At 52.2% G+C, this 137,418-nt stretch overlaps 8 protein-coding genes and 1 non-coding gene across 20 annotated transcripts in view; 5 read left to right on the top strand and 4 right to left on the bottom strand.

Moving 5' to 3' along the window:
- Eppk1 (epiplakin 1) overlaps positions 1-6,136 on the top strand; it is a 10,374-nt gene extending 4,238 nt beyond the window's left edge. Inside the window, exon 1 of the mRNA XM_036207585.1 lies at positions 1-6,136. This exon is cut by the window's left edge and continues 4,238 nt beyond it. Coding sequence (XP_036063478.1) covers positions 1-6,136 — 6,136 coding nt within the window.
- Positions 6,137-22,395: 16,259 nt separating this feature from the next.
- Nrbp2 (nuclear receptor binding protein 2) lies at positions 22,396-28,566 on the top strand. 2 transcript variants are annotated; one of them, XM_036208645.1, is made up of 18 exons: positions 22,396-22,771; positions 23,186-23,308; positions 23,376-23,477; positions 23,573-23,662; positions 23,834-23,874; positions 23,974-24,068; positions 24,193-24,216; positions 24,286-24,369; positions 24,448-24,503; positions 24,585-24,680; positions 25,101-25,233; positions 25,345-25,447; positions 25,542-25,592; positions 25,668-25,803; positions 26,472-26,525; positions 26,614-26,677; positions 26,763-26,818; positions 26,906-28,566. In XM_036208645.1, the coding sequence occupies exons 1-18, from the start codon at positions 22,643-22,645 to the stop codon at positions 26,972-26,974; spliced, it is 1,506 nt and encodes a 501-aa protein (XP_036064538.1). In that variant the 5' UTR covers positions 22,396-22,642; the 3' UTR covers positions 26,975-28,566. The 2 variants fall into 2 exon arrangements, with proteins under 2 accessions (XP_036064538.1, XP_036064539.1); XM_036208646.1 differs by lacking the exon at positions 22,396-22,771 and having other exon boundaries at positions 23,243-23,308; positions 23,608-23,662.
- A 6,670-nt stretch (positions 28,567-35,236) lies between these two features.
- On the top strand, positions 35,237-46,380 carry Puf60 (poly(U) binding splicing factor 60). Of its 4 annotated transcripts, none has more exons than XM_036209091.1 (12): positions 35,237-35,325; positions 38,793-38,894; positions 40,960-41,055; positions 41,161-41,250; positions 42,119-42,169; positions 44,210-44,371; positions 44,447-44,539; positions 44,668-44,881; positions 44,965-45,155; positions 45,294-45,429; positions 45,613-45,848; positions 45,936-46,380. In XM_036209091.1, exons 1-12 carry the CDS (start codon positions 35,302-35,304, stop codon positions 46,233-46,235), a joined length of 1,695 nt encoding a protein of 564 aa, XP_036064984.1. In that variant the 5' UTR covers positions 35,237-35,301; the 3' UTR covers positions 46,236-46,380. The 4 variants fall into 4 exon arrangements, with proteins under 4 accessions (XP_036064984.1, XP_036064988.1, XP_036064985.1 ...); XM_036209092.1 differs by having other exon boundaries at positions 35,250-35,325; positions 38,796-38,894; XM_036209095.1 differs by lacking the exon at positions 42,119-42,169.
- Positions 46,381-46,756: 376 nt separating this feature from the next.
- On the top strand, positions 46,757-69,728 carry Scrib (scribble planar cell polarity protein). Of its 6 annotated transcripts, none has more exons than XM_036209086.1 (38): positions 46,773-47,311; positions 48,490-48,607; positions 48,725-48,803; positions 48,898-48,987; positions 49,077-49,133; positions 49,219-49,282; positions 49,370-49,444; positions 49,512-49,656; positions 50,044-50,162; positions 50,962-51,161; positions 51,236-51,402; positions 51,490-51,617; positions 51,712-51,837; positions 52,531-52,695; positions 53,244-53,633; positions 54,578-54,640; positions 55,182-55,271; positions 55,793-55,870; positions 56,878-57,201; positions 57,304-57,384; positions 57,465-57,722; positions 58,111-58,221; positions 58,320-58,613; positions 58,683-58,871; positions 65,008-65,118; positions 65,195-65,251; positions 65,388-65,462; positions 66,801-66,863; positions 67,340-67,423; positions 67,570-67,668; positions 67,782-67,941; positions 68,021-68,168; positions 68,254-68,439; positions 68,518-68,660; positions 68,736-68,773; positions 68,897-68,971; positions 69,210-69,261; positions 69,352-69,728. In XM_036209086.1, the coding sequence occupies exons 1-38, from the start codon at positions 47,153-47,155 to the stop codon at positions 69,495-69,497; spliced, it is 5,007 nt and encodes a 1,668-aa protein (XP_036064979.1). In that variant the 5' UTR covers positions 46,773-47,152; the 3' UTR covers positions 69,498-69,728. The 6 variants fall into 6 exon arrangements, with proteins under 6 accessions (XP_036064983.1, XP_036064979.1, XP_036064978.1 ...); XM_036209085.1 differs by having other exon boundaries at positions 51,487-51,617; XM_036209088.1 differs by lacking the exon at positions 67,340-67,423 and having other exon boundaries at positions 51,487-51,617.
- A 169-nt stretch (positions 69,729-69,897) lies between these two features.
- Positions 69,898-97,292, bottom strand: Iqank1 (IQ motif and ankyrin repeat containing 1). Its single transcript, XM_036207584.1, has 13 exons — positions 97,280-97,292; positions 96,027-96,113; positions 76,328-76,461; positions 75,944-76,108; positions 75,686-75,877; positions 75,492-75,617; positions 71,410-71,549; positions 71,259-71,313; positions 71,051-71,143; positions 70,702-70,810; positions 70,507-70,600; positions 70,298-70,432; positions 69,898-70,226 (listed from the first exon to the last, which is right to left on the bottom strand). The coding sequence occupies exons 1-13, from the start codon at positions 97,290-97,292 to the stop codon at positions 69,923-69,925; spliced, it is 1,647 nt and encodes a 548-aa protein (XP_036063477.1). The 3' UTR covers positions 69,898-69,922.
- Positions 74,104-74,265, bottom strand: LOC118597535. Its single transcript, XR_004946840.1, has one exon. It is a non-coding gene; the product is annotated as a U1 spliceosomal RNA (small nuclear RNA).
- A 3,803-nt stretch (positions 97,293-101,095) lies between the features above and the next one.
- On the bottom strand, positions 101,096-101,924 carry LOC118596704 (extensin-like). The gene is made up of 2 exons (XM_036207583.1): positions 101,613-101,924; positions 101,096-101,536 (listed from the first exon to the last, which is right to left on the bottom strand). Exons 1-2 carry the CDS (start codon positions 101,922-101,924, stop codon positions 101,096-101,098), a joined length of 753 nt encoding a protein of 250 aa, XP_036063476.1.
- Positions 101,525-109,645, top strand: Fam83h (family with sequence similarity 83 member H). Its single transcript, XM_036207513.1, is given in 6 exon segments — positions 101,525-101,620; positions 104,291-104,752; positions 105,515-105,679; positions 105,750-105,874; positions 106,070-106,511; positions 106,513-109,645. Coding segments are annotated over 5 exon segments (3,537 nt in total). The 5' UTR covers positions 101,525-101,620; positions 104,291-104,305; the 3' UTR covers positions 108,871-109,645.
- A 2,075-nt stretch (positions 109,646-111,720) lies between these two features.
- On the bottom strand, positions 111,721-117,098 carry Mapk15 (mitogen-activated protein kinase 15). 3 transcript variants are annotated; one of them, XM_036208425.1, is made up of 13 exons: positions 115,807-117,098; positions 115,663-115,692; positions 115,444-115,534; positions 114,840-114,970; positions 114,593-114,756; positions 114,288-114,427; positions 113,595-113,652; positions 113,129-113,266; positions 112,924-113,029; positions 112,608-112,812; positions 112,394-112,497; positions 112,188-112,316; positions 111,721-112,087 (listed from the first exon to the last, which is right to left on the bottom strand). In XM_036208425.1, exons 1-13 carry the CDS (start codon positions 115,966-115,968, stop codon positions 111,902-111,904), a joined length of 1,644 nt encoding a protein of 547 aa, XP_036064318.1. In that variant the 5' UTR covers positions 115,969-117,098; the 3' UTR covers positions 111,721-111,901. The 3 variants fall into 3 exon arrangements, with proteins under 3 accessions (XP_036064318.1, XP_036064315.1, XP_036064316.1); XM_036208422.1 differs by having other exon boundaries at positions 111,742-112,316; XM_036208423.1 differs by having other exon boundaries at positions 111,742-112,316; positions 114,647-114,756.
- Between the last annotated feature and the right edge of the window lie 20,320 nt (positions 117,099-137,418).

Here is a 137,418-nt window from a genome sequence, read left to right as displayed (position 1 = left end):
CCCCAACGCCCATGAAAAAGTGACATACCAGCAGCTCAAGGAACTCTGCGTGCTGGATGCTGACACTGGCCTGTGGCTGCTACCACTGCCCCAGGACACTGCACTTGAGGTGGATGACCACACCGCAGTGGCGCTGAGGGCTATGAAGGTGCACATCAGCATGGGGAGGTTCCAAGGACACAGCGTGTCACTCTGGGACCTGCTCCATTCTGAGTATGTTGGAGCTGAAAAGCGGCGGGAACTGGTGGCACTTTGTTGTTCTGGGCGGGCTGCGGCCCTGCGGCAGGTCATCAGTATGGTCACCACTCTGGTGGAGGCCGCAGAGAAGCAGCCCCCACAGGTCTCCTTCAAAGGGCTCCGGAAACAGGTTTCAGCTAGGGACTTGTTTAGGTCCCAGCTGATCAACAAGCAGACACTGGATGAGCTCAATCAGGGGAAGAGGACGGTCCAGGAAGTGACAGAGATGGACAGTGTGAGGAGGTCCCTGGAAGGTGGCAACTTCATCGCTGGGGTCCTTATTCGGGGTACAAAAGAGAAGATGAGCATCCCAGAGGCCTTGAGAAGGCACATTCTGAGGCCAGGCACAGCCTTGGTGCTGCTAGAAGCACAGGCGGCTACCGGTTTCATCATCGACCCTGTGGAGAACCGGAAGCTAACGGTAGAGCAGGCCTTCCAGGCAGGGATGTTTGGCAAGGAAACTTATATGAAGCTATTATCAGCTGAGCGTGCTGTCACCGGCTATACGGACCCTTACACTGGGGAGCAGATCTCCCTCTTTCAGGCCATGCAGAGGGACCTCATTGTCAGGGACCATGGCATCCGCCTGCTGGAGGCCCAGATTGCCACAGGAGGCATCATCGACCCTGTGCACAGCCATCGTGTGCCCGTGGACGTGGCCTACCAGCGTGGCTACTTCGACGAGGAGATGAACCGCATCTTGGCTGACCCGAGTGACGACACCAAGGGCTTCTTCGACCCCAACACGCATGAGAACCTCACCTACCTGCAGCTGCTGGAGCGCTGCGTGGAGGACCCCGAGACGGGTCTGTACATGTTGGAAATTGTAAAGAAAGGAGAAAACTACACATACGTTGATGAGGCCACAAGGCAAGGTCTGAGATCCAGAACTGTGAAAATGCACGTTGGGAAGTTTGCAGGCCAGACGGTGTCTGTGTGGGACCTGCTGTTGTCTCAGTACTTTACAGAAGTAAGAAAAAGAGAGCTTTTGCAGGAGTACAGAGCCCAGGACAAGAGCCTAGAGGAGCTGCTGGAGGTTATCACCACCACCGTGGAAGAAACAGAGAAGCAAAACCAAATAGTCAAGGTGGCAGGCATCCATGGTGACGTGACCGCTGCAGAACTGTTCGACTCTGGGATCCTTGATAAGAAGACCCTGGATGTGCTTCACAGTGGGGAGAGAGGGTGCCAGGATCTCCACCAGCTGGAGCATGTCAAAATCTACCTGGAAGGCAGCGGCTGCATTGCTGGGGTGACTGCACCCCTCACCCGGGAGGTAATGAGCTTCTATGAGGCCAGCAAGGAAGAACTCATCCCAGTGGGATTTGCAGCTCAGTTGCTGGAGGCACAGGCTGCTACTGGGTATCTAATGGACCCCCGTACCCACCAGAGGCTGTGTGTGGAGGAGGCCATAGCAGCTGGCCTGGTGGGTGAAGAACTGAGAGAAAGGCTTGTGAATGCAGAGAAGGCAGCGAAGGGTTACAAAGACCCAGCCACAGGGGAGACGATCCCACTCTTCCAGGCCATGGAGAAGAAGTTAGTTAGGAAGGAGGAGGCACTGAGGCTGCTGGAGGTCCAGGTGGCCACAGGTGGCGTCATTGACCCTGTGCACCACCACCGAGTCCCTCTGGAAACAGCCTGCAGGCGCGGCTGTCTGGGTGATGACACAGTTCTACTCATAGCTGATCAGAAGCTCATGAGGAAAAGGTTTGTGGATCCCAACACACAAGAGAAGGTCACGTACCAGGAGCTGCAGGACAGGTGTCAGAGGGAGAAGTCAGGCTGGGCTCTGTTCCCAGTGGTCAAGGACAAAAAGGACATGCAGTATGTGGATGAGGCCACAAAAAGGGCCCTGGAGGCAGAGCAGGTGGAAGTGACTGTGGGGAGGTACAGAGGCCAGAGGCGATCCGTGTGGGAGCTGCTGAACTCCGAGTATGTGTCACAGGAGAAAAAGATAGAATTGGTGAAGATATACAAAGGGGACACAGCCCGGGCACTGAAGAGGGTGGTGAAAATTATACTGCAAATGATTGCAGACAAGGAGGGAAAACGCAGACAGATCTGGTTCCGAGGATTAAGAACTCAGGTCACAGCGCAGGAATTGCTGAGCTCAGCTGTCATCACAACAGAGACTCTGAAGGACCTGGAGGAGGGAAGAACCACAATAGACCAGATTGAAAGAAACGAAGAAGTAAAAAAATATCTCAAGGGCACCAGCTGCATTGCCGGTGTCCTGGTGCCCATCCGGGGAAAGCCTGACCAAAAGCAGAAGATGAGCATCTATCAGGCCATGTGGAAAGGCATACTGAGACCTGGCACAGCCCTGGTACTGTTGGAGGCACAGGCAGCCACTGGATTTATTATCGAGCCAGTGCACAACCGTAGAATGACTGTGGAGGAGGCCGTGGCAGCAGGTGTGGTGGGTGGCGAGATCCAAGAGAAGCTGCTGTCAGCTGAGCGCGCTGTCACCGGCTACACGGACCCCTGCACTGGGAAGCAGATCTCCCTCTTCCAGGCCATGCAGAGGGACCTCATAGTCAAGGACCATGGCATTCGCCTGCTGGAGGCCCAGATTGCCACAGGTGGTGTCATCGACCCCGTGCACAGCCACCGTGTGCCCGTGCATGTGGCCTACCAGCGTGGCTACTTCGACCAGGAAATGAACAGCATTTTGGCAGACCCTGGTGATGATACCAAGGGCTTCTTTGACCCCAACACACACGAGAACCTCACTTACCTCCAGCTGCTTCGACGCTGTGTGCGGGATCCAGAGACCGGGTTATACATGCTGCAGCTGGCGGAAAAGGGATCTGCCGTGCACCACCTGAGTGAGGAACTGAGACGTGCCCTTCGGGAAGCCCGAGTGACCCCAGGCACAGGCGACTTCCAGGGCCAGAGCGTCTCTGTCTGGGAGCTTCTCTTCTACCGCGAGGTGCCCGAGAGCATGCGCCAGGACCTGCTGCGTCGGTACCAAGCTGGTGGGCTGACCGTGCAGGACCTGACCACCACGCTCATCTCACTGCTGGCCCGAACCAAGGATGGGAGCCCCCCTGTAGATCCCCAAGGAACCCTGGGTAAGGCCACCATGGAAGTCAAAGTGGGTCATCTCCGGGGCCAAGGGGTGCCAGTTTGGGACGTGCTGACATCTAGGTATGTGAGCAGTGAAACCCGCAAGGAGCTGCTGGCCCAGTTCGGCTCCGGGAAACTGACTCTGCCCATGCTGACCCGAAGACTGACCACCATCATCGAGGAAGCCGAGGAGACTCAGGAGTCCAATCGAGAGCTGACTGATGCCTCCGGTAACCAACAGCAGACTGGGACCAGAAGCTCAGGCACCTTCCCAGACAAGAACAAGGTGGAGGACATTGGCGAGACTGCCAGGCAGAATCAGGAGCAGGCTCTGCGTGCTGCCACCATGCAGGTGCGCCGTGGGCAGTTCCAGGGCCAGCCGGTTTCGGTGTGGCAAGTCCTCTTCTCCTCGTACCTGAGTGAGAGCCGCCGAGAGGAACTCCTTGCCCAGCACCTGGCCGGTACCCTGGCTCTGCCTGACCTCATCGCCCTTCTCACCCAGGTCATCGAGGGGACTGAAGAACGGCTCAGCAGGGTGTCTTTCCGGGGTCTGAGGCGCCAGGTATCTGCATCTCAGCTGCACACATCTGGGATCATAGACCCCAAGACCCTGCGGGAACTGGCACAGGGCACCAAGACCATAGAGGAGGTGACCAAGATGGATTCTGTCAAGCACTACCTGGAAGGAACTAGCTGTATTGCCGGTGTCCTGGTGCCCGTCCGGGGAGAGCCTGGCCGTCAGCAGAAGATGAGCATCTATCAGGCCATGAGGAAGGGCGTACTGAGGCCTGGTACATCCCTGGTACTGTTGGAGGCACAGGCGGCCACTGGATTCATCATCGACCCAGTGCACAACAGCAGACTGTCTGTGGAGGAGGCGGTGGCAGCAGGTGTGGTGGGTGGCGAGATCCAAGAGAAGCTGCTGTCAGCTGAGCGCGCTGTCACTGGCTACACGGACCCCTGCACTGGGAAGCAGATCTCCCTCTTCCAGGCCATGCAGAGGGACCTCATAGTCAAGGACCATGGCATTCGCCTGCTGGAGGCCCAGATTGCCACAGGAGGTGTCATCGACCCCGTGCACAGCCACCGTGTGCCCGTGCATGTGGCCTACCAGCGTGGCTACTTCGACCAGGAAATGAACAGCATTTTGGCAGACCCTGGTGATGATACCAAGGGCTTCTTTGACCCCAACACACACGAGAACCTCACTTACCTCCAGCTGCTTCGACGCTGTGTGCGGGATCCAGAGACCGGGTTATACATGCTGCAGCTGGCGGAAAAGGGATCTGCCGTGCACCACCTGAGTGAGGAACTGAGACGTGCCCTTCGGGAAGCCCGAGTGACCCCAGGCACAGGCGACTTCCAGGGCCAGAGCGTCTCTGTCTGGGAGCTTCTCTTCTACCGCGAGGTGCCCGAGAGCATGCGCCAGGACCTGCTGCGTCGGTACCAAGCTGGTGGGCTGACCGTGCAGGACCTGACCACCACGCTCATCTCACTGCTGGCCCGAACCAAGGATGGGAGCCCCCCTGTAGATCCCCAAGGAACCCTGGGTAAGGCCACCATGGAAGTCAAAGTGGGTCATCTCCGGGGCCAAGGGGTGCCAGTTTGGGACGTGCTGACATCTAGGTATGTGAGCAGTGAAACCCGCAAGGAGCTGCTGGCCCAGTTCGGCTCCGGGAAACTGACTCTGCCCATGCTGACCCGAAGACTGACCACCATCATCGAGGAAGCCGAGGAGACTCAGGAGTCCAATCGAGAGCTGACTGATGCCTCCGGTAACCAACAGCAGACTGGGACCAGGAGCTCAGGCACCTTCCCAGACAAGAACAAGGTGGAGGACATTGGCGAGACTGCCAGGCAGAATCAGGAGCAGGCTCTGCGTGCTGCCACCATGCAGGTGCGCCGTGGGCAGTTCCAGGGCCAGCCGGTTTCGGTGTGGCAAGTCCTCTTCTCCTCGTACCTGAGTGAGAGCCGCCGAGAGGAACTCCTTGCCCAGCACCTGGCCGGTACCCTGGCTCTGCCTGACCTCATCGCCCTTCTCACCCAGGTCATCGAGGGGACTGAAGAACGGCTCAGCAGGGTGTCTTTCCGGGGTCTGAGGTGCCAGGTATCTGCATCTCAGCTGCACACATCTGGGATCATAGACCCCAAGACCCTGCGGGAACTGGCACAGGGCACCAAGACCATAGAGGAGGTGACCAAGATGGATTCTGTCAAGCACTACCTGGAAGGAACTAGCTGTATTGCCGGTGTCCTGGTGCCCGTCCGGGGAGAGCCTGGCCGTCAGCAGAAGATGAGCATCTATCAGGCCATGTGGAAGGGCTTACTGAGGCCTGGCACAGCCCTGGTTCTGTTGGAGGCACAGGCGGCCACTGGGTTCATCATTGACCCAGTGATGAACCGCAGACTCTCTGTGGATGAGGCTGTAGCAGCAGGTGTGGTGGGTGGCGAGATCCAAGAGAAGCTGCTGTCAGCTGAGCGCGCTGTCACTGGCTACACGGACCCCTACACTGGGGAGCAGATCTCCCTCTTCCAGGCCATGCAGAGGGATCTTATAGTCAAGAATCATGGCATTCGCCTGCTGGAGGCCCAGATTGCCACAGGTGGTGTCATCGACCCTGTGCACAGCCACCGTGTACCCGTGCATGTAGCCTACCAACGTGGTTATTTTGACCAGGAAATGAACAGCATTTTGGCAGACCCTGGTGATGATACCAAGGGCTTCTTTGACCCCAACACACATGAGAACCTCACTTACCTACAGCTGTTGCAGAGAGCCACTCCTGACCCTGAGACTGGCTTATTGTTTCTCTCCATCTGTAAGCGCTGAATTTTTTATGTTAATTTTCAAATTTACTTCCACGCATGGGTAGTCCTTGAGTTGGATAATTATTTTCTCTGTATACTTCTGTCTCTTCTTTACTAGGATTTAATTTTATGTTACTCTCATTTCTTTCTATGGTTCTTGGTTTTATTTTCCCATGTATGGCTTCCCTGTGTTTGTTGTTTTTCCTCTACAGACTTCTGGTGATTCTTTTTTTTGTGTGTGTGTGCATTTGTTTGGTTTTTTACTATAATCTGTGTGTGTTTTTGTGTGTGTATGTGCGTGCGTGCGTGCGTGCGTGTGTGTGTGTGTGTGTGTGTGTGTGTGTTTGTGTGTTTGTGTGTGTGTGTGTGTGTTTTGGTGGTAGCATGGTTTGGAAGGAGTGGTTTTTAACATGCTCTCAATGTATTCTAGACAGTACCATGTGCTCTCTCCCTGTGTCTACACAGCTCTCAGACCCCCTGGTGATCCTCCTTTCTCGTAAGCACTGGGATTTTGGGTATAAGCCACCATACTTCACACAGATCTTCAACACTTTGAATATGGGCGCTCTGTATGTAATGGGTCTTGACTTGCCCTCTGTATTTAGTATGATGTTGCTTCTCCTTTCTCCCTATACTCCTGAGTCATCTCAGCAGTTTATTGTGTTATGGTTTTTAGTGCAATCATGTCTTTTGATAATAAATGATTTTCAGACAATAAAATGAATTTGGTCGGAACTCACTTCCCCTCAGCCTAAGTCTCTGTTTTAGTGGCCATGGCTGTCCCACTGTCACCTGTGTTCATCGACCCCTCATTGTGTGCTGAGCAGCAACCATCAGCTTCTTAGGATGTCTTGTGTGCTGCTCAGTCTTGTGGGTCGCCTCCCCCCACCCCAGATCATTTGCCTGGATATGTTTGTATGTGGCCTGAATTTCCATTATCTTGAATAATTTGAGGCTTTGCTTTTGTTTTAGAGAGGAAATGGTTTATTTTGACCTCAAGTTTAAAAGATTCAAGGGCAGGGGTTGGGGATTTAGCTCAGTGGTAGAGCACTTGCCTAGCAAGCACAAGGACCTGAGTTCGATCCTCTGCTCCAAAAAAAAAAAAGAGTCTGCCGTTTGCCGGGCGGTGGTGGCACACCTCTTTAATCCCAGCACTCAGGAGGCAGAGCAAGGCAGATCTCTATAAGTTGGAGGCCAGCCTGGGCTACCAAGTGAGTTCCAGGAAAGGCGCAAAACTACACAGAGAAACCCTGACTCGAAAACCCAAAACCAAAACCAAAAACCAAAAACCAAACCAAACCAAAACAAAACAAAGAAAAAGATTCAAGGGCAAAGTCTTCCTGTGGTCGTGCCTTTCCTGCTGGCCGAGTTCTAAAATGATGCAGGACAGGCATGAGGACAAAGCAACAGGGGCTGGAGAGATGCTGCCGAGGCTGAGAGCACTTGGCTGTTCTTTCAGAGGGCCTGGGTCTGATCACCACATTGTGACTCATAACCACCCATAGGTCCAGTTCTAATAGGTTCAAAACCCTCTTCTAATTTGCAAGGGTGCCAGGTCACAGCTAGCACACACATATGCATGTAGGCAAAACACTCATAGACATAAAGTGAAATAAATCCTGGGGGGGGGAAATCTCATTTTTATTTCTATTTATTATCATTTTTATCTTTATTTGCTTTTATTTTTTTAAAGATTTATTTATTTATTATATATACAGAAGAGGGCGCCAGATCTCATTACAGTTGGTTGTGAGCCACCATGTGGTGGCTGGGAATTGAACTCAGGACCTCTGGAAGAGCAGTCAGTGCTCTTAACCTCTGAGCCATCTCTCCAGCCCTTATTTGCTTTTATTATATGAATGTTTTGCCTTGCATATATGTTTATTTCCTACATGTGTGCTTGGTTCCCATGGAGATCAGAAGAGGATATCAGATCACCTGGATCAGGAGTTACAGATGGCTGTGAGCCATTGTGTGGGTGCTGGGAATAGAACCTGGGTCCACCAGTTATGTTTCTTTTCTTTCTCTCTTTCCTTCCTTCCTTCCTTCCTTCCTTCCTTCCTTCCTTCCTTCCTTCCTTCCTTCCTTCCTTCCTTCCTTCTTTCTTTCTTTCTTTCTTTCTTTCTTTCTTTCTTTCTTTCTTTCTTTCGTTTTCCAGACAGGGTTTCTCTGTGTAGCTTTGGAGCCTGTCCTGGATCTCGCTCTGTAGCCCAGGCTGGCCTTGATCTCACAGAGATTCCCCTGGCCTTGCCTCCTGAGTGCTGGGACTAAAGGCGTGCGCCACCACCGCCACATGGCTCCAGTACTCTTAACTGTAAAGCCATCTTTCCATGGCCTGACCTCCACCCTCCTGCACAAGCTCTTATTTTTTATCTCAGGTGTTTGAAGCTGTATTCACAACACTTTAATCTTTTTTTTTTTTTTTGAGACAGAATTTCTCTGTGTAACAACCCTGTATATCCTAGAACTGGCTCTGTAGACCAGGCTGGCCTCAAACTCAGAGATCCACCTGCCTCTGCCTCCCCAGTGCTGGGATTAAAGTTGTGCACCACCATGTCCTGCCAAAACTTTAATCCTTAGTGCAGAGACTAATCAAGGGAACTAAATAACTTGACATTTGAGCTATATAGAGAGATGCTGGAAGTACCTCAGAACGTGAGTGACCACTGATACGTGCCAGCTGGGTCAGGTGGTAAGGGCAGGGGCTGTACTCTGGTCCCTCCACTCATCCAGTAGTGTGGGTGCCCGAAGTGACCTTGGCTGCCTCCTGGTCTGCAGAACCTCCACAGGCTACCTGCAATAGTGTCCTTGGAGCTGATCCTATTGGGAGTGTGCTGAACTCCTTTGTACCAGGAATTTATCTCTCTCATCAAATCTGGGACATTTTCCACATTTTCGTTTCAGACTGCTTTTCTGTAGGCTTTCAGACCTTCCAACGCAGGCCGTGATCTTAGCTCTCTTGATGTTGTTCCCCCAGGCTTTGAAGCTTTGTTTGTCTCTCTGAAGTGTGTGTGTGTGTGTGTGTGTGTGTGTGTGTGTGTGTGTGTGTCACTGAGCCGTAACGCTAACCCGCTATGTTGGACATTCTCCCAATCGTTCTAATGCCTGGACTATCATCAATGCCATTTGTCAACAGTCTTCTCTCTCCAGACCCTTCCACTCATTCCAGCACTTAGAATGTAGAGCCATTTTTGTTGTTTATCTTGTCTATTTTCATGACCTGCTAAGGACTCCAGAGGATGTTGACTTTTTGTGCAGCTGGCCCTCATTCTGGATAGGTTTGGTCCATGGGTGATGCCACCTCCTGAGCTGCTGCTGCTGTCAGTACCCACTCTCTTTTGACGCTTTTGCTGTACTGTGGGGACACTTTCTCCACGGGTGTCCCTCAGTCTGGAAGTGATTCTGAGCCTTGGGTGAGCTGTGTGAAGAGCAGAGGGTCTCTCCTCTAGCCCTAGATAGGCTGCCTGGATTTTCTACCCCCCACAAACTCTGGTCCCCAGAGGTTCTCTTTTGATTGCCCATTTAGATGCCAGGACCTTTCCCCACCTTTTAATCCCAGTGCATGCCAGGCAATTCCATATAACATGCTCAGAGCAAAGCAGCTGGAGAAAAGAGGAGCCCTGCTATACTACTATGACCTTCCAGGACTCGGTGCCTGAATGCCCTGTCCACAAAGGTAAAAGATTCTGAGGCTCTTCGATCCTTATAATGACACCCGTGCTGACACCACAAGGTTGGGAAAAACGGAGGAAATGGGGATTCCTGTTATACTCTAGATACGGTAGTTGTCAGCCTTCCTAATGCTCTGACCTTTCAATACAGTACTTCATCTTGCGGTGACCCCCTGCCATGAAATTATTTCTTTGCTACTTCATAACTATAACTCTGGTACTGTTATGAATCATAATGTAAATATCTGATATGTGGCCCCAAAGCAGTTGAGACCCACAGGTTGAGAACCACTGGGTTGGAGCTTGTAGAAGAATGAGTTAAGTTTTTCTCAGGCCTTTTAACTTGCCATACCCACTGCAGTGCTCGGACTCCGATAGCCTCTGGTCAAGGCCTTAGGTACAACAGAAGAGGCTCCCCACCGTACCAGTTATTCTGTGATCTGGTGTTCCCATCCAGCCACCACTGTGAGCATTCCAGTCCCCCCAGAGAAGTAGCTGTTCTATCCAGAGAGATGAGCTGTGGGAGATCTGGACTGAGGCGCATTCCTCTCTCTTGACCAGGCATGTGGAGGGCGGGGCGGGGTGGTGGTGGTGGTGGTGGAGGCTCAGTGATTGCTATTCTGACTTGAGAAGCAATGACTTGCCAAGTTCTAGTGACTGGCTGGAAACTTGCAAGCACCAACTACAAGCTGCAGCCTCACCCAGCAAGGTCTTGTCAGCCACTGAAAGGATGGCACCGGCTGTATCCTGTTCCAGGAAATTCAGGATCCTAAGAGACGGTCAGGGTTTGGACAATGCATGCGGGTAGGTCCACCTCTGCTGTCTGTGCCCAATAGCTTCTGAATGTGCTGACAAGTAGGCACAAGGTGTTCTGGGATAGTCGGTGGGCGGCGTGCTGTGTGTCTGAAAAGGGGGAGGGTGAGTGGGGTCAGAATTGGAGAGGCGCAGCAGCCCACCTGTGCGTTTGTTAGTCCCTGTGTTCACCGCTCATCAAAGCCAGTCCTGTAATCCTGAGATCCCTTAACAAAATGTCTCCTGCCGTAGACACCTGTACTCACAAAGTGAGCATGGCTTCGGAAAAGAGTGAATCCGGGCACAGGCTCCAGCTGCTGCTCAGCTCCCAGTACTGCCTTCGACCACCAGCCACCTCCTCTTTGGCCAGTTGCTGGTTTCTCGACATTCCAGTTTCCTTTCTTTTATATTCTTTTTTGTCAAAGGGGCATAACAGACTCAGAGGAGATTGTGTATACAATGTATCCTGGAGTGATAGCAAAACGTCTGCAGCAGTGGTTCCATGGAACAGCTTTCTAACCTGCTTATAGTTTTCCTCTTTTTATTTTAATAGAAGACCCCCCCCCCAAAAAAAAATCAGACCAAGGCATCCTTCTAGCTAAAAGGAAATTAGAGTTGCTATAGAAACTATCCAAAGTCACACATTAGTTAATAGCTTGTGCTCAAAACTGACTTTATACTGGGCATAGAGGCCTGTACCTGTAATCTCCCCCATTCAGAGGTTGAGGCAGGGAAATCATGAGTTTGAGTGCAAAACACCACACATGCGTGTGTATGCACATGCACGTGCGTGCGCGCGCACACACATACACACACACACACACACACACACACACACACACACACACACAGAGAGAGAGAGAGAGAGAGAGAGAGAGAGAGAGAGAGAGAGAGAGATATTTCGCTGAAGGCTGAATGCCGGTATTAAGTGGGTTCTGGCTGCTTCATTCCCTACAGGTCAGACACAACATTTTGTCCAGCTGCCAACATACCAGCATACTGTTTATTCCTTTTTTCCTGGTGACATGAAGGACAGATTGGGGCCGTCCAATGCCTGACCTCTTTCCCTCACTCAATTTGACCAGGCCCAGGAGGAGTTGTTCCACAAACCCAGCAGGGAGAGGATTACCCAGATCCGAGCATACCTGTGGCGATCCGGGTGAGAGAGAGGAGTATGCTATCTAGCTGGGTAAACCCCTCCAGGTTCCCTTGTGTGCTGGAGGCTGGGGTAGAAACTGACTCATCTGATGCAGGGCCCAGATGGGGACAGATGGCTTCACAGCAAAACACATGGATGTCCTCCATCCCACACCAGGACTGAGACACTGGGGGTCAGGAGACACCTAATTCCTATGTGTCCTGAGGACCTGCCACCAGTCACATCTGCAGAAATTTGAACTGTAATGGACACAGAAGGAGCTGGACTTCTTAGGTATCCAATTACTTTGGGATCAGCAGAGGTTCCGGGAAACTGAGGAGACCCCCAAACATCTTTTAAAAAGATCCCAAGGGCTGTATGTGGCAGCTCACATAATAATCTCAGGCCCCAGGCTGGAGAGATGGCTCAGCAGTTAAGAGCACTGGCTGTTCTTCCAAAGGTCCTGAGTTCAATTCCCAGCAACCACATGGTAATGAGATCTGGTGCCCTCTTCTGACCTGCAGGCATACATACAGGCAAATACTGTATACTAAATAAATAAATCTTTTTTTTAAAAAAATCTCAGGACCCAGGAAGCAGAAATTGGTATACCAACTCCCCACCTAGACAAACACCCAATGGTGGTCTTCAGAAAATGAGATTTTGAGTTCAGCTGACAAATGGCATTCACAAACAAATTTCCCTGGAAGAAGGTGTGCCATGTGGCACCTTCACTTTACTCCTGGAAGCAATTTTCAAAGCAGTGGGAAACAGTGGTACAGTTTTGTTTCTTGTTTTCCCTAGTCTCAGCATTTGAAAGTCTAAACTAAAAGGGTCATTTTTGAGCCATTCACAAGCAACCTGGACAATATATTGAGATTCTCATCCCAAAACAAATAAAATTAAGTAGTGCCCACCACATAATCTGAGGACATACCAAGAGTTATGGCTGCAGGGCTGAGAGCTCCTAGAAACAATGGAGCAGGGGACAGGCATGAGCCATGGTCACCACGCTCGTGAGGCCAACCTGAAAACGTCACCAGGAAACTGGGCATTTTGCAAAGAGAAACCCTCACCCTGAAAACTACTGTAAGGAGCCAGGCGGTGCTTGTGCACACCTTTAATCCCAGCACTCGGGAGGCAGAGGCAGGCAGATCTCTGTGAGTTCGAGGCCAGCCTGGTCTACACAGAGAGTTCCAGGGCTTCTGGAGTTTTACACAGTGAAACCCTGTCTTGCAAAACAAAACAAAACAAACAAACAAACAAACCACAATAAATAGAGTTAAACAGATTTAACAACAGGCAGGTTTAAGCCAGCATGTCACAAAACTTGCCAGCAGATGTGGGTGAACTTCAAGACAGTGCAGTATGCCTTGTAGAAAGAAAGCATAGCACTCGGTGAGGGAGTCATGGGACAGACATGCACAGAGAGGAGATGAGAAGCAAGGCACACAGTAGGATCTCCCAGTGTTCACGAAGCCATTCCTAAAGGGAAGGGGCTGGGAAATGGGCAGAGGAAGTGTTGGAAGGAGTGATGAACTGGAATTTGCCAGATGTGAACAGACATTAATATCTACTTTTAAGAAGTTTCTGGCCGGGCAGTGGTGGCACACACCTTTAATCCCAGCACTTGGGGGTTAGGTGGGGCAGAGCCAGGTAGATCTCTGTGAGTTCGAGGCTAGCCTGGTCTACAGGGTGAGATCCAGGACAGGCACCAAAACTACAAGAAGAAACTCTGTCTCAAAAAACTAAAAAAAGAAAAGAAAAGAAAAAAAAGAAGAAGAAGACATTTCCAAGAAGCTGGGTGTGATATAGCACATACCTTTAAGTGTCTCCAGCACTTGAGAGGCAAAGACAGGCAGATCTCTGTGAATTAATTGAAGACCAACCTGGTCTACATAGTGAGTTCCAGGACAGTCAGAGCCACAGAAAAAGAAGTTTTCAGGGCTGGGAATGTAGCTGACTGGCAGAGCACCTGCTTAGTATATACAAGATGCTGGGCTTTATCTCAAAAGCCCCAGCCAAGACACAATGACCCTATAGACATCCAAGAGCCTCGGAGAAGCAAAAAGTGGTTGGGCAGAGAGTTGAGCTCTGCAAGGCAGCAAGAATAAGTCAGGTAGAGTAGGTCCCGGAGAGAGCCAAGGACACAAACATAGGTATAGACCTAAAGTATTGTCAATAAGGTATACAATGCCACCTTCAGTCTAGTGACTCTGAAGATGACCAACCAGAGTCTGTTTGAATTGTTTTGAGGATTATTACCAGATATGGCCTCTGCCTTGTTGATCTACAGCAAGGCTTGTAAGTCAAGCCAAGTTTATTACCAAAGTCTATTTTACTGTGGGGGTGGGGGGCGAGAGAAGGAAGCCCTACATAGAGTGGATCCAGAACAAACCCCTCTCTCCAGCTCACGTGCTGCCCTTGCATAGGACCTTGCTTTTTGATTCTTTGGGGTTTGTTCCTGTTCTGTGCACAGTTTCAAAATATTCCATATGTTCTTCTGGGCCTTCAGGGATATTTGCATGCTGTGTGTCAGTCTTTCATTTATAAACAATGAGGCCTTTGCTGCTAAAACTCTGGCTGGACTGATATCCATAGCTACACTGTAATCCCTGACATAGGCAAGGTACTCTTTATATCCAACCCAAACCTGGCCAAGGGTTCTTAGCACATTCCCAGGAGCATTTTCCTTTTATTTCTTTAAAGAACTTAAGAATTGCAGGGCAGTGGTGGTGCATGCCTTTAATCCCAGCACTTGGGAGGCAGAGGCAGGCAGATCTCTGTGAGTTTGAGGCCAACCTAGTCTACAGAGCGAGATCCAGGAAAGGTGCAAAGCTACACAGAGAAATCTTGTCTTGAAAAACAAAACAAAACAAAACAAAACAAACAAAAAAGAACCTAAGAATTTAGTGCTGTTCTTATTTCTTGTTATAATGAAAAGAAACGACTTCTATGTTCAATTTTAAATTATTTTAATTGTATTTAATACATATTAGTATCCTGCCTGCATGTATGCCTGTGTACCACATGCATGCCTGGTAGTCACAGAGGTCAAAGAGGGCAACGGATGCCCCTGGGTGGGACTGTCCCCATGTGGCGCTGTCCCCATGTGGCACTGTCCCCATGTGGCTCTGGGGATCAAAACCCGTTCCTCTGGAAGAACAGTCAGGGCTCTTGATTTCTGAGCCAACTCCCCAGACCTCTATGATTAATTCTTTTGTTTGTCTTTAGAGACCCAGCCTCATGTAGTCCAGGCTAGCCTGGAACTCCTTATGTAATTATGTATGATCTTGAACTTCTGGTTCTCCTGCCTCCCCCTTCCAAGTGTTGAGATTGCAGGCAGATGCCAACATGTCATCCTTCTATGTTCAAACTTTAAAGATCCTTCTAAGTTAAGAGTGCTTACCATTGTTCCAGAGGATCCAAGTTTATTTCTAAGGCACAGATCAGGCAGCCCACAGCCACTTGTAACTCTAGCGTCAGCAAATCTGGCTCTCCTGGTTTCTTCAGGCACCTGACACACAGATGACATTCATTCACATTCATACACACACACACACACACACACACACACACACACACACACAAATAAAAACAATAAAAATAAGTCTTTAAAAATATCTTTCTAGGGCTGGAGAGATCACTTAGCAGTTAAAGGATAGGCTTGAAACAACAACAAAAAAATTATAATAACCCACTAACAAACCATACTGATTTAAAAGTAACTAGTTATAAAAATTACTCTGAGCCAAACAGATCTCTATGATCCCTGTCTCGAAAAATTTAAGAAAAAATGTTTATTAGGGGCTGGAGAGATGGCTCAGAGGTTAAGAGCACCGACTGCTCTTCCAGAGGTCCTGAGTTCAATTCCCAGAAACCACATGGTGGCTCACAATTGTCTGTAATGAGATCTGGTGCCCTCTTCTGTATACATAATAAATAAATAAATCTTAAAAAAAAATGCGTGTGCCACCACTGCCCAGCTCTTTGGCCACGTGGCAATGGTGGCATTGGTGGCGGCGGTGGCGCACACTTTTAATCTCAGCACTCAGGAGGTAGAAGCAGGTGGATCTCTGAGTTTAAGGCCTGACTGGTCTACAGAGCAAGTTCCAGAACAGCCTGAGCCACACAGAGAAACCATGTCTTTAAAAAGGGGGTGTGTGTGACTATTTGGAGACAGGATCATTAAATGGAAATTAAGGTATACTGAGGTCACTAAGGTAGTCTAGAACTTTCTATATGGCTCAGGATAGCCTCAAGTTCCCAATCTTCCTACTTCAGCTTTCTCAGTGTGAGGTCACATGTATGCACCCTCATACCCGGTGTGACTGATTGAAGGAAGAGGAGGTCAGGGCCTGGAGAGATGGCTTAACAGCTAAAAGCACTTTCTGCTCTTCCAGGGGACCCCTTCCACTCCTAGCACACATGTAGAGGCAACTCTGTAACTCCTGACCCTCTGCTGGCCTCCTTGAGCACATGTAAATCCATGCAGTCAAAGCACTCTTGTTGCGAGATCCCAATCAGTATTATCAAAAAACTTGGAGTCAGATATTGAGGGTGAAAGCTGAAAGATCAGAGAAGCAGAGCGGCCAGTCACCAGAGACTTCTTACCTCTATGAAATCTCAGACCTAATGCAGGATCCTGTCTCTACGAATCAGACTGAATCGGGACACCCACCTTATATTCCTGTCTCCACCTCACGATTATGCTGGGATTAAAGGCATGAGCCTCCTAAGAGCTGTGAACAAAGTCATGAGATCCCAAGTGCTGGGATCAAAGGCATGAGATCCCAAGTGCTGGGATCAAAGGTGTAAGCCACTGCCTCCGGCTCTGATTTTCTTTTAGACTGGTTCAATCTTGTGTAGCTCAGGGTGGACTTGAACTCCTGATCTTCCTGCTTCCTCTTCCCAAATGCTGGGATTAAAGGTGTGTGCCATTACTGCCTGGCCTCTATGGTTAACTAGTGGCTAGCTCTGCCCTCTGATCTCCAGGCAAGCTTTGTAAGAACACAAACAAAATATCATATAACACACTTTTATACATACAATAAAATCAATCTTTTTTAAAAAGGAAAAAAAGTTAAGACAGTCACATACAGACAGATAATTAACTGTTCAAGGACATGGGGAGGAGATTTGATCTACATATCAAGGGAAGAGCTTCAGGAGGAACCAGCCCTGCCCCACTGTGATCTTAGATTTCTAGCCTTGGGCTTTGAGAAAATTAATTTCTGCTGTTCAAGTCACCAGGTCTGTGGTATCTGTTATGACAGTTCAAGTAAACGATATAATAACTGCTCTCTCTAATGAGAAGGAAAAGTCAGGCGGTGATGGTGTAACCTTTAATCCCAGCACTCAGGAGGCAGAGGCAGGAAGATCTCTGTGAGTTTGAGGCCAGCCTGGTCTACAGAGCAAGTTCCAGGACAGCCAGGGATACACAGAGAAACCCTGTCTTGAAAAACCAAAGAAAGAGGGAGGAGGGGGAATGTTACATTGTGTCACTTATTATACAAGTTAAATTTTTGTTTTCCACTTCTATCTATTTTTAGTCAATATTGAAAAATAAATAATACTTCCCTGTGGCATCTAGCAAGTCATCTCAAGAGGAGAAATAACTTGTATCTTCACATCTGTCTCGCCTCCACCTCCTCTAAACGCAGCTGAGTGCCGTTCAGTGTCTCCTGCTCTGAGTGCTGTGACTACTGACAATCCGTGAAGAGCTGGAAACTTCCACTGAGAGGTGTGCCCAACACACGGCTTCATAGTTATTTGCCTCTACTGTTCTGTCGACCAAGTGCAATTTGATCTTTTTGGCACATTTTGTTGAATAAAAATGTAAACATCCAAGTTGTTCTTGAAGGCAATTTGATGGGTATGGTGATGGGTTTCACCACTGAGGGACTTGGACCTGGGAAGCACTTGGCTGTAGCATCCATTGCTTCCATTTAGCACTGCTGCATCTATTTATTTCTTAGTCATAATTAAAGATTCAATAGATGTCTATTCTCCTGAAATCTCTTGAAACAGCTGATTTTTTTTTTTAACTGATCGCTTTCAAACGCACACACTCACTAGGAACCACTTTCAAACTTGAGAAGCTGCAGGGAGGGTGGCTTGTCCCCACTGTTGTCAGGAAGCTTCCGGCCACAAAGGGCTCCCCGGCGGAGCCCAGGAGATCAATGTTGGCTTCCTTGGAGCGAGAACCGAAGCCACAGTCTCGCCACCCATCCCAAAGGGGCCAGCCTCTCGCCACTGCCTTCCTCTGCTCTTGGAGGCAAGTTTCCAAACCCAGCCTGCTGTTCTGGAAGGTATTCCTAAGAGTACAAAGCCAAGTGGCAAGGCAAGGAGCCTCCTCTCTTTCTACCTGGAATGCTTGGCCTCTGAGGACACCTATCCAAGCCCTGAGAGCCACCTGACAGAGGGAAAGAAACAGGAATTCATCTGGCTACCCTACAGCAGGGAGAGGTTTGGAGAGACCCTGAAGGGACACCTGAGGAGTCATGGTAGATCCACAAGAGGCAGAAGAAAAGCACTAGGTACTAAAGCTCAGGGCAAGAGGTCAAGGGGGTAGATGATTTCTGAGAAGGGGTGTAGGCAGAGTTTCTCTGTCCCAACTGCCTGCTCCCAAATAACCGGCAGCTATTTAACTGACTCAGTGACTAAATATAAATGCTTGGCCAATAGCTCAGGCTTGTTACTAATTAGCTCTTACCACTTAACCCTTTTCTATTAATCTATGTGCTGACCCGAGGCTCATGGCTTTTACCTCTGTCCCATTTTGTGTGTCCAACGTGCTATCCATCTGACTGGTGACTCCTCTGACTTCTTTTTTCATCCCAGCATCCTCATGGTCTGGTTTTCCCACTTAACCTCCTCCTGCCCAGCTATAGGTATAGCTTTTTATAGGTATAGCGAATGAGAGTAATACATTTTTTTTTTTCTGAGACAGGGTTTCTCCATGGTAACTCTGGAGTCCTGGAACTCGCTTTGTAGATCAGGCTGGCCTCGAACTCACAGAGATCTACCTGCTTCAGCTTCCCGAGTGCTGAGATTAAAGGCATGCGCCACCACTGCGCGGCTTGTAATATATATTCTTAGTGTACAAAGATTATTCCACAGCAAAGGGGTAACTCAAGAGGACATCTGATAAATAGCAAGGACCTTGGCAGAATGTGAAGATGGATAGGAGTGGAGGCAGGGACTGGAGGGAAACTGGATCTGGAGCAGTGGCTGAGGAAGGTGACCAAGAGCATTCCTCAGGTGTAGCAGGAATCTTAAATGGTCTTATTAATGAAATCAAACCCGAGGCCAGGTATTGGGGTGAATGCTGGAAGATCAGAGACACAGAACAAGCCACAGCTTCCTCACCTCGCCAGTTCCTCAGCTGGTCTTGTTTCCTCAGACTGCAAGCTTGTGAGTCCTCATCCAAAATGAATCTCAGCTAAACTGTGTTGCTCCAAAGCCTAAAAGCTTAACCAGCCAAATGCTTCTAGTTTCTGGTCTTCACGCCTTATATAATCTTCCTACTTTCTGCCGTCACTCCCTGGGATTAAAGGCTGGATTTCTGGGATTAAAGGCGTGTGTCACCATGCCTGGCTGTTTCTAATGTGGCCTTGAACTCAGAGATCCAGAGGTATTTCTGTCTCTGGAATGCTAGGATTAAAGGCGTGTGCTACCACTGCCTATCCTCATGTTTAATATTGTGGCCGTCCTGCTCTCTGACCCCAGATAAGTTTATTTTGGGGAACACACAATATTTCAGGGAACACAATACCACCACATTTCCCCTGTTTTTGTTTAAAATTTAAAAAAGCTTATAACTAATACAAGAAAAATCATATCCAATAAGTATATACAATATACATAGTCAAGATTACATTAACGATGTTTAGTCCATTAACATTTGACAGATTCAGACAAAAAACTCCATTATATATATTAACAATGTCCAGTCCAGTAACATTTGATAAACTCAGACAAAAAACTTTTCGTTACTTATCCTATGTAAAACAAGTAGTTCCTTTTTAAATGTAGATCCATTTAATTGATCCGATGTAATTGACCTTTTTATCTGATCATATCCATATTCTCTCTTTTTTCTTTTCATAATAGCTTCAATAATCTATCTTTTGTCAGTTTTTTTTGTTTTTCCCTTTTTCTTCTTAGTGTAGATTCAGTGATCTACCTCATATCTATATTCTCCTTTTTCTTTTTTAAATAAAACTCTATTTTTTGGGTTAATTGTCAAGTCCTGTATCATTTGTCCAGCCGCTGCATAATGAGAAGGTGCAGGGCTTGTTTCAAGTCCTTGTTCAAGTAGTCTGTCAGGCTGGATCATCTCAGCTAGCCATCTCAAAATTTTCCTGAGTAGTTTGTAGTCCAAAGTCGATCTTTTCGTGGTGTTAATCAGCTTAATGGCTTTATCATAGTCCAAGTGGAACCGTCATGGGATCCTGTCATCTTTCTGAAGATTTCAAAGTCACTGTTAGGTGTGATCATGGTTCCACAGATTTTGTGTGTGTGTGTGTGTGTGTGTGTGTGTGTGTGTGTGTGCCTACTCTTCTACCCCATGCCAAATGTTGGATTCCAGAGCCCTCCCTAAAGCCAATGAGTTGTCTCAAATAAGGCCATTGCCCAGGCGTTAGGTTAGAATGCACACATCTGTTTGACCTGTGACTGGCAGAAAGGAGAGAGAAAAATGCACTGAGGTTCGGCTCAAATGTTGCCACTTCAAGAGTCCCTTTGAACCACCCACCTAACCCTCATGCAAACTCTCCCGCACATCATCGCCCCACAGATGAGGGCCTGGTGTGTGCTGAACACTGTCCATGGCACCAAGAGCAGACCCTCTATCCTTGCCACTCTCCAGCATGGACAGATGAAGCCGAGTAACACATGAAGGTCAAGTGTCAAAGTCACGGGGAAAAACTGTAGGCTGGAGAGGAAAGGAGCTGTGCAAAGATGGAGCCCAGGAAAGTCTTGTCTGAGAGATGACACTTGAGTCAAGACCTGAAGGACGTGGACTCAAAGGATGACAGAAAGGGTGTTCTGTGCATAAGACACAGTCGGAGCAAAGAGCCCGTGGGGTGGGCCTGTCAAGTCCAGCAAACAGTCAGAGCCCAGGGCAGGTTTGCCCACCACAAAGGCTGCTTATGAAAAACAGTGGTGAGACTGGGCATGGTGGTGCACACCTTTGATCCCAGCACTTGGGAGGCAGAGGCAGGCAGATCTCTGTCAGAGGCCAGACTGGTCTACAGAGTGAGTTCCAACCAAACAACCGCCCCCCCCCAAAAAAAAACATTGGTGGCAGAGGTCATGTGGGGTGGAGCCTAAGGGAAGCCTGTGTGGGCATCCAGATGCCCTCTCCCCATGGTTCTTAGACAACATGTGTTTCTACCAGCAGTAATGTATGAATGCCACTAGCCTTGGTGTTGTGGATTGTTTTTACGATTTATTTTATACATCTATAATAGTGAATGACTGCATATATGTACGTGTACCACTGTGTGTGCTTGGTACCCATGGAAACCAGAAGAGGGCATCAGATCCCCTGGAACTGGAGTAACAGGTAGTTATGAACAGTATTGTAGGTGCTGGGAATTGAACATGGGCCCTCTGTTAAGGGATGAGCCTTCAGTGTTGTGGGTTTTTAATTGGGTTCCGTCTGTAGTCTGAACCCTCAAGAGGTTATGCCAACAGCGTGGTACAAGGCTCCTCATCATTTACTTATGTTCTTAGTGCAGACTCTCCAGTGTGGCTAGGGCCCCAGTTCAAAAGACGTTAATAGGTGGATCCAGGGACTTGGGAATTGACTTCCAAGCATTGGCCCTTTTCTAGTTTCTGTGGGCAGCCCTTACCCACTAGGGCAAGCTGCAGCATTCTGAGCGGGCTATGATAGAAGTCAGGAGCAGAGGGAGCAGAGCTGGTCAGCGCCCAGCTGGTGTTTACATCCGGAGGGCAGGCAGGCAGGCAGGCTATGGTCTCTACATAGCTAGGGGAAGTGAAGGTGGGTAGGTGGGCAAGCGTGAGAGTGAGGGTGGATAAAGGTTTTTCGGGAATTCTGCTGGAAGTGGCAGGTGAGAAGTGCTCCCTCTTCGCGCGTCCACTGCTTCAAGGGAGCCCAGAGTGGAAAGGAGAGGGTCACATTTGGGGAAAAAAAAAAGAGAAACTTGCCATTATGGGCTTGTTCACTGAAAGAGAAGCATGGAATTCTGGGACAGGGAGAGACAGGTGGTCAGGATTTAAAGCGCATCCTATCAGTTTGCTGGTGTGTTCATCCGTCACCTTTAGTGGTGTTCTCACTGTGTTCCCTTGGCTACCAGAGGGGAGAGCTGGCCCCAGTTCTGAAATCTGAGGGTCTCCTGCCACTTAAGTGCCTGCCCCCAAATGCCCTTGACCTTTGCTGCCCCATCCAGACTCTCGGACCCTCTCCATCCGGTCGAGTTCAGGGCATATGTGATAGGATGCAATGCAAAAAAGAATTGGCTCCGAGGGTTAACCAGAGTGGTTCCCGAGGAGGCCAGCCACGGCGGCGGCGTGCTGCGCACGGAGAGCAAGGCTCCTAGGGTAACCTCGGAGAGGCCTCCGCAGGAATGGGCGGTGCCTTTGAGGGGCGCGTCTCGTACGGGCGGAGCTTTTGGGGGAGCAGGCGTGGTCTGGGTGGACGGGGCGTGTCCGGGGCGGGGCTCTGCCGCCCTCGGTCGAGCTACTCTCCAGCACCGGCCCGCAGAGGCGGCTCCGGAGGGGCGGGGCAGCTCCTCCCTCGGGTCCGCTGCGAGCCCGCACCTCCCAATTCCCGGAGCCGAGGAGGGCTCGCGGCGGCTGCTTCGCTGGGCTCCAGGTTGGGCTGCCGGGCTCTGGGCCAGGGCGGGCGGGAGCGGGGCGACGGCTTGCGCGGAGGGCGGCGGCCTGGGCCCGCCGAGCCATGGCGGCCCCGGAGCCGGCGCCGAGGCGAGGCCGGGAGCGCGAGCGGGAGCGGGAGGACGAGAGCGAGGACGAGAGCGACATCCTGGAGGAGAGCCCGTGTGGCCGCTGGCAGAAGCGGCGGGAGCAGGTGGGCACCGGTGCGGGTGACGCTGCCGTCCCGTAGCCTAAGGCTGGAGGCCACGGGGGCCGCCCGTGGTGCCCGGGCAGCCTGACGGTCTCCCCTGACGCCCTGGTGAGAAGCCCCCATTTCTTGAACACCGGTGTCATCCTGGGACCACCTCCACGTGCCTCTTGGACCCCCCCACCCCCGCTACCTCTCTGGGGATCGTCCCCAACCTCTAAGACCTGCTTCGCATCCTGGTCCACCTCTGGACACCACCCCTATCCTCCTAGGGGGTAGATCCCCAGCCTCACCACCCCCAGCTCTCACACTGAGCTGGGCAGGGCTGGCAGCACATTCGTGGTTGGGGGAAGGTTGTGACAGGGACCACGTCCACACCCTGGCTCTATTCGTATCAAGACACACATCCTTCCCACCTAGGTGAACCAAGGGAACATGCCGGGGATCCAGAGCACCTTTCTAGCCATGGACACGGAGGAGGGGGTAGAAGTCGTGTGGAACGAACTCCACTTCGGGGATAGGAAGGCCTTTTCGGCCCATGAGGTGAGGCCTGTCCATACCCCCTTTGCTCCATATCATGATTGCCCCCACGACCATCCTCCTTCCCTAGGAGAAGATCCAGACCATGTTTGAGCAGCTGGCGCTGGTGGACCACCCCAACATCGTCAAACTGCACAAGTATTGGCTGGACGCCTCTGAGGCCCGCGCGAGGGTGAGCTAGGGGCGGGTGTAGGGCGGAGTGAAGCCACAGGCTGGGTGGGGCAGCATGGGGACCCACCCGCAACGGCGGAGCCCGCCTGCCCGCAGGTCATCTTCATCACAGAATACGTGTCGTCTGGCAGCCTCAAGCAGTTCCTCAAAAAGACCAAGAAGAACCACAAGGCCATGAACGCCCGGGTATGGGGAGTGGGCTAGGGACTGAAGGGAGTCCGGAAAAAAACTTCGGGACAGTAGTGGGGCGGGGGACTCAGAGTGGCCGCGGGACAGGAGCGGGGTAGCGGGCGGCGGGCTCCGCAGGCTCAGCAGCCTTTTGGTGCCCACCCGACGGAATCGTGCGTCCGCTGCCAGGCCTGGAAGCGCTGGTGTACGCAGATCCTGTCGGCACTCAGGTGAGGACCTGGGCTTGCCCACGCGCTTGCCCCCTGCTCCGTACCTTTCCGGTACCCTCTGACCCGGTTCTTCCTGCCTCCCTTCCTCTATGCTTGCAGTTTTTTGCACGCCTGCAGTCCCCCGATCATCCACGGGAACCTGACCAGTGACACCATCTTCATTCAGCACAATGGCCTCATCAAGATCGGCTCTGGTGCTGGCGAGGCGGGGCGGGACAGGGGGCTGGGTTGGGGGAACCTGCGGGAGCCCAGGGCAGAGACTGCCCAATGTGCCAGCCTGCTGACGCCTGCTTTTTCTCTCCGCGTTGGCCATTGCAGTGTGGTACCGCATCTTCTCCAATGGTGCGTGGGGCCTCTGGGGTGTGGGGACCATGGAGAAACTGGTCTGCTCAGCCCCACGCTCTTCCTTAGCGCTTCCTGATGATCTACGGAGCCCCATCCGTGCTGAGCGGGAGGAACTTCGAAACCTGCACTTTTTCCCACCAGAGTACGGCGGTGAGTCCTTAAGAGGCTCTAGGGCACCTGACCTGCTGGCACATCCGACTGACCAACCCTGCCTTGTTCTCATTTCAGAAGTCAATGATGGGACTGCGGTGGACATCTTCTCCTTTGGGATGTGTGCACTGGAGGTACCCTCCGCTCTCTGCCTAGCCTCTTCTCCTCTGGGCTTCCACCCCATCTCACCATGCCCAATCTGTCCCTGTACCCAGATGGCTGTACTGGAGATCCAAGCCAATGGGGATACCCGGGTCACAGAAGAGGCCATTGCTCGGGCCAGGCACTCACTGAGTGACCCCAACATGCGGGTGAGGAGCTCCCCTTGCCCCTCCGGGGCTGGCTGCAGATGCTTCAGCTTGCCCTTAAGTGCTCTAGGCAGGCTAGAGGTATAGCCTGATCAGTCAGTGCATCTGAAGGTCTCCCAGCTGCTGCTCTGAGGCCTACCTGGAAGAAAGACTTCTGGGAGCTCACAAAGTTCACAAGGGTGAATGGAAGTGGAGCGTGGGTGTTTGAGGCCCAGGGCTTGCTGCCTGTCCTCAAGTTTACAGCATCAGATGCTGAGCAGCTAATGGGACGCCTTTCTCTTCTGTGCATTCATACAGGAAGGCTCTTGCAGCGTCACTGGGGAGGGAGGATGTGGTGATTGGACCCCTGGGGTCTAGGGTCTTCAGGGACCTCCTCTAGAGCGAGGGTTTTCCACCCACCTGCCTTTCCTCTCTACAACCTAGGAATTCATCCTCTCCTGCCTGGCCCGGGACCCTGCCCGCCGGCCCTCCGCCCACAACCTTCTCTTCCACCGAGTGCTCTTTGAGGTGCACTCGCTGAAGCTGCTGGCAGCTCATTGCTTCATCCAGCACCAGTGTGAGGGCAGGAGCGCTGGGGTGGGCCAGGAACCTGGGGTCAGAACATAGAAGGGTCTTTGCAGGACCCTTAGCTTGGGTCCATCTCCCCGAGCGTTTTTATGGTTCACAGACCTTATGCCTGAAAATGTGGTAGAAGAAAAGACCAAGGCAATGGACCTCCACGCAGTCTTGGCTGAGATGCCCCAGCCCCATGGACCCCCAATGCAATGGCGGTGAGCAGTGACCACATGAGGCCTCCCTTGCTAGCTGCCTGGGCTAGCCTTTGGCCTGACACTCCCCATGTCCCTTCTTCCCACCCTATTCTAGGTACTCAGAGGTCTCCTTCTTGGAGCTGGACAAATTCCTAGAGGATGTCAGGTGAGAGCTGGCTTGAGACTGAGGACAAGTGCTGATAGGCCTGAGCCCCCAGTTATCCCTGGTATATATCTCTAGGAATGGGATCTATCCACTGATGAACTTTGCGGCTGCCCGTCCCCTGGGACTTCCCCGTGTGTTAGCCCCACCCCCAGAGGAGGCCCAGAAGGCCAAAACCCCAACGCCAGAACCCTTTGACTCGGAGACCAGGAAGGTGAGCCCCAACTCCCGCTGCACTGTGCTGCCTCTCAGAATTGTCCACAACCAGATAATGGGTGCCTGTCCCCGGGGGCCTGTCTTCCCCCATGCCAGTTCTCCTCCAGGCTGCCAGAGACCAAGCTGACCCCTTTGTGGAAGCCGTAATCAAACTGAGACACCCATTTCCCCCCAGAGGCTTCCTTCTAGCTTTTGCAGCCCTTCCCCACCCTGTCTCATGCCCTGTTCCAGAGGCTTCGGCAACCTCCATTCCTCATCTGGAGCCAGAGGCCATCACGTTCCTCCTAGCTTCCTTCCTTCCACAGTGCACCCTAGGTTCAATTACCAGTAGTCAAGGTGTCTCGGATCCTGGCTGCCCAGAGAGCCCCAGCCTGCTCCTGCGGGCACCTTGCTTTGCTGTACAGTCACATCCTGGGACACGGTGTCTCTCTCTCTCTCTCTCTCTCTCTGTCTGTCTGTCTCTGTCTCTCTCTCTCTCTCCCTCTCTCTCCAAACCAAAGGCCTACTCTGGGAAGCCTTCTCTAACACCTCAGTGCTGGTGCAGTGACATGGGCTTTCCGGACTTCCCTTGGGGAGGTTTACCACTTGGGGGCTCTCTGCCGATCCTTCTGGGCTCCTTGGCTAGGTAGGACTCTGTGGCTAACGCAGCTTCCCTGCCCTCCTCAGGTGGTCCAGATGCAGTGCAACCTGGAGAGAAGTGAGGACAAGGCCCGGTGGCACGTGAGCAAGGGCCCTGGGCAGGACTAGGGGAGAGAGATGGGGAGGTCTCAGCGCTGGCTCCACCCTGACCATGCCATCTCATCCACAGCTCACTCTGCTTTTGGTGCTGGAGGACCGGCTACATAGGCAGCTGACCTATGACCTGCTCCCAAGTAGGCTGATAGGGGACCCAGTGGTGGACTGGGACTCAGGCTCTGGCCGGTGCCACAACTCATTTGTCCTATGTCCTCTCTTCAGCCGACAGTGCCCAGGACCTCGCCGCTGAACTAGTGCACTATGGCTTCTTGCACGAGGTAGGCGGGTGCACTGCAGTTTTGGAAAGGTGCAGGGGTGGACCAAACTGCCCAGTACTCCCATGCTTTCCTACCCATCCACTGCAGGACGACCGGACGAAACTAGCAGCCTTCCTGGAGACCACCTTTCTCAAGTACCGTGGGACACAGGCTTGACCTTCCCAGTCCTGGCAGCCCAGCAGGGATACCAGGGTTCAGGGTTGTCCACTTGGCAAAGAGCCCCCATACTGCTCAGAGCTGCCTTCTGCCTGTGTTCCCTGGAGCCAATGAACACAGGCCCTGCTAGTGAAGACACCGCCCCACCCCACTCCCAGCTTTCTGCAGCAGTGAGGGTCCCTGGGGTGGTGATGGAGCCCCAAGCCTAGATGGGAGTAGAGGATACAGGTCATTTAGGGGAACTACTCCATCTGTTATTGGACAACAACCATGCCTTCAGGTGACATAGGAACCCAGGGAAGGAGCCCGAACTCAAAAGTAATAGAGCTCCCTTCAGGTGTCAAACACAGTACTGGGCATCAGGCAGACTAGACCTGGTTGGAGAATCAGAGGTTAGGGAGCTTAGAGTTGGACCCCGGCAAACTCCCTGGTCCCACCCAGACCAGTCCCAATCCCATGCAGACCTGCCCTGAGCCCTCTCTCTGCTCTTCCACAAACTTGAGACCAGGGCCTGTTTCCTCCCCAAAGTCCTCCAGCAGGATCTGTCTGTTCTGCATTCCTGAGGGCTCCGAGGTCAGGTGTCCTCTGCACCTCCTTGCTGGGGAAGCTGTGTGTCGGAGCTCTGAGGTCGTGGGCTTCTGGCTCCCTCTTTCTCCCTAACCCAACTTATCTCAATCTTACTCATTTCAAAGTCCTGATAGATACTTCCTCTCACAACCACCCTGATCTCTTGGTTCTTGAACTGCCTGTCTTCCAACTTCAGATTTAAAGTCTTAAATGTTTTTAAAACGTATGTATAAATTTAATGCCTTCAAGTTCCTTTTTAAACACTTCTTCATGTGTGAAACCAAGAAAGCTCACGACTGTGTTATAAATAGTTCCACATCGCTGCCGTCACACTTATCACAAAACCAGTGGCTGGGGACAACACAAATACAGTTCTGTACATCAGAAGTTTGATACCGGCTCTCACTAGATTAAAACCCGGGCATCAGTGGCTAAGTTCCTTTCTGGGAGGTAGGGGGGTTGGGTGGTGGTGGGGCTCACCTCCTGCTGCTTCACGCTATTGGCAGAATTCACTCCCCTGCCATGGTAAGGCAGAAATTCCTACTTTTTTACAGCTGCCAACTAAGAACCCTTCTCAGCTTCTAGAAGCCACCAACTTTTCTTAACTCACCTTCCACCTTCAAGACCAGCAGCGTCAGGTTGAACCTCCCTCATGGACTAGCTGTCTGGTTTCCCACTGCCTGGAAGGTTGGGGCCTTTTGTGAGTAGGTTGGACCCACCTAGATAATCTAGAATGCTATCCCTCTCAGGGCCTGGAGATGAATCACACCTGCAGAGTACCTTTCTTGATGGAGACTAGTCATCCTGGGTTTTGGTGCTTACAGAATGGATGTGGCACAGGCAGGGGTGGGGGCGTGTTGTGTTACCTACCATAGCATCTCAACCAAAACCTAAACCTAAAATAAAGCAGATTTGTCATGGGACACTTAATAAAGTGAATGAACACTGATTATGTATGGTCTGACATAGCTTATTTGGAAAATCCATAACAGATTGCACAAGTGATTAAACTGAACTTGAAAGCATCAGTGCTGTGCTTTATCTTGTCTCTGTGCAGCTTATCTTTGGAGAGAAGATACAGTGTTGCCATATAGCCCAGCTTGCCTGGAGCTCAGTATCCAGACCAGGCCTGTGCTGGGTTCATAGGTGTGAGCCATCATGCCTTACTGCATATTGTTTTAGAAGCAGAGTTGCTGTGGGGAGGGGGGGCAGGGTCAATAGTAAATAATGAATACAGTTGTCTACCCCGATTTTCCACAAATTCCAGTCTCTTAGCCTCAGCCTGGAACTCACTCAGTAGACCAGGCCAGCCTCAGCCTGGAACTCACTCCGTAGACCAGGCCTGCCTCAAACTCACAGAGATCTGCCTGTCTCAGACTCCCCAATGGTGGCATTAAAGCTGTGTACCACCACGCCAGGACACAAGCATGCTTTTGGTTCTGTTTCCTGGTTTTTTATATGTTAGGTGTCCCCACAGGGCAACTTGTAGGGCTCATCACTTGCTCACCCTCTGACCCAGCATCTTCCAAGTTTGATGGGCATCACAGCGGTCTGAATTTTGTAGTGTAGGTAGGTCTCTGCAAGGAACAAGGTGTCCTACGTTGTATTTTCTTTCTTGCACAACTTTGTTTTCTCTGAAGTTAATAATTTTCTTTTTTGCTTAGTTTTTAGAAAACATTCATTTTGGGGTGTGTGTGTGTGTGTGTGTGTGTGTGTGTGTGTGTGTGTGTGTGTTTGTGTATGCCATACCACAGAAGGAGGTCAGAGGGCAATCTGTGGGCGCTTGCTTTCTTCCCACCATGTGGGTTCAAGGGACTGAACCCAGATTATCAGGCTTGGTGGCAAGCCCCCTTGCCTGCAAAGCCATTCACCATCTCTTCTCCTTAGTTTTCTGTATGTGTTTGCCATTAAGTCATGATGGGGGTCCTCTCAATATTTAGGACCAAGTAAACTGACCACTATCCCTCCTTTTCCTGGCTCTCCACTGTGAGTGCCTGGTGCCTCAGCCTGCTTGTTCTGTATGGGTGGTTCAGTTGTTGGCATGTGTTGCCCTGCTCCAGGATTCTACTGCTTGCTGTTCTCTTCTCTCTGGGTCCCATACATTCCTCTTCCTTTATTTTACCTCTCCCCCCTCCCCAAAAAAGGAACATCCTTCAAAGTGCCCAAGAAAAATACATGGGAAATTATGGAATCTTTGCCTGTTTGTCCTTATTCTAATCTTATACATGACTGAAAATGTACCGAGGTACAAGAAGTTTGCTTAGCTGAAAACCCTTTCTCCTCAGCACTCAGGGTGTCATGTTACATACATTCTTCTAGTTCCAGGAATTGCCATGCTTCTGAATTCTGACCTTTTGTGTAAGAGCTCTTCTGTCTCTCCTGTCTTTGCCTGCTGTTTTGGAAATTATCAGAAACTCACCATTGGAAGAAGAAGAGGAGGAGGAAGAGGAAGGAAGGAAAAATGACATTTTAGTAAATTGTTTATTGACTTCTCTATTTCCTAGATAAATTATTGAGATGTACATTTGTATTTTCTATTGTTCTACTTTTATTTATCATGTGTTTATGTGTATACACATTCAAGAGTGGGCTACTCATGAGAGGGCTCAAAGGCAGAAGTGAAGACTCTTTTTATTTTATTTTATTTTTTGTTTTTAACACATCTCAACTGCAGCTTCCTCTCCCCTCCATCCAGCCGCCCCAGTCCCCCAGATCCACTGTTCCTCCATTTCCCTTCAGAAAAGAGCAGGCCTCTCGGGGATATCTTCCGAACGCTGCATAACAAGATATAATAAGACTAGGCGCAAACCCTCGTATCAGGGCTAGGTGAGATAATGCCCGTTCCCATTACTAGGAGTCCTACAAAAACACCAGGCTAACAACCACAACATACGCAGAGAACCTAGCACAGACCCATGCCGGTTCTGGGAGCCTGATTCAGTCTCTGGGCGCCCTTAGGAGCCCTGCTTAGCCGGGCAGTGGTGGCACATGCCTTTAATCCCAACTCTCGGGAGGCAGAGCCAGGCAGATCTCTGTGAGTTCGAGGCCAGCCTAGTCTACAGAGCTAGATCTAGGACAGCCTCCAAAGCTACACAGAGAAACCGTGTCTCGAACCCCCCCCCCCCAAAAAAGGAGCCCTGCTTAGTTGATTCTGGGGCCCATGTTCTCTGGCTCCTACAATTCTTCCCCTTCTTCCTCAGGGGTTTCCCAAATTCCAAAGGGAGGAACCCGATGGAGATCTCCAACTTGGGTTCTCTCTCTGTGTAATGTTTGTCTGTGGGTCTCTGTATCTGCTCCCATCAGCTGCTAAGGGAAGCCTCTCTGATGACACTTGGAACAGGCACTGATCTGGACTTCTGGCTGCCAGGGTGGCCTCTGGTAGAGCAGGGAGACAAGACTTATTTTCAGAAACAACTCTGTGAAATCCTGGGGTTCAGATGTTTTACATGAGCAAGACTCAGGAGAGGGGTGTTGCCTGTTGGCAACTCTAAGACCCTGGTCGGAGCTGGGTGGTGGTTGCACACACCTTTATTGCCAGCACTTGGGAAGCAGAGGCAGGAGGATCTCTGAGTCGGAGGCCAGCCTGGTCTGCAGATAAGAATTTCCGGACAGCCAGGGCTACACAGAGAAAACCTGTCTGGAAAACAAACAAAAACAACCTGGTCCAGCGAACACTGAAACAAGGGTGTTTACAGGCTGGACCACTCCTTTAGGAGTGGATACAAGTCCTTCCCAGTGACAATAAAGCAGGGACAGGAGAATCAGAGCAGGGGTCAACCATGTTCTGGGCCATGCTGTGACAGGCGTTCAGAAGCCGCTTTCACTAAAAATCTTGACTCTTCATTGACTCACAAGATATCTAAAGCAGCCAAATGCTGTTACCATGTAGTCTAGCCTCGGCAAGTGCTCTCTACCACTGAGCTAAATCCCCAACCCCTACCTCGGCTAGTTCTTGAAGAAGACGGTCTCAACATCTCAATAAGTTTTAAAGTTTTAGCAGCTTGCCGAAGATCTTTTTGGAAAGTGTTGTACATTACTATCAATAGAAGCTACCACCAGAGGGTGGTGCCTGGGGTTCCCCCTGGTGGTGGTTGGTTAAGACCCAGCCCTCTCAACACCCTGGGTGCTGGGGTAGGGGTGGGATTCCGGGGTGGGGGTGGGGAGTGGGGGTGGGGTGTTGGCCTCCATTTTCATCGGCTGGTTCTAAATCTTAGGGAATATTGAGCAATGTGGTTATTATTGTTTCTGTTTTCTGGGACCTTTCAACTTTTTTTTTTCCCTCGAGACAGGGTTTTTCTGTGTAACAGCCCCGGCTGTCCTGGATCTCGCTCTGTAGACCAGGCTGGCCTTGAACTCACAGAGATCCGCCTGCTTCTGCCTCCCCAGTGCTGGGATTAAAGGCGTGCACCACCACCACCTGGATTTCCTTCTCATTAGAGAGAGCAGTTATTATATCGCTTATTTGAACTGTCATAACAGATACCACAGACCTGGTGACTTGAACAGCAGAAATTAATTTTCTCAAAGCCTAAGGCTAGAAATCTAAGATCATATTGAGCCAGGTGGTGGTGGTAGTGGTAGTGGTGCACACCTTTAATCCCAGCACTTGGGAAGCAGAGCCAGATGGATCTCTATGAGTTTGAGGCCAGCCTGGTCTACAGAGTGAGATCCAGGACAGGCACCAAAACTACACAGAGAAACCTTGTCTCGAAAACAAAACAAAACAAAACAAAAACAAAAACAAAAAAATTCCCTTGATATCAATCAAATCTCCTCCCCATGTCCTTGAACAGTTATCTGTCTGTATGTGACTGTCTTAAATTTTTTCCTTTTTTTTTTTTTTGTATGTGGAGCTGAGGATCGAACCCAGGGCCTTGCGCTTGCTAGGCAAGCGCTCTACCACTGAGCTAAATCCCCAACCCCAACTTTTTTCCTTTTTAAAAAAGATTGATTTATTTTATTGTATGTGTAAGCGTGTGTTATATGATATTTTGTTTGTGTTCTGACAAATAAAGCTTGGCTGGAGATCAGAGGACGGAGCTAGCCACTAGTTAACCACAGAGGCCAGGTAGTGGTGGTACACACCTTTAACCGCAGGATTTGGGAAGAGGAAGCAGGAAGATCAGGAGCTCAAGTCCACCCTGAGCTACACAAGATTGAACTAGTCTAAAAGAAATTCAGGGTTGGGAATTTAGCTCAGTGGTAGAGTGCTTGCCTGGCAAGCGCAAGGCCCTGGGTTCGATCCTCAGCTCAAAAAAAAAAAAAAACAAAAAAAAAAGAAAAGAAATTCAGAGCTGGAGGCAGTGGCTCACACCTTTGATCCCAGCACTGTATCAGAGATCCACCTGTCTCTGCCTCTTGAGTACTGGGATTCAAGTGTGGGCCCACTGTCACATTGGGCTCTTTTCAATCTTTCTATTTGGGGTGGTGGTGGTGGTGGTTTTGAGACAGGCTTTCTCTTTGTAACAGCCCCAACTGTCCTGGAACTCACTCTGTAGATCAGGCTGGCCTGGAACTCAAGAGATCCTCATGCCTCTGCCTCTGGAGTGCTGGGATTAAAGGCACACCACACGGCCTGGCCAATTTTTTTTTTTTTTTTTTAAAGAGATCTCATTTGGTGATCTTTATGTTCTTTTTTTTAATGCAACATCTTTTGGGTATCTTTGATGATATTGCTTTCTCAGTTTTTGGTCTTATTCTTCTGCTTCCTCTATCGCCCCGGTTCCCTCTGTCTTATTTCCTCATCCTCTTGTGCTTGGTCATTCTGGCTGGCTATGCTTAAGAATGCGATGCTAAGCTGGCTCTCAATGCTTCTTTTCCAGAGTGGAACTAATCTGCAGCCACTGTGGGCAGAGCCAGACCTTCTAGCACCATGCAGTACAGACAGAAGTCTTGAGACAACTACATTTTTGTTTGTTTGTTTGTTTTTCCCTATCTGCGCTTTTCCGGAAAATTCCAGACACAACCATTAAAAACCAGTCTGCTGAGGCAGCAGTGTCCACCCTCTTCAAACTCACAAGCATTTCTCTTCGGAGGCTTTGTTTTCCATATAGCTCCTGTGTAGCAGGAATCTTAGGTCTTATTAATAAAAACAAACCCAGGAGCTAGATAGTGGGGTGAATGCTGGAAGATCAGAGAAGCAGAACAAGCCACAGCTACCTCACCTCGCCAATTCCTCAGCTGATCCTGTTTCTTCAGACTGGATGCCTCTCCGCTGAACTGTGCTTGCTGCTCAAAATCCTAAAAGCTTAACCAGCTCTAAGTTCCTGGTTTTCACGCCTTATATACCTTTCTGCTTTCTGGCATCACTTCCTGGGATTAAAGGCGTGAGTCACCATGCCTGGCTGTTTCCAGTGTGGCTTTGTACTCAGAGATCCATCTGGATCTCTGCTTCTGGAATGCTAGGATTAAAGGCGTGTGCTACCACTGCTTAACTTCTATGTTTAATATTATGGCTGTTCTCTGACTCCCAGATAAGTTTATTGGGGTGCACAATATGTCAACCACTCTCCTATGGTATGAAAAGGGCTTTGGAAGGAGATCTCTAAAATTTTCAGGGGTGGAAAACAGAATGGCTACGGGGCAGTCAAAGGTGCCTGAGCTTACAGATGTAGTGTCTTGCAGGCCAAGCCTTTGGGGTTTGAGACTGGGTGCAACTCGAGACAAATATCAGGACAGCTCCTCCTCACACAGCACAGATGAGCATACGGATTTAAACATAGCTCAGAACTTGGGGATCAGCGTACACATTATGCCCACAGGACTGTATGCACAGGACTGGCTGGGGAACTATCTCTTGGGTCCATCTGCATGTCATCGTTTTAGGAGGCTACTCTCTCACTAGGAAAGAGATGGTGTTTTCAAATAAATGCGGAGTCCTGACTTTAAAGACGGGCAATACAAAGACGATGCATCAGTCCTTTTGTCTCTTGTTTCAGCTGTCTATGAACAATAGGGATCAGCCGCTCTGTTCAGCTGCTTTCTGCGAGTGGACTCAAGTGAAATAAGGGTGCTGGTAAAATGGGCAGACGGAACTGAGTCAAGAATGCTACTACCGGGCGCTGGAGAGATGGCTCAGAGGTTAAGAGCACTGGCTGTTCTTCCAGAGGTTCTGAGTTCAATTCCCAGCAACCACGTGATGGCTCACAACCACCTGTAATGAGATCTGATGCCCTCTTTCTGGCCATGCAGACACAGCACTGTATACATAATAAATAAAATAAACAAATCTTAAAAAAAAAAAAAAAAAAAAAAAAAAAAAAAAAAGCTACTACCAGGCGCTGGTGGCGCACGTCTTTAATCCCATCACCCGGGAGACAGAGGCAGGCGGATCTCTGTGAGTTCGAGGCCAGCCTGGGCTACTGAGTGAGATCCAGGAAAGGTGCAAAGCTACGTAGAGAAACCCTGTCTCAAAAAAAAAAAAAAAAAAAAAAAAAAAACCAAAACAAAACAAAAAAACCAAACAAACAAAAACCAAAACACAGAACAAAACAAAACAGAAAGAATGCCACGGGGCGGAACGCTGCAGGTCTCTCCGGGCCTCTACTCCCACACTTCCGCCCGCCCCTCTCCGCCCCGCTCCGTTCAGACCTACTCTGGTGCGTTAACTGCCTGCTCCACCCCGGAAATACGTTCCGGTCTCCGTCCACGTAGCTAGGGAAAGGTCTATCGCGAGACTTCCGCGTCCGGCGCCCAGATCGCGCGAGATTGCGGGGGGAGCTAGGGCTTGTGGCGCGCGCTGCGGCCGCGATAGACGCAAGATGGCGACGGCGACTATAGCTCTCGTAAGTGAATCTCTCGCGGCCGGGGGTGGCCGTCAGCTAGTGGGAGTGAGTCGTGGGCCCGGGCAGGGCGTGGAGGATCCCTGGGTGCGCAGCGGCTTGATCGGGCCTCACACGGATCCTTTTGTGGCCCTCCGGCACGCGGGGCGGGGGCGGAGCGGGCGCGCGCCTGCCGCGGCTGTGGCTGTAGCTTCCGGCTCGAGAAGTCCAGTTTCCGGCAGCTGGGCGGGGTGGGCTGGCTGCAGGCGCCCCAGCTGAGTCTCCGCGGGGCGGTCCTCGCTATGTTGAGGCTGGACAACAGTCATCTAGGCGGGCGGCGGCATCAGGGAGCCCTGGCCCCGGCTCCTGGCCCTCGCGACTGCTCTGGTGTTGGGGGCGCGGAAGGGGCGGACCCATGGCATTTGCTCTGCGCCGTGGTGCACAGAGATGCGGGTTTCCGATTCTGTTACCCCACGCAGGAGGGCAAGGACCTTCTCCCACATCTTTCGAGTAGTCATTCTGTCCCTGGCTCTGTTGGAGAACCCGACAGACAGTGCCTTCCTTGGTCGCAGATCTTGTGGACATCCTGAGACTTTGCTAACCCCATGTCTTGTGCTGGCGAGCCTTGACCTGCTCTGCTCAACGTGTTCCCTGGCCAGTCAGGAATATTCCGGGAGTGTCTGCCCCAGGTCTTCCTCCCCACTTACTTTAGGAACCACTTTATCTCTTGGCCCTAACCCCACTGCAACCCAGCCTTTTGTTAACTGCCACCCTCACCCAGAGGGATGGAGCCGAGGTCTGAGAAGACTTAAGCAGGTGACTGGAGTCAGGACTGGTAGGGTCAAGTAGTATACACAGGCTGCCATTGCTTGGCCCTAGCTGGGAGCTGCACCCTCGTACTTGGAAAGGGGCACTTGCTCTAGCTTGTGAGGGATAGATACAGTGTGTGCCATTCACATCATGGCTGACTTTTTTTTTCCCCCTCAAGACAGGGTTTCTCTGTGTAGCTTTGCGCCTTTCCTGGAACTCACTCTGTAGCCCAGGCTGGCCTCGAACTCACAGAGATCCACCTGCCTCTGCCTCCCAAGTGCTGGGATTAAAGGCGTGTGCCACCACTCCCCGGCTCATGGCTGACTTCTTAAGAGATCATCCTCTGCTGCTTGAAGCTACAGGAGCAAATGGTTTTTGTGTAGAGACAGCCAGATGGTTGAGTATTTGGCGAGTGTCCTTAGGGGGCTATTGGATTATAGAAGAGACGGGGACAAAGATACTTTGAATGGCACTGGAGGAGAGTGGGTGCCTCATTTCTGAGTAACCCCCAGTGTTCATGCAATGCTGAAAGGTTAGCTGGAGGGTCAGCTCCACTACAGCTTGGTGCCAGACAGGTAGTGTCATTGTTGAGATGGGCTGCAGATGGACATGGGCAGTAAGTCTCACCATTGAAGCAGTTGGAATAGTCTTTGTCCTCAGTTGACTATGAGGCCCCTAGAGTTGTCTTTGTCTCTTCCTTGTTTTGCTGCATCCACAGTGCTCAGTACAAGCCTGGCTACCCAGGAAGCAGCACTGCGCCCTGTGAGGGGACCCGAACAGATGGAAGACAGCGTCCTGAAGCCAGTCCTATTCTAGGGCCCTGGTCCTGCCGTCAATGGTGCTAATAACTGCTAGAACCTGTGGCTCACTTCCCAGAGACTGAGGGGCTTCATGGAACGTGGTTCTGTAGAATCTCCGATGCTGCCTGAGAGCTAGGCCATGCCCCTGCACAAGAGGAGCTTGAGGCCTAGATTTTAGGTGATTTGCCTCAGGTTATTTAACATGTTGTGTAATGGAAGTAACTTCTGAGCTGGTGGAGGGCAGAGCTTGGCTTGTGCACTGGAGACTCTCAGCAGCAATGTCCCTCAGGGGGCTTCCCCTCTCTTGGTGCACCACTGCCTAGTGTTGGGGAGCACTGTGACTGCAAGGCCTCTGTTTCCATTGCCCAAGGTGACAGCCTGTGACTGTTAGGTCTTAGACCTGAGACAAATAGCTAAGATGCATATTAGTGACTATCTGGGATAACAAATGGTAGTTCTCTAGGCTTTCCCAGTGACTGGTTAGAACAGAATTCTAGATTGTTGGAGAATCTACTCTACTGTGGTAAATGGGCTAATTTGGGTGGTTTTCCTTTCCCTTCAAGTGTCCATAGGTGAGCTTTCCCTGGAATGCTCATATGCATTGTCTGCTGCTTTCAGCACTATCCCTGACCCTGGGTGGCTAGTAATTTGGAGAGGCAGGAAGTTATACATGTGCCCCAGGGTCAGCTTTCTCACTGGTGTCTGGCTGATGCCTGAAGCATGCTTCCACTGTGGGTGGTAGAAAGCAGCTTCTGTTGTGTGGATGCCTGTGTGTGCTGCAGGAATCACCTTCCTTTAGTTTGCTCTGGGATAGCATTTCTAAGTCACAGTGGCGCTGAGCTAGGCAGAAGTGCAGCACTCACGTTTTAGCACCAGGAGCAGCTCCAGGTACATGCTGGGTCGGCCGTACAGTCTTTGCGATATAAAACCAGGCTGTGCTGCTGTCTCCTTCAGTAGTCTGATGACCTGAGAGACCCACTTTATCCAAGTTGGCCAGCCTCTTGGCTTTGTCTCCAAGAATGGGCACAGTCATCTCTGTGTTTTGATATTGTGGAGCATGTTCTTGAGCTGATGGTAGTGTAAGCACATTCTGACTTCTGTTCACACTGCAATCTCTTGAGAAGTTGGGGTGGTTTTTAGGGCCTGTCCATCATATCATCCTACTCTTATACGTTGCCCACCTCTACCAAGGTCTGTCGGGTGGCAGGGTTCTACTCTACTAGGCCATATTAAGAGCTGCATATTAAAGGGCTGCCTTTGGACCACAGTGTTCTCTATGTTCCCCCTGGGGTAGGTCTTAACCAGTGTAGAGAGCTAAGTTCTCAGCTGTCTCCCAGGACATCTTTGTACTTTGGCTGCTGGGAGTAGGAAGCCTAGATTGAACCAGAGCTTGTGGAATTACTGGAATAAAGGTTGAGCTTAGAGGCTTGGCCCAAGTGTGTATAGCGTTTGATGGAAGCAGTGCTCCTGCTGCCTCGGGAAGGATAGGAGGGTACGGCCAGCTGGTCACCCTGTCATCCAGTCTGGCTCAGTCTGTCAGTAGAAAAGGGTGGCTTTCCTTGGCCTTGGGCTGGAACACTGCTTGCTCTCTGTCCTTTTCGTTTTGTCCCTTCCTGGGAGACTGTCAGCTTGCTCCAGCTGCTGCTCTGCTTTCTGTCAGAACCCTGGGTGGCTGCAGATGTGCTGGCAGGGTAGAGGGTCTAAGGGCAGTCAGTACAAGGTGCAATTGGTGCTGGTAATGAATACTCAGCCGACCTTCTTGAGCCCTTGCCCAGCCTCCCTTGTTCTAGATGGGGAAGGCAGCCTGCAGCTTTGGAAGAGGAGAAGGTCTGGGTGATGGGTTTTTATATGACTATTGTTACATTTCCTTCCTGCCTGCAGCAGGTCAATGGCCAACAAGGAGGGGGGTCCGAACCTGCGGCAGCAGCCGCAGCGGCGGCGGCGGCAGTGGTGGCAGCAGGGGACAAATGGAAACCTCCACAGGTATTAACCTTAACCATCTTTTTCGTCAGACCATGCATCCTTGGGCCTAGAGAGACCTGACAGGGGCAAGTAGGACATGTGGTCGGGGGAGTCCAATGACCAGCTTCTTCCTTGCCCTGCCCCCTCCTCAGCAGGCTTCTCTTTCGCCTCTTTTCTGTGAGAGTCCATCTAGCTGAAGCCTGGCAGCAGGGGGAGGAGATGGGGATGATGGGAATAACTATAGTCTAGCCCTCCGTGGTGCTGGCTTTGAGCCATTAGCATTGTGCAGAAGGATGGGTCCTGTTTCAGAATGGCAATGGGCAATGTTGTGTCTAGAGCCAGAAATAGGGATTTCCATTTTAGTTCTCTGTTTTCATGTAAATAAAACAACAAAATAACATGTAAATCAAAGCACACGTGTCTTGGGGGAATCCCCCCCACCCCCATGCTTCTCTGAGCTTATTGGTGGGTGTTGATGAATTTTGTTCTCTAGTCACTGGCCCATGGGAATAAGTCTTCTGGGACGTGAAGCTGGGCTCTGTTGTTGCTAGGTGATAGGTTCTTTATTCCCGCCTCCAGAGTCCCTCAAGGTTTCAACAAGGTAGTGTGGTGGCCTCTGACTAGGCCTCCCAGGCACTGGTGTGTGCATGGGGGGGGGGTGGTGCAGAGAGAGATGTTGGTATGCAGCCTGGATCTTGGGAAGTTGTGGGGGCTAAAGCTCTCTGTCCTGACTGGCTGGCCAGTGTGCCATTGGTTGGTGGGAGAAGGGCCTTTTGTTCACTAAGACAAAGAAGAGATTGAAAAGTTTCTAGGGGGCTGAGAAGAGCTGGCTTTTATTTCCATGGTGACAGCCTACTCTAGTGTCACAGCCTAGGCCTGGGGCCAGCTGAGAGGGCAGAGGACAGATCTCGTATGAGCCAGACTGCAGGCTGTGGTCCCATCCATTGCAGCTCTTGAAAGACTTTGGGGTCTTGGGACTCTGCCCTAGGGGGTCTTGTAAGCTTCCTGCCTTTTGACCTCTGACCAGAAACTCAGCACTCTGGCATCCGTGATGGGGTTTTTGGGTTTTGAGTCAGCCAGACCCTACCTGCCTCCTTTGAACTTCAGTCTTGCCTGTTACTACTATGCCGAGGGCCTTCTTCTCTGCTGTTTCTCTCAAAGGCTGTGTCTGGAAGCCTACAAGTGTCACCAGAGGTATTTTGAACTGGTTAGATACATAGACTGGCTCTGTCCATTACTCCCAGGGTCTGCTGGCTCTGACATTGGGCTTTCCCTGTTCACATGGCTGTTTAACTCTCCTGCAAACAACTTGGAAATGGCATTGATAGGAATAATGTAAATACAATTCTGGTAGCATTTGATTATGTCTGTAGCAAGTGTGAAGCCTTCCCTGGCCAGTCCCATGTGTTTTTCATTAAATTGGCTAGGGTGCTGCTCTGCACCTTGCTTCTGGTGTGCTGAACACATGCATGCCATACAGGAGTGTTAATGGAAATGGGATGGAGCCTCTTGGAGGGCTCATGAACCAAGGAGGAACACTTACCTTCTTGGGGAGCTGTGTAGAAAGACTGTCTTCAGGGCCCCAAAGGGCATTATTGGAGGGAGGCCCCTTGCCTTGTTCCGGCGTGGCCCAAGGCCCTTGAAAGTGCTGTTGAGGGAACCAAGAGGCTAGAGTGCCAGGTAGCCTGTAAATAATGAATCTTCGATCCTGGTTCTGCTTTCTTGCCTCTGGAGGTTGGCTGTTGTACAGGAGTTGGGGCAGAGACTCTGGGGTCAGATTGTCAACAAGGGGTAGTGGGCACACTGCTCTCCTATGATAGTTGCATGAGGAGGCCATTGTACTGCTGGCCCTACAGGGTACCTGCCTGGTTTAGTATATCCTACCCATGAGTCATGCCTGTGACGGAAACCTAAATGGGGGTAGCAGTGTCTGAAGGGAAGGCCTGCATCCTAACCAGGCAGGAGGTAGCTTGTACTGGGGCTTGTTTCCCTTTGGTTTAAGAGTCTAGGGATAGAGGGCCTGTGGGGTTTCTGGAACATGAGAAATCGGGGTTTGCTGCTCAACAATTCCCGTTTCCTACTCCAGGGCGCAGATTCTATCAAGATGGAAAATGGGCAAAGCACAGGCACCAAGCTGGGGCTGCCTCCCCTGACGCCCGAGCAGCAGGAGGCCCTCCAGAAGGTGAGAGTGAGCCTCTTGGGCACAACTGCTCAAGCAAGATTGGTGAGGGAGGCCATCCCCCTGCAGGCTGGGCTCCCCAGTGCTCCTCACTGCCATCTCTTACAGGCCAAGAAATATGCAATGGAGCAGAGCATCAAGAGTGTGCTAGTGAAGCAGACCATCGCGCACCAGCAGCAACAGCTCACCAACCTGCAGGTGAGCCCCACCACCCTCCTGCAGGCCACTGAGACTATCTTGGGGCTGGCTCTGCTGGAGGCCCTCCTGCCCAGCTTGGGCCAGGAAACCTCCACTGCCCCTCCCCATACCTCCACCGTCTCCTCCTCTTCTCTGCCTCCTCCTGTGCCTGTGGCCGACTGCCCCCAGAAGGTGTTATCACTCTCAGACTCTCAAGATTCATTCTCTGGACCACCAGGGTCCTCTCTGAGGCATGAGTGGCCTGGCCTTTTCTCCTGTTGCTTGATAAGGCCCTTCTCCACCCCCTTCCCACTCCTTCTCTGTAGCTCTGCCCAGTTCTCCTTCTTGGTCTAACCACTGGTGCCTCTGGGTCTCCACCACACCCAGGCTGTGCACAGCCATGGTGGCAGCATGTAGGTTGTGATCCTCTCTGCCCCTGTGGTCAGGCCTTTATCCCTGAGGCCCTCGACTGAAGGGGCAGTTTAAGGGTGAGCTCCACTGGGCCCTACTCTAGGCTGGAGGCTGTGTACCTGTGGGAAGAAGCCTATGTGAAGCTGACAGGTTCCTGGCCTTGAGCCTTCCCCACCCCCAGGGCCAGCCCTTAGACATTCATACTGGCTGTTCACTGTGCTCTGTCCGTCCCTCTCCTCCCTTCCTTCTGCCCTCGCCGGTCTCGCTGCAAAGGCTGTGGGGCGGGGCACCTGGGGCTCTGAAGCCCCCCTGGGCAGGTGCCAGTGACCAGCCAGAGTGGCCAGCAGTGTGGGAAGGCAGGCGGGCCTCCCTGGCAGGGCGGGGACTCCGTGCCTTGCTGCTGTCTGCGTGAGGTGTTGACGAGAGCGGGAGACTGCTCGGCTCCAACAGACTGAACTCTGTCTTTACTGTCTTTCAGATGGCAGCAGTGACAATGGGCTTTGGAGATCCTCTCTCACCTTTGCAATCGGTCAATAGAAATGCTCACTTCTTCTGGGGCTCATGTCCTTAGTCAGGGCTAGAGGGGGGCAGTGCAGCCCACTGCTGGGGACCTTGCTCCCCTGGCCGGCCCTGCCCGCCAGCTCTGGACGAGCACAGCAGAGCGCCAGGCATGGTGGGGCCAGTGGTGTGGGCACTCACCCCGGGACCGCCCCTGGGGAGGCCTCCATCTGCTCTGAGGGTCCACCTTAAAACTAACCGGCCAGGTAACTGCGGAGGGCAGCCGCGGCAGCCAGCCAGGGAGGGTAGCTGCCAATGCCAGGCTCATCTGTGCCTTGCCACCCCATGTGGGGGATGTACCTGTGGGCCTCCAGCTCCGACAGTCTCCAGGCTGCCCGGGCTCTTGGGTTGGGGTCAGGCCCCCTGATAAGAGAGGGGTCCTAACTGTGGCCCCATCATACTCTGGAGGGAGGATGGATGGATGGGATGGGGGCTGGGGGCCTGAGTGAGCAAGAGAGGGAAGGGCAAATAACAACTTGGGTCACAGACCTAGCTCTCAGCAAGGGGTAGAGTTCATGTGGCCATGACTGCAGTAAGCAGAGGAGTCTGGGAGGGAGATGGCTCTTCCTTGCCCAGAGGCAAGTTGAAGTGGCCAGGCCCTATCCTGGGGAGATCCTGTGGGAAAGACATGGCCCTTTCTCTGGGGTATCCACTTGGAGGGCCATCCCTGGATGAGTTGCCCTCACATTTGAGACATACTCTGTCTACTTTGGGAAGCACCTGTCTGAAAGGGAGCTGTTGTCCCTCTGAGGGGTCCGGGAGATGTGGGCAGAGAGACCTGTAGTTGGGTAGTCTCACCTTGAAGGGGAGACTTAAACTCTCTTGTCAACTGTGACCTGAAGGACAGATGTGGCTTCATGTCTGTGTGGGGCTTAGAGAAGAGGTGGCTCTCTCCTTGAGGCCCTTCACCTGGGCAAGAGCCTGAGGCTTGTCAGGAGCCAGTTTGAGGGAATGGCCTCCAATTCAGGGAGCTCCTAATGTGAGGAAAGATAGGCCCCACCTGGGTGAGTCCTGTGTTGGTGGACCTTTTAGTCCTGTCTCAGGGAGACTGGGCTATCCTAGGCCTGCTAATGTCTGAAGAAGTAAACTGGTCTCTTGCCACTGGGACCTTTGTTAGGGTGAGAGGAGCCCATGTTTGTGTTAAGGAGTAAGGCCCTGCCTGGCACATGGGGCCCTCCCTGTGGCTCTAGAACCCCCTGCCTGGCACATCTATAAAGTGTTGGAAGGAGCCTTTCCCAGGGCATGGGGAGGTCCCTCATTACAGTGGCCCAGCTCACTGCTAGTCCTGCCAGCTTCCCAGTCCCAAGGATCCCTGAGGCTTCTTCATTGGGTTCTCTGCTGCCTTGGGATGCTCTTACCTGGGCCAGCTCTTATGGCTACAGTCATGTGCTCCAAGCAGCTCTTTTTTTTGTGGGAGGTGTTGGGATGGGAGAGTATAGAGCACACTGAGTCCTCACCTATGTTTCCCTGCATGAGCAGCTTGCTCCTTGTTCTCTCCAGAGAGCCCCTGTCTGGGCTCCCAAATTCCTTCCCTGGGATCTCTTCTGGGCAATGGCTGCCCTGTCTTCTGCCGCCCTCTCTTCTGGCCTCCATGCCAGTAGGTGTCTCTGGCTTGGACAGCTCCTCCTTCCCTCTTCTGTCCCAGTACTTGGCTGGACTAGTGGGAGGATCCCCCAGCCTAGCCCAGGTACCTGGCCCAGACTGGAGAAGTGGGCTGAATTATAGGGCATTCGGCCTTAGCGTCTGACCACCTGTCAGCTCTGCTGCCACAGTCTGTCTGGGACCTGGGTGGGCTGGGTACTTCCATGTCCTGCTGTTGGGCCTGGCCTTACTTGGGATGGGGTCCTGCTGACCCCTAAGCCCTGGCTGCAAGGGCCCAGCCTGCACTTCACTGCTGTGTGGGGAGCCCTTCCCACAGCAGAGTTGGGTGGGTGGGCCAGGACGGGAGAGGGTTGCTGAGTCTCCTGCCTTCCTGACAAGCCAGTGGCTCTCTCCTTCTGTCCTGCTGCAGATGGCAGCTCAGCGGCAGCGGGCACTGGCTATCATGTGCCGGGTCTATGTGGGTTCCATCTACTACGAGCTGGGGGAAGACACCATTCGTCAGGCCTTTGCTCCCTTTGGCCCCATCAAGAGCATTGATATGTCCTGGGATTCTGTTACCATGAAGCACAAGGTAAGGAGGTACCCCAGTGCCCTAGCTTGCCCTCCTGTCTGCTTTCCTGGCCTGATGGCAACTCTCTGTGTTTAGGGCTTTGCCTTCGTGGAGTACGAAGTCCCAGAAGCTGCACAGCTAGCTTTGGAGCAGATGAACTCAGTGATGCTTGGGGGCAGGAACATTAAGGTAAGAACAAGAGAGTTTGGTCTTGGACCTGTAGCTGAGAATGCAGGGAGTGCTTTGTGGACTCACATACAGACAAGCAGTCACCACAGGCCTAGGCTGATGGTAGACTTTGTTCTTGACCTCCTCAGGTGGGCAGACCCAGCAACATAGGACAGGCCCAGCCCATCATAGACCAGCTGGCTGAGGAGGCTAGGGCTTTCAACCGCATCTACGTGGCCTCTGTACATCAGGACCTCTCTGATGATGACATCAAGAGTGTGTTTGAAGCCTTTGGCAAGATCAAGTCTTGTACACTGGCCCGGGACCCCACAACCGGCAAGCACAAGGGCTATGGTTTTATTGGTAAGTTTGGGGAAAGCCAAGGAGAAGAGGGAGCCCCCCTGGTACTGGGGCCAGCCTTCCTCACTGCTCATCCTGCCCTGCAGAATATGAGAAGGCCCAGTCGTCCCAGGATGCTGTATCTTCCATGAACCTCTTTGATCTGGGTGGCCAGTACTTAAGGGTGGGCAAGGCTGTCACACCCCCCATGCCCCTGCTAACACCTGCCACGCCTGGAGGTCTCCCACCTGCTGCCGCTGTAGCCGCAGCTGCAGCCACAGCCAAGATTACAGCTCAGGTGAGAGCTGGTACAATGGTGGGGGTGGACAGTGAGTGGGTGGACAGGCCCATTGATCCTTCGGGAACTGGCTCTTTGGATGGTTTTGGGTGGAGATAGCCAGACTAGAAACTGACTGTGGTTGCCTTTTGGTTGCAGGAAGCAGTGGCTGGAGCAGCAGTGCTGGGTACTTTAGCTACACCAGGACTAGTGTCCCCAGCGCTGACACTGGCCCAGCCCTTAGGCGCTCTACCCCAGGCTGTCATGGCTGCCCAGGCCCCTGGAGTCATCACAGGTGAGTGGGAGTGGGTCAGGTTCTCCGCCATTGTTTACCCCTCACCTCGAGGCTGTCTTCAGCTTCCCAGCCCATACTTGAGTGTAATACTTTGAACACGGGGCAAGCTGGCTATAGTCAACCAGCCCTCTACTCCTCAAGGAGGGTGTGTGTGACTGTCGAACTTGGTTGGTTTTGCTGCAGGTGTTACCCCAGCCCGCCCTCCCATTCCTGTTACCATCCCCTCTGTGGGAGTGGTGAACCCCATCCTAGCCAGCCCGCCAACACTGGGTCTGTTGGAACCCAAGAAGGAGAAAGAAGAGGAGGAGCTATTTCCTGAGTCAGAGCGGCCAGAGATGTTGAGTGAACAGGAGCACATGAGCATCTCAGGCAGCAGTGCTCGACACATGGTCATGCAGAAGCTACTCAGAAAACAGGAGGTAAGTGGGCCAGTGCCAGTGCCTCTCTAAGGTAGAGTGGGTAGAGTGTGGTGGATAGGCCACAGCATTCAGTTTCCTTTCTCACAGTCCACAGTAATGGTTTTACGCAACATGGTAGACCCCAAGGACATCGACGACGACCTGGAGGGAGAGGTGACAGAGGAGTGTGGCAAATTTGGTGCTGTGAACCGGGTCATTATCTACCAAGAAAAGCAGGGCGAGGAGGAGGATGCAGAGATCATCGTCAAGATTTTTGTGGAATTTTCCATGGCCTCAGAGACTCACAAGGCCATCCAGGCCCTGAATGGGCGCTGGTTTGCTGGCCGTAAGGTGGTGGCTGAAGTGTATGACCAGGAGCGTTTTGATAACAGCGACCTCTCCGCGTGACTTTGGCCTCATTTCCTGGACTTGCACTTACCCCTTATTTCCTCTGGGTTTTGTAGAGTGTTAACAGTGGTGTCCCTGGGACCAGGCACTCTGCCCAGCCCATTCTGTAGTGTACATAAAGGTGCAGATACTGCTGGCCCTGAAATCCCTGTCTTGAAGTTGGTCCCTTGACCCAGGCCCACTATGTGTGGGATATCTCGTCTGTCTGCTTCTCTGTTGACAAGGCACCAGACACCAGGAGGGTGTTAGGCATACTGCGCAGGCGTGAACGGAAGGGCCGCGGTATGGGGGCGGGCGTTGATTTATTTCCACTTGTGGGTAGTGCTGGCTGCAGCCCTCGCATACGTGAGTAGTGCTGAGAGAGGCCATTGGATCCAGGGTCAAGGGAGTGCCTGTCACAGCTGCGGTAACGGGTCACGTCGGAGCTGGGCCGGAATTCCCGACATGCTCTGCGCGATTCCGCTACGGGTCGTCAGAGGCGCCACGCCGCGGGGCCTATTGGGAATTGCAGTTTCGAGCAGTGAGGGCGGGCCTAGGCTTCCCGGCGGGCTGCGCGGCTGGGCGGTTGTCGCGGGCAGCGGCGGCGGTTCCGGCTGCGGTGCTGCGGGCGGACGAGCTGCTAGGTGAGCAGGCCGGGCGGGATGCGGAGCCGCCGCCGCGCCCACAGCACCTGAGAAAGCGCTGCCGGGTCAGGCCGCGCCGCCGGCTGGGCGCCGCCGCCCGAGACTATACCTCGTATTGAACGCGGCCGAACCTAGTGCCGACCCCGGCCGCAGTCCGGGTCCCGGCGGTCCGCCCCACCCCCGCGCGGGCCGTGCCGCTCCGCCCGCGCCCGGCGCTCATGCGGGCCGAGCCCCGCCCCCCGGCCCGAGCCCGCCGTGCGCCTCCCGAGCCCGCGCTCACTGCCCGCCCGCATCATGCTCAAGTGCATCCCGCTCTGGCGTTGCAACCGGCACGTGGAGTCGGTGGATAAGAGGCACTGCTCGCTTCAAGCTGTGCCGGAGGAGATCTACCGCTACAGCCGCAGCCTCGAGGAGCTGTTGCTCGATGCCAACCAGCTGCGCGAGCTACCTAAGGTGAGCGGCCGCCGCAGCACCTGCTGCCCCGCCTGCAGTCCCGCGCTCAGTTTTCTGGGCAGTGTGTGACTTCTGGGACGGCCGGCTGGAGCGAGACCTCAGCAGGCGCTGCCCGGGCTCGGTCGGCACCGCAACCTCCAGCCGGCCCTGCTGGTTCCTACTGGCCAGCCCCGCCCCAGCCAGCCCCACCCTCCCCCAGTCGCTTGTGTTGGCACCTGGTGGCAGCCTGTCTGGGGACCGGGTGGATACTGAGCCTAAAAGGGGAGCCAACAGAGAAACCGTGAGAGCACAGGAGGTGGATGGGACCAGGTTGCGAGGTCGACCTTGGCTAGCAACAGCTTGCTGGGCTGCTTTAGAGGTAGGGGCCTGGTTTTCTTGCACTGTGTTCAGCTCCTTTTTTTTCCCCCTTGGGCTCGAAGCTGAGTGGGATCCTCCTAAGAGGACAGTGTCAGATCTATTCTGTCACCTCTCAGCGGAGGGCCCACCTCTGACTGCCTGTGTTCCTTCCTGTCGGTTTGTTTTTGGTTTTTGTTGTTCTGAGGCCACTCCAGAAAGACCAGAGGAAGCAGGTTATGAAAGATTTACTTTTGTGAGATGGGGGCTGAGTGGTCTGATATTCTTGAGGGCTGGGTGGCATGGGGTGTGACCCCGGTCCAGGTCTGTTTGTACCAGCTCTGTTCTTCACGGATCTTTATAGTGCCTGTGTGTGAATCTTGAAATTTTGTACCTGTGTTTCTCTCTGGTATTCTTACTACAGTTCTCTTGATGGTCTTTGTCCAGCTGTTGCTGCTCGTTGCTGGGATACCCGAAGGGTTTATCTGTGGTGGAAGAAGCAGTTTGGGGAGTGGGTAGAATCCAAAGAGTGGCCCATAGGGCAGAGGGCAGGAACTGTCTAGTCAGGAGCTGATGGTATTTCAGCTGGGCATGTTATCTGGGAAGCAGCACAGTAGTGGTGCATATGGCAAATAACACAAGGGAGACCATGCATCGAGTGGACAGGGGTATGTATGTACGTTGTGTATGTTTCTCTGCCTGCTAGACTGCCAGAACCTTGTGTGACCTGGGACACACAGAGGTCCAGGGACCTGTGGCTATGATCCTCCTGGTCTAGAAACTCCTCACTACCCTTAGAGCTTTGGCTGTAGATGTTCACCAATCGCATCTTCTGCTACCCACAGCCTTTCTTCCGGCTATTGAACTTGCGAAAGCTGGGCCTCAGTGACAACGAGATCCAGCGGCTACCTCCTGAAGTGGCTAACTTCATGCAGCTGGTGGAGCTGGATGTGTCCCGGAACGGTGGGCAGGCCGGCGGCGGGGGTGGTACTCTGGCTGTGTGGAAGTAGGGTGGAGCAGGGGGTCCTGGGATCACCTGAGGCAATAGCATCCTCATGGCAAACCCCTCTCCACACACAGACATCCCTGAGATCCCCGAGAGCATAAAGTTCTGTAAAGCTCTGGAGATTGCCGACTTCAGTGGGAACCCCCTGTCCAGGTAAGTGTCATCCATAGTGGGAGTTGGCTTTAGGCCGTGGGGGGTTCTAAAACCCTTCTGTGGGCATCTAAGGTCTGCTGCTTCCTTTCCCTAGGCTTCCAGATGGCTTCACACAGCTACGCAGCCTGGCTCACCTGGCCCTGAACGATGTGTCCCTGCAGACGCTGCCTGGAGATGTGGGCAAGTGAGTAACCCCCTTGGTGAGTGGGTCTGAGTGTAGGAGTACTTGTCTTGGCCCTTTCTTCCTCAGCCTTGGTCCTTGGTCTCTTTCAGCCTGGCCAACTTGGTGACCCTGGAACTCCGGGAGAACCTGCTTAAATCTCTTCCTGCGTAAGTTTGGGGCCTCCACCTAGACTGTGGTAGAGCTATCTCTATGTTGGGGCTTGGATATCAAGCCTTTTTTTTTCTTCTGCAGGTCCCTGTCTTTCCTGGTCAAGCTAGAACAGCTGGATCTGGGAGGCAATGATCTGGAAGTGCTGGTAGAGTGAGGGCCGCCTGGGGAAGGACAGGTGGGGTAGCTGCCGGAGGAGGTCACACTGGTTTCTCCTGTCTGTCTCTTCTTGTAGCCTGACACTCTGGGGGCTCTGCCTAACCTGCGGGAGCTGTGGCTAGACCGAAACCAGTTGTCAGCACTGCCTCCGGTAAGTGAGGGTGGGGGACTGGCTTTATCCCCTACATGCTGCCCTTTGACCTCTTGCCTGTCCTCAGGAGCTGGGGAATCTACGGCGACTGGTGTGCCTGGATGTGTCAGAGAACCGGATAGAGGAGCTACCTGTGGAGTTGGGTGGGCTGGCACTGCTCACGGACCTGCTGCTTTCCCAGAACTTGCTTCAGCGGCTGCCCGAGGGCATCGGTCAGTGTGCCCAGAGGGCCCTGGGGACTGTTCACTCTCATCATTGGCCTTATGAGGGGTCAAACAGTGTCTTGGGATAGGACCTGACTTTACCCAGGCTAGAGGTGTCCAGTGAGGGAAGGTTAAGATAAGGCCGGGGTTAGGGACCCCACTATCCAATTACTACCCAAGGGTCAGGGTCACTTGTGGTAACAGGAGTCGAGTATGGGTTTACAAGGGTCAGTGGATGGGGAAGAGCCTTGGGGGGTAAGCATAGGGAACCTTGGAGTTCTCAGAGAGGTGATCTTTCACTGGAATGTGGGACCAGGCTACAGCCATTCTGAGGAGCCACATACTCAAGTACCTTTGACTTGACTCAGTCTAGTCACCGTGTCTCCTCGATGCCAGGTCAGCTGAAGCAACTGTCAATCCTGAAGGTAGACCAGAACCGGCTGTGCGAGGTGACTGAGGCCATTGGGGACTGTGAGAACCTCTCTGAGCTGATCCTCACAGAGAACCTGCTGACGGTAGGGCGGCCCCGAGTCCCCAAGCCCTTTGGGGTGTGCTGAGTGCAGTCAGTGCTGATATGTAGCAGGGACACAAGTGCCTCACGGCAGTGGCATGTGCTTCTTATCCCGAGGGAAGTGCTTGCTAGGGCACCCTTGGGGTCAGGAGGAAGAGCTCACTGGCATAGGAGATGGCCTAGGACTTCTGGGACCCTACAGGACTCTGCCAGTTAAAGCACTCTGGCTGTGCTTCTCCAGACACGTACAGTGCCAGGGAGGACTGGGAAGAAGGCAAGGGTAAAGTGGACAGAAAGAAGACTGCCCTTCAGTATGTGGGCCCCATTGTAACCAGGGAGAGTGGAAGCTGTAGCGCCCAGGCTAGAGAGGTCTGCTGTGATGGTAGCCTCAGGCCGAGAGACAGGCTGGCATGGGGGGAGTGTGGAATGTTCCTGTGTGTGGAGAGAAGACAGCCCCCTGGAAATGAAAGAGCAGTTCTGAGTGGAAGGCAGCACCTGGATGGTGGGGTCACAGACACATAGCCTACCGGTAGACTGAGCTAGGTGGTTGTAGGAGAGAGCTAGAGAAGACAGCCTGGGGTCTTAAGTGGCTTGGCAGGGCGTTTGGTGTCCTTGAGGGTAAACAAAACAAAACAAAAACGGGTGTGCAAACTGGGTCCATGTCCAGCCATAGGTCCTGAGGGCTGTGGGGGCCTAGAGAACTAGTCAGCTTACCTCAAGGGAGACCTTTACTTTCCCAAGGGCTCCCTTTCCTCGTACCTCAGGGTTTCTGTCAGCCTCAGATCCTTCCTTTTCCCGGCCAGGCCTTACCCCGCTCTCTGGGCAAGCTGACCAAACTGACTAACCTTAATGTGGACCGGAATCATCTTGAGGTGCTGCCCCCTGAAATTGGAGGCTGTGCGGCCCTCAGTGTCCTCTCTCTGAGAGACAATCGCCTGGCTGTCCTTCCCCCTGAGCTTGCCCACACAGCTGAGCTGCATGTGCTTGATGTAGCTGGGAACCGGTGAGTGTCTGTGTGGCCCCTGGGGACCAGGCTGCATCCCCTGTGTATGCTGACCATGCCTGCCTGGCCTCCAGGCTGCGGAGTTTGCCGTTTGCGCTCACCCACCTCAACCTCAAGGCACTGTGGCTGGCCGAGAACCAGGCACAACCCATGCTCCGCTTCCAGACTGAGGATGATGCCCAGACTGGGGAAAAGGTGCTTACCTGCTACTTGCTGCCCCAGCAGCCCTTGCCAAGCCTCGGTAGGTTGCTGATGGCCGGGTCTCGAGTTTTGGGTGGTTGAGGCAGAGAGACTAGCTTGGGTCCCTGACGCGTGCCTTCCACAGAAGACCCTGAACAGCAGAGCAGTCCCTCAGAGAGCTGTAGTGACGCCCCTCAGAGCCGTGTGAGCGTCATCCAGTTCGTGGAGACACTTGAAGGTGACGAGGATGCTGAGGAAGCTGCAGCTGAGAAGCGGGTATGGCGGGGTGGGGACTCTGGGCGGTACACGTCTATCCCACTCCTGCCTGACCCTACCCGGCCTCTGTTCCTCATCCCTGTCCCCATGGCAGGGCCTTCAGCGGAGGGCCACACCTCACCCCAGTGAGCTCAAGGTGATGAAGAGGGGCATTGAAGAGCGCCGGAATGAAGTCTTCATCTGCAAGCCTGATCCTGGCCCACCCTCACCTTCAGAGGAGGTAGGCGTGAAGATTGGGAGCCCTATATGTCCGTCCATCCTGACAGTGGAGCTGTGAGGGCAGAGGCTCCATGGGAAGAGGCCTGGAGATAAGCTGGTGAACTGGACTGGGGCCACATAGGCAGCAGCTGGGGGTTGGGCTGGCCAAAGGGTGCATGCAGGTGTTTGGGTCTCAGGTAGTGCCTACCTGTGGAGTCAGAATAAGGGGCATAGCCAGGGTTGGGGTTTCCTGGGTCCAAGTGCTAGGCATGTTTTGGTGGCACAGGATGAGGTTGGCTAGGGGTCAGGCCGAAGGAGAGCTCTGTTTTCCTTTCCTTGGCTGTACCTGGGAAGGAGTTTGGTGCTAGAGCAGTGCAGGTCGCTTGCTTATTAAGCTTCAGGGCTGTGGGATGGGTCTAGGTACCTGGATATAGCGGTTAGGCAGACAGGGCATGTACTGGCCACGCATGGCTACTCCCACCTTAGACAGCAGTCGTAGGGCTCGTTTCAGACTGATGATGGCCTCCTGGAACCTTCTGTATTTGTCCTCCTGAATCCAGGAGAAGGGAGGCATTGCTGAGGTCTGGGCCGTAGAACCATGACCTTGCATGACTCTGGAAGCAGACAGGGAGTGATTGCAAACAGTGAGCCTGCTGGGGATATTATGTCACCTCTGGTGACAACCTTCCGTGCACCTGACCCCACTCCTCTACAGGAAAAGAGGCTGAGTGCCGAGTCTGGCTTGAGTGGTGCCTCTGCCCCATCGGCAAGCACGGGCTCCGAAGGAGAGCCTGGGATCCTACTGGCTGAGGAACAGGGGCCAGGCCAGCAAGAGGCCACACCTGGACAGGAGGAAGATACAGAGGAGGACTATGATGAGGTAAGGGCCGACAGGAAGGCAGCCTGTAGGCCAGAAGAAGGGCTTTCTAGGATCAATGCTTCTCATCCTATACGTCTTCCTGAGCGGGATGTGTGGCTGGGGCCATGCCAGATGCTGCCTAGCATCAGTGGAATGTTGAAGGGCTTCCTCTGGCAGAGTTAGTGCCCAGTGTGGTATAGGGTGGTGGTTGTGAGGGTGCCAGGGTAGGTTAAAGTTCACTTCTCAGCCAAGCTCAGTGCACTCAAATTTCGCACCTCTATGCTTTGCCTGGATGGTGTGTGTCCTCATTTTCCTGGCCCAGTATATGCTTCCACCTGCTTGGTCTTTACATGTTCCGAAGTGTCCATTTGCTAATTGCCATGTGTGTTTGGAAGGAGCAGTGTCCTCTGGTCTTAACAGCCGAATTTTCTGTGTACTTCTACATTCACAACAGGGAACTGGTCAGCTTCTGGCTGTTACCTGCATGGCTCAACCAGTCAGCCCCATAGCTGGGCCCTGGGAGGAGTGAGCTGGGGCCAGGGTACCACCCTCATCTTTCTACCACTTAGCCCACAGTGCACTTCGCAGAGGACACGCTGATGCCCAGGGAAGATGGTGAAAGTGAAGAGGGCCAGCCTGAGGCTCCCTGGACACTGCCCAGTGGCCGGCAGAGGCTCATCCGCAAAGACACACCCCACTACAAGAAGCACTTCAAGATCTCCAAGCTCCCACAACCTGAAGCTGTTGTAGCCCTGCTGCAGGGGGTGCAGACGGACAAGGAGGGCCCCGCTGGAGGTTGGCACAATGGCCCCCACACACCTTGGGCTCCTCGAGCCCAGGAGGAAGAAGAGGAGGAGGAGGAGGAGGAGGAGGAAGAGAACAGGGTTGAAGAAGAAGGTGAAGCCACCACAGAAGAAGACGACAAAGAAGAGGCTGTGGCTTCTGCCCCCTCCGTCAAGGTATGTCTCCTTCATACCCCGATCTGACCCAGGCTCCACTGGCTCAGTGGGCTGCTTTGAACCCTGGCAGGTGACAGCATGGAGGACATGCAGCCCTAATGTGACAGGCACACAGGTCGGGCCCTGGTCTCCTGCCCCCTTGGCTGTTAGGAGAAGAGTAATGAATGTACTGTAATGGGTATTGTTGTCACATGTCCTCATCACGTAGTCCCAGGATTCCCTGCCGTTGATCTTTTTTATAAAGTTCTTGGCAGCTCCCTGGGCCTGCCTGGTGGGGTAGGAGGCCAAAGCGCTCGGAAGCTAAGGGCCCCTCTGTGTCCTGTGTGTTCAGGAATCTTGGACAAGGTCCTCCTCATGAGCTGCTGGCTCTCCCAGGATCCTTCCTGCCTCAGGAAGTGACCAGCTTTGAGGCCTTGCCGCTGGCCTGTGGCCCATCCTGTGGATCTGGTGGAAGTTCTTATGCCTTGTCAGGGACTTCTGGGATCCAGGCAAATCTATAGAGCGGTGGCATCTCTTCTTTATCCTCATGTTTGATTTTGATGGCTCAAAAGGACCTTTGCACTTACTGGAGACTCCTCGAGGCCAGGGAAAGCCCTAGCTAGCAAAAGTCCAACCCTTGTTGCCTTATAGTGCTCCCACCCTGAGAGTATGGGCTGATGATACATGATATCCGGGGCAGTTTGGGGGTCAGTCAGAGACAACCAGGAATAGACTTGCCCCTCTGGACCCTTCACCCTCGCCAGCCGAGCCACACCATAGAAGTGGTCTGCAGAGTTGCTCATGATCTACAGATGGGGGATCCAGGTGGGAAGGGGCTGACTCAGATCATAGGAGCTTGATGACATCTTCCTTCTGTCCTGCCTACTTGTGGTGAGGGCTGGGTAAGGTGGTGGCAGTTCCCAGCGGTGGCTAACCTGCATGCCTCGCTGCTCCTGTCCTAACAGGGGGTGTCGTTTGACCAGGCCAATAACCTGCTGATAGAGCCTGCTCGCATTGAGGAGGAAGAGGTCTGTACTGCTCGCTGCTGCTCTTTGCTCTGGGCCCGGGGCTCCTGCTGACTTTTGCTTCCTGGGCTGCGGGCTCTCACTTCTCCCCACCTCCATGGCTCAAACTCAGACCTTCTCCCAGAAGCGTTCCTGGCAGCTGCCACACGACCGGGGTTCTGGCTCCACTTCCCCAGGGCCTCCTGCTCCCCTGGCTGGGCAAGCATGTCTCCACACTGGGGCAGCTGGCCTTGTAGGGGATGAGTGGAGGTACTGGGCCATTTCCTCTATCCTACTGTGAGCCTTCAGGTATCCTTATGGATAGAAGCAAGGCCAAGCTTCACTTTCTGGAGGACAGCTAGCTCTGTACTGCATGGGCTAGCTCACAGAAGCTGTGCCTGCCCGGGATCGTAGGAACCTCCCTGCTTCTCTTTACTACCCAAGTCGGCACAGCTCCCCAGGGATGAGTTGTATGGGTTGTCAGCAGCCAACCAACCCTTCTTGCTGCTGCGAGCCCCTGGGTATTCCAGGTCTTCTCAGATATCCATGTCCACTCTGTTTCCAGTTGACACTCACCATCGTGCGGCAGACGGGGGGCCTGGGCATCAGTATTGCGGGGGGCAAAGGCTCCACCCCCTACAAAGGAGACGATGAGGTAAGAACTGCCTCGCTAATAACCAGGTCCCAGTCTCCGTGAGCTCTCTCTTGCCCACACCTGTCCCTCTAGCCTCCAGAGACTTCCTCTTTCTCTAAGGTGTGTCAGTGGTCACTCTAGATGTCCTGCTCACCATCCTTTAGCATGTGTGATGCATGGGTCACCCCAGGGCACTGAACAGACCCAGGCGGGTGGTCGGGCAGGATGTTTGGAGTCTGAGAACAGCTTATAGGGCAGCTGAGTTGTTCCCTTCACAGACAGGTTTTCCTTCCCCATTTTCTCATGCCAGCTCTGGGGTCAAAGGTTGACTTGTAAATTCTAGCTTCTTGTGCTCGAGCCCTCCCGGTAGTTGAGTGCAGCCCCTCTGACCTCGAGGACTGCTGTTCTCCACTGTGCATGTGGGGGTCTTTACATCCTGTGCAGAAGCAGGCCAGGCTGTCTGGCTCTGCACATTTGATAGCCATGAGGAGGGGCTTGCCTCTGCTGTTGCTCTTGTGGACCAGTCCCCACCTGTCCTCTAGGGCATTTTTATCTCTCGAGTGTCTGAGGAGGGCCCTGCGGCCCGTGCTGGAGTCCGAGTGGGTGACAAGCTCCTTGAGGTAAGTAGTGACCTCCTTGCCTCACGGCAAGGGACAGCTGTGCCCTTCAAGGTCCACGTAGTCTTGATCATTGGGCTACTTGGCTATCCCCATCAGGAAGTGGGGACAATATCTTCCCCATCCAGAAGCCCAGGGCCCAAAGATACCTGGGTAAAGTTATTGAGACCTTAAACAGTAGGCTTAGAAGCCCTCCACGCCAAATTTCCTATCCATCTGGGATATAGCTCGGTGGTAGGTCACTAGCCTGCCATGTATGACATTTTGGGTTTAATCTCTAGTACTACAAGGGGTGAGTGTAAAAACAAAGAAGCAGCCCTCAGCCTAGACAAGAGGCACCAGGCAGATCAGAAGTAGCCTGGTGGGGTCAGACCTCAGCAATACTGGTGGGAATCCTGTGTGGAAACCCTGAAGGTTTCTGCCTGGATACTTGGCCATTAGAGAACTCAGGAAAGCTTTGATCTTCCTATGAAGAACCCAGAGGAAAGGTTTGCTCTTCCTGGGGGACAAGAAAGAGAGAGAAGGCTGTGGGGTTCTAGACCAAGAGGGAGAGGAGGTGGGGCTGATGTCCCGTACGCTTTCCTGCTCAGCTCCAATCCCAGCTCTGTCTTGAAGCATGTGGAGTTGGCATCCTAATACAGTAGCCTTGCATGTTCTCTGCCAAGCGGATGACAGTTTCTGGGTGAGCACTAGTGTAGAATGGCCACAGGCATCTGCCCGTGCCTCATGGCTAGCCTGGATCCTGGCGCAAAGGCAAAAAGAGCATAAGCGCCAGGCGGTGGTGGCAGTGCACACCTTTAATCCCAGCACTCGGGAGGCAGAGGCAGGCGGATCTCTGTGAGTTGGAGGCCAGCCTGGTCTACAGAGTGAGATCCAGGACAGCCAGGACTGTTACACAGAGAAACCCTGTCTTGAAAAAAAACAAGAGCATAAGCATACTGTCAGGATGTCGGGGTGGCTGTGCCTGGATGCTGATTTGTGCTGCGGCTTTTGTCTTCTATTGCCCATAGGTGAATGGTGTGGCCTTACAGGATGCAGAGCACCACGAGGCTGTGGAAGCACTTCGAGGAGCAGGTGCTGCTGTGCAGATGCGAGTGTGGAGGGAAAGAATGGTGGAACCTGAAAACGCAGTCACTATCACCCCCCTACGCCCTGAGGATGACTATAGTCCCCGGGAACGTCGGGGAGGTGGCCTGCGCTTGCCCCTGCTTCAGCCTGAGACTCCTGTACCCCTCCGCCAGCGCCATGCTGCCTGTCTTGTGCGCAGTGAAAAGGGGCTGGGCTTCAGCATTGCTGGTGGAAAAGGCTCCACACCTTACCGGGCTGGTGATGGGGTGAGGCGGTGGTCTAGCGGGGAGGAGGGTCCGTCCCTGATGAACGGAGGCATGTTAGGTTTCCCATATAATGGCTTCAGTGTGGCTTCTCTGTCCCTACAGGGCATCTTCATATCCCGCATTGCAGAGGGAGGGGCTGCCCACCGGGCAGGCACTCTACAGGTTGGCGACCGAGTCCTCTCGGTGAGTGGGGCCAGGTATGTCCTGACTAGAGTCTTTCATTTCTCTCGCTTGCCCTCTCTGACCTGAGTGTGTCCCTGTAGATCAATGGAGTGGACATGACAGAGGCAAGGCACGACCATGCTGTCTCCCTGCTGACTGCTGCTTCCCCTACCATCTCCCTGCTTCTGGAGAGAGAGACTGGAGGGACTTACCCACCTAGCCCCCCACCACATTCCTCCCCAACCCCTACTGCTACTGTTGCTGCTACCATGACCACTGCCGTCCCCGGGGAACCTGTGCTATCTAGGCTGTCCCCTAGCCTGTTGGCCACTGCCTTGGAAGGACCATACCCTGTGGAGGTAAGACATCTGCCCATGTCCTGCTCAGCATCCACTCAGCTCCAGGTGTAGAGTAAAAGCCCACCCAGGATCCACTAATCATAAGGTGTAGCCACACTAGGCAGAAAGTAGTACATGTCCTTCCTACATGTGCCCAAGAAACTAAGGTTCTCCAGTCAGCCTCCGTGATGGTTCCCATCTGCCCTAGCATAATCTGCCAGGAGCCTTGCTCTGCTCCTTGCCTGCTGTCAGTGAGGATGTGGAGATGTCAGGCTGTGTGCATGATAGGGTAGCAGACTGCCCCACAGGCAGATGGGGCAGCATGGGCCCATCCATTCTGCTGGTACTTGCAGAGTTAGCTCCTTTCACCCCTGCCCTGTTCTGACTGAGGCCCACCCTATGTCCTCAGGAAATCTGCCTGCCCAGAGCTGGTGGTCCACTGGGGCTTAGTATCGTAGGAGGTTCTGATCACTCCAGCCACCCATTTGGTGTCCAGGATCCTGGTGTATTCATCTCCAAGGTAAGTATTCTGGCAGGCAACTCGTGCAGGAAGCACCCACCCCAGGCAGTCTGGGCAGGCATCAGTGACTGGTCTACTGGGTATTGTCTTCCCTATAGGTGCTTCCTCGGGGCCTAGCTGCTCGCTGTGGCCTTCGGGTTGGGGACCGCATCCTAGCAGTAAATGGGCAGGATGTTCGGGAGGCCACACATCAGGAGGCGGTCAGTGCCCTTCTCAGGCCCTGCCTGGAGCTGTGTCTGCTTGTGCGGAGGGACCCACCACCTCCAGGCATGCGGGAACTCTGCATTCAGAAGGCTCCTGGGGAGAAGCTGGGCATCAGCATCCGAGGAGGCGCCAAGGGCCATGCAGGGAACCCCTGTGACCCCACAGATGAGGGCATCTTCATCTCCAAGGTGAGGGCTCTTCCTTCCTGGGGCCACAGATAGGTGCCTGGTGGAAGTCTCACACTGTTCTCCCTACAGGTGAGCCCTACAGGGGCTGCCGGGCGTGATGGACGGCTGCGTGTGGGGCTGCGGCTGCTGGAAGTGAACCAGCAGAGCCTGCTGGGCCTCACACATGCTGAGGCAGTGCAGCTGCTGCGCAGTGTGGGTGACACCCTTACCGTGCTTGTCTGTGACGGCTTTGATACCAGCACCACCACGGCCCTGGAGGTTAGTGGCCTACCTGGGGATTAGGTGCTGTCCTAGCACTGACCTTTATAGTCTGGCAGCGTCTAGTGTCCGCACTTGGGTCTGGAAAGTACTTGGCAATTATGAACCAACCAACCGTGTGTGGGAGTGGTGGGTACTGTGTTCTGCAGGCCCTTTTCTGAGCCCTGTCACTGTACCGTCTGGAGGCTGTGGTCTGGGTGGGCAGGCATTGTAGAGGTAGGTGAGGCTGTAGCTGACTGACAAGGAGCTGAGAGAAGAGCTGTAACAGGGCTCTGGGAAGGCAGTACTTGAGGGCATGTGACAGCTAGCAGGTCAGAGAGAACAAGGAGCCCTGTACCTTCCCCCCCGAAAGCAGGAAGGCAGCTTCCTGGCTCTGCTGGCCCTTAGGATGTCTTTCTGACAGTCCCTTGGTGGAGCTTACTCCCAACCTCTGGTCACTGGTTTCTTTCGTTATACCACAGGGCAGAGCCAGGGCGTGGGCACAGGGTAGAGCCTCTTCTGCTCTAGCTTCCTGGAGTAGAACGAGAATATCCAGCCATCAGAACTAGGCCCGAGAGGCAGGCACCCTGGACAGGTCTCTAGCCTCGTTGCTCCTCTTGGGGTTCACGCTTTCTCCTTGTCCTGCTTCTACCTGTTGTCCTTAGGACCCTCAGCATCTTTCCCTGTAGTCCAAGTGAGGCTTCAAGGAGTCTTTATGTGCACTGGCTGTCTGCTACTCCTGGACATCCTCACGAGCCACGCGGGCGGGTCTCCAGGGTGCTGGTGGCTGTATTTCCACTCCCCATGGCTTTTATTCCTTCAACACTGGGGACAGGCAGCCATCCTAGGTTGGTCTCCTTTGGCAGTGGGTTTTTGGATTAGTGGTTTCCGGTCCAATGCTGGCAGAAAGATACCCTCTGGCCACAGACCCTGTATCTTGTCCCAGACTAGCTGGTGAGGATCACTGGATGGAAACAAGTTAGCCTTTGTCTTTGCGTCTGGAAGGGTATTGGGCTGCAGCCTGTGTGAGGTGCTACTCCCTGGCTTAAGGTTGACCCTTGTCCTGCTTCTCCCCAAGGGAGTCCTGTGTCCTGGGGGAGTTTTTGTGTGTGACTTCTCCCTGGGTGATCTAGTCACTAGAGAAGCCCCGCCTTTTGTTTACGCACATCAGCACATGTGTGCAAAGTGTGTTGCTTCATGCACACTTGAATCTTTTGGTTCAGAATGAAGCCCTCTGGAAAGAGCATGAACTTCAGTGCTGCAGGGCTGCCGTGGTCCTGGGTTCCCTTGGCTGTGCATTTGCTCCCTGCTGTTGTGACCCAGGCTGTTCTTGAAGTACCTGGGTGGCTCAGGAGTGTTGGGAAGCAGCTGTGTGTCTATGTGCACATGCTTGGTCCTGCCAAAGCCTGTCTTGGCTGGATCTTCATCTGGATCCTGTCTGGGGAGCAAGGCAGGTTTCTGTTAGCCGAGCTAGTGAGGAGCTCTGGGCAGTGGGCAGCTGACCAAGAAAGAGCCTTTGAGAGTCCTTTCCTGCCCACAGCAGCTGTCTGCCTTGACAGCCCCTTCTCAGTCTTTGTCTCATCTCAAGATGCCTTCGCATAGTTGACTTTCTGCTCCCACACCCTAGGAGGGGAACCTTGCACATGCTAGGGAGGGCTCCACTGACCTCTGCTCCTAGCCCTGGGAGCCCCTTGTGAGCTTCTCAGCACAAAGCTGTTCTCTTTCTTCCACTGAGCTTTTTCTTTCTTGATGCTGTGGGTCCAGACTTTGTCTATCTGAAACAAGTCTCATTGTGTAGCCGAGGTTGGCAGTTCCCCTGCCCTCTGAAGTTAGAGTTACATCTGTGTGATCCAGCACCCACCTTGTGTTTGCTTCCCTTCTGGGGTGGGATCCTTTGATTGCAAAAATTTACAAACTTTATGAACTAAGGCTTCTCCTGTTGGACTGTGTGGGGTTTGGTTGTTTTGTTTTGTTTCAAGATGGGGTTTCTCTGTGTAACACCCTTGGCTGTCCTGGAATTTGCTTTGTAGACAGGCTGGCTTTGAACTCACAGAGATCCACCTGCCTCTCTGCCTCCTAAGTACTGGGATTAAAGACATGCCACCACTGCCCAACATACTTTGATTTTGAAAATACTTGTCAGTTGTCCCCACAGTGGTGGGGAGCAGGATTTGGCTGTGTGGTAGGGCCCGTGCACTCTAGGACCTGTTTCTGGACTTGGTCACAGTGTTCTGTGAAGCTTGCCAGGACAGTGCCACGCTGTGCAGAGGCAGTGACTTTATAGTGTGTTCTGCTACTGATCAGCTACATCACCCTCTCTTTCTTGTTCCTTTGAAGTTTTGTCTGCTCTGTGTTCTCTTCTGAACAGATATGCCAGGTTTCATCACAAAACTGGCAGAGACTCTGGGATCATTTTGTCATTTTTCTTGAGCCTCTTCCTGGCTCTCATTTCCTGTTGGTGCCGGGGACCCCTTGTTGGCTGGCTTCGCTTTGTCTCCTGGCAGAAGCCCTGTGGCTCACAGCCATCACAGAGTGATGCTGGGACCTCCTTCCTAGGCCTTCCCTCTTTGTCTGTTTGCAACCTGTGGCCTTGCCTTGTACCAGACTTTAGCAACTGTTTGTTGTAGTTTCTTTAAGAACATTTTCAAAAGGAGGGAGCTATCTCTGCTTGTAATCGTAAAAACAGCCCTCTCTAGTGGACATCGGGTTTCCTGAAGGGGCCTTACATATATGCTCAGTGGGACTGGCCTGGTCCCAAAGGCTGTAGCAGCATGCTTGGGAGGAAAGAACCATTCTTTACACATCAGGACTCTTTACTATAATGTATGATTCTTGACTTCTCATAGAAAAGCTGAGGACCTGGCACTGGTGGCTTTTGTCCCCACAAGATTGCCCATTCTGAACCCTCTAGGCATGGAAGAGCATACATATATCTTTACTCACAGTCCACTTTAAAAAGAAAAAATTATGACACTTGTTTATGTGTGTATGGAGGTCAGAGGACAACTTGTGGAGTTGGTTCTCCTTACCATGCCAGTCCTGGGGATTGAACTCAGGTCATCGGTCTTGGCAGCCTTTCTCCTCACAAGCCATCTTGCTGACCCAGCACCTCACTTTCCTCACACTACCCACTTGAGTCATCTGGCTTGTCTGACCCGCTATTGAGTGGCTTTGACCTGCATCTTTCTGCCCCCTCAGGCTTTTGGGTGTAGTGGGGTGGGAAATGGGGGGTGCCAGCTATATCTGATATATAAACTGATGTTTCCGTAGATCTAGGCTCTTGCTTATTGTCAGACCTGCAGCTGCTGGACTTGTCAGTTTCTCTCTACAGCAGCTAGTGGGTCCTAGGAAGGGTGCCACGGGTCAGTCAACTCAACACATCCCACTTCACTCCCGCCCGAGCGGGCCTGAGTCATTGTGGTCTCTCAAAGGAATCGTTCAGTTTTGCTTCCCCATGTGTTTGGTGTAAAGAGGATATTTTCTGTTGCTTCTCTAGTTCTCCCTGTAGGTCAGTTCATCCTCTTTATCACACCGGCCCATCTTTCCAATCCAGATGGTGCTTGCCTTGCAGTTGTTAGACTTAGGGCTTTTTGACTTCCCAGTGGTACAGCAGGAATGCCCACGCAGTAGCAACTGCTTCAGCACTCCCCACCCCACCCCACCCCACCCCAGCCCACCCCACCCCACCCCACCCCAGCCCAGCCCAGCTAGAGAACTACCTTGAAAACTACCTGGCCCTCCTGTCCTCTTCACTTGAGTCCACCTGAGCCCCTGGCTTGGTGTCTGAGTGAGTCCTTACCCCTTGGCTTGTCCCTGAGCATGTGCTCTGAGGACCGGCTCTCTCCTGGTGGCATCTTGTTCCCATCTCCCGACCCATCACCAGTGCAGACTCTTTCCATGGGTGGTAGTGTAGCTAGAGTTTTCCTGCCTGGCCTACAGTTAGGACAAATCTCTCTCACCAGCCAGGCCCATAGACTCAGACCCAACCAAGTAAACACACAGAAACTTAATGTTTACCAATTGTATGGCCATGGCAGGCTTCTTACTTATCTAGTTCTTATATCTTAAATTAACCCATTTCTGTTAGTCTATTGTTGCCACGTGGCTCGTGGCTTACCAATACCTTACATCTTGCTTGTCATGGCGGCAGCTGGCAGTATCTCTCTGACCCAGCCTTCTACCACCCAGAATTCTCTTCTCTCTTGTCCCACCTATACTTCCTGCCTGGCTACTTGACCAATCAGCATTTTATTTATACAGAGCGATATCCACAGCAGTGGTAGTGTGTATTAGTCAGTTTTGTCTTGTTTAAGAGTTATTATTTTATGTGTATGAACGTTTTTTGCTTGCATGAATATGTTTACCGTGTGCATGCAGGAGCCTATGGAAAGCAGAAGGCATAGGATTCTCCTAGAACTAGAATTTTGGACAGGTGTGAGCTACCATGTGGGTGGTGGGAACTGAACCCAGGTCCTTTGCAATTGCTTCTCCTGCTGAGCCACCGTCTCTTCAGCCCCAGTCACAGTCACTTTAATGATGGAATTGTTTCACTTTTGTCTCCTGGAAGGGACTTCAGGCTGGGTGATACCACCCATCTACTCTAAGCACTTCCTGACTTCTGGCCTCATCCCACACTTTCCTGCCCAGCTGGGGGGCGGGCTGTTTTCCCCAGGAGTACTGATTTCTTTTGGTGAACAGTGGTGTGTAGAAGCCAAGGTCTGGTGCAGTGCTCTTGGGGTGTCATGGCCAGAGATGAGGGCAGTGTGTGATAGTTACTGTCTGGTTATTCTGGAGCTGTAGGAAGCCTCGGGTCACTTCATGGCATTGTCCGCCTTTCCAGTCAGCACCACAGGTCAGCCCTTCTTACTCACGTGGCCTCTTCTGACGTGGGAAACCAGACTTCCTCATCCTTGCTGTTTTTGCTTTCTGCTCAGTCCCTCTGTAGGACAGCCCTGCCCACCCCGCTGAGCCTGCCTCTCTTGGGCCTCCCCAGTGCCTTTTTGACTAAATTACTTCAGAAGTGAGGAAGGTAGCACCTTGTTTATTGTTGGATTTAGTAGTGTTGTCAGAGTCTGCAAGAGACAAATGTGTCTACCCTTGTGATTGTTTTATCCAGCGTTCTTATTTCTAGTGATCTTTGCCCTGTGTGTTTAACTACTCACTTGTTTAGTGTTTGCAGTTTGTGACCACTGCACCTTCGTGAATTCGCTTTCTGCTGTTCATTGTCCCCTGCTCCTGTTTGACACTCTTGACCTCAAGTTCCATCTTCCCAGTGTGAGCTGCTGCTCCCTGTTTGTTCCCTCGGTCTCTTGTCATTCCAGTGTTCTGGATCAGCTTTCACAGCTGGGCTGTGTCTGAGGCCACACTGTGCATATAGTAGGAACCCTGATGGCAACCGTGAGACTGTTACCTGCCTTCCATTCTGCTATCACCTCCTTCTCCTGTATTCCTCTGGGGTAGAGGCCTGAGCTGGTCCTTCGTGCTTTGTGGATAGAAGGCAGCTGATGCTACGTTTCCACCACCTATGTTTACCTTTCATCTATGCACATTTTAGGCCCAGGTCATATGTTCTCAACTGCCTGCTCCCTGCCCAGCACTGTGTGCGCGTGCGCGTGCACGCGCACGCGCACACACACGCACACACACACACACACACACACTCTCCATCCCAGACTCCAGTCCCAGAGCTAGTTGAATTTCACCTTACAGTATTTCTGAATCCTTAATCAGCACCCAGACTACACATTTTAAATGCACCCTATCCATCTGGGAGTGTTACCCTGCTTCTAAGATCATTGCCTCTGGCTGCTCTCTTCCCAGTGCCATCTTATCAGCCATTCCTCCTTTGTTCCTAGAGTGGCCACAGTCGGCTTGTTTTATCCCCATGCCAAGCATTGTGGCTGAGCACGGTTGCTTCACATTCCTGTCGTGTTACAGACTTAACCTACACCCACAGTGACCCCATGAACCAACTGCTCTTTGTCCCTGGAAGACTGGGGACAGGTACACAAGAGTCATGGGTGGACCAGCAGGTTGTCACAGAACCTCCAGTGGCCAGCTTGTCAGGATATGGGGTCTTGGGTCCAGTCCTCAGCCTGCCCCAGAAGTGGGACCTTGCCAGCAAGTTTCTTCTCTCAGCCCAGTCCTTTCCTTTCAGGTGTCTCCAGGAGTGATCGCCAACCCATTTGCAGCAGGCCTTGGCCACCGGAATAGCCTGGAAAGCATTTCATCCATTGACCGGGAACTGAGTCCTGAAGGCCCAGGCAAGGTCAGGATCAAAGTGGCTGGCAGCCTGGGACTGGCTCTGAGCTACTAGTTCTTGACCGTGTCTGCTCTCCTTGTAGGAGAAAGAGCTGACCAGTCAAACCCTACCCTGGGAGCCTGAGTCTACAGAGACTCTGGTGAGTCCCACAGGTCCAGCTCTGAGTGCTGGGTAGCCTCCTGTCAGGACATGGCAATGGTGAACACAGGCGTGGTGGGCAGTCACATTCCTGGGACATAGATCCCCTCTTCACTGTGGTCCATTCTGTTCTCCAGGGACGGAATCTGGAGCCCCTGAAGCTGGACTACCGGGTGCTGGCTGCTGTGCCCAGTGCTGGGAGTTTGCAAAGAGTAAGTGGTGAAGCTGGATTTTACTGTTGGCCTGTCTGCTCTACCTGTCTGCCTGTCAGTCCCCTTGTCTTCATTTCCTCCTTCCCCGTGGGAGCCACTGCTGCCAGCTTGAGTGCCAAGGTCACCATGCAGAGAACTTTGTCTTGGATCAGGCAGGGTTTGTAGGTCTGAGCTAGAGCTCTGCCTCCTAGCTAGGCACATTTGGGATTTTGTTGTTGTTTGGCAGTGCTGGGGATACAGGATGGAGCCTCATGAATGCTGTACCCAAGCACCGTACCACTGACCTACATGCCAGCCCTTGTCTGTAAAGCTTTTGACCTTTCTTTGTGGCTGTTGCTGTGATCCCCTCTCATGTGCCAAGGGGTCCTTTGAAGTCCCTGACCTCTTCCTTCCCCAGTCTCTACCCGCAGCTGGCTGGGGAGGGTGGAGCCCTGCTGCTGCAGGCAGGCTGTGAGGGAGAGGCAGCTGCCATTCCTTCCTCTCAGTCTTGGGGTTTCATGGACATGGCTACCATGGAGGGGTGGGCTGAAGCAGCTGCAGCCTGTGGAAGGAGGCCCTGTGGGTGTGGAGGTGCAGCACCAACAGCTGGTCTGGGAGTGGCCACTCAGGGACCTCAGCTAGGGCCGTGGCCTTTGAGACAGTTGTGGGCCTGGGGGCAAGCAGAAAGGACATTCGGTCCTCATATGTTCTCCAAGAGGTATTTAAACTATCACTCCCAGAAGATGATGGGAGACCATTGCCAGAATGTGAGTACTTAAGGGGTGGGCTTGCTGGGGCATTGCTGAGCAGTGGAGAAACAGGGAGGGGTCAGGAAGGGCATTTGAATTTTTGGGTACCATCTCTCCCCACTCCAAACAGCCCTAACAGAGAAGCCAGCATAATTTGAGAAGGAGACAGTTATAGATTGGGATGCTTCTCTGACCATGTATGATTGGGAAAGAAGCCCGGGTCAGGTACTGATGGTGGGTAGGCTTTTTGTGTCCAACTATCTGGTTTCAGTCTGTTCATCTACTCCCAACTTTCCTTGTAGATAGTAGGGCTGCACCCTTGGTAGTAGTAATCTGCTGTCAACAGGCCCCTGACTGTCCAACCTAGGCCCTGGGGAGAGCAGAGGCTGAGGGCCAGGGCCACCTGTGTCCAGCCTTGGGGAAGGAGAGTCCTTTATGGAGGTCTCATGGTTGGTCATCGAAGCCTGTCTGATGGCATTCCTGGGCTGTGGTCAGGTTAGGTCACAGGGCTGTCCCTATGCTGCCAGGGTAAATGCGCAGACCAGTTCCTGCCCTGGGGTCCTGCTAGGCCAGCTGACCCTCGTTCCCAACTGCTACCCTCTTCCTCAAGGGACCATCTGTGACCACTGGAGGGAAGATGACTGAGGCCCCCTGTTCCCCTGGCAGCCAGCAAGTGAGCATCCCAGTCACAAGTGCCTCATTGTGGGCACCTGTGCAGTTGGGTCCTGGTATGCAGGGACCCCTTGGGGTATTGCTGTCTGATGTGTTTTTGTCTAGGGACACCTTCCTGATTAAAGCTGGTGAAGGCAGGGAGCTTGCTGGAGGAGCTCAAGGCTTCCAAAAACAGCATAAGATCTTTTCTATACAGTTGTCCCTCTTGTCTGTGGGTCTCTCCTAGTCCTTTCCCACTGCATGGAGAGGGCCAGGCTTCCGGCCTTCCTGGCCATGCCTTGCAGGGTGGGGGTGGGCACAGGGTCATTCCCAGCCTAGCTCCTAGCCTCAACCCCTCCGAGACAGGTTCTGGATGAATGTCCCCTTGTAGCCTGCCTTGTCTGTCTGTCTGTCTGTCTCTCTCTCTCTCTCTTCATACTCCCACTCCTGGACCTCTGATCCTGCTCTCCTCTGCCACCACCCCCTTCCCCTTTGCAGACAAAACCGGGGGTGATCCAGCCAATGGCTCAGGCCTGGCCAAGGGGCTCCCCGGCCCCCGGGGGCAGAGGTGGTCCCTGTTCTGTGAGTGTCCTGTTCACAGTGGGTGAGGGTGGTGAGCAGGATGGTGGGTGTGGGTCAGAGGCAGTTGGAGGATACAGCTGATGGTTCTTTGGGAAGTGGCTGCACTGGGACAGCTGCCCCAGCCTCACTTAGGGGTTTTTCCCCAGCTGCCCTCCCCTGATGAACTGCCAGCCAATGTGAAGCAGGCCTATAGGGCCTTCGCGGCTGTGCCCACTGTGCATCCTCCGGAGGACAGTGCTACCCAGGTATGTGCAGTGGTGCCCTGCTGCTGCTACTGCATGCTCTGTAGGGTGGGTGCCCAAGGTGAGTGCCCCCAAGAGAAACACCAGCCAAGTCTGAGGGCCTGCTCCCCCTCTAGCCTCCAACACCTGGTCCCGCAGCCTCCCCAGAGCAGCTGTCCTTCCGTGAACGGCAAAAGTACTTCGAGTTGGAGGTACGGGTGCCGCAGGCAGAGGGTCCCCCCAAGCGTGTGTCCCTGGTGGGTGCTGATGACTTGCGGAAGATGCAGGAGGAGGAAGGTGAGGAGCTTAGACTTGAGGAGAGGTCTGGGTGGGATGATGGCCTGGCCTTGTCTGACATATGTCTGCCTGCCCACAGCCCGCAAGCTGCAGCAGAAGAGGGCACAGATGCTTCGGGAAGAGGCGGTAACCTCAGGGCCTGACATGGGGCTCACCTCAGACAGGGAGTCCCCAGATGACCAGCAGGAGGCTGAGCAGCCCTGGGCTGTGCCAGGCCATTCAGGAAGGTGAGCGCGGGAGACTGAGCCCCACTGCCTGGCTTGTCTGCTGCATGCCCCCGTTTCCCACAATGCATCCTGTCCCTTTCTCCAGCCCCAGCCCGTCTTCACCCCCGGCCCTGGGAGTCAGTGTCCCCGTGAGGACAGCCAAGGCTGAGCGACGCCATCAGGAGCGGTTGCGCATGCAGAGCCCTGAGCTTCCTGTCCCAGAGCGAGCCCTGTCTCCTGCAGAACGTCGGGCGCTAGAGGCAGAGAAGCGGGCACTGTGGAGGGCAGCCAGGTGAGCACCCCGCCACCACCAGGCCCTGCCCACTGCACATCAGGTCCACTGAGCAGCATTCACTCTCTGGGTCCACAGAATGAAGTCTCTAGAGCAGGATGCCCTCCGCGCACAGATGGTCCTCAGCAAGTCCCAGGAAGGCCGTGGCAAGCGAGGAGCCCTGGAGCGGCTGGCTGAGGCCCCTTCACCTGCACCCACTCCGTCCCCCACTCCACTAGAAGGTGTGTGTTGTGGGGGGCCAGCAAAGGGCCCCCCTGATGTGAGCTCTTCCTCCAACACTCTTCTTGTTCCCCCAGACTTCAGCCTCCAGACCAGTATCTCCCCTGGACGCTTGGTAAGGATCCCACATCTAGGCCTTCCTCAGGCCCCGTGGTCTGACGCTGCAGGGCTGTAGACTCCTCACCAGTCTCACCCCCCCCTGCTCTCTCTGCCTTTCCCCTCACGCTGTCCTTTCAAGCCTTTGTCTGGAAAGAAGTTTGACTACAGGGCCTTCGCAGCCCTACCTTCTTCCAGACCTGTCTATGACATCCAGGTACTGGAGGCCACCTGGCCCGTCGGCATGCTCCTGCTCCTCCTGCCTGTCACCTGCCCTCCCTCCCTCACTCCTTTCTGTGTGTTTCCTGCGTGGGGGCCTCCCCACCCACCTTGGTCTCGGCCATCTGCCCTGACCCTGCTCCTGGCTCTCTGGGCTAGCCTCAGACAGCCAAGCCTGCATGCATTAAGTTCAGACAGGCCTGGGACCTGTCCTCACCAGCCTGTCTCCCCACCAGTCACCAGATTTCGTGGAGGAGCTTAGGACTTTGGAACCATCTCCCAGTCCTGGTGAGTTGACGCCTGTCTGGGGTGGGTGCCCAGGCGCCCAGAGTTCTGGCTGCCTTTGGTTCACGGCTTTTCTACTCCTCTCTCTACCAGGCCCACAGGAAGAAGATGGAGAGGTGGCTCTGGTGCTCCTTGGCAGGCCCTCACCTGGCACTGTGGGCCCCGAAGACATGACGCTGTGCAGTAGCCGTCGGGCCATGCGGCCAGGACGCCGGGGCCTGGGCCCTGTACCCTCCTAGGGCCAAGTTCCTCCCCAGACTTCGGGTGGGGAGCCTGCTAGCTTCATCACCTCCCTTACCCCAAGTCTTTTAGCCTTGGTGTTAGCATTTTAAAGAGACCCCTCAGGAGTTATGGCTTCTGACTAACTGCCCCCGTAGCCGGGATCTCGTGGCGAGACTGTAACTAGTGATGTTTGTACAACCAAAGACTCTATTTTGTGGTTTAAGGAGAATAAAGTTAACTACATTTTACCCTCTGTTGCTTTTTATGCTCCCACCCCACTGCTGACTTCCCTGTAAGGTGCCAGTGCTCAAGGATGCCTTCCCACGCCCTTCTCCACCTGTTCCCCTACGGGATTCAGAAGCCAGTCCTGCTGCTTGGGTCCAGGCTGGGGATGTGGACTGCTCACATAAATGCCTGGGGCACATGCTTTATTGGGGTACGACTAGAGTCCCCCACTGGACAGCTGCACACGCACTGGGAGCAGGGTCTGCAGCTGGTCAGCTGGTGGCCACTGAACTCGGGTGACAAAGAAGAGGCGGAAGTGGTCTAGGCGAGCCTCCTGGAACTGGGAGGGGTCATACTCGGGTCCGTCAGCGGGCCGCAGCAGGGACAGATAACCCTCCTGTGCCAGCAGCCCACGACTCAACAGCGCCTGGGCCAGGCCAGGCTGCACCGCCTCCAGCTGCTGCTGCACTACTGGGAACAAGTCCATCTCACGCAGGTCGAACACCAGTGGCTTCCCGTACCTGCAGGTGTGTCTGGTGAGGAGGCAGGTAAAGGCCCAGGGTGGGGCTGTCCCGGGCCCTGCCTGCCATACCTGATTGCCCCCAGCAGAGCCAGCCGGATTGTCTCAGGTCTCAAGTGCTCCGGGTTCACGGTGTCCACATAGTTGGTGTCCTGATATCTCAGGAAAGTGGCTGCCTGGCCAGAAGGGTCGATGACAAGAGGCCACCTGAAGGCAGCCACCTGGTCACTGCCGTCTGTGGGCACCTCTGACTTGTACCCACACCCAGCCTGGATACTGACCGTCCATCAGCTCGGATTCGGTCACCTACGTCCTTCATCAGCACGTCGTGAAGCTCCGTGACCTTGCACCGCAGCCCAGGGGCTTCTGTCTCCTCTGTGGAGGTTTTAGTTTGAGGAACATCGGAAGTGCTAAACCCCTTCCCTGGCATCACCTCTCCAGGTCGCCCAACTGCCCCCCACCACAGCCATGCCCACCCTCCTGGGTCTGCTCCCGCAGCTCCAGCCTGGCCATGGCCAGTATCTCCTCAGCCTTTTGTGCCTCCTGCCGCAGCCTGTCCACTTGGGCTTCTGCGTCCTTGATGGCCTAGAGAAGGGGGCCGCGCTGACCATTGTTCTCCCCGTCCCCTCAGTGTCACCACCTACTCTGTGGGAGGGCTGGGGGTGGGGTTGGCTGCCCAGACACAAGAGGTCAGTGCCTGCCAGGACCTCCTGGCTCCACCCATGCCCCCAAGGAGGCCACTGCTACTAAGTGACGCCTTAGGTTTGGAAGGGGAGCCCCCAGACTGGTGTAGGGCATGGGGAGATCTAGAAAGCACAGTGGCACCTGCAGTGTGAGCTCCGTCTTGCCCATGCACTTCCTCTCACACTTATCATGCTCCGTGATCCTCCGATTGAGCTCACAGTAGGCCTGTTGTAGCTGTGGGCAGACAAGGCTTGCAGCAACTCACCCCCACCTGACCCTTCAACTCTCAGCGCACCCCCACCCTCACCCCTGGTTTTCTTCCTGGAGGGAGGCCTGGGTCACGGCTCACCTCCTTGTGACACCTCTGCTGCTCCTTAGCCAGCTGCTGCACCTTGAGGTTGATGCTTCAGTGGGGAGAAGCCGGCTGGTCAAAGTCGTCCACATTGTTGCAGTCACCCCCCCCCCCTCTGGCCTCCCCCCTTCCTCCCCTCTTGACGCACCGCTTGGCCTCCGCCTCCTTGTGCTTCTGGGCCTCCTGAGCCCTGCGCTCCTTCTCAGCCTCCATGTTCTGGAGCATAGCTTCTGTGAGGCTCAGGTCCCATGACTGCAGCACGTTGGCCACTGTAACCAGTGAGGCCACCTAAGGACAAGGCATTTGGTACTTAGAGCCATGTTGTTCTGAGTGTTCTGCCAACCTAGGAAGGAGGCACTTCCTTTTTAGAGGATTTGGAAAGGCCAGGGTGCCATGCCTGGGAGCTGAGAGATCACAAAGCCCCGACCACAGGTCCCCTGGCCAAAACTCCAGCAGCAGAGCTTCCAGGGTCACTTTATACCCCTCTCCATCTGTCCACCAACCAGGCTCCTCGCCTCCATCTACCACTCACTCGAAGCCACCAAGGCCTCTAGGCTAACCCAGCTCCAGCGGCAGAGCTTCCAGGGTCACTTTATACCCCTCTCCATCTGTCCACCAACCAGGCTCCTCGCCTCCATCTACCACTCACTCGAAGCCACCAAGGCCTCTAGGCTAACCCACACTACAGGCTCAGACACGGTTGTCCGGAGTTGCTATCATCTGCTGTCCACCTGAAGATCTACCCTTCTAGGACACAAGAAGAGCCACAAAGGCCTGGGTGTGATGGTGTTTAACACGTGCAATCTCAATGTCCTCTTCCTTGCCTGGCTGTGAAAAGCAGAGATGATGCTCATGAGGTCACAGGAAGAACAGGGATGATGAGGCCTGGCGGACTCGGCCACCATCCACAGAGACTGGAGGAGAGATGGAGAAGGGTCAACATAGAGGACTGTGAGCCTCTGTAAGGGTCGGGACATGGCCGACCCCCACAAAGTATGTCTGTCTGTCCAGCCCCCTCATGCTGATGCCTTAAAGTCAGGCCCTGTCGGTTGGCCCCATCTCAGCTCAAAACCCAACAGAGACAAATGCATAATCTTTCAGATTCGGCTGCTTTACATGGAGCCCAAATTTAGTTTTAGAAATCCAGGGACTGCCTGCTTCTCATAGCCTACAGATCAACACCCAGTTGCTGCAAGCCTCAGTCAAGGCACCACCAAGGGCTGCCTGCGCCTTTCATTGCCAGCATTGCCCTTCACAGATCTGAGCTCCTTGGCATTGAACGACATCAGATGGCACTGGCCCACCACCTACAGATGGTATGCCACTGACACCTTTGTCCAGTATCTTCCTTGGTCAGCTCCATCCTTGAACATCATAGCACCCATGTCCTCGCCTCTAAATCCCTCCTGTTGGACACTTCCTTGGACAGATCCTTCCCCGACACCTTTCTTAAAATCACCACTATCCGCCTGTCCACGCTAGTGATAGCTCCCTACCCTGCTCCACGTCTCACATTTCCCTTCAGTTGTATACTGTGGAGTAGACTATCCATGGGCACTTATCTAAAAGAATATTTATTGAGAACTATGTGCCAAGATTTTTGCCCAGGAACTTCACGGCTATATGTAGTCCTGCAGAGCTGGGCTGTTACCTTCCGGTGTGTGGGAACAGCTTACAGACTTGGGAGGGTTCTGTGGGCGGAGGAGCTCTCTCTACTCAATGGAAACCAAAAGATCACAAGAGAGTGACAGGATGAGTTGATGGGTGTCCCATGAGCAGATAGTGGTTTAATGAGTTAATAAAGTGTCAGGATAGCTAGAGACCTTTAATCCCAGCACTCGGGAGGCAGAGCCAGGAGGATCTCTGTGAGTTCGAGGCCAGCCTGGGCTACCAAGTGAGTTCCAGGAACAGTGCGAAGCTACACAGAGAAATCCTGTCTCGAAAAACTAAAACCAAAAACAAACAAACAAACAAAAGACTGAGCTAATTGAAAGGAAGACATAACACACGGCATGTAGCAAGTTACTTCAGTTAACTGATGCCCAAGTCCAGCGAACATAAGAACGAGTTGATAAATTCACTCAATACACGCTTCCGTACCCACCACCTCAGCATGCCACTGTCCTTGCCCCCCACCACCATCACCACAGCCACCTCTCTTCTCCTTTCTGCAAAAACCACCAATCTGCCTTCCATTTTTATCATTCCGCCACTCTGAGATGGAATCGTGGACTTGGTGCTGTGCAAGGGGCTTTTTCTCACAGTTCCCTGGAGGCTTATGCCAGTTGCTGCCAATCACTGCCTCCATCCTCCTGGCTGAAAGGCGGTCCAAGTGGTGGGTGTACCAGCTTTCACCATGAAAGGATATCTGTATCCGGACTGTGTCCAGTTTGGGGCTCTCACCACGCAAGCTTCAGTGGACATTATTTCGTGAACATAGCTTCAGTCCCAAGAACATAGTGCCCAAGAACATAGCCGCTGAGGTACACGGTGGGTTTTGATCTTCAGAGTCTGCAGAGTCTTCAGAGTCTGTTCGTGTGTGCAGCAAGGCATGAGACTCCAGTTGGTCTACAGCTTGCCAGCACCGGTTCACCCCTTCCGTCACTTCAGCTGTCACAGTGTGTGCTGACACAGGACACTCTTCTCCCTGCCTGTCACGGCAGGACAACGTTTATTTGCTGTTGAGATGGAATTTGCTTCTATGCCCCAGGGGAGTGTCCTTGGTCAGATGTATGATATGATTAGCGACCGGTTTCTCCCTGTAGCTAGCCATTACTTCTTGTCAGGGTCTTGTGAAGGGAAACTTCCCTTTCCTTTCTTCTTTCTTTCTTTTTCCTTCAGAGAAGAGTGCAAATGAGTTCCCCACTACCTACCACTAATGATGCCATTGAGTTCCCCATATTTGGGGAAATCACAGGGGTCAGCACATCTGGAGTGCAGTGGATAAATCTGGCCCTGGGAAAACACCTCTGTGATCACGGTGTCTCCTCTGCCAGATTAGTATGCTCTTCATCTTGGTGAAGCCCAGCTTTTCCTCCTGTCTTGTTGGTGTGGTATCTAAGAAGGCTTCTGCATGCCCTAGGGCCCAGAGATACTCCCTGTGTCTAAAAGCTTAGTGGGTCACTGTTTATGCTGAAATCTCAGATCTGCTGAGTTGATTTTGTGTCACGTATGAGACTTGGGTCAGAACTCTTTTCTTGGTACCTCGGGTTGAGATGGGTGTCCTTCTTGACAGCTAAGATTTAGGATACCTCCCCAATTACCAGCCCCGTGGCTGCCCAACAGTCCTCTGACCCTCTGTGCCCTCCGGGTACGGGCTCTTGGGCATTCTCTGAACTCCCAGACTCCTGCTGTACTGTTCACCTGTAGACTTCACCTGCTAGCCCAGGAGCTTAGGCTAGACCCCAGAGAAGTGTCCACAGGAAGCAAAGCCGGAAGTGGCGCCTGAGGTTGGGGGTCCCAGGCTGAGCAAAGAACCTGATGTCCCTTCAAGGGGCGCAGAAGCAAGTGTTTGCCCCAAAGGCCTGAGACCCATCCTGCCATTTCTGGCAGCACCCTCAGCTTTAGGGGTGAGATATGGGGTAACTAGCTTTAAATTCAGGTGACCTAAAGGAAATAAAGGTAAGGTCAGGGGTGGTACCCAACACCTGTGACCCCAGAACTGTAGAGTCTAAGGAAGAAGGGTCAGGGTTGTTCCTAGCCAACCTGGGATATGAATTGGGTCCGTGTGTGTGTGTGTGTGTGTGTGTGTGTGTGTGTGTGTGTGTGTGTGTCTATCTGTCTGTCTGTTTGTCTGTGTAAACAAACAGAAGGTAGAGGCACTTCCTGGCTTCTCCAAGTTGCCCCCACTGCTGAGTGCACCTCACCAGCACATGTTCCCAGTGCTCAGCATGGGCATCACAGCACTCCCTCCAGCTGGGAGGCAGTTCCACTGACTGAGAGGGAAGACAGAGGAAGAGCAAACCAGTCGGTGCATCCCCAGTTGCCTAAGCACCTGTGATACCTGGCCAACCTCTGAGGCCTGAGGCCACAGGACTGTTTCCTAATCTACCACAGCAGCCGTACGCTCGGGTAGCCAGAGCACTGGTGGGGCTAAAGCTCCATGGTTGGTGGGATGGAACCAGATGCAGAACCTAGGGCTCCCTGTATCCCGTCGACATTTTTTTTTCCCAGATGTGCACCACCACACCAGAAACCTTTGGAATAGGGATGTGCATGCCAGGGCCACACCTGCTCCGGAGTGCTCCCGTCGTCCGCGTACACCCGGGGGTCTGCTCCGAGCTTCAGAAGCACCTCCACGGCTTCCAGGTGGCCCCCAAAGGCAGCCCGGTAGAGCGGCGTGCGGCCGAAGGCGCCCTGCGGAAGGGGCTCCCTGAGCGCGTGCGGGGACCGGGCCACGCCGCCGCCGCGCGCACCGCGCCCACCTTGCTGTTGGGGTTGGCACCCAGCTCCGCCAGCAGCTGGATGGCCATGGGCTGCCCGCCCGCCGCCGCCTCGGATAGAGGCGTGTTCCCGTGGCTGTCCTCGCACTCCACGGTGGCCACGCGCCTCTGCAGCCGCCGAGCCTTGCCCGCCTCGTCTTGGCCCACGCCCTCGCGCGTCAGCAGCTGATCCACCTGGGCGCAGGCCAGTGTCACCCTGGCGCCCGCCCCTTCCCGCCCACCCGCTGCCGCCGCACGGACCTCCTTAAGCACCGCGCGCATCTCGCCCAGGTCCCCTTCGAAGGCGGCCTCCAGCAGGCGGCGGCGGCGCTGCAGCTCCTCCCGGCGCGCGCGCTCCGCCGCCTCCTCCTGCTCGCGCTGCCGCCGCGCCTCCTCCTGCTCCCGGCGCACCATGGCCAGGTAGGCCTGCAAGACATGCATGACCCGTGGTCACCGTCCCCACCACCACCACCACGCCCAGAACGCTGCCTCAGTGTCCGCAACTCACGGTCACTGTGCAATCCGGACATCATGCCCACAACCTTGAGGTCCCCGTACCAGGTCACGCCTCCCTTCACACTCCGTCCAGACCTTCCCTCTTCCTCTTCCTCGGGTCCTGGCACCTTGTGGCTGGGCCCTGCTCACCTCTCTCTGCAGCTTCTCCATTTCATCCAGGTACTCCTGGCGCTCCTTCTCACGGTGGGCCAGATCCTTTCGTGCCAGATGTTGCCGGAAGGCACACTGGATGATAATGGCGGCTTTGTCCTCGGCGGTTGGGGCTGGAGTGAGGGGAGCAGAGATTTGGTCCCCAGTCCTCCTTCCTAGCCACCACCCATGCAGGTTCTGGGGCCATATAGAGGACCTGAATGGTTCTCAGAAAGCATGAAGGCTGGATGCAGGGACCATGTCTGTCTTCCAACATTCAGGAGGACCTATGGAGTCCAGGAGTTTGAAACCAGCCAGGGCTATGTGGTAGACAGTGTCTCAACAGTGATAAAAATTCCTAAACAGCTGAGTCAGAATAATGCTCCCTCAGTAGAACCAGGCAGGGAAGGAGAGCGCCCGGCTTGAACAGGAAGTCCACATCCCCTGAGGCCTGAACATCGCAAGCAATCTGCAGCTGGAAAGATACCGTCTAGGAGAAGTTGTAGGAAGCCTCCAGGAAAGAACATCAAAACTGCCACTGGTCCTCAGGGCTCACCCACCAGAGCTGGAGGCCCAAAGCATCCCTGAAGCCTGGTGGCTGCAGCTAAGCCATAAACAGTCCCCAAAGGGGAGGTCTCAAGTGGTCTCAGCCCACAGCCTAGGACACTCAGCAGAGGCCGTGAGTCTAGAACGTGGGTATAGCCACACATTCAGGCCATTTTGCAGAAGCCTACCTGCTGCTGGCCTGGCACAGTGGCTTCCAGGAGCAGGGGATGGGGAGGACACCATGTAGTCCCTCCTGTCACTGGCTGTCACTGGTGAGTAAAGTCATGGGGACTACTCCACCTCACTGGGTCTCTCTGTGTCCCTTCGTGTGTGTGTGTGTGTGTGTGTGTGTGTGTGTGTGTGTGTGTGTGTGTGTGTTTCTAGGTGGGCAGGGGTGGGAGGTGGGGAGAAAGCAGTGAGATCAGCAGCAGTTAGCAGAAAGCTGAAGAGTTAGGATATGAGCAAACGAGCGAGGTGTCCAGAAGTACCTTCTGCACCAAAGATAGATGAAAATCTTGTCTAACAGGGACTCCAAGACAGGCTGGGTAGACCGCCAGGATAGGTGAAGATGAGTCAGTGGGCATAAGGAAAGAAACAGAAAACAAGGCTTGGATGGACAGGCACAAAGACATTCAGGAGCAAGAAGACTGTGCAGTATAGTACAACTCTGCAGGTCCCGGGTGGCCCAGCCGAGGAACAGCACAGAGCAGAAACCAGGGAAAAAAAAACAGCATGGCCCAAAGTCATCTGATTACCTAGGACCTCCAGGACGCAGGCAGACCTTAGAAGGAAGAGACCATGTTTAGAGAATCAAAAAGTCCTGAAATGGAGCCAACCCCGTGGCACACACAGGAAGGTCACTTGATCCAAGGGGTTGGAGACTAACCTAGGACACAGTGAGAGCCTCTCTCAACCACTGCCCCCCCCAAAAAAGAAAACCCAGAAATTCATCTTGTGTGTGTGTGTGTGTGCAGGTGCACATGGCTGACTTTCCAGCGATCCCAGGGACCCTCCTATCTCCGCCTCTCCAGGGTTGGAACTACATGGGTTTTGGGAATTGCACTCAGGTTCAATGTCTGTGCCGCAAGCCATTTGCTGAATGCACCATCTCCTGATGCCCAGAAAGGAATCTTTTGATTCAGCCTTTGGTGGGTATGGTAAGCAAACCCCCTACCATTGAGCTAGGGCCCTATTTTATTTATTTATTTATTTGTTTGTTTGTTTGTTTATTTCTGAGACAGGGTTTCTCTGTGTAGCCCTGGCTATATTCTAACTCACTTTGTAGACCAGGCTGGCTTCGAACTCACCGAGATCCTCCTGCCTCTGCCTCCTGAGTGTTGGGATTAAAGGTGTGTACCACCTCTGGCACCACCACCACCACCACCACCCCCCACGATTTTTTGTCGTTGTTTTTGTTTGGTTTTGAGATAGGTCACATCAGTAAGACAAGTGACTAAGACGTTTAAGATTCCTCCAAACGTTTCATTGGGAATGCAAAGGGCCTCCACAATAGGCACCTGGAGAAAGAAGATACGGCTGGAAACAAAATGACAGCCGGGCAGTGGTGGCACATGCTTTTAGTCCTAGCACTCGGGAGGCAGAGGCAGGCAGATCACTGAGTTCGAGGCCAGCTGGTGTTGTACAGAGTGAGCAGAGTGAGTTCCAGGACAGCAAGGACTAAACAGAGAAATTCAGTCTTGAAAAACAAACAAAAACAAAAAATAAAAGCAAAAACAAAAAAGCAAAACAAAAAAACAAACAAACATAAAGATGTTTGAGGAATTAAAAGGGAAGACTGAAAATTTTTGTAAGAGAGCTGGACCCAGTTATAAACTTTAGAGTGTACACAAACAAAATTCAGAGCTCAGAGGGGGCAGGCATGGTGGCACAAGCCTTTAACCCCATCACTTGAGAGACAAATAGGTGTGTTTCTGTGAGTTCCAGAACAGCCTAGGTTACACCAAGAGACCCTCTGGAAAATAACCACAAAAGAACTCAGCTGGAGCCCAGTGTGGTGGTGGTGCATGCCTTTAATCCCAGCATTTGGAGACCAGACCTAGGCAAGTGGATCTCTGAGTTCAAGACCAGCCTGGTCTACATAGTGGGTTCCAATCCAGACAGAGGGACATAATGAGATCCTGTCTCAAAACAAAACAAAACAAAACAAAATAAGAACTCAGTCAAGTGTTAAGTGTAACAGCATAATTCGAAGAGCTGAAGTTAGAATTAATAATCTAAAATAGAATATAAAGAAAGTATTGGGGCTGGAGAGATGTCTCAGAGGCTAAGAGCACTGGCTGTTCTTCCAGAGTTCAATTCCCAGCAACCACATGGTGGCTCACAACCATCTGTAATGAGATCTGGCCTGCAGGGATACATGCAGAACACTGTATACATAGTAAATAAATAAACCTTTAAAAAAAAGAAAGGAGGAAAGAAAGAATTAGGAAAAGGACAGACAAAAGGAAATGGCTAATGTAGGTATAACTAGAATAACACATAGACTATTGATGTTGGAAGACAGTTTTCTGAGACAGGGTTTGTCTGTGGAGCCCTGGCTGTCCAGGAACTCGATCTGTAGACCAGGCTGGCCTCAAACTCACAGAGATCTGACCACCTCTGCCTCCTGAATGCTGGGATTAAAGGTGGTTTTTTTGGTTGGAAGAGTTTTGAAAGCTAACAAAAGACATCAAGTCACGGCACTGAAATGCATTCTGAACCTCAAAAATGGTAAACATAAAAGTAAGCAAGCACCCAAAACCACAGAGCCAGAGAAAATGGCCAAAACTGAGTGGGGGGAGGGGAATACACTCAAAGAATCGATACATTAATTAATTGATTGATTGATTGATTAATCTATTTATTTATTTATTTTGGAGCTGAGGATCGAACCCAGGGCCTTGCGCTTGCTAGGCAAGTGCTCCACCACTGAGCTAAATCCCCAACCCGGATACATTTATTAAAAAGCAAAATAAACAGCAGTAGCACATGTATGCTTCTGGATACAAAAGGCATGCTTCAGACAGATGGGAGCCATGACAAACTAGACTGGTAGCTTCATGAAAGAATGAAGCAAATAAAAAGACACGTGTGGATAAACGTGCACAAAACAGTAATGCCACTATCAGATTTTACGAGAGTCACAGGTAAAATGCACACATACAAAAACAGCACAGGAGAACAACCCAGCATTCCACAGCACTCCACCCGTCTCGTGGCTCTGATGCTCTTTCTGCCCTCGTTTCTATGATGTGCCCTGAGCCTTGCAGAGGCTGACATAGAGGCTTACGGCCTGCGCATGCAACACCATTTTCTCAACACTCTGACCACCTACGAGTCTCTGCAGTTACTGCTTGCTGCCCACTACAAAGCAACGAAAAGGACCTTTCCAGCTGTGGTGGTTTGAACAAGAATGGGCCAAGAGCCTCTCTATATTTGGACACTCAGTCACCAGAAAGTGGAACTGTTTGAAAGGATTAGAAGGGTTAGGGGGTGTGGCCTTTTCGGAACAGGTGTGGCCCTGTTGGAGGAAGTGTGTCACTGAGGGTGCTGAGGGTGGGCTTTGAGGTTTTAAAAGGCCATGCCGGGTCCAGTCTCTCTCTCTCTCTCTCTCTCTCTCTCTTTTTTTTTTTTTTTTTTTTTTTGAGCTGAGGATCGAACCCAGGGCCTTGCGCTTGCTAGGCAAGCGCTTTACCACTGAGCTAAATCCCCAACACCCCCCCCAGTGTCTCTCTTGGCCTGTAAATCAGGATGTACTACTTCTCCAGCACCATGTCTGCCCTGCATGTTGCTATGCTTCCCACAGTGGACTAACCCTCTGAGACTGTAAGTCAGCCCTCAATGAAATTATAGATAGATAGATAGATAGATAGATAGATAGATAGATAGATATGAATTGCCTTGGTCATGGTGTCTCTTAACAGTAACAGAACTATGACTAAGACACTAACTGAAGCTGACAGCAGCACTCATCTATGCATAAACATCATTACCTAGTCACATCACACCCATTTACCAAAACAACAGCAGTGTCTTCCCCACCAGGGTCCATGACCTCACCAGCCGTGCTGTCTGGCTAGCTTCACAGTACCGGATGGGAGCTCCCTCCAGTGAAGCAGGCCTCAAACCCAACCAGAAAGCAGTTGGTTGCTCCACAACAGACCCGCCACTGCTGTACCAGTGGACACATTTCTCCTGGACAGTCAGCCGGGACGTGGTGTTCACAGCTGTGGTAGGCCGTTGGTGACCACCCTCCCCCAGCAGCCGGCACAGCACCCTCCTGCGTGGAAAGGCCACACCAGCAGGGAGGGAGCTTCCAGATCAGTTCCAGCTCGATTGATTTCTCGGTGTCTTCAGCAATAGGCTCTTCCCATCTAGTCCCAGTGGGCAGCCAACAGCAGTGGCATTTGAATGTGATGTTGTGGGAGCCGCAGGGGCCCCCTGACCTGCAAATCGTTGGGTGGTAGCCCACTCCTGGCACTGAAATTTTCATTTGGTTGTCTATAGCTCCTGGAAACAGCTTTATCTAACCACTGGGGACCTCCATTCAAACTCTTGAAAAAAGGAAGTGTTGGTTTTAAATTAGATTACCAAGTATTGGTTTCCTTGTGGCTATTTTGTACAACCTCAGTTTGGGTTCATCGCCCCCCCCCCTCCCTCTTGCTGTCCCTCCCTGTTTAAGGGTAGTTTACCCCAAGTACCCCCATTCCATTTTCAAATCACATGTGCTTCATTACTCTCCTTCCCATAACCTAAAGCGTCTTTTCCCCTCTCCTGGGCCCCTGTCTAGTTTCTTGCCTTGAATACACTACTTCCACACAAATGTGTACATAGGAAAATGAGAAGGTAGAGACTTTGGCAGTTAAGAGCACTGGCTGCTTTTCTGGAGGATCCAGATTTGGTTCTGAGCACCCACGTGGTGGCTCACAACCATCTGGAACTCCAGTTCTGGGGATCTGATGCCCCCCTTTTGTCTTTTTTGTTTTGTTTTGTTTTGTTTTTCGAGACAGGGTTTCTCTGTGTAGCTTTGCGACTTTCCTGGAACTCGCTTGGTAGCCCAGGCGGGCCTCGAACTCACAGAAAAGTGCCTGCCTCTACCTCCTGAGTGCTGGGATTACAGGCATGTGCCACCACCGCCCGGCTTTTTTTTTTTTTTTTTTTTTTTTTTTTTTAAGCTGAGGATCGAACCTAGGTATGTGCTCTACCACTGAGCTAAATCCCCAACGTTGCCCCCCCTTTTGACCTCCACAAGTACCATGTGTTGTTGCACAGACATATATGCTGGGAAAAACGCATATGAACACATAAAATAAATGAATCTAATTTTTTTTTTTTAATTAGAAGGTAGAAGAGAATATACTTGTTTCTGAACCTGGGTTAGCTCATTTAATGTAATATTTCCCAATTACATCCATTTTCTTACAGATTCCATTTTTGTTTATAGTTGAATAAGATTCTATTGTGTAAACGTACCACATTTGCATTATCCGTTCATCGCCTGATGGTCATAGGCTGATTCCATTTCCTAGCTGCTGGGAATAATAGAGCAGCAGTGAACAAGCAAGTGTCCCTGTGGTCGGAAAAGAGTAAAAGCAACCAACAAGAGGACACAGGCTTGTGGCCCCAGAATGTGGTATGGCTGGACACAGGGGAGCTCTATTTTAAGTTTCAGTTTAGTGGCTGCACTAGTTAGGACTCTTGCCAGCAACAAACAAGGGTTCCATTTTGTTCAGCGTCCTCCCTAACATTTATCATTTGTTTTCTTGGTTTTTTTGTTTTTTTTTTTGTTTTTTTTCCAGACAGGGTTTCTCTGTGTAGCCCAGGTTGTCCTTGAACTCACAGAGATCCGCCTGCCTCTGCCTCCTGAGTGCTGGGATTAAAGGTGTGAGCCACCACGGCCCTGCTATCAGATGTTTTCTTTATCCCCCCCCCCACACACAAAGCTGAGGACCAAACCTAGGCTCCTGCGCTTGCTAGGCGAGCGCTCTACCACTGAGCTAATCCCCAACCCCCAGTTGTTTTCTTGATGGTAGCCATTTTGATTGAATTGAGATGGGATGGAAGAGTTTTAGGTTTCAATTCCCTAATGTTAAACACTTTTAAAAGTATTCATTGGCTGGTTTTGTTTGGTTTTTCCAGACAGGGTCTCTCTGCATAGCCCTGGCTGTTGGAGATATAGTTCCTCTTTTAAGAATGCTCTACTTACCGCTGGGCGGTGGTGGCGCATGCCTTTAATCCCAGCACTCGGGAGGTAGAGGCAGGTGGGTCTCTGTGAGTTCGAGGCCAGCCTGGGCTACAGAGTTCCTTTCAGGAAAGGCTCCAAAGCTACACAGAGAAACCCTGTCTCGAAACAAAGAAGAATGCTCTGTTCAGTCCCTTAGCCCATTTTGTGACTAGGTTGTTTGTTGACGTTCAGTTTCCTGAGCTCTTTGTGTGTTACAAAGGACTGGTCGTCTGTCTGATGTCCAGCTGGCAAGGCTGGCTCCCATCCTGTGTGCTGCCTTGGTTTCCTCTGCTGTAATCTCTTTAATGTCTTCAGAATCCATTTATCAATTCCTGGACCGATTTTCTGAGTAACAGCTACAAAATGGCACACTCAACTTCCAAATTCTCGCAGACTGTAACAACTTCTGCCACTGTGCAAACAAGTAATCCCCAAAGCCGCTTGTCTCTGATTTTTTATTGACTTTCCACTCTTTTATTTTGTTTGTTTTTTCAAGACAGGTTTTCTCTGTGTAGCTTTGGAGCCTGTCCTGGATCTTGCTCTGTAGACCAGGCCAGCCTCAAACTCACAGAGATCCTCCTGCCTCTGCCTCTCGGAGTGCTGGGATTACAGGCGTGCGCCACTACCACCCAGCTCCTGTATATCTTTTTAAGGTTGGCCAGGAGGTGGTGGTGCACGCCTTTAATCCCAGCACTGGAGAAGTAGAGCCAGGTGGATCTCTCTGAGTTCAAGGTTAAGCCTGAAGCAAGTAAGCTTTGTTTAAAATGAGGTATAGTAATATATAGTATATATAGTAATATAAAGGATAACAGATGGTTCTTAAAACCCCCCAGAGGTCTGCTGGATATGGTATTTAAAGTGTTTAACAAAGGTATGCTAAAATGAATTTTAAAATTTCTTAAATATAAATAAATAAATAAATAAAACAAACCCCACCCCCTCAAAAGCTTCCCATGATAAACAGAAACACCAGCACCTGGCGGCAAAGAAGACAGTGGGGCACAGACGATTCCACCTGGGTTGTGTTAATACACACCACTGGGTAAAGAACTGTCAAGGCTTGCTTTGCAATGCCTGCTCTCAGTAATCAACCACTTTTGTCTTCCGATTAGACTGGATTGAAAAAGAGAAAGTTTGAGGTTTATGTAAGTTGTGGTGGTCTAAGAAAGTAATGTAAGGTGTGTAAATGCAAGTTGTGAAGGTCTGAGGATTCGAAGCCTTAAATAATAGTAAGTGACTCAAGGTGTGTAAATGCAAGTTACGAAGGCTTGAGAAAATGATTTAAGGTTTGTGACTTTCTCTCCCTGCTATTGTTACATTAGGACTTCAAAAGTTCAGAGTTGTTTTCTTTTTTTTTTAAAGATTTATTTATTTATTTATTTATTATGTCTACAGTGTTCTGTCTGCATGCATGCCTGCAGGCCAGAAGAGGACACCAGATCTCATTTCAGATGGTTGTGAGCCACCATGTGGTTGCTGGGAACTGAACTCAGGACCTTTGGAAGAGCAGCCAGTGCTCTTAACTGCTGAGCCATCTCTCCAGCCCCAAAAGTTCAGAGTTTTAACATTAATCAATAGAGTTCTGATAAGTTTTAATCTAGCTCTGGTAAAGTACTGACCACAAGCTCAAAATTTTAAATTCCCTTTGGTTGATTTCTAAGTATACCCTTGGCTGGGCGGTGGTGGCGCACGCCTGTAATCCCAGCACTCGGGAGGCAGAGCCAGGCGGATCTCTGTGAGTTCAAGGCCAGCCTCGTCTCCAAAGCGAGTTCCAGGAAAGGCACAAAGCTACACAGAGAAACCCTGTGTTGAAAAACCAAAAAAAAAAAAAAAAAAAAAAAAAAAAAGTATACCCTTAAAAGTGCTTTTTCAGGGGGCTCATCAGTTAAGAGCACTGGCTACTCTTCCACAGGACCTAGGTTCACATTTCAGCATTCATTTGGCAGCTCACAACTGTCTGAAACTCCAGTTCCAGGGGATCCAGAACCCTCACACAGACATATGTACAGGCAAAACACTAGTGCTGTGGAATATTTCTTTACACTGTATGAATATATGTCACTGTAATTGATTTAATAAAGAAGCTGACTGGTCAGTAGCTGGGCAGGAAGAGACTGGGCAGGAGAGCCAGACTAGGAGAATGCTAGAAGGAAGGAATCTGGAGTCACCAGCCAGACGAAGAGGAAGCAGGAGATGACAGTGCCATGTTGAAATAAGGTACCACCACGTGGCAGAATGTAAATAATAAATATGGGTTAATTTAAAATGTAAATGTTAGCTAGTAACAAGACTGAGCTATAGGCTGAGCATTTATAAGTAATATTAAGTTTCCGTGTTGGGTATTCAGGAGCTGACAGACAGGACAGAAACTTCTGCCTACACACCAATGCTCGTTTAAAAAAATTTAAATGCACTCTTGGGCATATACCCAAGGAATACTCAATCATACCACAAAGATACATGCTCAACTAAGTTCACAGCAGCATTATTTGTAATAGCCAGAACCTGGAAACAACCTAGATGCCCATCAACTGAAGAATGGATTAAGAAAATGTGGTACATGTACACAATGGAGTACTACTCAGCAGAGAAAAACAATGACAGCATGAAATTTGCAGGCAAATGGATGGAACTAGAAAATACCATCCTGAATGAGGTAACCCAAACCCAGAAGGACAAACATGGTATGTACTCAGTCATAAGTGGATTCTAGATATAAAGCAAAGAACAATCCAACTGCAACCCACAGAACCAGGGAGGCTATATAGCAGGGGGGACCCTAGGATGACTGTAGCTTATAATAAGTTTTGGTTTGACTCAAACACTGGGCAAGCCTCAGTGAAACATTTCACTATTAGGATAAGAATTGGTACAGTATCAAGCTGATAATAGGATAAATAAATAAATAAATAAATAATAGAAAAAGACACAGCAAAAACAAACAAAGAATATAAAAAAATAAAATTATTCTCTTTTTTAAAAAAAGTAAGAGCCAGGCACAATGGCACATATCACAATCCCAGAAGGCAGAGGCAAGTGGATCTCTGAGTTCAAGGTCAACCTGGTCTACAAAGTGAGGGTCTATAGCCAGGACTGCAAAGAGAACCCATCTCAAGAAACAAAACAAAAGTGCTTCTCATCATGCTGAAAACATTTCTGTCTAATCTATACACCCAGCCCTCTGGACAGAAGGGACAGTGTTCATGATAATTTATTTATTTTTTATTTTTATGTGCTTTGGTGTTTTGCCTACATGTGTGTCTGTGTGAGAGGGTCAGATCTTGGAGTTACAGACAGTTATGAGCTGCCATGTGGGTGCTGGGAATTGAACGTCGGTCCTTTGGAAAAGCAGTCAGTGCTCTTAACTGCTGAGCCATCTCTCCAGCTCCGCCCCCCCCCCCCCCACATACACACCCCGCCACTTTTTTTTTCAAGACAGGGTTTCTCTGTGTAGTGCACCTTTCTCTCTGAGTTCACCTTTCCTGGCACTCACTCTGTGGTCCAGGCTGGCCTTGAACTCACAGAGATCCGCCCGTCTCTGCCAACTGAGTACTGGGATTAAAGGTGTGTGCCACCACTGCCCAGCAAGTGTTCATGATTTTAACCAGAACCATCCTTTTGGGTCCCCAAGCTTTACTATGGCTCAAAGGCGTGCGTCTACTCCAGCTGTTTGAAGACAATGTAAACTGCTTTTACTGCAATGGGGATTTCAGTATAGAGTACAGTGTGAATGTTAATACATCTATCTAAAGCTTTTGTAAACTTAAAAAATTCATGTGAGCTTCCAGAAGTCACAACTTGGATCCACGTGTCACAGGTCAAAGAGACTCCAGATAACTCCAGTCAGTTAACAGATGCCTACTGCCTCACCCTGAGGATGGAAGTCTCTCTCTGTCTCTGTCTGTCTCTGTCTCTGTCTCTGTCTGTCTCCTTCCACACTCCCAACTCCCAAGACCACAGGTCTGGAAGTTTCAAGTGTACACCCAGGGTAGGATTTCCCCCCTAAGCTCCTTAATTACCCTCTGTTCTTGGTCTAGCTCCGTCCCGGCAGATTCCCAATCAACTGCAGACTGTTCCCAAACTGTGTGCAACGTGCCAGTCCCAGGTCATCTCCTCACTCCAGGCCTTCACCAGCATTCCAGCCTTCCTGCTCCCCAACCCCCCACCACCACCTTCACTCTCTAATTTCAGCCTAGAAACAGTTAAAAGAGAGATTACTTCGCCCTTTACCATCAACAAAAAGGCTGGAATGTCGAGTCCAAAAACGGCTAACTGTGGTGCCTATTAGATACCAAAGCACATGCTGGCCTCCGGCTCCCTCAGCATCTCAGAGACCATGCTGGCATCATGGTTCCTCTCACTCCGCCCCACCTCCCACAGAACTGCTCCAGCTCCTAGGCTTCCCTTCCCCCAGCTCCTCGTTCCTCTATGACCTGCCATTGCAGCTTCGTGTTCTCGGCCCCCTCTCTCTTGCCCGTCTTCCTTGGTTGTCTCTTCTCCTTCCTCTCTCACTCTCCTGGTCTCTCCCCCTTCTCACAGCCGGGTTGAGTGTACACTTTCTCTCCCTGCTCTGCACACTCCCGATGCCTCTACACTAAAAACCTTCCCCCCAACCACACCTTGGAGCAGTCACGTCCTCACTTTACACACTATCATCCCTTTAGAATGGTAACGGACAGTCTATGCCCCTGTATGTTGGAAATATGTAATTTGCTTTTATATTTTACAGGAGTTACAATTAAGAGATTGCCTTGAGTCTCAGAAGAGACTTTGGACTTTTTTTGATGCTGTTGCCTCTCTGTGGAGTTCTGGCTGTTCTGGAGCTCACTCTGTAGACCAGGCTGGCTTCGAACTCTCAGGGATCTGCCTGCCTCTGCCTCCCAAGTGCTGGGATTAAAGGCTTGTGCCCGGCTCTGATTTTGGACTTGTAAACTATGAGATTTTGAATGACTACGGGGACTTTTGAAGTCAGGCTAAATACATTTTGCATTATGATATGGTCATGGGCCAATGGGAGTCAAGTATACGTTTGAATGAGAAGTTTCTCCCACACAGACTGATGTTTCTGAACACTTGGCTCCCAGTTGGTGGTGCTGTTTGCGAGGTTTAGGTGGTACAGCCTCACCTGCTTCCAGTTCGCTCTCTCTGCTTCACACCTGTGGTGGGAGATGTGGTAAGCCCTCAGCTTCCTGTTCCTTGCTGCCATGCTTCCCTGCCATGATGGACTCTATCTCTCTGGAACAAAATCCAAACGAAACTCTTCCTTCTATAGGTTCCCTCAGTTGTGTGGTTTTTTGGTTTGTTTGTTTGTTTGGTTGATTTGGTTTGGTTTGGTTTTTCGAGACAGGGTTTCTCTGTGTAGATTTGTGCCTTTCCTGGATCTCGCTCTGTAGACCAGGCTAGCCTCGAACTCACAAAGATCCGCCTGCTTCTGCCTCACGAGTACTGGGATTACAGGCGTGCGCCACCGCCACCACCTGGCCCATGTGGTATTTTATCATGATAACAGAGATAACAGAAAAGTAAAAGTTTATATATCAGCTCTTCTATTTTTTTCAAATTGCCCTATTTATTTGTTTGTTTGTTTGTTTATCATTCATTCATTCATTCATTTTTTGTATGTTTGTTTGTGACAGAGTCTCATTACGTAGCCTAGCCTCAAACTATTGATCCTCCTGCCTCAGCCTTCCAAGTGCTGGTATTACAGGCGTGTGCCACCACATCCAACAAATTGCAGAAAATCTTGGAAAATGTGTGTTTAAGTGGACTCATGTAACTTAAACTCGTGTTGTTAAAGGGTCAAGTGTACTTTAAATGTAAATAGAAGGCTGGAGTATAGATCAGTGGGAGGGAATATATAGCACTGTGGTGGCGAGGGGTTATCAAACTTTCCAAATTCTCCAATCAAAAGAATGAACTCAGGAGCAGCACTGGTTACTCTTCCAGAGAACTCACGTTCAATCCCTAGCACCCAGACTACCAGACAGCAATGGCAACTCATAACCATCTGTAGCTTTGGTGCCTGTCCTGGATCTTGCTCTGTAGCCCAGGCTGGCCTGGACTCACAGAGATCCGCCTGGCTCTGCCTCCCGAGTGCTGGGATTAAATGCATGCACCACCGACGCCTGGCGAAACTCAGATTTTCTGGACTTTATGGGTACTGCACATCTGGTGCACAGGTATACATGCAGGCAAAACATGCAAACACATAAAAAATAAAGGGGGGTTGAACCAAGCATGATGGCATATGCCTGTATCTCCTAAACTCGGCTGACCAAGGCAAGAAGGTCATGAGTTCAAGGCCAATATGAGCTACATAGTACAACCCTTTCTGAGGAAAAATTTTAAAAGAGAGATTATCTCAATAGATAAAAAGCACATGGTCTAAATACATATCAGCAAAAGACTCGCTTTAGATCCAAATACACACATAGCTGAGAATAAACTGATAGAAAAAGGTGCCACGTCCTGGGGCAGCTTCTCCTTGGCACCACCCTAGCTGGGGCCAATGAGGGAATGAAGAAAGGGCAGACACACTCGCAGAAAGGCTGGGGTCAGATGAGCAGCTGCCTCTGATGGAGCTCCACCGACTGCTGCCGCACCCTGCACCGCGGCCTGTTTACTGTGTTGATTGTGCACAGCACAGGAGGGGTTAGCTAGTCCCAGGCTGTGAAGACCAGGAGGGCGAAGCTGTGGATGCTAGCTTTACATACACTGACCAACTGTGCCTTTGTACACACACACTCACTCGTAGGCCATAGGAAGACGGCTTTGCCAGTCCCCTGCCTGACCCACATGGGGATAGGCTTTGTCAGTTTCCCATGGGTCTGAGTCTGTGGTCCTTGTCATGGCTGTGCCCATGTCAACAGCACACATCCATCCAAACTTCGCTTGCTCTGGGCTTCCTCCATTCCCTATGAAAAGGTTTTTCAACAACCAGTAACCAAAAGAAAGTGGCGGTGGGGCGGACAGTGAGATGTTTCAGTGGGCAAGAGTGCAAGCTTACCACCAAGTATGAGGACCTGAGTTCAAGCCCCGGAATCCAAAAGTACCCAAATAGTGTAACGAGAGAACCAACTCCCACAAGCTGTTCTCTGACCTCCACACACACACTGTGGAAAACATGTGCTTGCCTACACACACACACACACACACACACACACACACACACACACACACAGAATAAACAGAAATATTTAATATAAAAAACATGAGGGCCTATTTTATTAGCAGATGAAACAAACTTTAAATTTAAAAGATATAGCCAGGTGGTAGTGGCTCACGCCTTTAATCCCAGCACTCGGGAGGCAAAGGCAGGCAAATCTCTGTGAGTTCAAGGCCAGCCTGATCTACAGAGTGAGTTCCTGGACAGCCAGAGCTACACAGAGAAATCCTGTCTGGAAAAACCAATATATATATATACAAAGACAATGTAGCCAGACAATGGTGGTGCATGCCTTTAATCCCTGCACTCAGAAGGCAGAGGCTAGGCCAATCTCTAAGTTCAAAGCCAGTCTGGTCTACAGAGCTCCAGAACAGTCAGAGCTATGTAGAGAGACCCTGTCTCCCCACCCCACCACACCCCACTCCCCCAAAAAACTTATGTGGCCAGTGGTAAAGAAATTTGCCTGATAATCTGAGTTTGATCCCTGGAGCCCAGATGATAGAAGGAGAGAATTAACTCGAACAAGTTGTCCTCCAGGGCTGGAGAGATGGCTCAGAGGTGAAGAGCACTGACTGCTCTTCCAGAGGTCCTGAGTTCAATTCCCAGCAACCACATGGTGGCTCACAACCATCTGTAATGAGATCTGGCGCCCTCTTCTGTGTACATAATAAATAAATAAAAAAAAAAATCTTAAAAAAAAAAAAGTTGCCCTCTAACTTCCACATGTGGGCTGTGACATGCATGTACCTGTATACATGCAAATAGATTAAGAAAGTAATACAAACACTGCCAGGCGGTGGTGGCGCACGTCTTTAATCCCAGCACTCGGGAGGCAGAGCCAGGCGGGTCTCTGTGAGTTCGAGGCCGGCCTGGTCTACCAAGTGAGTTCCAGGAAAGGCGCCAAGCTACACAGAGAAACCCTGTCTCGGAAAAAAAAAAAAAAAAAGTAACACAAACACTAAAAACCTGTTGCTGAAGTTACCATATATTGTGACCACAGGACACCTAGAAATGAAGCTGGAGCTTGCCCTCTTGGTGCTGGAGGGTGCTGTGCCGGCGGCTGGGGGAGGTGGTCACCAACGGTCTAACACAGCTGTGGACACCACGTCCCGGCTGACTGTCCAGGCAAAATGTGTCCATTGGTACAGCAGTGGCGGGTCTGTTGTGGAGCAACCAACTGCTTTCTGGTTGGGTTTGAGGCCTGCTTCACTGGAGGGAGCTCCCATCCGGTACTGTGAAGCTAGCCAGACAGCACGGCTGGTGAGGTCATGGACCCTGGTGGGGAAGACACTGCTGTTGTTTTGGTAAATGGGTGTGATGTGACTAGGTAATGATGTTTATGCATAGATGAGTGCTGCTGTCAGCTTCAGTTAGAAAAGATTTTGTTGTTGTTTTGTAGTGGGCAGAGCACAGAGACTCATAACTGGTCAGAGTGCTGAGGCTAAGTGACTATTGAAGGCTCAGCCATAGCAGGTCATCTACATCATCCTCTGCAAGGCTTGGGGAGCATTGCGGAAGAGATGGAAGAAATAGCGTCATCAATGAAAAGGGGGGCTGTTGTATGATGTTGTCTTCCAGGCGGGACATGGATATTAGAATCTTTTCTTTTTTTCTCAAGACAAGGTCTCTCTGTGTAGCCGTGACTGTCCTAGAACTCGCTCTGTAGACCAGGTTAGCCTCAAACTCACAGAGATCCGCCTGCCTCTGTCTCCTAAGTGCTGGGGTTAAAGGTGTGCACCACCACCGCCCAGCTAGGATATTATAATCTTAACTCACAGCAGTGATTATCTACATAAGACCTGCTCAAGACTGGGTCCATCAACATCCTGCCATGCAGTATGGAGAGGGGACTCAGTGCCCCACTCTGAGACCTATGGTCAGTTCATGACTGCTGGGGAAAGGAGAGACATTTTATTTATTGGTATAGCCACTGGTAAGGTGCCCATGCTCCTGTAAATAGTCCCTCACTCACATTCCTGTAAGCAGCCCTAGTGAAATGGTCTCTCTGTCTCTGTCTCTCTCTGTCTCTCTCTCTCTCACACACACACACACACACACTCATGCAAACACTTCTCTCTCACACACACACATTCATGCACACACATATTCATGCACACACACTCATGCAAACACACTCATGCACACACACACCCATGTGCAAACACTCATGCACAATCATGCACACACACTCATGCACACACACTCACGCACACACACTCACGCACACACACTCATGCACACACTCACGCACACACACACGCACACACACTCATGCACACACTCATGCACATGTACCCATGTGCAAACACTCATGCACAATCATGCACACTCACACCCACGCACACACACTCATGCACACACACTCATGCACACACACTCATGCACACACAAGATATGAAAGTAGAAGGGGAGTGGTTGGAAAGAAGATGGGGGTTAATGGAGTTGAGACGGGGACAAGAGAGAGTAAGGAGGGTGGATATGATCAAAATACACTATATATCAATATGAAAATGTCAGCGTGTAGTCACTATATAATTGTCTATAATTATATGCTAATAGAAATATAAAAAGGCTAAAAAGAGGAAAAAAACAGAACATTATATAATCAAAAGATTTAACACATGCCAGTTCTAAGTATGTATGCGTGTAATGAAGACCCACCAATGTTCAGAAAAAGGTCTCAGAGTCAAGGCAGAAACATCCCTACAAGGACAGCTGGGAGCTGCTGTGTCCCTAAGCCAAGCAGAACACCAGACTGAAGAAGTAGGAGGAGAAATAGAGTTCTTAACATAAGAGAGCCATGGGCCCCAGTGCAGCACTGCCCAACACCCACATGCTCACAATGCCCAAGTGCACAGGGGACATCATCTTGGAACATGGGGCAGGCCACAGAATGAGTCTTCGTGACTCCTTTGTGGAACACGTGCTCTGCCACTGGGCTCCACTTGTCCTCAGAGGCAGACGTGAGACCAGGGCACCTGCCCTGACCACCGTGGGATGCCCTAGAGGCTGATGACAGAACAGAATAAAAATGGAAATGCACAGAATGTGGGAGTTAAGATACGCCTTTTGTTTGTTTGCTCGGTTTGGTAGGCCAGCCTGGCCTTGCACTCAAGAGATCCGCCTGCCTCTGCCTCCTGGGTGCTGGGATTAAAGGTGAGCACCACCACTGCCCAGCGAGCTTCTTAAACAAGGGATGAGAGACAAAATCCCAAGGGAGATTGGAAAATGCTTAGCAGTAGGTGGAAACACAGCGCACCACAATCTACCAGGTCAGTGAAAGCAGCGCCGAAGGGAATTAGACATTTAATATTACGTTACTGAACAAGACAGGCCTCAAACCAGCAGCCCACCTTTACAACTTAAAGAGCAAGCAAAAGAAAACTAAACCAAACTCCAAGACAGGGGAGGGAGGAAAAGAAAGATTAGACAGAAAGCAAATGGAAACAACAAAATTCAATGAGACCAAAAGTTAGCGTTTTGAAACTATCAGCATGCTGAGTGTGGTGGTGCACACCTTTAACCCTAGTGCTTGGGAAGCAGAAGCAAGCAGATTAGAGAGTTCAAGGCCAGCCTGAGTTCCAGGTTAGCCAGTGCTACGTAGTGAGATCCTGTCTAAAATAAATAAATAAATAAATAAACCTCTAACTATATAGACAAAGAAAAGGAGAAAGGATATAAATAGCAAGATTAAAAATGAAAGTGGGGGTGGCTGGAGAGAAGGCTGAGGCTGCTTGCAGGAGACCTGGGTTCGGTTCCCAGCACCCACATCAGGCCTCTCACAACTGCCTGTACCTCAGCTCCAGAGGACCCATCACTCTCTTCTGGCCTCTTTAGAGAATCACTTTCATGATTCATACACATAACTGAAAATAAAAACTAAAACCTTTTTTTAATAGGAAAAAAAACCAAAGGGGGATCATGCTACTGGTTCTGCAAAAATGAAAATTACTATAAGGGAATGAGTGTAAGTCAAGATAGACTCATGGGTAGTAAAGAGAGGTCTGGAGAGGTAGTTCAGTAGTTAAGAGCACCTACTAGTCTTCCAGAGGACCTGGGTTTGGTCCCTAGCACCCATGTGGAGGAGTTCATAGCTACCTATAACTCCAGTCTCAGGGGTCCAATGTCTCTGGCCTCTGTGGGTACCACACTTACATGTTCATACTACCCCTACATGTGCATAATTTTAAATAATAAAAATACATTCTTAAAAGGTAAGGGGCCACGGTGAAGAGCTATGACTGCTCTCCCAGAGGCCCCAGAGCTCTGTTCTTCGCACCCACATCGGGGGCCTTAAAACCACTGTAACTTCAGCTCCAGGAGACCCAACGCCTTCGAGCCTCAGCAACCACCTGCATGCACACGGTGCACATAAATGTAGGCTGGCATACATATAAATACATTCAATAAATAAATCTGAAGAAGAAATTATGAAGCCAGAGTAAGTCCCCTGATACTGAAGCCAGGCAAAGAAACCACAGGAAAATCCAGATCAGCATCTCTTAGGAGCATGAGTACTGACTCCCTGGCAAAACTGAATGTACTTTCCGGAAAGCCCACATGCATTCCTGGCACCCCAGCAGTGATGCTCCCGAGTCTGGCCTGCCCAACCCCTGAAGGTCTTCCAGGTTGTGTAAAAACTAGGGGCAACACAGGGGCTGCTGCAGTATGAGAAATGTCATTGGTCCTTCTGGGGGACGCTGCTTCCTCCTATATGGCCTCCCCTGTAGTCTGAGTCTGTGCTGGGAACTGCATCCCCACACATTTGTCTCTGCTTGAGTCTCAGGACTCTGACCCTGAGCTACACAGAGCCCAGGTCAATGCATCAGGCATATGAAAAACTACACTAGAACAACCTCCAGACCTCACACGTATCCTGTCCTCAGGACAAGGCTCAGTCTCCTTATCCCAGCACCCGAGGATGGGATGGGAGGAGGGTCACAAGTGACAGGGTTGTTCACAAGCAACGCAGCTGCAATATCTCCCAGCGTTGCACAGCCTGTGGCTGCTCTGAGAACTTTGGGAGGGAGAGGCGAAGGGCAAGCCGAGGCAAAAACCAGATGAAAGCAGGCATCATCTCAGTGAGACCTGGGAACCGGGCAGGGAAAGTATCCAAGACCGAGGTCGCCTGGAATGGGTCCAGGCATCAGCCAATGGGAGCACTGTGGATGGAGGGACTCTGGGGTGAGCTTTGAGGAACTTGGCTGGCTATGCTGGATCCAAGATACCCAGAGAGGAGTTAGGTGGTATCTGAAATGGGGGTCGAGGTGCTGGAGGTGAGATCTTAAACTAATTGTTAGGTTGGGAACCTTGGGAACACCGAGCAGAGCAGGGCCAGAGCCAGGAGGTGAGCAGGCTGGACAGATCCAGTCCTGTCCATAGGTGCTGGAGCCCAGGAAGCAGGCACAGGACTCCAGACTCTATGGTGGGACTCCCCAAGCGTGACCCATGACTGGATCAATTTACTGCCGCCAGAGGGCGACATGCTCAGGGCAGGAGACTCATGCTAACTTTGGGAGGCAGACCGGAAAGCCAGGGGCTAAAAAGGCTTAGGAAGGGGGTTTCTTTGCATGCTTCTGGCCCACTGCATAGATTATATGCACACACACACACAGGTATACGAATGCACACATGCCCTTGCACATTCATGCATGCACACATGTGCATACATACACACACTTGTGTATAGCATGTATGTCTGGGCCCAAGGCAGTCCCTTACTGCAGGCCCACCCCTTAGCAGAAGTAGGACACCCAGGATCTCACCTGCAGGGACCTCGGGGCTCTCAGAATAGGACTCTTTGGCTGGCTGGCCTGTCTTCTTCTGCACCTGGCGATTCTCTTTCGGCTTCCCTGAGGGAAGGTGGTAGAAATGTTAGGATATGAGTTGTCCCTCACCCCATCAACTTCAGGTGGCATTTATGGGACACCAGCTAGGCTTGTTCCTAGGCTATTAGGGCAGGCCTCATGAGGCCAGCACATGCTACAACTTTAATGAGCAGCGTCTTCCAACAGCAAATACATCTTAGCCTGCTAATATGAAGAGCCAACAGACACACCTGCCCCTGTACCTGGAACTGAAACCCCAGGCTTGGGCATGGGGAGCCCCTAAAAAGTGTGCGCCTTATTGTCCTGACTGCTGTCTTCCACCCAAACAATGCCTCTGCCATTCTCTGCCACTCCTCTGTCCCACCCAAGCAAAGCCTCTGTCCAGCTCTGCTCCAGACAGACGCTCTTCTTCCTTTCGATCCTGAGGTGCCTGGGCAGGGGCAGGATGGATGGGGGTGTGTGCCGGGCAGGGCTGGGCCAGGCAAACCAGTCTGGCCAGTGAAGCAGAGCTGGCTGGGATGAGGCCCTGGGCGTGGGTGTGAGTCAGCGGGCTGGGGCTGGGGAACCACTGGGGAGGATGTCACCTGGAGCGACGCCTCGAAACAGGAGGCCTGGGAAGGAAGGTTCAGATGAGAAATGGTCCTGGACCCCCAGCTCCACCCCTGGGACTAACAGGTGGGCTTTGGAAGGGTCCCTTGGGCCTTGTTTTAATTCAAAGGGGGAGCTGGATTCTCAATCACGGTAGTAGTCAGGCCCCACACCCCATCCTAGGAGACAAGCTAGATTCTTCTTTATCTAGGCTTTTGAAGGCTCAGTGTCTTCACCAGCCCACAGTGTGGCCCAAGTGGTTCATACTGGGGCTATGGTGGCCTTTCATCTCTGGCAAGCTCCCCAGCAGGGTTCATCTGGGCAGGCTTGGGGCTGCAGTGGTCAGTTGGGTTGGGATGGTCTATGGCCAGTGAGGGTCTGGGCATTCAGGGCTGGTGCATTTGAGATGCAGCTCTTGGCTCTGTGGACAGTTTGAGTTTCCCGCGACTGAGGGTGGGGTGAAGGGTGGGGGGCCTTGGTGACGCCCCAGGCAGGACCAGGCACGTCCTCAAGCAGCAGTCTAGCTACTGAGAGCCACCCCCAGTTTCTTAGTCTCCTTCCCAGTCTGGCCAGTGAAGTCTGTGGTCTGTAAAGTCCCGCACCCTGTGTCAGCATGTTAGTCAGCCTCCGCGGCTAGGGTGAGCCACCGTGCCGCCAAAGTCCCTATAAACTCCCCGGTGTGGCCCAGTGCCACAGAGTGGGGCCTGTGGGGCCTATAGGCAGAGCCAGGGCCCTGTGCTGTGCTGCGGACACCAGGCCAAGGGGCAGCGCAGCCATTTGGGACAGCAGGAACAGAGGGCTGAGCCTGGCTGAGAGCAAGCAGGCTCTCTGGGATGTCCTCTGAGCTCCCCAACAGGGCCAGTGGATGAGCCAGGCCCCTGGGGAGCAGACATCTGGTCAAAGAAGTTCTGGATCCAGGGCCATGTCTGGGAAACGAGGCCGAGCTCGAAAGCCCCGAGGCAAGAGGGTGGGCAGGGCCCAGCGGGCAGCTGGGCAGCAGCGCCCCGAGGCTGAGCCCCCGCCCCCCGACACAGGGGGCCCTCAGGACCAGGTGGGGGTGGCCCTGACAGGGCACGTGACCAGCACTCAGCTGGCTCCTCGGGGACACTCCAGGGCCACCAGGCCAGAGCAGCCACAGGCAACCTGGAGGCCAGTTCAGGCCACTGCTGTGGAATCCAAGCTGGTGCTGGCCCCTGAGCACATGGAGGGCTGTGGAGCCGGGGGCCCCATGCCAGCCCTGGGCCCTGAACTGCTGAGACTCCACGAAGTCCAGCTGTGCCTAGCCCAGGAGCAGCTGCTGCTGGAGGACCGGAGGCGGCAGGTCCAGCTGCAGATGCAGCTGTGGCAGGAGGAGCAGCTGTGGCTGCAGCAGCTGCAGGAGGAGCAGCTGTGGCTGCAGCAGCTGCAGGAGGAGCAGGCCTGGGTGCACATGGAGGGGCTGCAGCTGGCTGTGGCCCTGGAGCAGCTCCGGAGTGAGGGCCTCGAGGCACTGCAGACTCAAGGCCAGGTAAGGCCTAGAGGGCTCTGGGCAGGGGCTTGGGCAGTCTGAAGGTACAGCGGACACTCAAGCATCTTACAGATGTGTCGGGGCTGGGAACCTCTGTGGGCCCGTATGCCCGGAGGGGCTAGAACCCACTCAACAGAATCTTGCCGGGACAAAGGACAGCAAGCCTGCCCAGACCACACAATGCTTGGCAGGCAGAGGCCATGGAGGAGGGAATTTGTTTGGGGATGGAGGTGTCAGGGGACCAGGATCAGCAGCTAAAGGAGCTGTCCAGGGAGGCAGGCACAGTAAGGTGTGGGGTGAGGGCTGGGTGCACAGTTGACAGACAACAGCAGAAATGAGGAACAGTCCCCACCCCAAGTATCCTGGACAGCTTCTCGTCCGGTCCAGCGGCCCTGCCCCCTGTTTACTGCAGCTTGGCGCCCAGGGCTTGAGATCACAGAGGCAGCACGCAGTGCTGGTGCCCATTATCCTCATTCCAGGAGGAAGACTGGCCTCAGACGCAGCTGGGGCTATTTTGGGCAACTAGGATTTCACCCCCGGCGTGGCGTGGAGTCACCACCGCCCGCCAGCTCCAGGTCTAAGATGCCGGACTGCATCGAGGTCTGGGTGGGCACTCTTGCAGCTGGCACAAACTCCAGGCAAGTCTGGGTGCAGAGCCCAAGAGACAGCCTGGAAGATGTTCACAGCTGTGGCAGAATGGATGGCACTCAGAGCGAAGGGGTGATAAAGGCTGAAGGAGGGTAGGCACAGGGAGCGCGCTGGAGTGGGATGGGGGTGAGGTGTCCATGTCCTGATGCTCTGCAGAAGCCAGCCCAGTCTAGTTGTAACCTTTCAGTGCTATGGTGAGGTGGTCTGAAGGGGAAAGGGTGAGGCGGGATGATTGTGGAATGAGGAGTGGACAACCACGTGTCATGAAGATTCCCAGCTTAGATTCAAGCCCTGCTCTTTTTTAATATTGGTTTTGTTGCTGTTGTTGTTGTTTTCAAGAGAGTTTCCCTGTGTAGCCCTGGCTGTCCTGGAACTCACTCTGTAGACCAGGCTGGCCTCGAACTCAGAGATCTCCCTGCCTCTGCCTCCCAAGTGCTGGGATTAAAGGCATGTGCCACCACCGCCCAGCTTCAATAATGTTTTTAAGCTATCTGCCCCTCCAGTCTCCTCTTGACCCCTATCCTACCTACAGGGGCTCTAACATTGTGAGCCCTGTGCCCACTCCCCACCCAAGCTCTAGAGGTCCAGGTTACGGTGGATGTCTGGGCTTTAAGCTGTCAAATCTATTGTGCCCAAGCCCAGCTGAACGATCCCTTGAAGACTCCTGGGAGAGAAGGGTTTCTCTGAGAAGCCCTATGTATCTAGTGGTCTCAAGGTCAGCGTTGGGGCAGTGCGCTGGAGGTCAGAGGGTGCACTCACCAGCAGGAGCTCGAAGCTTGGGCCCAGGGGGGGGGCGCCTGTCCCTTCCCTGCTGCAGCTTTGGTTACCCCCTTCTTACTGCTCATGCTCCTGGGGGGGCGGGAAGGAAAGTCCAGGAAGGGTATGTTTAGAAGGGCAGAGGACAAGGCAGTGAGTGGACATACTTCCCTGGCCCTGGATGAGCATGCAGCAGGATCACAGACCTCCAGCACACTCCCCAGTCAACCTCTTGGTCCACCTGCCTGCCCCCAATTATCTGAGTATGTGTCCAGTGGGCTTGAGCAAGGATGCCTGGCAAGAATGTCTCCCTTTATGCTGTGTGTCTGTCCAATACAATCCTGGCTCAGCCCACCCTGCTGGAATCCGCAGATCCGCATTCTGGCACCAGTTTCTAAATCACTGGACTGCCAGCTGATCAGCCTGGGCTGTGCAGGCATGCCTTCAACTGCCCTCAACCCAGGTCTGCTGAACCCAACCCCTCCCCACCCTCGAACCCCCTCTCCTTGTCTGGTTGTGGAAGCAATGCCCTTGCCCCTAGTATCCAAGGCTGGCCCCCATTCATTCCCCTAGGAAGAGTCTTCTTTCCACTTCGGCCTGAGTTAGGGTCTTCCAGTATCCTAGAACCCCTCACAGGGCCCAGTGAATAGGAAGCCCAGGTAGTGCAATCTCCAACTCCATACACCTACGTTCCTACCCTGCTGGTGCCACGGGAACATTTGGAAATGGAGTTAATGAAATGTTATCCTGGAAATAGGACCAGAAAGTGACTGGAAAGTGTCTCACAGAGAATGTTCAGGCGGGTGGCAGACACTGAGAAACTGGTGGATGGGGAGCTGGCTTGGACACACGTCTGAGTTCAGGGCAGGGCCTAAGTAGGGAAGTGGGCTGGAGGGAGAACTGGGCAGACTAGGGACCCAGGAGGAACTAAGCGCTTAGGTGTATGGGTGATGTGTGGGGGTTGATATGTACATGGGGTTCCCTGACTATAGAGGGCCCAGCACTTGCGGCATCCAGAGTGCAGAGACGCTTTAATGTACATGTGTGATCATGGGACCCCTGTGCCTGCAGGTGGTGTGCGTGAAGAAGCGATCAGTGGGTGCCAGGACCGCTGTTGGTTCAGGACGTGATCCTCTTATGAGACGAGGGGCGGAGCTTGGTGTGCGGGATTCTGTGTGGCGGAGGGGCTCCTGCTGGTGGGCTATCCGAGGTCCCTTTGTGCCTGAGGGGTCCCATGGGTACAGGGGTGTGTGCGCGCGCAGGATCCCCTATGTGGTTGGGCATATGGGTGGGGAAGCCCGTGGAGTTCCTATGCCGACGGTCTCGTGTGAGAGGATAGCCTGCAGGGAGTCTAGTGGGGAAACCAGAGGTGTGTCTGTGTGCTGTAAGGCGGTCACTGAGTGAGCGGGGTGCTGGATCCAGCGTCTGCAGCCTCACCTGCCTCACCTGCCTCCCGCAACGCACAGAGCCCAGAAGCTCCGCCCCTCACGTCGGGCCGGCCAGTTTCCTAGCGACTAAGCCGGAACTTCCGAGTCACCCCAACTTCCGGGGCGAGGGTCAGGGGTCGGCCGCAGGGGCTTCGAGCTATCGGCTCGTAAATGGGTGCAAGGGGTTTCGGGGTCCCGAGAGAAGCAGCTTTGCCTGTACTCAGTGGAGCTGGCCAGAGTCCGGGGCGCAGTTCTGGGGCATCACCGGAGCGCTCGGGGGTTGGGGTTGGGGTTGAGGGGTGTGGGCTCGGGGGGGGGGGCGCCAGCGGGGCCAGACTGGGGCCCCCGGGGGTCGCAGCCGGGGTCCCGGCCGCGGAGGGCGCAGGAATGCGGGCGCGTCGGGGTGGGGCCGCCCCGCCCAGGTGCTGCCCGGGCAGGCAGGAGGCAGAGCGCGGGCGGGCGGGGCGGGGGCGGGCGCGTGAATCAGGCCGAACGGGCGGGCGGGCCGCGGCGGGGAGTGGCTGCCGGACCGACCAGACCGCGAGGCCGCTGGGCGGCGGTGGGCTCCTGCTGCCCCTGTGCCGAGACCCCGCTCACCTGGCCAGGTAGGGTCCCTTCCCCGGCGCGGGCCGGGCACGGCGCAGCGCGCAGGACGGGAGGCCGGGGCCTCCGCACGACGATACCTGGGTCTGGTCTCGGGACCCCGGCCGGGCGGTACTGTGAGCGCGTGCGTGGGGCTGAGTCGGGGACGGGGTGACTGCTCTCCGGGGTACTGGGTGAGGGGTTTCCGAGGGGCGTGCTGGCAAGGAGGAGGCAGAAGAAAGGGTACGACACACTCCGGTTCTCGAGGCCTAGATGTTGGCTGGGCATGACCTGTACCTTTCCCGGAACCTCTCCCCAAGCCGCCATGAACCGGGGTGTCCAGGGCTGGGTCCTTGTGTGGAGGGCAGGGACAACTGGACTCTCCTAACTCCGGATCCCACATTCCTGGACTGGATAGGCAGATAAAGACACCTGGCCTGGGTAGCGGCTAACTTGTAGGGTACAGTAACACCCTTGGGCTTTGTAGTACCTAACCCGCAAGCTGTAACTCATCGACTTCCGGTCTTTGAGCCCCATCCCACCAATTCCCACCTCGCAGCTTCATGTCCCCTACCACCCACCCATATTTGCTTGGCCACAGTCACCGCCTTTGTGTAGTAGCCCAAGGTACTCCCCAGGAGATCCCCCCTTCCAGATGCGGGAACACTACCTCCTGTCAGGTAGGAGGGGAGGTACTGTCATTTTTTTGTGCTGTTCATGGTGAAGGGCCTGGAGAGTGGCTTTAGGTCGGAGGTCAGCGACAGAAGATTGCTGCTGAGTCACTGGTTTGGGTGGGAGAGGCTCCCTCCGTAAGCAGCGGCCCACTTGAAGAGCAGATGTCTGTGAGCAGTGTTGGAGTCCATTGCTGATAGGAGTGGGGTCACTGCCCAGGCCATAGTCAAGGGCGGGTGTGGGTGTGTGTGTCAATGAGAGAACATAAGGGCGTTTGAGGTCGAGGGTGTGAGACTAGGTCCCACCGTGGCCACTCAAGACTAGGGCTTCTTCCCAACCCATAGTATCTTGGATGGTTCCTCACCAGAAGTCCACAGGCTGGACAGTGTCAGTTCTCAGTCTTCCTTGTATCAGGAAGTGCCTTCCCCCGTCAGTGAGCGCATACCAGGGAGTGTGAGCATGCTGCCTAGGAAGGCTGAGTGCAGTATGGGGCCTGCCCAAGCAGACATGCCAGCGGGTGGTCTGCCTTGATCTCCCCAGAACAGTGTGCCACACCTCACACTGCAGACAGGAAGGAAAACCAACGGCCTACAGTCAGGGCCGTGCCCCAAAGGGAATTTAGAGCACTCTTCTCAGGGCAGGTAGATAGACATAGGAGTGCCCCACCTCCAAGCTCTATCACATTGGGACTTGTTCATGTGTTGCACCATGCCCCTAGGGATGGCGGACGCTCCAGCTTCCTGGGTCACCCACACACAGCAGAGTCCTGACCCCCAGTATCATCAGACAAGTGTCCCTTAATAACAGCTAGCGCCCCGTGCTGTCCATATCACTGACCCACTCCTCTTCCTGGGCAACTGCTTTTCCCAGTCCGGGAACCTGTGTGCTCGGCAGAGCAAGAGTCCCAAGCCATTCCAAACCTGAGGAGCAGTGGGGAATGGGGTGAGCCTGCCGTAAGGCAACTTCCAGGGCCAGAGGTTCAGGTTTCTGGGTGTTTGGTTGTTATTGCTAATGCCTTCCTCAAGCCTAAGTTTCTGCTACCCCTCCCCGCCCCAGCCACTGAAGAACAAGAGCATTGGTTCTGGAGCGCACCCGTGGTAATGGGGCACCAACGGAACTCAGGGCAAGACGTGTAGTGTAGCAAAGGCTCCACGTGCATTCTTAGTGCGCCGAGGAGATGGGTGGTGATCCGGGGTCTTGTGTCTTGGGAATGTCCCCGGTGCCATCAGGGTGGGTGGGTCTGGGAGGGTGTACAGACCCTACAAGGGAGGGGCCGGGCCCCACGACCTGTGGCCCAGAGAGGTTTTAGCTGAGATGGGTCAGCAGCAAAGGGTGAAGTTTTTCTTTAGAGAGGTTGAAAACTGAGGAGTGGGGGCAGGGGGATGAGGGAAGGGGCTGTGGGAATGGACGAGTGTGGACTAAGGGAAGCTGTGTGGGTGGGGTTTAAGGCCCTCAGCCCTGGATGAGTCAGTCTCTGCTCCACTGTGCTCACCTTGGGCCAGGTACAGTGCCTTGCCACCCCTCCCAGCTGTGTACAGTGAAGGTAACAGGCCAGAGCACTGCTGTGGATCTTCAGGCAGTGGAGACGGTGCCAAGGGGCCAACGAGACTCATCTCTTAAGGAAAAAAAAAAAAAAAGGGAAGGGAGAGATAATCTCATTACTGGGCTGCATTTGTGCCTTAACCAACAAGTTATAGTAGGAAAGGGGATCCACAGAGGAAATGGGCCATGAATCTACCTACCCTGACGGAAGAGTAGGCGGGGCCTCTTCCCTGTCTGGAATGGGCAAACACTGGCAGCCCCTGAGACCCTGATGAGAACGAGCTCTCAGCCCCAGGAAGGGGATTTAGGACTGAGTAGTACCAGTGGCCCATGGCTGCCCCAGGGGCTGTTTCTGAGCCCATCTTGGTTGGGCCCTGGAAGATCTCCCAGGAATAAGCTAAACCCCAGCTCCGTCCACTTGTGAGGGTAAGGTAAGTGGGTCCTGCTGCCCTAGTTAATGCATCTTCCTGCCCCTCCAGGCCCCTGGCCCCAACATGGCCCGTCGCTCCCAGAGCAGCTCACAGGGGGACAACCCATTGGCACCTGGGTACCTGCCACCCCACTACAAAGAATACTACCGCCTGGCAGTAGATGCACTGACTGAGGGTGGGCCAGAAGCCTACAACCGCTTCTTAGCATCTGAGGGGGCACCTGACTTCCTGTGCCCTGAGGAGCTGGAACACGTGAGCCGCCACCTGCAGCCCCCACAATATGTGGCCCGGGAACCCCCTGAAGGCAGCCCTCCTGACGTGGACATGGATGGTTCCTCAGGCACCTACTGGCCAGTGAACTCAGACCAGGCTGTGCCTGAGCTGGACCTGGGCTGGCCCCTGACCTTTGGCTTCCAAGGCACAGAGGTCACCACACTGGTACAGCCACCGCCACCCGACAGCCCCAGCATCAAAGATGAGGCTCGGAGGATGATCCGCTCTGCCCAGCAGGTGCATTATTATGGGCTTGATGGATGGTGAAGGGCGGCCGGAGCTGGGTCTTGAAGCATGGTTAGGAGGGTGTGGGAAGAATAAAAGCATTCCAGGGCTGGCAATGCCTGGGCCGGTCAGCCAGACCTCAGCAGGAGAGTCACCCTGTAGGGTTTGTCCATTGTCACCTGGGAATTGGTGAGTGGCCTCGACACATTTGCTTGCCCAGCTGAGAGCAACCCACTCCCAAAGCAGCTGGCAAACAGCAAAAAGAAAAGAAAGAAGTGGCTGTTAGGCCAGGAAGACTGGCTGGTGCCAGTAATCTAACATTCAGGGAGGTTGAGGCTAGCCTGGACTACATAGTAACAGTCCAGCCTGTATTAAAAAACAAAAACACTCCCACAAAATCCAGGAAGATTAGGTAAGGTAGCAGACCTAGCCTCCGTCCCTGCTCCAGGTTGTGATAACCCCTCATCCCCCATCAAGCCTGAGGTTCTGATGCCTGCCCCAACAACTTGGGATCTGAGCACACAGGGCCAGAGTTGCAGCTACTCCCCCTCTGAATGAAGCACCCTAAAAGCACAGGCTCTGCCCCTGCTCCAGGCTCCTTGGTGAACTCCCTCTGTTGGGTCCCATCTACCACCCTCCCGTTCATGGCCACCCTCTCCTGGGGTAGGCTAATAATGGTCATTTTACCGTGCGTGTGGGTGGAAGTGTAGCTGGAGATGGGGAGAATGGCAGGACCCTTCCATCCCGCTGACCTGATGTGCACCCACCTGACAGGTGGTAGCCGTGGTGATGGACATGTTCACTGACGTGGATCTGCTCAGTGAAGTGCTGGAGGCTGCTGCCAGGCGAGTCCCAGTCTACATTCTGCTGGATGAAATGAACGCCCAGCACTTCCTAGACATGGCCGACAAGTGTCGGGTCAACCTGCACCACGTGGATGTGAGTGAGCAAGCCAGGGGAGTGGAGGGGAAAATACCTTTGGTGAAGACCTGACTCCCCTCTCTTCCAGTTCCTGCGTGTGCGCACAGTGGCAGGGCCTACCTATTACTGCCGCACGGGCAAGTCTTTCAAGGGCCATCTGAAGGAGAAGTTCTTGCTGGTGGACTGTGCTGTAGTGATGAGCGGAAGTTATAGGTACGCCCCGTGGGTTTCCCTCAGCCCCTCCCCCCCCCCCCCCAGACCTTCCCCGTGGTCCCACTTCCTTCCCGTAAAGGCCTCCTTGCCACAGCCCACCAACCCAGTTCCTTACAGACCCCAATTCCCTAATTATCCAACTGATGCCTTTGTGGCGCTACTTCCTCTCCCTGACTCCCTCCCTCCTGCCCACAGCTTCATGTGGTCCTTTGAGAAAATCCACCGCAGCCTGGCTCACGTGTTCCAGGGAGAGCTGGTCTCCAGCTTCGACGAGGAGTTCCGCATCCTCTTCGCACAATCAGAGCCACTGGTGCCCTCGGCTGGGATGCTAGCCCGCATGGATGCCTATGCTCTTGCTCCGTACTCTGGGGCTGGGCCCCTAGTGGGCGTCCCCGGGGTTGGAGCACCAACCCCTTTTACTTTCCCTAAGCGGGCGCACCTCCTATTCCCACCGCCCCGGGAGGAAGGCCTGGGCTTCCCCTCTTTCCTAGACCCTGACCGCCACTTCCTGTCAGCCTTCCGCCGTGAGGAGCTGCAGCGTATGCCTGGAGGTGCATTGGAGCCCCACTCAGGGCTCCGGTCACTGGCGCGTCCGGCTGAGGCTGGACCTCTTGGAGAGCTCGCAGGCCCCCGGGGCTTTCTTCCAGGCGCGGCACCTGGAGATGGACGCCTTCAAGCGGCACAGCTACACCGCGGCCGACGGAGGTGGTGGAGCCGTGGAGAACTTCGCTGCTGCACGGCAGGTGTCGCGACAGACATTCCTCAGCCATGGTGATGACTTCCGATTCCAGACCAGCCACTTCCAGCGTGACCAGCTCTACCAGCAGCAGCATTACCAGTGGGACCCACAGTTTGCACCCGCGCGCCCGCAGGGCCTCTTCGAGAAGCTTCGTGCAGGCCGACCTGGCTTTGCGGACCCTGATGACTTTGCACTAGGTGCTGGGCCCCGCTTTCCAGAACTCGGTGCTGATGTACACCAGCGGCTGGAGTACGTGCCATCCAGCGCATCTCGAGAAGTACGCCACGGCTCGGATCCTGCCTTTGGAACCGGCCCACGTGGTATGGAGCCTAATGGGGCCTTGCGCCCCAACCTGGGCCAGCGTTTTCCGTGCCAAGCATCCATGAGGCAAGGCCTGGACGCCGCTCCAGAGATGGAGCCTGAGCGCAGGGGTGGACCCGAGGGACGGGCCGGGCTACGTCATTGGCGCCTCGCTTCTTATCTGAGCGGCTGCCATGGGGATGGTGGGGAGGAGGGTCTGCCGATGGAAGCTGAGGCCTGTGATGATGAAGTGCTGGCTCCTGGCGGCCGGGACCTGCTCCCCTCCACCTTCCGCACTCCTGTACCCTTCCCAGCCAAGGGACCAAAGCCAGGCTCAGGAAGCGGTGGTGGCGACAGCTCAGAGAGAGAGGGCTCAGAAGAGACAAGCCTGGCTAAGCAGGACTCCTTCCGCTCGCGCTTGAACCCGCTCATCCAGCGCAGCTCCAGGTTGCGCTCATCACTCATCTTTGCCTCACAGGCCGAGGGTGCTGGTGGGACCACAGCAGCCACCACAGAGAAAGTACAGCTGCTGCACAAAGAGCAGACCGTCAGTGAAACTGTGGGTCCCGGTGGAGAGGCTGTTCGTTCCAGCGCCTCGGCAAAAGTGGCGGAGCTACTGGAGAAATACAAGGGCCCTGCCCGGGACCCTGGGGGCGCAGGGGGTCCCATCACTGCCTCCAGCCACAGCAAGGCTGTAGTGGCCCAGTCCTGGCGGGAGGAGGTGGTAGGGCCTGGAGGAGGAGCGGGAACTGAGCGCCGCAGCCTTGAGAGTTGCTTGCTTGACCTGCGGGACTCCTTTGCACAGCAGTTGCATCAGGAGGCAGAGCGACACCCAGGAGCAGCTTCGCTGACCGCCGCGCAGCTGCTCGACACACTGGGCAGCACAGACCGCCTGCCTTCACGCTTCCTCTCCACCCAGGGTCGCTCCTTGTCTCCACAAGGGCGAGATAGTCCTCCACTCGAAGGGCAAGGAACTCACCAGTTGCCTTATTCTGAGCCAAAAGGGAGCCCCACCTCAGCTTACCCTGAGCGCAAGGGGAGCCCTACGTCTGGATTTCCCAATCGGAGGGGCAGCCCAACCACAGGATTGATTGAGCAGAAGGGGAGTCCCACTTCGGCCTACCCAGACCGCAGGGGCAGCCCAGTGCCCCTGCCTGAGCGCAGGGGCAGCCCGGTACCCCCGGTGCCTGAGCGCAGGGGCAGCCCAGTGCCCCCTGTCCCTGAGCGTAGAGGCAGTCTCACCTTCGCTGGGGAGTCTTCGAAGACTGGGTCTACGGATGAGGTGGCTGGCGGCCCCATGGAAGTCCTGCGAAAGGGCTCTCTCCGCCTCAGGCAGTTGCTGAGCCCCAAGAATGAGAGGCGTGGGGAGGATGAGGGCAGCTTGCCAGCTCCACAGGAAAATGGGCAGCCCGAGAGCCCCCGGCGGCCCTCGCTGGGTCGGGGTGACAGCGCAGAGGCTATTGCAGACGAGAGAAGCTCCAAGGCACGCCTGACTTCAGCTACCGCCAATGCCTTATACAGCAGCAACCTGCGAGATGACACAAAGGCCATTCTGGAGCAAATCAGTGCCCATGGCCAGAAGCACCGCGGGGTCCCTGCTCCAGGCCCATCTCACAGCAACCCTGAGCTAGGTCGCCCGACAACTGCAGGAGACTTGGCTCCAGACATGTCTGACAAGGACAAGTGTTCGGCCATCTTCCGCTCAGACAGCCTAGGGACGCAAGGCCGGCTCAGCCGCACCCTGCCCGCCAGCGCAGAGGAGCGGGACCGGCTCCTTCGCCGCATGGAGAGCATGCGCAAAGAGAAGCGTGTCTACAGTCGCTTCGAGGTCTTCTGCAAAAAGGAGGAAGCCGGCAGTACTGGAACAGGAGACAACCAGGCAGATGAGGACACCAGGGACAGTAAAATGGGCAAATTTGTTCCCAAGATTCTGGGGACATTCAAAAGCAAAAAATGAGTCTTCTGGTCTTGGAGGCCAGGACTCTGCATCACTGCCATACAGCACTCACAGGACCCATCTGGTACTGATGGAGTGGTGGCTGCCAGGCTGGTGTCAAGGCCGTTTGGGACCTGGCTGACAACCATCCGAACTGAGCTCGACTTGAATCCACCTGACAGCCGCGCTGCATGCCTCCTCCCTCTCTCTCTCTCTCTCTCTCTCTCTCTCTCTCTCTCTCTCTCTCTCTCGGCTTCTGCTGGCTAGGAGCTCAGCCCCTCGGCCCCAGTGCATTTTCTCATCACCTCCCTCACCTCAGCCTCCACCATCTCCTGGGCTCAGGTCCACTTTGGGGCTTAATTCACCTCAGGGATCCACATCTCTGCCTTATTCGCCAAATTTTCAAGGACTCCTCACTGTATGCCTCGGTTGCCTCTTAGAGCCTTTTATCTCAGGGCTTTTTCTCAGGGTGCGCATTTCCCTCACAGGCTCCTGGGTCCACTGCCTTCCTCTGGAGACAGCCTCCCTCCATCCCCTCGCCTCCATCTCTCTCTCTGGAGTTTGCCTTCCCTGCCTCCACTCTTGCCTCCTCACGCTTGCTTGGCATCTGTCCTCTTGCTGTGGGGAGGGCAGGGATGCTAGACAGGGCAGGCCACCGGGAAGCAGTTGCCAAGCACCTACGGGGGCTGCCTTAAGTCGCGTCTGCCTTCTCCAGCAAGTCTCCGGGTAGCACTTGAAGAGGAGCCGGAGTGGGGAGCACTGGACTTTGCAGTACAATAAAGCAGTCTGGACAGACTTTCTGCCACCCCAGCCTCAAAAGTTCCTAAGCCAAAGTCTGCGAAGAGGCTCTACGTAGTGTCTGGGCCTCAGCTAAAGGCGGAAGATGGGGTGTAGTACAGCCTGAGCCCCAGCCACCACTAAGGGCCAGCCGACCCTGCCCCCACCCCCAACTCCACCCTAGTCTTGCTCCTTCCTCAGGGGTCACCAACAAAAAGAATCTGTCCAAGGTCCCGGGTTACTTTTACCTTTTCTTACCTCCAAGGATTTTGATTTGGAATAACACTGAATGCAGAGAGCCCCTGCCCCCCCCCCCTCCACACACACACACACAGTTAGGCATTGAGAAATATGTTTCTGCTGTCTGCTATTCTTTGCAAATAGTTTATACCTGCGTGTGTGAGTGTGCACGTGCGTGTGCACTCATGGTGGGAAATCCCAAGAGGGCAAAGACGTGAAAACAAAGCCACTAAGTAGTTCCTTCTGACTCCAGCAGCTGGAGAAGGGAGGACACTGGGGCTTGGGCAGTGACCGGATCCCGCTGTAACACTTCACTGTCAAAACCCCCCAGGCTCCTGGCCAGGTGCACATGTCCCCTGGGAACTGGATGAGCTGGAGTGTTTCCTAGTCTTGACATGCTCGCTGCTTAGCCTGTCTTAGGGTGCACGGTCTGGTGTCCCGTGCGTCACTGATCATGCTCAGACCTGTTGAGCTCTGCAGTGGAAAAGTGGAGGCTGCTAGTCCTTTCTGGGGCCCTCTGAGACCCCTGGCTGCACCCTGCACACCTTTCTGAGACGGACGTTCCCTGAAGCAGCGTCTTGTGTTCTCATATTAACAGTAAACACAACACACGAACTCCAACACAGCCCAATGCTGGGGAGGCAGAGGTAAGCTGGTCTCAAGGTTCTGGGGCATCCCAGAACAGCAAGTTCCAGGCCAGCCAGGGCTACACAGTGAGATCCTATGTTAAAAAAAAAAAAAAAAAAAAAAAAAAAAAAAAGCCAGCATGTCCCCCAATAGGTGCAACTGCCCAGTTTTTAATCCTGTGACCCTCCTGGTTCCCTTTTTGGAAGACCCTTAGTCCCAGTGGGGAACTCTAATTCCTCCACCCCTGCACATCCCATGGCCCTGCAAACCCCTGGTTCTTTGGGCCATTCATGGAGGCACTCATCTGGGTCTCCAGTCTTGAAGCCCAGAGGACACTTCTCAGCCTTTAGCTTGCAGCTCCTGTCCCCCCTGAACCCTTCTGCCCCGACAGCCAGTTCTTGGTCTTGCAGGCACACTGGTTTCTGGTGTTCGCTCTCACAGACTCCTTTGTTCTGTTGCTCAGCAACTTGGAGCTGTGCCTTAGACTCTTGAAACTGCGCACTGACCGCATTGGCAGTCAGCCACCTCAGGAGACAACCTTTTGGCTCTAGTTGTGACTGGCTCTCCGCCATGTTGGAATCATACCCACCCTTGCCCATACCCGGTTATTTGCTTCCTGACTCTGTCTCATTTCACCCAGGATCACTGCTAGGCAGGCTCCACCTCTGCCCAGCTTCCCCTACCCGTGCCTAGTCCCTGCTGTCATCTGCCTTACTGCGGCCAGCAGGTTTAGACAGCTCCCTTAGCCAGGTGGTGTGAAATAGTTGAGTGCCTACACAAGTCTGGTCTGAACTCACACCACGTTCTTTGCACAGTAGTGCCCCCACAAGATCTTCAGGGTGTCTTCCTGTCCTTTTATCAAGACCTGGAGACAAACCAGGAGTGTCACTGTGTGGTTAGATCGTAGGTAGCAGTCACTGTCAAAGGGTAGCAAGAGCCTCGGGCCCAGAGAAGCGCTGCACATTTCTCTCTCCCCTTTGCTTTGTGGCTCCGGTCTTAAGCAGTCATTGGTAACCTGCGCACGGGTGGGGAATGGGTCCACACTCCTTGTCCCAGAGGACTAGCTGAGTGGGCAGAGGCCTCTGAGAGAGCAGACATGGCCATTCAACTTTGTGCTGAGCACAGGATTCGGAGCATTCAGGAAGAGTGGGCTTCAGGAAAGGTTTGGGACCTAGGAAGGGAGCCCTCGGATGGTAGTGGGTGAAAAGATGGCTTGGCTGGACTGGCAAAAATATGACTTTATTGGAAGAACTTGTTGGGGGTGGGGCGGAAACCGCCATCTACTCCCCCTTAGGGGAGAGAGGCTCAGAGAACCCTCCCGGAACTCGAATGCATATGGACAGAGGAGGGAGATGCGCTGGGGGCTGGGGAACAGCGCCAGGTTGCCGCGAGGAGGCGGGTGGGCGGCTCACGCACGCGGTCCGGGGAGCAGGGGCAGGCGGCCCAGCGCCGAGCGGCACACGGTCCCATAGGCCTGGGAGTAGCCGCCAAGCGCAGCTCTGGCTGCGCCCTGGGCCCCCTGCGAGGCCGAGGTGCCAAACATCCTTCGGCCGGGTCGGGGTTCCGGGGCCTCCCGGGGCAGGCGGGAAGGGACCTGCACGCAGGCGAGGGTCTTGTTCAGGAGGGAGAGGAGTGGAGCAGGGCTCTAGGGGGTACGAACCGCACTGGAGGGAGCTGGGAAGGGCCGGGCTCACCCGTCGCGCGCCGGCCGCCCTCGGCCCACCGCCCCGGGCCGGGTCACTGCGGATCAGAGCCTGATTGGCCGCCTGAGCCGCGGCCTGTGAAGTCAGGGAGGGCGCCACCACCCTAAGGTTTGTCTTCACCTGGAAGGGGTGCGCCGCGGGGGGTCACGGAAAGGTACTGCAAGAGGCTCATCCGTGCCCACCCAACCTCGACTTACCCCAGAGGGTGCCGAGGGTGGCTCCGCTGTGGCCCCTGGTGGCCTTTCCCCCCTGCTTGGCGGCGGAAGTTGGAACAGGGGGTCTGAACTCTGCCTGGGAACTTCTGTGGGGTCATAAGAGCAAACCCCCCCGGGGTTAGGTCCCCCCGCTGCGCACGTTGGTCGCCCTACGGAGAAGGGGGCCAGGGGTGCGTGGGAGACAGGCAAAGCTCACCCACGTGCTCAGGGTTGTCACCAGGGCTACTCTGAGGTCTGGGTCCGCGTTTCCGTGCAGGCGCCTCCGCGGGGACCTGGGGGAGGACTCCGGGCTTGAGCGATGGAGCCCGGGCGGTGGACACCCTGAGCTCGGCCCGCGAGGCCGCACCCCCGAGGCCTTCCTCTCGAGGGCTGCGGCTGTTCCCCCTCCGCTCCAGGATCATCTGCGGGATTGGAGGGGCGCTCAGAGGGGGCCGGCCCGGACGGCACTGAGGTCGCTGCGATCAGAGGCTTCGAGGGTGCCCGTGGACAGCGGACGACGGGAGTCCCAGCACCTGGTACAGGCGGTTGCGATACTCTGGGGCAGAGAGCTGGTCTCTTTCGTGCACCGGGAGCCGCACGTCGGATCCCCGTGTCCACTCGCGGTCGGGGCAATGGAATCTGCGGGGCCAGGAAGACGGATGCAGGAGTGGCGGGACACAAGTTGCAGGAGAGCAAGCCCCTCGGGCTCCCACCCCTGCTCTTCACTCCGAGTCTCACCTCTGCACGTAGGGGTGTTGCAGTGCCTGCTCAGCACTAAGCCTCTTGTCCGGAGCAAATGCCAAGAGTCGCTTGAGGAGGTCCAGGGCTTCTGGGGGGGTGTCTGGCGGCAGGAGGGCGTCCAGCGTCTGCCGTGGCCTGCGGGCAGCCGCCTGTCGTCTCCTCTCTAGGGCCCCACCCGTGGCACCTTCTGTCTGTGGCCTGACCTCTGCTTGTGTAAATCCCACTCTTCGAGTCCCCTTCCCGAGGTGGTTACCTCTCCATTCCCTCATCCCCGCTCAGTGGGACGCTCTCTCCTGGATTTCCCGCCCCCGCCCGCGGCCCCCACCCCGGAACTAAGCTTTAAGAGTATGGGGCTGAGCGCGCAGCTCTGCACCGCTACAAACTGGCTCCTGTGCCAGCTGCAAGATGGAGGCCCGGTCCTGCGACCCGCCACCCCTCCCGCACACCTAAGGGATCCACTCACTTGGACCCAAGGTTCTGCAGAATCAAAGCACTGTAGTCTGAGCCAAGGCCCTGGAGCTCTGCGAGTCGGTGGAAGACAAGAGGTATGAAGCAGGCAGGCTGGAAAGGGGTGGGGGCAGCCGACACTTCTGGCCACATAGATAATAAATAGCCTCTCACAGAGTCTGTGGTCTAGAAGGGCTCAAACCCCTAAGAGCCAGCCAGCCATCCGGTCCAGGTGAGTGCCCATAGCTGTGCCTTACCTGGAAACCACACACTCTCAGCATGCTCAGAGAGGTCACACCAACCCAAAAGGCAGGAACTTGCTGAGGGGACAACGGCACCCTGCCGGGCCTTCAAAGGTGTCTCCCCCTTGCCATGCCCCTCTCCACAACCGCTGATCTCAGCAAGCAGCAAGCACGGACGCTTCACTCTCGTTCCCCTGGCTTTCTGCCCAATCACCCCTTCCTGTCAGTGTTTGGCTTGTACTGTCCCCGTGGCCAATTCTGTCTCTCTGCACCAGTCCCCAGGAGCTGCTCCTGAGCCCTCCCTCCACAGGGCCCTTTCCAGTTTTCCTGGGTCAAGTGACTCTCTCCTGTGCACGGTACTGGGGAGATGTGGTACAGCATCGCCACAGCTGTGCCCTCTGACTTTCATTATCCTATGCCTAGGGGACAGGCTGCTGAGGTTGGGACCTCACTGTGTACATGCTCACCCTCCATGGAGGGCAACGGAATGGTCTCCAGGATCAGCTCCAGCTGGTGGAAAGTAGATGTGCCAGGAAACAGTGGCTGCCCCCGAAGCATCTCTCCTAATATGCAGCCCAGGCTCCACATGTCCACCCCAGGGGTATACCTGGAGCAGGAAGGGGTATGTGCCAAAGGGCAGGGAGCAGAGGCAGAGGCAGCGTGGGAGTGCAGGGATAGGACAGTGAGTATTCAGGTGGGCCCAGGCAGGACCAGGATACAGGGTACCCTAGGGACCTGAAGGGAGGAGAGAGATTGGATCTCCAGCTGTTACCATCGGGAGGAGAGAAGAACCTCTGGAGCTCGGTACCAGCGTGTGGCCACGTACTCTGTCAGGGCCTGGCCCTCAGGCCCCTCAGGGAGGTCACTCAGGGAGCGTGCCAGGCCAAAGTCACAGAGTTTCACCCGGCAAGCGGCATCCAGAAGAACGTTGGCTGGCTGGAGAGAGGAACTGGCTTGAGACCCAGTGGGCCGGGTGCACAGTGGAGCCAAGGGACCTGTAGGCACAGTGTGGACCCAACCTTCTGGTCCCGGTGGATGACACGCCCTGAGTGGATAAACTTGGTGGCCCTCAGGAGCTGGTAAAAGATGCAACGCTTGTGGATGTCCTCCAGGAGTTTGCCCTTCTGGATGACTGCATTCAGGTCGGTGTCTGGGAAGGGGCAGGAGCCGGGGAAGGAGACGCAGGTCAGTCTGGAGGGTGAAGAGTGCAGGTCTGTACCACTTTGAGCCTGCACCAGCCCTCAGCCCATCCTGGGCTCTCTCTGCCTGGCTACCCGGCCATCGAATCTGTCTTCACTGTCAGAACAGCCAGAACGGCCTATGGAATTATTGTCATGCTCTTGTTTTACAAACTGAGTGGGGGAAAGGAGGACATAGCAAGTGAGGGCAAAGCAAGAATCCCATGCAGAAGGGACAAAATGGCGTCATCACCAGGCCAAGGCAGGCAGGGTAAGGGGAGAGGGGTCGCTGCCCATCTTTGAAGGTCAGACCTCACCAGCTTTGTGCTCAGGTTCAGGGGACAGACGAGAGTGACAGGTACAGTATGGGCCAGGCAGCAGAGGACCAGAAGAAGGGAGCCAGGTCACTTAAGTAGGGCTGGGGTCCGGCCAAGGCCTCACTCACCCATGGACTCAAACACCAGGTAAATATCCCTGTCATTCTGGGCTGGGATCACATCAAGTAGGCGGATGATGTTGGGATGGTTCCCAAACTCCTGGGAAGACAGACTGTTGCTGCTGCAAAGCCAAGACTATGCTCTGGGTCAGTGGGGCCGGCGTCTCCCTTATCTGTGGGGACCTGCACCCAGGGAAGGGATGTGGCCGGATGGCCTGGGCCCCTTACCTGGAGAAGCATGACTTCCCTGAAGGTTCTCTGTAAGAAACAGAAATACGCAGCAGGCTGACCCAGAAATGCCAGGAAAGCTGCTGTGACGGGCCCATCCCACAGCTCCCTATACCTCCCCATACTCCCTCACTGCTCACTGACCTGAGCATCTGTCTGGTCCCTGAAAGCATCAAAGATTTTCTTGATGGCCACTACATCACCAGTCCTCCGATCCACTGCCTTCCACACAATGCCATAGGCCTGGGGGAACACATGGTTAGCTCGCTGAACACAGGGGTGTCGTGTCCTGCTACACGCACACATACACACACACCAGCCAGCCAGGCTGTCCCAGCCAGCTCTGGATCCTGGGACGGGTCAGAGTGTGGCAAGTCCTGGAGTGGCGGAGCCAATGAGGGTAGCATCTTCTGGAGAGGGTGAGAAACGGGGAGAACTGGAGAGGGCCCTACCAGGACACGAAGCCACAAGCTGGTACTACTGGGCAGGACCTGAAGCCGGCTGTCTCTGGAATGACCTTTAACCCCTCCAGCACATTCTGACTCTCTTTCTCTACCACCCCCCTCCCCCACATGCCATCTGCTTAGCAAATCCTACTGACTTAACCTTCAGAATGTATCCAGGGCTTGAAGACTTCCTTCCCTTCCATCTCTGCTGTGCACTGGCCCATGCTTCCAGCATCTCTTGTGGGTTGGCTATCTCTCTCTGCCACTCCCCACCCATCACCACCACCAAGCCTCACCAGAGTCGACATCTCCTCCTTGGTTCCATGCATAGAAATGTAGTGTTTCCAAGAGCCAAGCAGAGCTTTGCTTTCAGGGCCTTGGCGATGGCTGTTTGCTCATTCCTCTCCAATGTACACAGAACACACCCACAGAAACACACACATTCACACATACAGCCCCATATGCTCAGACCCAATGACAATCACGAATACACCCGAACTCACACACAGTTCCTGCTCTGAGCCGGGTTTGTGTGCCACTGAGCCATGCTGGGAGCAGCCCTTCCCCTCAGAAACTGAAATGGGCCAGGCTTCCCCAGAACAACCTATGAGAACTCAAAAAAAGGTAGGGGGAGTGGGTGGAGCACCAATGCCACTCCTCCTGAAGCCTGGGGGCCCTGGCAGTCACCTGCCTTCCAGGGCGAAGTCCCTGAGTGCTGCCCAGTTTCCTTATGAGGTACAGGAGCCTCGGAGGAAGCAAGACGCGAGCCCAGGAGCCAGCTGTCGGAAGAACTAGACTTTGGGGGGGGGGGGCTGAGCTGAGCAGACCCCCAGGTGACTGCAGTGCTCCTCGGATGACGGGGCGTCCCTGAACTCACCCCCTTCCCAAGCCTCCGCTTGATCAGGTATCTCTGGGCTACGTGGCGGTCCACTTCGGCAGCACACATGATGAGGAGGCAGGCGCAGGTTCTTAGTGTTCACAGACTCCTCCTCGGAGCTGGACCTGTTGATCCGTTGGCTTGGGAACCGGCGGCCTCGTTGCGCCACCCTTGCGCCTGCGCCAATGGGCGGGGTCTGCAGCCAGCCCCACCTGTCTGCTTGGGTCCCCTGGTCAGTGCTGCTCGCGGGGTGGGGGTTGGGGTGGGGAGGCTAATCCCGAATGCACTGGGCACAGCGGCATTGCAACGCTGTCAACCCCTGGGTTGGGCACGTCTTAGGGTTCAGGGGGAGCTGAACGTCGGGGATTCAGAGCCGGGCTCTCTCAGGAGCGAAGCTGTGGGATGCAACAGTGGATGAAATGTCGGCGAGGTCAGGGCGTGGCGGGTGCCCTGGACCCTGGTAGAAGAGCACTAGAGCAGGTGACCGGGAAAGGCGCCTAGTGGGAGTGAACCCGACGTGTGTGAGGCTCCAGGCCTGCTTGCCAGGGAAGTTGGATGGAGACCAAAGGTATGGGCCACCCAGAGGACCAAAGCACTGGGCCGACTGGTGTGAGGGAGAATGTTGCAGGAGGCAGGAGGTCGTGATTATGCTGGGCTGGGAACACCACACAACAAGGGCAGGGAATACTGCATGAAAATGGATCCAGGCTGCTGGAGTCGGATGTGGGAAGGGTGGCAGGCGTGGGCTGGCCAGAGAAACCCAGAATGCAGGGTGTGTGGCTCAGTGACAGAGTGCTTACCTAACGTGCAGGAAGCCCAGAGTTCCGTTCCCAATACCCCAACAAAACAAAAACTGGAAGATGCCGATTATGCCTCTCTCAGGCTCCTAAGCCTCCGTTTCCTTCCGTTTCCTTAAGGAAACTGGGTGACACCCAGGAACCTCATCCCCGAAGGCAGGTGACCACCAGGGCCTCCAGAAACCCACAAGGAGAGTGGTTCAGATGCTTCACCCACCTCCCAGTCACCTACTTCCAGGGCTCTTCTCTTGTTTCCACCAGATGCTCTAGGGAGGCCTGGCCCACCCCAGGCACTTATAATGAAGGACTATTTCCAGCATGGCTCAGGGTCACATAAGCAGAGCCCATTTGAGTGGTAATCGGGTAAGGGCGGGAACTGTGTGTGAGCCTGTGTGTATAACAGCTAATTTGTGTATTTTAGAGATCTTGGACATTGGAGGGACCAGATGACACCAGAGTTACAGGACTAGAGTGCCACTTGGGGAACAGCAGAGAATCAGGCAGAGCTCTGAGCTCTCCCATTCACAGGTTGCCAATAATGCCTAGGGATTAACATTTTTAGCAAGATTTTAATCTGGTGTAGATCAATAATTGTGTGAAATACAGTGAAAGTGAATTGCTAAAAAAACAGAAAACAAAACAAAACCCTCAAACATACAAAAGAAACCATTGTTGTCATCATTTATTTACTGGACTGGGTAGTTAAATTACCCTGTGCAACAGCTTTTAAGAGAGAATCTCGGGGCTGGAGAGATGGCTCAGTGGTTAAGAATATTGGACTTCTCTTCCACGGGATCTAGGTTCGATTCCCAGCACCTACATGGGGGCTCACAGCTGTAACTCCAGTTCCAGCACCCTCAATACAAACCTACATGCAGACAAAAGACAAAAATTTTTTAAAAATTATAACACTAAGAGTTTTTCAGAGTCTCCTGTCCTTTCTGCCTTGACTACCATCAACGGTGAGAGCAGACAAGCTGGGCCTGTGGCAGCTAGTGGCCAAAGGATAATGACTGTCAGTCAGGTGGCACTGTGAGGTCCGACCGCACAGTTGCTGGGATGTCCGCCATAGCCAGTGACCCCTGGCAGGGACAGTGTGCTCCCCCTGCATCCTGGGGAGTAACAAATATCTAGAGAGATAGATCACTCCGTCGGTAAAGTGGTTGTGATGAGGAAAAGCTGGAAGTCATAAGCCGATGTTATAAAGGATTTTTCAATAAGCGTGCTTAGGAAATACTATTACACAAAAGTAGAATTTAGCTAAGGAGCACTGGCCCCAATATGACAAGAAGACAAGCAAGGTACTAACCAGACTTCTTCGGAACTACAGAAAGATAAACATAGGCTGGGCGGTGGTGGCACACTCTTTTAATCCCAGCACTTGGAAGGCAGAGGTAGGAGGAGGATCTCTGGGCTAGAGGCCATCCTGGTCTACATAGTTCCATGGTGACTTAGAAAAACCCGGTCTAGAAGAAAGAAAGAAATGTAGGTAGAGCTGTACTCTAGTACTCTTAGAGTCTAGGGTTACTGAGGGTACATTTTAGTTAAGATTTCTTCGCCAAGACTGCCCATTAGGATCTATTCCCACATCAAAAGGAGTGTAATTCTACCCGGCAGGCAGGCAGGCAGGCAGATCCTGGTTAATGATGACCTAAAGACAAGCCTGGCCCATTTCAAAATAACTGGGAACTGTCTTTGCTACGTCAACCTCCCATTTGTCCGAAATGGCCAAGCTTGCAGTTTCTGTAAAACATGTTTAATAGCACGAAGTGTAACTTAGAGCTGGAATCTAAAAGAGATTTACAGATAACTTCAAGTGTGAAATGTTTTACTTGAAAATATGTTCGCTGCAAAGAATTTCTGTTCAAAGCCAGTTTCTCTTTGGACTTAAGCCAAAACCAGACACACACAATGATGAAAGGGTTTTTCTTCATTATTATTGCCTAGTGTTTGGAGGGAAAAATCTCACGTACTGCTGCAGTAACTGTGCAGGCCTGAGGACCAAAGGACCTGAGTTCAATCCCTGGCACCACATAAAAAGCTGGGCGTGGTGGTGTGGGTTTGCAATCCCACAGCCTGTAGCCTGAGATAGAAGGATCCTGGAGCATGCTGGCTAGCCTGCCTCGCCTAATTAAGCTCCAGGTCCCTTGTCTGAAAAAACAAAGTAGAGGTCTCTCTCTCTCTCTCTTTCTCTCTCTCTCTCTCTCTTTTTTTTTTTTTTTTTCGAGACAGGGTTTCTCTGTGTAGCTTTGTGCCTTTCCTGGAACTCGATTTGGAGACCAGGCTGGCCTCGAATTCACAGAGATCTGCCTGGCTCTGCCTCCCGAGTGCTGGGATTAAAGGCGTGCGCCACCACCACCTGGCTGTGGAGGTCTCTTAAGAAACAACATCCAGCATTGACCTCTGGTCTTCATATACATGCAGACACACTTGCATAGGCAGTGGATACATATGCTCCTGCACAGACATGAACACACACACACAACTAAAAATTCTGCTACCGGAGAGAGAGGGCTGGGAGAGAGAGCATGGTTTTACTGGGATCTCCAAGTTTGCTAGATGGAACACAGGAAACAATGGATTCAGAGAAAATTCGCGGGGGGCATATTTCTAAAGTAACAGTGCTAGTTTCTTTACTTAAAATATGGGAACTTAAAAAAAAGAGATTTTTTGGGGGGGGATGGCAAATGCCTTTAATTTCAGCACTGGAGAGACAGAGGCAGGAGAATCTCTGTGAGTTTGAATCCAGGCTGCTCTACAAAGTGAGTTCCAGGACAGCCAGGACTAAATAGAGAGACCCTGGTGGGTTTGTCATTGTTGTTGTTTTTTTAAGATTTGTTTCTTTATTTTATTTTATTTTAGTGTGTGAGTGTTTTGCCTGTATGTTTATATGTCTACTGCATGTGTTCCTGGTACCTGTGAAGAGCAAAGTGGGGCATTAGAGTCACTGGAACTAAAATTACAGATGATCATGCATCATCACTTGGGTCTCCTATCAGAGCAACAAGTGTTCTTAACTACTGACCCATTTCTCTGGCCTCCAAAAACAAAACAATTGAGGGCAGATTTGGCTCCTTCTTCAATTTGTGGATGATGTTTTCCAATTTCATATATACATATATATAAATTTCCAAATGTACATATTTAAGGGGTTGGAGAGGTGGCTCCGTAGTTAAGAACATGTATTGCTCTCCTTTAGAACCTGAGTTAGGCTCTCAGCACCCACGTTGGGTACCTCACAACCACCTGTAACTCCAGCTCCATGGGTCTGACACACTCTTCTGGCTCTGTGGGATCCACACATACATGTGCACATACACACACAGATACACATAAATAAAATTTAAATAATTCTTAAAATTCAAACATATCTCAGAGTTAAACGACTTTTGAGGTGAAGGGTGTTACACAAGCTGCCATCTTGTCCTGCGTTCGCATCACGCCTGTTCATTCCAGGTGTTTCCACATGTCTGTCTGTTTTCCTGAACAACTGTTGTGGGTTTATATTGTGATTTACTTCAAAGCATGCTGCAGGCATCTACAGAACTCTCCATGTGTGAGAAGGATGACATGATTTCAATGCTTATGAGCTACTTTGAAGCAAAATTAGGCAAACAGCACATAAAGGATGTGTTCATGCACTGAGTTCTAGCAAATACATACATCCACGTAATGCAGCCTCATTCGAGGTATCCAATGCCATCACCTGCAGGAAGTGTGCCTATACTACTAACTATTAAACCGGTGCTTTCATTCCCAAAGAGGCAAACATAATTTTCTACATTGTACCATGTGGAATACTCTCTACTTTCTCATCTTCATAGAATAATTCTCTTCGGGTTGGGAGATAGTTCAGTCAGTAAAGTGCTTGCTTGCAAGTGTGAGGGCCTGAGTTCAGTCCTCAGAACCTACATAATCCTCCCATCCTCGGGTGGTGATGTATGCATGCAAACCCAGCCCTGGGGAGATGGAGACAGGTGGGTGCTAGAGCTTGCTGGCCAGCAAGCCTAGCCTATTTGGCAATTTCTAGGCTAGACTAACGAGAAAAGAAAATGAAAGAGACAATGTCTGAAGACAGTACCGGAGGTTGTCTTCAGGTCTCCACATGCATGCATACCTCAAAACATATGCACTCATACATACTTGGACATGACATGCACATGAAGTGCTCTTCCATGTAACAACTAATTCACTCAACCTGTTTCCTGAGATTCATTCATGTTATGCATCAGTAATTTATCCCTTTTCAACATTGACAATGGTATGAGTTCTGGACACTGGAGGTATTTTATCATTGGTTCTTTTATGAATTAACATGCTACTAATACTATATTCCCCCTTCAACAAACAATCCATTTTCATTATTCTCACATAAGTACTTAGAATTAAAATGTAGTAAAGTGAATGAGTGCTTAATTTCATTGAAAAATAGACAACTGGGGGCTGGAAAGATGGCTCAGCAGTTAAGAACACTAGCTGCTCTTCCAGAGGACACAGGTTCAATTCCCAGCACCAACATGGTGGCTCACAACCATCTGCAACTCCAGTTCCAAGGGATCTGACATATGCATATCTTCTGGCTTACTTGGGCACCCCTCACACACATGGTACACAGACATATATGCAGGCAAAATACCCATACACATAAAAATAAAATTTAAACAACAAACCACTAGACAACAATTTCTCATTTCTTTCTTTCTTTCTTTCTTTCTTTCTTTCTTTCTTTCTTTCTTTCTTTCTTTCTTTCTTTCTTTCTTTCTTTCTTTTTGAGACAGGGTTTCTCTGTGCAATAGCCTTGCAAGCTGTCCTGGAACTTGCTTTGTAGACCAGGCTAGCCTTGAACTCACAGAGATCCATCTGCCTTTGCCTCCTGAGTGCTGGGATTAAAGGTGTGCACCACCACTGCAAGACTTAGACAACAATTTCTTAAGTAATTTTGTCATTTTACATCTGAGCAACAATGTGTGAAAACCCGAATTTGCCCAGGTACCTAGGAGTATGTGCGATCAGCCTTGTCTTCTTTTGCCCATGTGGTGAACACCAGTTTATTTTATCTGGCCTCAATTTGCCACTTTCCTAATATACAAATTCCCATATGTTTCATGGCTACTCCTGTGTCCACATTTTGCAGAATTTTGTTCAAATTTTTACCCATTTTATTTTTGTCCTCTGTTCTGCAAGTGAGTTTCAGGACTTGTTCTTAAACCAAGATCTGGGTAAGATATTCTGTCAGGTACATATTCTGTAAGTCAGATGACGCATCCGTGTCTACTCCAGCCAGCTATTCTGCCCATAGGTGCGTCAAACACCAGGTCAGTGTAAAAACTGTAGCTTAAACCAGGTGGTATTGGCTCACAATTTTTTTTTTTTTAAGTTTTTTCGAGACAGGGTTTCTCTGTGTAGTTTTGGTGCCTGTCCTGGCAATGGTTCACACTTTTAATCCCAGCACTTCATAGGGAGAGGTAGATGGATCTCTGAGTTCGAGGCCAGAGTAAGTTCCAGGATAGCCAGAGCTACATGGAGTACCCCATCCCGAAAGACCAAACCAAACCAAACAAACCAAACAAAAAGAACTGTAGCTTTATAACAAGACAGGCTGCTGGCACAAAAGGCTTCTCTGACCTCACAATTTCAGATCCAAAGACAAAATAGCATAGCCTTGACTTAGACACTCAAATTAATAAAAGGAAGGATATTAACCATATGTACCAATTCTGGCACCTTCTCAGAGCCCCATGCTCATGCTAAAAATCTATGTATGGAAAGATCTTCTTAATACATAAACTTATCCTTAGACAGTTTCAGGGGAGAATTGCCAAAAGGAGTTGACAGTTGTTCACTAAAGGGGATGACAATAGATTGAGATAAGGCAGCTAACACCGTAGTTGAACACGCAGCTTTGCCCAGGGAAGTGGTTTTTCACATACCTTGGTCCCCTCTGTATCAGTGGTGGATTTGTTCCCTTCTACTGTAGAGCAAGAAATTGAGAAAACAAAGGCAGCAGCCTTTCAATTTCTTTTACCAGGCATTCATGTTCCCTCACACATCACCTGAGTTTTCTTCTCATATTACAAAAAAAAAAAAATTAAGGAACAGAAATGAATGAATGTACACATTAGCTTTTTGTCAGTTACAAACTAGAGCCATCTGGGAAGAGGAAATCTTTTTTTATATTTTATTTTTTCTATTATCAGCTTGATACAGTACAAATTCTTACCCTAATAGTGAAATGTTTCACTGAAGCTTGCCCAGTGATTGAGTCAAACCAAAACTTATTATAAGTCACAGTCATCCTAGGGTCCCCCCTGCTATATAGTCTCCCTGGTTCTGTGGGTTGCAGTCTGATTGTTCTTTGCTTTATATCTAGACTCCACTTATGAGTGAGTACATACCATGTTTGTCCTTCTGGGTTTGGGTTACCTCACGCAGGATGATTTTTTCTAGTTCCATCCATTTACCTGCAAATTTCATGCTGTCATTGTTTTTCTCTGCTGAGTAGTAGTACTCCATTGTGTACATGTACCACATTTCCTTAATCCATTTTTCAGTTGATGGGCATCTAGGTTGTTTCCAGGTTCTGGCTATTACAAATAATGCTGCTATGAACATAGTTGAGCATGTATCTTTGTGGTATGGTTGAGCATTCCTTGGGTATATGCCCAAGAGTGGTATGGCTGGGTCTTGAGGTAGATCGATTCCCAATTTTCTGAGAAATTGCCATACTGATTTCCACAGTGGTTGTACAAATTTGCACTCCCACCAACAGTGGAGGGATGTTCCTTTTGCTCCACATCCTTTCCAACATAGACTGTCATTAGTGTTTTTTGTTTGTTTGTTTGTTTTTTTAAATCATAGCCATTCTGACAGGTGTAAGGTGGTATCTCAGAGTCATTTTGATTTGCATTTCTCTGATGACTAAGGATGCTGAGCATTCTTTAAATGTCTTTCAGCCATTTGAGATTCTTCTTTTGAGAATTCTCTGTTTAGCTCTTTAGCCTATTTTTTTTTTAAATTGGATTGTTCAGTATTTTGATGTCTAGTTTCTTGAGTTCTTTATATACTTTGGAGATCAGTCCTCTGTCAGATGTGGGGTTAGTGAAGATCTTTTCCCATTCTATAGGCTGTCTTTTTCTTTTATTGACCATGTCTTTTGCCCTACAAAAGCTTCTCAGTTTCATGAGGTCCCATTTATTAATTGTTGTTCTCAGTGTCTGTGCTGCTAGTGTTATATTTAGGAAGTGATCTCCTGTGCCAATGCGTTCAAGAGTAAGGAAGAGGAAATCTTAATTGAGACAGTGCCTCTGTCAGGCTGGCCGCTAGGAATATCTCTGGTGCATTTCCTTGATTAAAGATTGATTTGGAAGGGCCCAGCTCACTGTGGGCAGTACCACCCCTGGGCTGGTTCTGGGTGCTATATGAAAGCAGGTTGACAAGCCATGGGGAGCAAGCCAGTAAGCAGTGTTCCTCTGTGGATTTCCTTCAGTTTCTGCCTCCAGGTTCCTGGCTTCAGGTTCCTTCTCTGACTTTGGCTGCACTAAGGGACAGTTTAACTGAGGCATATCATGGGAAATGGTTCCAGGTTGTCCTCAGTGCCTCACAGGTCTTTGGTTCAAGTCTGGGTCTGAGGAAGATGGGGTAGACACTTTGTCTTAAAGATTCTCCCATGTTCAAAAGAGAAGGGAGTCTTGGTAGTTTTGTGGGGTCCTGTGTGAGATCCCCATCTCTGTTGGGATTGGCAGAGTTCTTTGTTCCTAGGTCCACCCTCTTCACAGGTATAAGGCAGGAGGTTTTGTGGGGACTTTGGTTTTGGTTTTCCTTTCCTTTGGCAGCCAACTGCAGGCTCTGAATTCTGCATGCCCATTAAATATCCCAATATTTTAAGTCAAAATAATGATACTCGTAAGGGAGGGGCACACGTCTCTCCACTGTCCTGACAGGGCTTCAGCACATGCTCTCGTCATAGGGTCACTAATTACCACATGTCTCCGGTCTTAGAGGGGAATAGATGACAGACAGGCAAGCAAAGACCTAGTTGCAAGGGGGAGAAAGTGGGCACGATTTGAATGAGATGTCCCCCATAGGCCTCAGGCATCTGAACACCTGATTCCCAGTTGGTTGAACTGTTTGGGAGGATTGGGGGTGTGGCTTTGTTGGAGGGGGTGTGTCAGAACTCTCAGGCCGGTAGTGGCGGCGCACGCCTTTAATCCCAGCACTCAGGAGGCAGAGGCAGGTGGATCTCTATGAAGCCAGCCTGGTCTACACAGCAAGTGCCCGGCAAGCCCAGGCTACATAGTGAGACCTTGACTCAAAAAAAGATGTGCATTTCGAATTGCTGCCTGTCGCCTTTCCTTTGCTAATAATCATGGACTCTAACCCTCTCAACAGTAAGCCCCAAATAAACCTCTTCCTTCTGTAAGTTGTCTGGGTTGTGGTGTCTTATCACAGTAACAGAAAAGTAACTAAGGCAGGTGCCCTGGAACATTATTAATTTTGCCCTTAGTATTATGAAAAAAAACTTAAAAATAAACCTCAGGAGCAAAAGCTTGTGGACTGCAGTCATAAGTCTGCCCACTTTTTAACGCATATATATGATTACCATTTATAGATGTATATTTCTTAGTAACTTTTCCATTTCTTCTCTCTCTTTTCTCAGCCTGCTTTCCTTGACATTCTAGGTTCCTCCCTCTTTCTCTCTCTGCCATTGGCTGCTTGTTCCTTGTGTCCGACCCCATCTCTAGCTCCAGTGAATTTCCCTTCTCTCCTCTCCTGACCTCTTCCAGGCAGCTGCTGGAGTTTTGCAGTTGTCCTGCCCCGAGGTTTTTCTTAAAAACTCTAATAAATGTGCCCTTGTGGTTCCAAAACAAATAACTCCAGGCTTGGGTTCTCTTATTTATCTAAATGACAGCAGATCTGCTTTTATTTCAAAGGTAATAGATGTAGTGTTCTAGATGCTGGGTCACACACAGCAGTCATCTGGAAATGCATCATTTGTACATTTAAAGCATTGTAGAGACAAAAAGCCCCAAACCAGAGCAGATATGCCTATACTTGAGCAACCAGACCCTGACAACCTGGAGTCTGACCCAAGTGACTTGTACTGTCTTATGCCATCATCCAGGGCCTAAAACCCAATGACCAGCGTGCCACACCCAAATGGCTAGTCTCAAGAAAGACAACTGTAAAATTTACTGCTTAACGTGACAGTGGGATGCCTGCTTGTCTGCCTAAATATGGACCTCACACAGATGGACCCAGGGAAGACCAGTAACTTCCCTTAAGTGTGTAGAGCAGTGTTCCTCGGCCTTCCTAACCATAAAATTGTTTCCATTGCTACTTCAGAACTTTGCTACTGTAATGAATTGTAATATAAATAAATATTTGTGTTTTCTGATGGTCTTAGGCGATCCCTGTGAAAGGGTCACTTGACCCCCACAAAGGGGTTGTGACTCGTGAGTTGAGAACCACTGGTATAAAAGAACTTCCCGGCTCTCTCAGGGGTCATCACTGTGCTGATAATTCACCTGCTGGGTCTGACTCTCCTTGCAGTCCATTTTCTTTCTTTCTTTCTTTCTTTCTTTCTTTCTTTCTTTCTTTCTTTCTTTCTTTCTTTCTTTCTTTTAAATTTTCATTGTTTTTAGTTATGTGTAGAGGTGTGTGTGTGTGTGTGTGTGTGTGTGTGTGTGTGTGTATAGGGTATGTGCATATGTGTCCAGAGAGGCCAGAGGCATCAGATCCCCTGGAGCTGGAGTTACAGATAATTTAAGCCACCATGTGAGTGCTGGGACGCAAACCCAAGCCCTTCGGTACAGCAGCCAGTGCTCTTTCTTTCTGTTTGTTTATTGAAACAGGGCTTCTCTATATAACCTTGGCTGTCCTGGAACTTGCTCTGTAGACCAGGCTGGCCTTGAACTCACAGAGATCTGCCTGCCTCTGCCTCCCGAGTGCTGGGATTAAAGACATGTGCCACCAAGGTCTGGCCCGCAAGTACTCTTAACCACTGAGCCATCTTTCCAGCCTCTGTATTTACTTTCAAACAGGTTTATTTATTTCCTTATTTATTTAGGTGTGTGTGTGTGTGTGTGTGTGTGTGTGTGTGTGTGTGTGTGTGTGTGTGCAGGTGCCCATAAAGGCCAGAGGAGAGCATTGGATTCCCTAAGGAAACAAACGCAGGTCCACTGTAAGACCAGCAATGCCCCTAACCACTGAACCATCTCTTCAGCTCCACATTTTCTTCAATAAATCTTTTTTTTTAAATATCAATTCATGCCTGGTAAACACTTTAACACCCATACCTTTATAATTGCCACTGTCTTTCCTGGCATGGCAACTACCTTAATCAGGCAGTGTGTCAAAAGTTCATAAATGTAAATGGAGGCTTTTCTGTCCTGCCCAGTCCCATGGCTGCTTTTAAAATAACCATTCAGAGATGTATATTAATTACAAAATGTATGACCAATGGCTCAGGCTTATGATTAACTAGCTCTTACATTAACTGATTTCTACATCTTAAATTAACCAATTTCAATTTATCTGTGTATCACCACGTGGCCCATGGCTTACCAGTGGTGCTCTGGCATGTTGCTCCTTGGGCAGCTGGCTGGTATCTCCCCCAACTCCATCCTTCATCACCTGTATCTCTGCTTGGATTTCCCATCTGGGTCTATCCTGCCTTGCCATAGACCAAAACACAGCTTTAATTATACAACCAATGAGAACAACACATTTTCATAGCATACAGAAGGACATCCCACATCATTTCCCCCTTTCTATCTAATCAAAAAGGAAGGTTTTGACTTTAACATAGAAAAATAATATATAACAAAACAGTTATCAAGTAAGAATCAGTTACTATATTTAGTCTATTTTGTATTTGGCAAACTTAAAGAAAATACTCTGACATTTATCCTATGTTGGTTAGTCTAAAGTTTCATATCTAATTCATCTTTTATCATAACTAAGAAAAACTAAAACTATCTAGTCTTCAACACCATCAAAGTCCCTAGAAAGATGTATTACCTGTGTAAACAGGAGGTGCATTGTAAGCAATTTCCAAAACTCTAGAAATGACAGAGACATCTGGCTGCCTGGACAGTCACCCAAAGTTCTTCTGTAATGTTGGGGCATCCATCTTTGGCCTACAGGCGTAGAACATCTGGCAGACTTTTTATTGAAGCAGGAAATTGGAAGGACTGTCCTGCCTGTTTTGGCAAAGTTCGTCAGCCACTTTCCTCGGTGTCCTGCAGAATGTCTGGCAGTTTCCTCTGTGAAGCAGGGACTTGAAGACCATCCCATCTTTTTTGGCAAAGTTCAGCGGTCACTTTCCTGTGGCTCCTATATGTCCAGTTTATACAGCATACTGTCAAGCAGTCCAGGCAAGAGTAATTTTTGACCCAAACAGCTAGCCTTGCCACATTGAAAGCAAACTCCATGTGGAATTTCTTCAATGCCCATCATCTTCGTTGAAGTAATTGGTGCTGCCAGGAGCAGATGTGTCTCGTTGTTGAGAAAAGTCTAAGTTCTTAAAATGTTTTAAATGCCATATTCTGTATGTCTCTGAAGTGTTTGAAGATGACTTGTCTATCTAAACCATATCTCTGTTTGACCTAGAAAACATACCCAATATAACTACAAGTTTGATTGTAATAGGTGACTAACTACTAACCTGCATTTCTTTATTATCCTAAATAGTTGGTAATAATAACTTTCAAGGACTAGAAATTTGCATTACATTGTTAAATGAGTTGTATAGGTGTAATACCTTGAATAAGAGTAGAAATGTATGTACAGTATGTTCTAACAAAATAATCTCAAATTTGTATCAATATACAAAGACCCGTATGAATATAAAATATTTAAGACAAGTAAGTTGCTTTTTAAAAGTTGATTCAATAATTGATCCTTTTATCTTACATCTATATCCCCCCTTTACTCTTTTCAAAACAAGAATCCTAAATCTAATCTCCTTTTTTCAGCTTTTTTCCTGACCATTACCAATAACAACTTGTAACCAACCACCCTAAACAATGACAATTATCCATAACCCATTGAACAACCAAAAACTGTCCACTTCACCATTTGGGAATGTGGGCATTGTGTTCTTTTTTTTTTTTTCCTTCCTGGAGCTGAGGACTGAACCCAGAGCCTTGCACTTGCCTAGCACTGAGCTAAATCCCCATGAGCACTGTGCTCTTAAAATTACTTCCTGCTATCTGGGGGCAGCAGCATCTTTAGGAGATCCTGAAAAAAAATATTGGGATAATTATCAGTTCCTGGGAGAGCGAGCTATATCATTTGCTATCCAGTCTCCGTATAATGGGAAAATGCAGGGCTTATCTCAAGTCCTGGCTAGAGCAGTCTGTGAGGCTGGATCATCTCAGCTAGCCACCTTGAGATTGTCCTGAGCAGTTTGTAGTCTAAAGCCGATCTTCAGGTGGTGTTTGTCAGCTTAGTGATGTCATCACAGTCCTCATGGAATAGTCATTGTGGGGGCCCCATCCTCCTTTTGAAGACTTCAAAAGACATGGTCCTGGTTCATTGCAGAAAACTTAAACATTTTAAATCTCATATGCAGCAGATCTCAAAGAGGTTAAAGGATCAATATTTGTTATGTACATCCAGAGCACAAAAACTTAATTCCTAGTTACCTGATAGACTCATACCTGAAATCATATACAGGAAGCTAGATGAAGCCTTTTTCTAGAATTATTTAGTATTCTATATGACCATTAATACCATGACAAAAAGTTTAACACACACACACACACACACACACACACACACACACACACACATATATATATATATATATATATATATATATATATATATATATATATATAAATCTCATAAATTTTGAGATACTATTTATACCTTAAGAAAACCTTTAAAGAATTAAAATAAAACCAAAGAATTATGAGGTTAGTGACAACAGAATAGCCCCTTAATTTTTGTTTTTCCCGTATCACATAAAAGTTGGTTAAAACTTGTATCAGTTGCCCTGACCTGCATAGGAACAGGTCATGAGAATAGAGCGCCCCACCCCCACACTAAAATTCCTTCCAGGGCATAAGCACATATCTCTCTTTCCTCCTGAGATTCAATAACAAACCAAAGCACAATTCTACCAAAGTTCACTCAGGGGAACCACTGGGTTTACTGGGCTTCCTGACAGAGCATGGATGAGGGGTTGTTTAGTGGAGTGTGAGTCTGACCCTCACCAAAAGCCTGCATTGGAAAGTCTTACCCAACAGGGATGGCAGCTTTCCCACAGCCCTTAGACGGAGACCTCTCCCCTAGTCCTTCCCTCTAGCCTCTAGCCTCTCCCTGAGGCCAGATAAAGGCAGAATTGCACAGAGCAGGTGGTATGATTCGGTGAGGGTCCCATGACTGTCCTTGAACCTCTGGGAGGGGATGTAGACAGTCGAGAAGTCTTGCCAGAGAGATCTTTTGCAGGTGGGCATGGCTGAACTCCTGAAGATGGTTGTTAGAGCTGGAGGACGGTCATATATAACAGATCCATCATAGATGGGACATAGTCCGATTACTTCCCCAATTTTTCTTTTTTTGTCTTCTCCCAGTATTCTGTAACAGATTAGGTTCTGCTTTCATATTTAAAAGGAAGTATTTTAAGACCAACATCTAGTTGCTTTCCAAGACTCTCATAAAGGGTCAAGTTGCTTTCAATATTATTACTAAAAGAGAGTCTTCCTGAAAGACCCCCGGAGAGGTCTCCCCTCAGGAGAGACCCCCGGCTCAAGGAGCACACAGCGACCACGGATCAGATGCAACAGCACGAGGTTTATTTAAACACAGGTACCTGGGGCAACCAAGTCTCTCGGAAAACTTGCGCGCCTCTGGGTTGGTAAGATGGGTTTTTATAGCAAGAAGCGCGGGAAAGCATTAGTCAAAGGGTTCTGATTGGATAATTTAAACAAGGCGCGAATGGTTACAAAGCTCTGATTGGACAATTCAAAGTGAGGCGCGAATAGTCGAAGGGTTCTAATTGGACAAAGCTCTGTCAAAGTGAGGCGCGAATAGTCAAAGGGTTCTAATTGGACAAAGCTCTGATTGGACAATTCAAAGTGAGGCGCGAATAGTCAAAGGGTTCTAATTGGACAAAGCTCTGTCAAAGTGAGGCGCGAATAGTCAAAGGGTTCTAATTGGACAAAGCTCTGTCAAAGTGAGGCGCGAATATATGAGCATAAATCAAATGGGGCGTGAACTCAGGCTCAGGGCGGTTTGTGGGTTTTTCCCTTGGTAACCAGATATGTGTGTTGGCTCAACCCCTATCTAGAATTCCAGCTGCTCTGGCCCTCCCGCACTGACACCAGGCAGTCTGCCCCTGACATCCTGCTTATCTATCGGCTATCTGGGCTGCAGTGGGGCCATTCTATTTCCTGGAACTGTCTTTTGTTCCCTTATAAGCCTTGCAAACATAGCATTACTATAGGGGTGCCGGGGGGTCTTTCATTCCCCCATTTTCTTTTTAACTAAATGGAATCTTTCATTTACTGAGGTGCATAAAGGTGAGGGGCCAGGGGTGGTGTCTCAGTCTCTGACTGATGGAGTCGTTGATATTGTTGAGTTAGTACCAGAGTCTGAACCACCGAAATTCTCTCCTTAATAAATTGAATGAGCCTGTTTAAAATGCAAGGGCCAAACATCAAAATAAGCACAAGAATCAGCAGGGGGCCCATGATGGTCGATATGAGGGTGGTGAGCCATGGGGACCTGCGGAACCATCCCTCGAACCATCCTTGTTGTTCCTCAAAATATCTCTGTCTCTGCTTCAACCGCTCTCTGAGTTTCACCATGCTATCTCTGACCAAACCTGTATGATCAGCATAGAAACAGCATTCTTCCTTTAGAGCGGCACATAGTCCCCCCTCCTGTAGAAACAGGATGTCCAGTCCCCTACGATTCTGGAGTACTACCTCAGAGAGAGAGGTTAGGGACTTTTCTAAGGCACTTATAGATTCCTCCAGAGCCTGTATATCCTGGTTCATGGCGGCTTGGAGCTGTTGGATGTGTTGAGTTTCAACTAGGGCAGTTGCTCCTGTTCCTATCCCAGCCGCAACTCCCCCCATAGTGAGACCTCCTAACATAAGGGCTAAGGTCAGGGACACAGGTTCCCTCTTGGTTCGGGCGGGTCCCATCTCAAATTGAGCATAAATGTCTTCAGGCTCATGATAGGTTATCCTGGGAAACAGTTCTATTAATACACAAAAGCTGGACTCATTGCCTTGTAGTAATGACCAGGATGCACATTGGGTGAGTCCCGTGTCGCATGCCCAGTAAGTTCCATTAGGACTAATGGAATATCCGGTTCCCGAGGTCACAATAGTATTACAGAGGCCACGATGGGATGTGGGAGGATTCCCCAGGCATAATCCCTGCCCAGATACTTCTGACAGAGTCAGCTTATGTTGGGTCTCTCTCAGGCATCGAGCGGGGGGGGGGGTGTCCAGCTGGGAGTGCGGGCCCTGTACTGCTACCCCTTCATAATAGGGAGGGAGGGAGAGTAAACATAGCCAACATTCCTGAGTTCGGTTAGGCTGGGTGGCATTTAGGGTGGAATAGGCTCCTTGCAGTAGACCAAGGAGTCAATCCCCTGTTCCTAGGCGGGTCCTGGCGGGGGCCGCAGTTGTTGGGGCTGAAGTTCTGTTGGGAACATTCATATTGGGTGACGTAGTGGGAGTGTGGAGTTGCTTACCCTGTCCCGTCTGGGATGGGGGTTTCTGATCTGAGAGGACCGAGTTGGGACCAACTGACAGGGGGGTGGTTTCTGCCTTGAGCTGAATTTTGAAGGTCAGGCCTTTGTTAAACCCTGTCATATAAAACCTGAGTCCCCAAGTATGCCCGGACTGCCATCCTCTGTCCTCCTTGCCCTTTTCAGTGAAAGAGATAACAATGGGTAAGGGGACAGTTCCCTCAGTGCTGACTGTACATTTGTTGGGGCTGGAATAATTTTTAGACACCGTTATCAGGTCCCAACTAGAGCTGGGCTTCCAATAGGCCCCGCCGGTGGTCTCACATCCCCATTGTTTGCAGAAGAATTCCTCATATCCCCCACATCTACGGGCCTCATTCCGGTTGCGGCCATCACGGGGACAGACATAAAAGTCATAAGTGGACAAGGAACAACGGGTGTCTGCATTGATACATCCAGGTCCCCTCTGTGGGAGATGGCCTCGTCCTCCCCCAGGTCTGATTGACCGGGCCGTGCGAACCGGGAAGTCAGAGTGACTCAAATGAGCAATGTCCCAAGCGTCCAGGCCCGCTACCAGCTGGCAAATATCGGGAGTTAGGGGGGGCCACCAGGTGTGGGGGGCATGGTTAGCTGTGGTTGACCATATGGTCTCCCCGGTTTGGGATATAACTTGCCAAATGAGCCTTTAAACCTGGTGAGGGGACCCTGACCCCAGGGTTGGGAGAGGGGTAAGAGTAAGGAGGAGAATCAGGCACGAGAGAGTCTTATCTTCAATGGATTTTGAGTGCGCTGTACCTTCCATGTGGACTCCTTGGCGCTGGTCGGGTCAATCTCCTTAGCAGCCTTCACGTGGGAGGCGTGGACCCAGGCAGCAATCCCGTCGACCTTGAGAGCAGTTGGTGTGGTCAGCAGGACGGTGTATGGTCCCTTCCACCGTGGTTCCAAATTCTTGGTCTGGTGTCGCCGAACCCAGACGGAGTCCCCGATCTGGAAGGGATGAGGGACTATTGGGTGGTCCAGTTGCTCTCGGTAGGCTGCTGCCAGAGGTTTCCAAACTTCCTTCTGTACCAGCTGGAGGGCCTGGAGGTGTGCCTCTAAGGTAGGGCTGGTAGCGAAGGACGAAATGTCAGGATGAAGGAAATTCACAATAGGTGGGGGGGCCCCATATATAATTTCAAAGGGAGTCAAACCATAGGGTCCGGGGGTATTCCGGGCCCGGTAAAGGGCTAAAGGGAGTAGGAGCACCCAGTCTCTAGAGCCAGTTGCAAGCGTTAATTTGGTCAAAGTCTCCTTAATGGTTCTATTAGCTCGTTCTACCTGTCCTGAGCTCTGGGGCCGGTATGCACAATGAAGCTTCCAATCAATCCCCAGCAATCTGGCCACCCTCTGACTTACCTGGGAGACGAAGGCAGGCCCATTATCGGACCCCATTACCTGGGGCATCCCATATCTGGGAAAAAATGTCCTCCAACAACTTTTTGGCCACGATGTTGGCTGTTTCCTTCTTGGTGGGGAATGCTTCCATCCATCCAGAAAAGGTGTCCACAAAAACCAGGAGGTAACGGTAGCCATAGAGTCCGGGCTTTACCTCTGTGAAATCTTCTGCCATCCGGAGGGCCTGGGCGAGTGCGATCAGCTCCGCTCTCTGGGCCGATGTTCCAGCCGGCAACGGCGAGGCCCAGACCACCTCTGACTCAGTGGTGACAGCTGCTCCTGCTCTTCTCGTCCCTTCCTCGAGGAAGCTGCTCCCGTCCGTGAACCAGACATAGTCTGAGTCCTTTAATGGTTGATCGGTCAGGTCTGGACGGGTACCGTGCGCTTCCGCCAGGATCTGGAGGCAATCATGCTCCCCCGAGGAGGCAGGCAGGGGTAGTAGGGTGGCCGGATTGAGGGAGACTGTGGGGCCGAAAGTCACTCGGTCGGTATCTAGCAGCAAGGCCTGATAATGAGTCATTCTGGAGTTGGAGAGCCATCTGTCTGGGGGCTGCCGGACTAGGGCTTCCACCGCATGGGAGGATAGCACAGTCATTGGCTGACCCAGAGTCAGTTTACCCGCATCCTTGAGCAGGACTGCAATAGCGGCCACCATGCGTAAGCAAGGGGGCCATCCAGTGGCTACCGGGTCCAATTTCTTGGATAGATAGGCCACCGGCCTCCTCCAGGGCCCCAGTTTTTGCACTAATACCCCTTTGGCAAAACCTGAGTTCTCATCCATGAATAGTTCGAAGGGCTTAGTTAGATCTGGTAGGCCCAGGGCTGGTGACTCGAGCAATGCTCTCTTAATTTGTTGGAAGGCCTGTTGATGTTCTTCCTCCCATCGGAACATAATTCCCGGCTTAGTGAGAGGATACAGGGGGGGCAGCCAGTTCAGCAAACCCAGGAATCCAGAGGCGGCAGTAGCCGGCCGTGCCCAAAAATTCTCGGACTTGCCGAGGGCCCTTGGGAGGGGGGATTGAGACAATTGCCTCTTTTCTGGCCTCGGTCAGCCATCTTCGCCCTCCCTCCAGGGTGTAGCCCAAATAGATAACTTTGTTTTGGCATATCTGGGCCCTTTTGACTGAGGCCCTGTAGCCCTTCTCCCCAAGCCTGGTCAGCAGAGCCTGAGTTCCTTCCAAGCATTCGGTCCGGCTCCTGGCGGCCAAGAGGAGGTCATCTACGTACTGGAGCAGAGTCAAGGTTGGGTGCTCTACCCGGAATCCGGCTAGATCTGCATGGAGGGCCTCATCAAAGAGTGTTGGGCTATTCTTGAACCCTTGAGGGAGCCGGGTCCAGGTCAGCTGTCCTGAAAGCCCGATTTCTGGGTCCCTCCATTCAAAAGCAAAACAGTAGCTGGCTCTGAGGATGCAGTCTCAAGCAAAAGAAAGCATCTTTTAGATCCAGCACCGTATACCAAGTATGGGTCGGTGGGGAGGGTGCTGAGGGAGGTTGTAGGGGTTAGGTACTGTGGGGTGTATGTCTTCTACCCGCTTATTGACCTCCCTTAAGTCCTGGACCGGTCTGAATTCCCCCGTGCCTGGTTTCTTGACGGGTAAGAGGGGAGTATTCCAGGGAGATCTGCAGGGTTTGAGCACTCCCTGGTCTATTAGCCGCCGGATGTGGGGTTTAATCCCCTCCTGCGCTTCCCGAGACATGGGGTACTGTCTGATTGAGATTGGGGCTGCGGAGGCCTTCAATGAAATGACGAGGGGCAGCTGGTCGTGCGCAAGCCCCAAGCCTCCTGTTTCTGCCCATACCTGTGGAAACCTGTCTAGCCAGTCCTGCATCTCACCCGTGGTTCTTCAGGGGGCTCAGGCTCAAAAAAGGCGGTATTCTTCTTCCAGATTTAGGGCGAGGACTTGTAAAGGGGTTCCCCCAGGCCCCGTGACCGTGGGTCCTCTTTCATCAAAGTAAATCTGTGCTTTTAATTTGGTCAGTAAGTCCCGGCCCAGCAACGGGTGAGGGCAGTCGGGTATATGTAGGAAAGAATGGGTTACTTGCCCCGACGCCAACTGGACTTTTCTTTCAGTCGTCCACCGGTATCTCCTACTACCGGTGGCCCCCTGGACCAAGGCGGAACGGTCATTGAGGGGGCCCCCAGTATGGGTCAGGACCGAATGTTGGGCCCCCGTATCAACTAGGAAGGTTATGGGTTGTCCCCCGATCTTGAGGGTTATCCGAGGCTCAGGGGGGGGCTCCTGGCCTGGACCCCCCTAGTCTTCCAGATTAAGGAGGTCCACAGCCTTGGGTCTGGGTCGTCGGGGTCCCTGTGGTCTCTGTGGGCATTCCCGAGCCCAATGTCCTTTTCCCTTGCAGTATGCACACTGGTCCTTTTCCAAGGGGGGTCGCCTTCGTTCTCCCAACCTAACTCCCTCTCTGTCCTGACCCTGCAACACTACGGCGGCCAGTGTCTTGATCTCCTTGTGTCGTCTCTTGTCCCTCTCATCC

Source organism: Onychomys torridus, chromosome 16, assembly GCF_903995425.1.
Source record: "Onychomys torridus chromosome 16, mOncTor1.1, whole genome shotgun sequence".
Lineage (NCBI taxonomy): Eukaryota > Metazoa > Chordata > Mammalia > Rodentia > Cricetidae > Onychomys > Onychomys torridus.
Note: the sequence above shows the minus strand (reverse complement) of the source record. Positions and strands in the feature narration are given on the sequence as shown.

Bases quoted from the DNA above. Each gene is read 5' to 3' on its own strand.
- Nrbp2 (XM_036208645.1), top strand. From the start codon at position 22,643: ATGGCGGCCCCGGAGCCGGCGCCGAGGCGAGGCCGGGAGCGCGAGCGG. The intron at 24,069-24,192 runs GTGCTGGCGAGG...TGGCCATTGCAG, and splicing joins CCTCATCAAGATCGGCTCTG to TGTGGTACCGCATCTTCTCC. The intron at 25,448-25,541 runs GTGAGCAGTGAC...ACCCTATTCTAG, and splicing joins GGACCCCCAATGCAATGGCG to GTACTCAGAGGTCTCCTTCT.
- Iqank1 (XM_036207584.1), bottom strand. The intron at 75,878-75,943 runs GTCCGTGCGGCG...GCCTGCGCCCAG, and splicing joins TGCGCGCGGTGCTTAAGGAG to GTGGATCAGCTGCTGACGCG. The intron at 71,144-71,258 runs GTGAGCCGTGAC...GTCTGCCCACAG, and splicing joins AGCAGAGGTGTCACAAGGAG to CTACAACAGGCCTACTGTGA.
- Puf60 (XM_036209091.1), top strand. From the start codon at position 35,302: ATGGCGACGGCGACTATAGCTCTC. The intron at 42,170-44,209 runs GTCAATAGAAAT...GTCCTGCTGCAG, and splicing joins CTCTCTCACCTTTGCAATCG to ATGGCAGCTCAGCGGCAGCG. The intron at 45,849-45,935 runs GTAAGTGGGCCA...CCTTTCTCACAG, and splicing joins AGCTACTCAGAAAACAGGAG to TCCACAGTAATGGTTTTACG.
- Scrib (XM_036209085.1), top strand. From the start codon at position 47,153: ATGCTCAAGTGCATCCCGCTCTGGCGTTGCAACCGGCACGTGGAGTCG. The intron at 55,272-55,792 runs GTAAGAACTGCC...CCTGTCCTCTAG, and splicing joins CCTACAAAGGAGACGATGAG to GGCATTTTTATCTCTCGAGT. The intron at 58,872-65,007 runs GTTAGTGGCCTA...CTTTCCTTTCAG, and splicing joins GCACCACCACGGCCCTGGAG to GTGTCTCCAGGAGTGATCGC.
- LOC118596704 (XM_036207583.1), bottom strand. From the start codon at position 101,924: ATGGCGGCTTGGGGAGAGGTTCCGGGAAAGGTACAGGTCATGCCCAGC. The intron at 101,537-101,612 runs GTGAGCGGGGTC...TCGGTCCGGCAG, and splicing joins AAGGGACCCTACCTGGCCAG to CCACTCCCCGCCGCGGCCCG.
- Mapk15 (XM_036208422.1), bottom strand. From the start codon at position 115,968: ATGTGTGCGTGTAGCAGGACACGACACCCCTGTGTTCAGCGAGCTAAC. The intron at 113,267-113,594 runs GTGAGTGGATCC...GGCTGCCCGCAG, and splicing joins CTGCAGAACCTTGGGTCCAA to GCCACGGCAGACGCTGGACG. The intron at 112,317-112,393 runs GTAAGTCGAGGT...CACCCCTTCCAG, and splicing joins CACCCTCGGCACCCTCTGGG to GTGAAGACAAACCTTAGGGT.